The 144,179-nt window shown below is 45.4% G+C and overlaps 3 protein-coding genes and 2 pseudogenes across 6 annotated transcripts; 2 read left to right on the top strand and 3 right to left on the bottom strand.

Moving 5' to 3' along the window:
- Positions 1–2,986: 2,986 nt before the first annotated feature.
- LOC128043482 (PEST proteolytic signal-containing nuclear protein-like) lies at positions 2,987–3,523 on the top strand (annotated as a pseudogene).
- Positions 3,524–45,193: 41,670 nt separating this feature from the next.
- On the bottom strand, positions 45,194–48,868 carry HMGN2 (high mobility group nucleosomal binding domain 2). Its single transcript, XM_052659636.1, has 6 exons — positions 48,682–48,868; positions 47,597–47,641; positions 47,363–47,392; positions 46,984–47,034; positions 46,494–46,589; positions 45,194–46,065 (listed from the first exon to the last, which is right to left on the bottom strand). The coding sequence occupies exons 1-6, from the start codon at positions 48,694–48,696 to the stop codon at positions 46,030–46,032; spliced, it is 273 nt and encodes a 90-aa protein (XP_052515596.1). The 5' UTR covers positions 48,697–48,868; the 3' UTR covers positions 45,194–46,029.
- A 1,238-nt stretch (positions 48,869–50,106) lies between these two features.
- Positions 50,107–85,914, bottom strand: DHDDS (dehydrodolichyl diphosphate synthase subunit). Of its 4 annotated transcripts, none has more exons than XM_052658795.1 (9): positions 85,847–85,914; positions 85,215–85,330; positions 83,141–83,257; positions 78,499–78,641; positions 75,045–75,161; positions 73,990–74,091; positions 62,549–62,663; positions 60,546–60,653; positions 50,107–52,331 (listed from the first exon to the last, which is right to left on the bottom strand). In XM_052658795.1, the coding sequence occupies exons 2-9, from the start codon at positions 85,275–85,277 to the stop codon at positions 52,092–52,094; spliced, it is 1,005 nt and encodes a 334-aa protein (XP_052514755.1). In that variant the 5' UTR covers positions 85,278–85,330; positions 85,847–85,914; the 3' UTR covers positions 50,107–52,091. The 4 variants fall into 4 exon arrangements, with proteins under 4 accessions (XP_052514755.1, XP_052514763.1, XP_052514746.1 ...); XM_052658803.1 differs by having other exon boundaries at positions 50,107–52,328; positions 85,833–85,899; XM_052658786.1 differs by having other exon boundaries at positions 85,833–85,899.
- A 4,864-nt stretch (positions 85,915–90,778) lies between these two features.
- LIN28A (lin-28 homolog A) lies at positions 90,779–104,212 on the bottom strand. Its single transcript, XM_052635950.1, has 4 exons — positions 104,182–104,212; positions 103,520–103,716; positions 91,683–91,867; positions 90,779–90,995 (listed from the first exon to the last, which is right to left on the bottom strand). Exons 1-4 carry the CDS (start codon positions 104,210–104,212, stop codon positions 90,779–90,781), a joined length of 630 nt encoding a protein of 209 aa, XP_052491910.1.
- A 25,119-nt stretch (positions 104,213–129,331) lies between these two features.
- Positions 129,332–129,955, top strand: LOC128043777 (eukaryotic translation initiation factor 3 subunit K-like; annotated as a pseudogene).
- Positions 129,956–144,179: the final 14,224 nt, after the last annotated feature.

Below are 144,179 nucleotides of genomic sequence, written 5' to 3' on the forward strand. Positions count from 1 at the left end.
AGGCACTGTTCTGTGCACTGGGGACGCCGTGGAGGAAAACACAGAGAGGGTCTCTGCCCAGTAGGGGTGGGTAAACTATGAATGGCCTATGGACCAAACCTGGCCTCTTTTATGTGCCTATGAGCTAAGAACGGTTTTTACATCTTTAAAAGACTGAAAAAAAAATCAAAAGGATATTTTATAATGTGTGAAAATTATGTGAAATTCAGATTCCAGGATCCATAAATAAAGTTTTATTGGAGCACAGCCACGCTCCGTTTACGTACGGTCTAGGGCTGCTCCCACACTACAACAGCAGCGTCGAGCAGTTGCAACAGAGACCATATGGCCAAGAAAGCCTAAAATGTTTACTAGCTGGCTTTTCAGGAAAAAAAAAATTTTTTTTTTTTTTTTTTTTTGTCAACCCCTGCTCTAGGAACTTGCATTCTCTTTGGAGAAATGGTTAAACAAGCAGGTAAGCTAATTTCAGAGCCAGACGGCATCAGGATTTCCTCACACCCTGCTTCTGCCTCGGCCACCTTCCCCTGGAAGGGAAGTTGCTCCCTCCAGCTGGGATGTAATACAGCAAGAGAGGAACTGGGGTCATTGTGACCAGCCCCTTGCTTCCGGGCCAAGAAGATCAAGCCTTTTCCTGGATGGAAAAAGTCACTGTCAGTGATTCGTGAAGTCCAGCACCCACTAGATCCCCTTCCCCTGTCTCAGATTCTCGATCTAGGAACAATTCCTTTATGACTTAGGAGGAACATCGTCACCTTTGTCATCAAGGCCTGCCACCTGGGTGCCTGCCACCTGTGTGCAGTGTCTCCTTCTTTACAGAGTCTTCTCTCACACTATCTCCTTGAGCTCTTACAGGATAAGACATGGCTTGGGGTTACTGTTCCCCTACAGATGAGGAAACTGAGGCTTGGAGGGAGGACCAGTGTCACATAGCTTGAAATAGCTTGCAGAGCCAGGATTAAAAGTAGTGCAATGTCAGCTTTGGAAGGGCCTATGAGACTGTCTCAGCCAGAGATAGGAAACTGATGGCCTGAGGCAAGAGGTGAATCAGGTAAGGGTGGTGGCCAGTCCTCCATGTGCAAGACATAGGCATGCATTGTCTGTGCAGAGGTTTAAAACATTAGTGAAACTGGGTGTGTCAGCTTTTATTATCACCATGCCCTGGCAATTCTAAACAATGTCCTTGGTGATAAAACCCTCCCTCCTGAAGAGGTCTTTATTAGTCTAACTTATATATATATATAATCAGAGAAGGCAATGGCAACCCACTCCAGTACTCGTGCCTGGAAAATCCCATGGACGGAGGAGCCTGGAAGGCTGCCGTCCATGGGGTCACTGAGGGTCGGACACGACTGAGTGACTTCACTTTCACTTTTCACTTTCATGCATTGGAGAAGGTAATGGCAACCCACTCCAGTGTTCTTGCCTGGAGAATCCCAGGGACGGGGGAGTCTGGTGGGCTGCCGTCTATGGGGTCGCACAGAGTCGGACACGACTGAAGCGACTTAGCAGCAGCAACATGTATATATATATATATAGGCTTCAAATTAGTACATTTTATCACCTAACCTTTCATAAATAATGCATTCCACGTGGAAGCGAATGTGAAGAATTCCCAGTTACACAACCGGCCCCAACATACACCTTCAGGTGAGAGTCCGTAGCAGGTCAGCATCACTGGAGCTCACGTTGGGAGTGTTCATGTTCCTGTGTCCCTCCATTTATCTACATTTTTAAAGTCTTGATTGAATTTCAGTATTTCTGTTTTATGGTTTGGGTTTTTGCCTGTGAGGCATGTGGGAACTTAGCTCCCCGACCAGGGATCAAACTTGCACCCTCTGCGTTGGAAAGCAAAGTCCCAACCACTGGATGCCCAGGGAAGTTCCCATGTCCCTGCATGTAAACAGCAGATTTGAAATCAACAGTGATAGCACAGTGATGGTAAAACAGTAAATTGTTACTGCAGTTCTGTCATCCTCTGCGCAAATCATTCTCTGAACCTCACGAGTTGCCTCTTTTAGAGGCATTTTGTCGTGTGTGTGTATGTCCCTTTTTGTTAAAAAAAATAATGTAACCAAAAATTATTAGTCCATTACTTTGTTCCCCTTTGTACTACAATTTTTATTTTAATTTATTAAAAATTTTATTGGTCTGAGTGTATATATGAGGTTCAATAAAAGCAAGTTTTTACTATTTTTGTTGCTTTTCTGCCATTATTATTATTAGTTTTATTTCATGATTATTATTGAAGATAATCTTGTCATGTTGGTCTTAAAAAAATGATCTATTCTACCCACACTACTGTATACAAGATGGATAACCAACAAGGACCTACTGTATAGCACAGAGAACTCTACTCAATATTCTGTGATAACCTATATGAGAAAAGAATCTAAAAAAGAATAAATATAACTGAATCACTTTGTGGTACACCTGAAACTAACACAACATTGTAAATCAACTATATTGCAATAAAAATTAAAATATTTTTTGAAAAATTACCAGAAAATATAAGTTAAAGAAGTTAATGAAAAATAAAATCTGATAACTTGGGGGGAACAAAGATACACTCTGGGTGTCAAATATACCAAGTTCACCATTGGTCTGAAGACAGAATAGGACCCACAGACAATGACATTGTTATCTTCTCAAACATAATCACCATTATTATTTTATTGAGTCACCTACTTGGTGCCAGGCACTGTTCTAAAGTTTGATATGTGTCATCCTGTTATTTTCCCCACTTAGCAAATATTTATTGAGATCCTACCCATGTATGAGGCACCATGGTAGGTGCTGGGGATATGACAGTGAACAAAGTCGAATGCTTTCTCTCTCTTACCCTTGAACCACTGGACCTGGAGGTGGAATGGGTGTTCTCTATGTGTACCATCATGTTTTAAGAACAAAGCCATGGTGGGAATACAAACTGATATAGCCATGGAGAACAGTATGGAAATTCTTTAAAAAACTAGGGAAAAAGGAGAAAATGGCTGACAGGAAGGTGGGAGAAGAGAAGCCTGAGAAGCCGCAGTGAGCTGGAGCCGCCGGAGGACCTGAAGAAGAAGCAGAAAAACCTGTGAAAACTAAGACTGTTTCTTCCAGTAATGGAGGGTAAAATTCCAGTTGCAGTGCTGAGAAGCGATCAGCTGAAGATGAAACTGCAGACCTCCCAACAAAGCCTACAAAGATCTCCAAGTTTGGATTTGCCATAGGTAGTCAGACGACAAAGAAAGCCTCAGCCATATCCATCAAACTTGGCTCAAGTAAGCCTAAAGAACCGGTTCCAACTCTTGCTCCAAAAACCTTCTCAGTAGCAGCAGCTTTTAATAAAGATGAAGATAGTGAACCAGAGGAAATGCCTCCAGAAGCAAAGATGAGGATGAAGAATATTGGAAGGGATACACCAACATCAGCAGGACCAAATTCCTTCAATAAAGGAAAGCATGGGTTTTCTGATAACCAGAAGCTATGGAAGCGAAATATAAAATCTCATCTTGGAAATGTCCATGACCAAGACAATTAAATGATGTGTTTTGAGATTAGGGTGTGGGGTGGGTGTAAAGTTAAAAGGAACAGTTTCCTTTTTTAAGGAATCAATTCAGTTCAGTTCAGTCGCTCAGTCGTGTCCGACCCTTTGCGACCCCATGAATCGCAGCATGCCAGGCCTCCCTGTCCATCACCATCTCCCAGAGTCCACTCAGACTCACGTCCATCGAGTCTGTGATGCCATCCAGCCATCTCATCCTCAGTTGTCCCCTTCTCCTCCTGCCCCCAATCCCTCCCAGCATCAGAGTCTTTTCCAGTGAGTCAACTCTTCGCATGAGGTGGCCAAAGGAATGGTATAAGACTATCTTTGGAGCCGCCTTTTTTTTCTTTTTCTTTTTTTAAATATTGAGTGATACACTAATGAGAATTTGAAATTAAAAAAAAAAAAACCCTCGGGAAAAAACTACCGTAAGACCCAGCAATCCCATTACTGGGCATATACCCTAAGGAAACCACAATTCAAAAAGACACGTGTGGGGCTTCCCTGGTGGCTCAGTGGTAAAGAATCCGCCTGCCAATGCAGAGCGGGAGACATGGGTTTAATCCCTGGTCCAGGAAGATCCCACATGCTGTGGGACAACTAAGCCTGTGAGCCACAACTACTGAGCCTGCACACTAAGGCCCAGAAGGCTCAGACAAATGCTGAAGCCCAAACGCTCTAGAGCCTGATGCTCTGCAGCAAGAGAAGCCACCACAATGAGAAGCCCACGCACCGCTGAGTTTTTTTGGTGGTGCTCCCCTTAAATTCTGCATCCGTGATGGTTCCGCATTAACTTCATTCTAGTAACCTCAGCCTAGTCCTGTCCTTGCTCATGCGATCCTTTCAACAATCATGTGAAGTAGGTGCAAAAATTACCTCCGTTTTACAGATAAGAAAAGTGAGGCACAGAGAAGCTAAATGATTTGCTCAAAGTCATACAGTTAAGTGGTAAAGCCGGTGTATGAAGTTCTCTTAGAGTCCATGCTCTTAATCCTATTTTACATTTTGTTTATATGTACGTTTTGTGTAGTCCATACGGGTTGCTAAATACCTCAAATAACTTGAATTTAAATTTTGAATTTAAAATGAAAAATACAGGGAGGCACATTCTGCTGCCCCTCTGGTCAGGGAAAGCCCTTGGGACATGAGGCACAGACTGAAAGGCAGCCACCCCCTCACCTGTCACACAACGCACATTGGCGGGGAACCTGGGGTTAAACCATTCATAGATGACCTGCTTCTGGATCAGAGCTTCCTACGTAACACAGCAGCTCCCTTGCTGGGATCTATTGAAAGTCAGAGAGAAGGGTTTGTAAAAAGAAAATGTATATACATATATATATATAAAACAGGAAGAAGAAAATTTAAAATAGAACTTTCCTGCCTCTTTAAAAGTCAGGCCACCTGGGCTCCAGTCCAGTTTTGTGACCATCAGCAGGCAGCCCCTCTTAGATAAAACAAGCTCATCAGATTACCACAGTCTCCACCACCCGCTATTGTCCCAATGCCTCGTCCATTTCATTCACTTGCTACCTGACTGCTCCTGGGGGCTTGGATTTGGACCCCTAATGTAGCCATTTCACAAATGGAAGAATCCAAGCCCCAGAGGGGAAGAGGTTTACCCAGTTCACACAGTACTTTGAGCTGGACTTCAACCCAGGCCTTACACAGCCCTTCAGTGACAAGAGGCACTTACGACTTTACACTTGATGGGGGCTCAGAAAGGAGGTTTCCAGACAGATCAAGCTAACCCCTATTTCCTGAACACCTCTCACTTGTCTCCAAGGTGGGTGTTTCCACATCAACATCTCATGGGAATCTCCCAATGACTCTGGCAGGTCAGCCTTGACAACCTCTAGCTTACAGGTGAGAAAAGGGCTCAGGGGCTTGTGACTCTCCCAGGATCTCACTGCAAGTTTGTGGCAGGTCTGTCTAACTTCACTAGCTCTTGACATAAGAACGGAGTCCACCTCCTGCTCCCTCCCAAAGGCCCCCCTCCCTTGCTCTCGCTAGGATTTTCTGAGGCTGAAGCTGGAGTCACGGCTGGTTAAATTTACTCTCTTCCAGAAGGATGCCGACACAGGGCAGCCTGAGAGTCAAGCTGGAGCTGTCAAAAATACTGATATACGGACTTTCCTGGTGGTCCAGTGGTTAAGAATCTGCCTTGCAATGCAGGGGACACGGGTTCGCTCTCTGGCTGGGAAACTAAGATCTCACATGTCTCAGAACAACTAAGCCTGCATGTCGAAACTACTGAGCCTCCACACTTCAGAGTCCTCTCTACCACGCACCACAGCTAGAGACCCTGTGCGTCCCAAAGAAGATTGTGTGTGCCACGATGAAGACAGCCAAATGGATAAAGATTTTAAAAAAGCCTTATGCCAATCATGTGCTAGATGCTTTTCAGAGTTTTTAGTATTCTCTTCTTTATATTTATCTGCATCCTCTAAAATTTCCACAATGAATAAAATATTTTATTTTCCTGTGCAAGGAATTGCTTGATCTAGGCCTAGAAATGAATCTACTGAAGGTGTGGGGAAACAGGGATCAATATCCCCAATCTGCAGTTAAGGAAATTGAGGCTCGGAAGGCTGGCCCAAGGTCACACAGCTAGGAAGCGATGGAGTCAGGATGCTGTCCAAATTCAAGGCCTGTGCTCTTTCCATTCCACTAGTCTGCCTACCCACCCCCCTTTGTTTTGTAACACCTTGTTCCACAAAGGAGTTCAGGCAATTTATTAAAAAAAAAAAAAAAAAAAAAAGAGGGAATTCCTTGGCAGTCCAGTAGTCAAGGCTCAGCACTTTCACTGGAGTGGCCTGGTCCCTGGTCAGGGAACTAAGATCCTGAAGCTGCATGGCATAGCCAAAAAAATTAAAAATACATAAAAGGAATCAAGCATTTATCTTAACTTTCCTGTACAAACTATTTCAGGAAAATCAAATAATGGATGAGGAAAAGTTATTCTTTATGGAAGAATTCCAGCTAATGAATGCAAAAAGAATAATAGAATTATTAATAGAAAGTCACCATTCTGTAACACCTAATGAAATAACGGATCATCAGTGGATGCTAAAACTAACAGATAAAACTTTGGGGGGGAATTCTATAATGAAGAGAGTAGGCCAAGGGCCCTGAGATCATGAATCAGTCAATAAAAATATTTTGAGTCAATATTATGTACCACTAGACTTAGCAGCAGCAGCAGATATGACATGGACATGATATGATATGACACGTGGACATTACCAGATGGTTGACACTGAAATCAGATTGATTATATTCTTTGCAGCCAAAGATGGAGAAGCTCTATACAGTCAGCAAAAACAAGACCAGGAGCTGACTGTGGCTCAGATCATGAACTCCTTATTGCCAAATTCAGACTTAAATTGAAGAAAGTGGAGAAAACCACTAGAACATTCAGGTATGACCTAAATCAAATCCCTTATGACTATACAGTGGAAGTGAGAAATAGATTTAAGGGACTAGATCTGATAGAGTGCCTGATGAACTATGGACGGAGGTTCATGAGATTGTACAGGAGACAGGAATCAAGACCATCCCCAAGAAAAAGAAATGCAAAAAAGCAAAATGGCTGTCTGAGGAGGCCTTATAAATAGCTGTGAAAAGAAGGGACGCGAAAAGCAAAGGGGAAAAGGAAAGATATACCCATTTGAATGCAGAGTTCCAAAGAATAGCAAGGAGAGATAAGAAAGCCTTCCTCAGCAATCAATGCAAAGAAATAGAGGAAAACAATAGAATAGGAAAGACTAGAGATCTCTTCAAAAAAACTAGAGATACCAAGGGAACATTTCATGCAAAGATCGGCTCAATAAGGGACAGAAATGGTAGGGACCTAACAGAAGCAGAAGATATTAAGAAGAGGTGGCAAGAACACACAGAAGAACTGTACAAAAAACATCTTCACAACCCAGATAATCACGATGGTGTGATCACTCATCTAGAGCCAGACATCCTGGAATGTGAAGTCAAGCAGGCCTTAGGAAGCATCACTGCGAACAAAGCTAGTGGAGGTGATGGAATCCCAGTTGAGCTATTTCAAATCCTAAAAGATGATGCTGTGAAGTGCTGCACTTAATATGTCAGCAAATTTGGAAAACTCAGCAGTGGCCACAGGACTGGAAAAGGTCAGTTTTCATTCCAATCCCAAAGAAAGGCAATGCCAAAGAATGCTCAAACTACCGCACAATTGCACTTACTTTACACGCTAGTAAAGTAATGCTGAAAATTCTCCAAGCCAGGCTTCAGCAATACGTGAACCGTGAACTTCCTGATGTTCAAGCTGGTTTTAGAAAAGGCAGAGGAACCAGAGATCAAATTGCCGACATCCACTGGATCATGGAAAAAGCAAGAGAGTTCCAGAAAAACATCTATTTCTGCTTTATGGACTACGTCAATGCCTTTGACTGTGTGGATCATGATAAACTGCAGAAAATTCTGAAAGAGATGGGAATGCCAGACCACCTGACCTGCCTCTTGAGAAATCTGTACGCAGGTCAGGAAGCAACAGTTAGAACTGGACATGGAACAACAGACTGGTTCCCATAGGAAAAGGAGTACGTCAAGGCTGTATATCATCACCCTGCTTATTTAACTTATATGCAGAGTACATTATGAGAAACGCTGGACTGGAAGAAGCACAAGCTGGAATCAAGATTGCTGGGAGAAATATCAATAACCTCAGATATGCAGATGACACCACCCTTATGGCAGAAAGTAAAGAAGAACTAAAGAGCCTTCTGATGAAAGTGAAAGAGGAGAGTGAAAAAGTTGGCTTAAAGCTCAACATTCAGAAAATGAAGATCATGGCATCTGGTCCCATCATTTGATGGGAAATAGATGGGGAAACAGTGGAAACAGTGGGGGACTTTATTTTTCTGGGCTCCAAAATCACTGCAGATGGTGATTGCAGCCATGAAATAAAAAGACGCTTACTCCTTGGAAGGAAAGTTATGACCAACCTAGATAGCATATTGAAAAGCAGAGACATTACTTTGCCAACAAAGGTCCGTCTAGTCAAGGCTATGGTTTTTCCTGTGGTCATGTATGGATGTGAGACTTGGACTGTGAAGAAAGCTGAGCGCCGAAGAATTGATACTTTTGAACTGAGGTGTTGGAGAAGACTCTCGAAAGTCCCTTGGACTGCAAGGAGATCCAACTGGTCCATCCTAAAGGAGATCAGCCCTGGGTGTTCACTGGAAGGACTGATGTTGAAGCTGAAACTCCAATACTTTGGCCACCTGATGCGAAGAGCTGACTCATTTGAAAAGACCCTGATGCGGGGAAATATTGAGGGCACAAGGAGAAGGGGACAACAGAGGATGAGATGGTTGGGTGGCATCACCTCAATGGGTTTGGGTCGACTCTGGGAGTTGGTGATGGACAGGGAAGCCTGGTGTGCTGCGGTTCATGGGGTCGCAGAGTCGGATGCGGCTGAACTGAACTGATTAATGACAAAATAACAAGTAGACCACACCATCGCCAATAAGGTATGCTTGCCAAAGACATTAAACCTAATCAAGCTCTGGGGCTTCCCTAGTAGCTCAAGCAGTAAAGCATCTGCCTGCAATGCAGGAGACCCGGGTTCAATCCCTGGGTCGGGAAGATCCCCTGGAGAAAGAAATGGCAGCCAACTCCAGTATCCTTGCCTGGAAAATCCCATGGACAGAGGAGCCAGGCAGGCTACCGTTCGTGCGGTCGCAAAGAGTCGGACATGACTGAGCGACTAACACACACGATCAAGCTCTAGATCCAACGTTCAGTCTACTGGAAATTCAAGAGACAGAAGACAAGTTAAACTACACCATCAGGAAGCAATCAGCCAAATCTTCTGGGATGTGGGAAGCTTTATAGACAAATGCTCTGGTTTCCTTTATAAATAAATAGCCTGAAAAATGAAAGGAAAGAAAAGTGAAAACTGTTACAGATAAAAAGTTAGTTATGAGATGCATCAACCAAATGAACTATGTGAGCCTTATTTGAGTCCTGATTGAAACAAACTAACTATTAAAGAAATCTGAACATGAACTAGGTATTAAAAGGTTTTAAGGAATTTGTATTAATTTTGTTAGGTATGATAGTGGCATTGCTGTTGTGTTTGAAAAAGCCCTGTCTTTTAAAGACATATGCTGAAATAATTCCAGTGAAGTGATATGATGTCTGGGGTGTGCTTTATAATACTTCAGAGGGAAGGAAATGTGGGAAGGCAGATGAAACAGGATTGGCAAAATGTTGATAATTATTGAGGATGGGTTACAGGTATGTGAAAATTTATTACATTCTCTCTACTTTCATGTGTTTGAAATCTTATAATCTTAATATGTTATCCATAATAACGGGACTTCCCTGGTGGTCCACTGGTTAAGAATCCGCCTTCTAATACAGCGGATGCTGGTTTGATCCCTGGTCGGGGCCTAAGATCCCACATGACTTGGGGCACCTACGCCTGCACTCCACAACTACAGTGGATGGAATACCACAACTAAGACCTGACGCAGCCAAAAATAAATAAACAAATGTTGAAATACTCCATAATAAAACGTTTTTTAAAGGCTAAAAATGAGTAATTGAGAAAATTGGGACAAAGAGAAAATACTGATCCAGCAGTAGAAAAGTTCTGGGACTTCCCTGATGGTCTCGTGACTAAGAATCTGCCTGCAAACAAAGGAGACATAGGTTCGATTCCTGCTCCAGGAAGATTCCACGTGCAGTGGAGCAACTAAGCCCGTGCACCGCAACTGTCGTGCCCACTCGCCTCTGCCACAAGAGACGCCACCGCAATGGGAAGCCCGTGCACTGCAGCTAGTGAGTAGTCCCCACTCACGGCAACTAGAGAAAGGCCGCAGGAAGCAAAGAGCCAACACAGACAAAAATAAACATTTTAAATAAACAAAATGTTGATTTTTTTTTTTTTAATTTCTGAGTTTCTTAGCAGTCAAAACAAAGACGGAAACAAGAGTCACGACGGCCAAATGTTGAGAACGTCTCTTGTCTGCAGTTTTTTAACCCTCATTCAATCACATAAGAGTGGGCCCTGGGCCTGGAACTCTTCCTAAGCAGGAGGTAGAGTCCCTGCAACCAGTGCTGGACTTATCACTCGTGTGTGTGTTCCCTTCCTTGTTTCAGGTGTCATGAGTACTCCTTCATCTCTGCTTAAAGCATGTCGGTCATTTGGCATCTAGCCAACCCCATTGCTGTATCTGTCCTCCTCTTAGAGGGGACAAGGTCCTTCCTCTGTGGCACAAAACAGTGAATACAGTGAATTCCCTGTGCTGATCACTGCGAGAGATCCCCAGGCAATGAGAGACCAACACCCACTCCTGAAGTTGATCTTATTCTGTCTTTTCTCTACGTGAGTAAAGCATTGTTCTATCCGGTGCTTGACTGCTTTGGGTCTTCCTCGACTACTCAGATGCCAGAAGGAAATGGGTAGACGCGTTTATAGAGTCTTCCCCTGGTAATGATAACATGGGTACTCTGCTTGACACTAGGAGATTTCTAAAACCAGCAAACCAGCACACTTTTTTGTAACCAAAGAGATTCTGGTGGTGGCAAAATTCCTACTCAATATAGCCTACCAGCAACGGGCCAGTCATCTGTCCTGATTTGGGCTATCATGAGGGACTTGGAAAAAGCAAGGGCCAACAGGAGGGAAAGAGGTGGAGAGGTGAGCCTTCAATGATGAGGGGACTGGAGAGGGATACGGGAAAGACAGGGCACGCTAGGGGGTGGGTACTGAGTGAGCAAGGGTAGAGAGGCTATCTCATTTTCATAAAAGGAAAAGTAAACAAAATGCATGGGAACCTGGAGAAAGCTCGTCTTCTTTTGCTCCCTTCTCACCCAAAAGAAATCGATCCAACTGCAAAAAGCACTGACAGGAAACAGAAGGCTTTGTTACCAAAGCTCTCTGGAGGACACTGCAAAGGGATTACGCAGCACAATGCATGGCAAGACCTCTTTTCAGAATCCTCCCAAATCTCTCTTCCTCAAAGTTCCACACTGTTACAGCAGCTCCCCAAGCTCTCCCTTTTTTCTCTTTTTTTCCAAATTCCTGACCACCCGAACTCTGCCAACTCCCCTCCCTTCTCTCAGTAGCAGCTCTTCCTGAGTGGGGCTGGAAGGAAATTCCTCCAGGTCTCTCCAGTCTTCTACTTAGGTCTATTCGTCTCCCTCTGCCCTCCTTACAAAGGTTCCTTAGAACTAAGCCTGGGGAGGAGGAAAAACAGTGCATATTTACATGTGAGTATTTTTGTCCTGTTGAATGTTTAAAAAAAAAAAAGTTGGAAGGAAAGACACCCGAATGTTAACAGGAAGATGGCAGGAAAGCTTTGGAATCAGATAAAGTTGGGTCCTGGCTCTGCCACTTTCTAGCTGTGTGACCTTGGGCAAGCCTCACTGGAGACATTTCTCCAAACCTGATTGCTGTTCCGTGAATGACTTAGCATGGTATCTGGCATACAGTGTGTTCCATAAAATGTAGCTTACAAAATAAAGGAGTTAGCTGGTACGAATATGGTGCTGCCTTTATCCATATTTCTTGCCTTTATCAATATTTTATTTACATTTTTTCCAATAAGCACATATTTGTAATTTAAAATTAAACAACATGAAGGTCATTATAAACATAAGCATAAAACTAAATGTTTATCAGTAGAAGATCAAAAGAATTATGGGGTACCTGTATTCTGGAGTATTATGAACTCCTTAAAAATGAAGTATTTCTATAAATGACACACATAAAAAATGTCCACAGTATACAGCAAGTTGCAAAACTATATGTGGTTTGACCCCTTTATGTATGTCTGTGTTTTTATACATGTTAAGCAATTATCAGTGAAGACGTTTTTCAATTTTCAAATCCATATTTTTGTAAAGTTTAATTTAAAAATATAATATGCATGAATTATTTTTACACAAAAGAGAAACACTTAAGGGGTTTAAAAAACAGGCATAGAGAGTTTCTAGCTGTGTTTCCCAGGCCTGCAGCAGACCCGAAGACCGGAAAACAAAAGGACTCCGAGATTCTGCGCACCTCAGCCCAGTTGCTGAGCTCCTGCCAGCCACTAGGCTGGGCAGGAAGAGTTAACAGGGCACCTCATCTTCAGTCCTCCCCCCACATCCTTTATTGCAGACTGCAATAGAAAAAAGCCAGTTGAAATTGCTCCATTTCTCCCCATGGGGACCCCTCTAATACCTCTGCTAAGGAGGGTAAGGTTTGCTGGAGCCAGGGTAGAGGAAAGAGTGAAGGCCCTCGGGCCTGAAGATCTTTCTAGACGTATGTGGCCTGTGGCCCCCAACACTTCCTCTCTCCCCCCAAATCTCGTTGAAACTGAAGATGAAGGCAGGCTCTGGAGGGACCACAGGGCCTTCCTGGGTTCTCGGGGTGGGGCTCACCCTTCAGCGTGTGGGGGAGGGGGCTGCTGAGCCCCCCCAAACACTTGGGGCACAAGCCTGAGAGCTTCCTGGAATGTGGGGGAAATGGGTGTTTTATCAGCCATCTCTATAAAAATCATATGGGGCCCCCTATCAGCCTTCTCTATAAACACCATGGCCTACAGATCAAGCCCCAACCAAGATTTCCTGGCTCTTTCCAAGAAACCCAGGTCGGAAAGTGGGCGGGGTTTCTGCTTATTTCTTCCCCTCGCCGCCCCCCGCCAGGCCCTTCCCACTTTGGGGCCCCAAATCCGGACCCAACCCCAGGGCCAGACTATTCACCTCCTAGGTTTAGCCGACCCTGCTCTCGCTCACTCAAACCACCCCCGGCGTCCGCCCAGGCCCCAGTCCCGCGCTTTCCTCTCCCCCTGATCCCCCACCCCGTTTCCGCGTAGTTCGCGCTCCCGGCACCCTGCGCGCGCCTCGCGTACCTCCCCGGCCCGCGGGAGCGCTAGCTCGGAGGCCCCGCCCCCAGGGCCCCGCCCCGAAGTGCCGCCCGAGGCCCCGCCCCCAAAGCCCCGCCCCGGCATGTGCTAGCGCTTGCCCTGTTCGCCTCTCCCGGTCGTTAAGGGGACCCCGCTACAGGTAGAGCCCTGGGGATGCTTTCAGTCCTTGAGACTTGCGTTCGGATGGTTAGGAAGGGGATTCGCGGCATTCAGAGAAGCTCGGAGACGATGCAGGCCCGGAAGCGGAAGCCGAGGATGGAGCGGGCCGGAGGTCCGGGCTGTGAGGACCTCAGAGTCCGAGCCCACGCCCACCTCCATCCCTCGGGCCCGCGCACTGTGGGAGTTGGGACTGGACGCTTGGTCTGCGTCCGGCGGGCTCGGAGCCTGACTCTGAGCACGAGCGGGCCCGGTACCCTCCAGGTGTGCTGCGCGGGACTGGCGGCACGGCGGGGTAGCCCCGGCAGCGTTTGTCGGGCGTGGAGGGCGAGTCAAGCGAACGGGAGTGCCCGGCCTAGGGTCGGGAGTCGAGGGTCCACTCGGAGGTAATGAAGTGAGGTTAGGCCCGCGGTTCTCTCGGCCTGGATGCCGTGACCTGTCCTGGTAAAAGGGTGGAAAGCAGGAGGCCACCCTTTGGGGCTTTGCCTCTGCCAGCGCTTCCCAGGTGGGGCGCGGAACTCGGCTCTACGCCGCCACCGTGTGGCCCCCGGGAGCAGCGCCTTGCCCGGTTCCTGGAGAGACTCCTCACGGCCGGGGCGGGAGAACAGGTTCCCGAAGACATCGGGAGGGCCGCCCTTGGGGAGACTGACTTTAGATACCCTGCTTCTCCATAGCTAGCTTCCAGAAATGGGGTTGAAGCTGCCATGGCGGCGGCGGAGCGGTCACCAGGGCTTCCCCCAGCCGCCGTGGATCCTACTCAGGAAGGCATGGGACTCGGGTGTGGACGTCCAGTAACCGCCAGCATCTTGTTGCTCACTGAATAAGGAGATGTGGAGAATGGCACCTTCCAAAGGCAGCAAATTCTCCAACAACCAGCCAGCTTTTCCTCAGCACGTACTATGTGAAAGGCATACAAAGACGAATAATTAAAGTAACTAGGGAAAGTCATATTCGTTGCTTCCCATACTCATGAAAATAACAGGTTACTTTTGAAGAGGGCTACTGTATGTCTACTGTATGATAGACATTTACTGATTACTTTTATATGCATGATGACATTAAATTCTCACCACAATCCTCTAAGGGTAGGCACTATTATTCCTAGCCAACAGATGAGGAAAAGTTCGGAGAAGTTAAGTATCTTGCTGAAAGTCACACAGCTAGCTAAGGATCAAATTTCTAAGCCTTGGCTTTTTTTTTTTTTTTTTAGCCAAGCATGGGGCTTGCAGGATCTCAGTTCCCCCACCAATGACTGACTGCAGCCTCTGCGGTGAAAACCTAGAATCCTAACCACTCGGCCACCAGGGAACTCCCTTTTTTTTTTTTTTTTAACAGCATTTTTACATTCACAGCAAAATCAAGTTAAGATGCAGTGTTTCCCTATGCCTACTGCCCCAACACATAACCTCCTCCCCCTTTGAACATCTCACAGTGAGAATGGTGCATTTGTTACATTAGTGAACCTAACATTGATACCTCATTATCACCCAAAGCCTAAACTTTCATTTGATAAGTCTTGGCTTTTAACCACTATGCCAACCTCCTACCCTAATTGAAGGCCACGTTCCTGAGCAGGGATTCAACTGGGACTTTGAAAGGTACATAGAATTTCCAAAGCAGTGGGTAGGAAAGGCGTTTCAGGCAGGAGACTTGTATAGAGAAAGACGTGGAGGGATTTTTAGGGTATGTGACCAATTTGACTTGACCAAGAGGCTCCAAATCTTAGTTGGTCAATTGAGTATCAACCTCATGAAGTTTGTCCTAAGCAATAATGGCCGTGAAATCACGGGTTTAGTATGAAAGTTTTATTTTTGAATACCAGTTGAAATAAATATATAAGTCTTGGGCTTCTCTGGTGGCTCAGTGGTAAAGAATGCGCCTGCCAATGCAGGAGACATGGGTTCTATCTCTAATCTGGAAAGATCCCACGTGCTGCAGAGCAGCTAAGCCCATGTGACGCAGCTATTGAGCCTGTGCTCTAGAGCCCAGGAACCACAGCTGTTGAGCCCACGTGCTGCAGCTACTGAAGTCTGCCCACCCTAGAGCCTGTGCTCTGCAACAAGAAGCCACTGCAGTGAGAAGTCTGCACCCTGCAGCCGGAGAGTAGCCCCCACTCGCTGCAACTAGAGAAAAGCCTGCAGAGCAACAAAGACCCAGCACAGTCAAAAATAAATAAATAAAAATTAGGGCTTCCAAGGTGGCTCTAGTGGTGAAGAACCTGCCTGCCAGCCTGTCGATGCGGGAGACAGAAGAGACTCAGATTTGATTCCCGGGTCGGGAAGATCCCCTGGAGAAAGAAATGGCAACCCACTCCATTTTTCTTGCCTGAGAAATCCCACGGACAGAGGAGCCCATAGGGTCACAAAGAGTCGGACACGACTCTTCAGTACATTAAGAAAATATGTAACTCTGAAAAATATTTGGCCATATGCCACTAAAATTATCCCCCCTGCCCAGTGGTAGCCATGCTCCATTCTGGAAAATACACATAGGGAATTACCGAGGTACCCTGGGGAGGTAGGATGAGGCCGCTTTTTGTTGAGCAAGGGTCATCTGTGTCCCAAGTAAGCTGCTTGCTACTGTTCATAATTCTCTGAGCTCCAGACCTACCAGAATGTTTGATCTTATCTTTCCTGGCTGGCAACACTTTGGTGGCTCCCTGTCTTCTAGATAAGGAGTAAATGTAGTAACATAACCTACAAGGTCCTTGGGGATCCTGGGATAAGCCTGCTGGTGGTAAAGAGAGGGAGACAGAACACAAGGAGGACCTCCTGGAGGAAGTGACATTTGAGCTGAAGTCTGATTTATGGAAGAAAACTAGGTGATGTTGATGAAGAGCTTTTTAGGTAGAAGGACAGCATGTGCAAATGTTCCTGAGGCAGAAAGGAACAGTGTGCCTGTGAGCACCTGAAAGAGGCATGAGAGGAAGAGTCAGGGAGAGGAATTTGTGGGGCCAGACCCCACCTGCAGTCCCTGGAGGCATCACAAGCATTGTGATCATCATACTATGTATGCCTTATGAGGAGCTATTCAGAGCTTCAAGTAAGGTGACTTCAATTATTCGAATAACAACTTTTTGAACACCTACTTCAAGTGGGGATTTTATAGAACCAGACTCTCGTGGTCCCTGCCACCAGAAAGCTTATATTCTTAAAAAAAAAAAACACACACACACAAGTGATACTTACACGTGGTTTAAAGACATACCAAGGATTGTAAGGTTTTCTATGAAAACAGAAGGTGGTCTGGTCCACTATGCTTTTCCCTCATCTCCACATTCACAGACACATCTATGGACACTCAGCTCTTAACTGACTATATTTTAGATGCATCTCCATCATCTCTGATCTTCTCATCTTGCCACTTGTAGCTGTTTCAGGTTTTTTAGGGGGGTTTAAAAAGTTTGGTTTTTTTTTTGTTCCACAGGATGTGGAATCCTAGTTCCTCTACCAGGGATAGGTCCCATGCCCCCTCCAGTGGGAAGGTCGAGTCCTTAAACAGTGGACCATCAAGGGAGTCCCTAGCTGTTTCTGTTTTAAACACTACCTTTTGATTCTCTACTATGGAAGATACAGTTTTAATCCTCTTTCCCCATCCCCGGCTCCATCATACACATAATCCCCACATCTCCAAATTGCCAGCATAATCTTGGTTAGCTCGGTCGTCACTGTGTGCATTGCCATATGTGTGCTATGGTTATTTGTCCTGTCCTGTCCACCTTTTTGTTTTCCCCAGAGTTAGCAAGCGTCCTGTTTTGTCATTTGCTTAATTTGTATATGTTCCACCCTCCACTGGTTATCTGAATCTCCTCTCAAGAGGTTCCTATGAATCAGGTGTCTCAGCTTGGGGTCTCTGGCAGCAGAGATGGAGACAGAGACGTTTACTAGGGATCAACACCTCTGAAGTGGCAGTGCTGGAAGCGGAGGGGGCAGGGCGAAAGGAACTGTACTGAGGCCTGGAAAGCTTTCGCTTGCCTGGCAGGGAGCCCTGGAGCAAGTATGGCCCATCCAAGAGTGTCCTGAAGCCCGCTGAAATGGCCAGGCCTTTCTGCCTAACTCAGTCCCCGCTATGGGCTGCCCCAGGAAGGATCTGCATTTTCAATGCAGCTCTCTGCATCAGAGACCGACCCTGAAGGAGCTAACAGCTGGAGATGGTCAGCTGTCCAAACCGCCCCCTCAGCGGGGCCACCAGCCGTTCCTTGAAGAGGGCTCTGGGAGACGAGCTCCATGACCACCACATCAGGTTTTCTGTCAGTTCCATCTTCTTAAAGGGAACTTTCCTTGGAGCCTACCTTCTGCTCCAATCTGGAGTATTGGCCCTTTCTATTTGGTGATCAGTTCTCATTCTGAGCAGGGAAAGATCCAGACTTCGTAGGGTTTCAAGTTTATACAATCTGGGGGCCCTTAAAAAATAGGTATACAAAGTTAGGTATATTTAATTTGGATTGATAAATCAATAAATTCCTGGAGCTTGAGATCCCTGGAGATTCAGAATCTATTCTTCTGAGCTCTGATTGGACAAAGCAGCGGAAATGCTTTCTTCTGTTTGGCTGTTCCCCGCCTCCTTAGAGAACACTTACAACCCCACCCCCACCCCAGCATGTCAGAGCCCTGGGGAGAGTCGCAGGAATCAGAAGCTTAGGCTTCCAAGTGAGCGCCTTTCGCCTTTCTGATTCTGGAGTCTTCAGGGCCATCTCTCACCTTACTCCTCCTTTGGGTATCCCTGGGACTGCTGCTTTTTTTACCCTCCTTTCAGTGGAGTACCTCCTGCAACAGTTTCTTGGGAAAGAGGATTTTTGAGACCTTACAAGTCTGCAAATATCTTCATTCTATCTTTGCCCTTAATAATGTGGCTCAGTACAGGATATATGAAAACTCTTAGAACAGTACCTGGCACATCGTAAATGACAGGAGTTTTGCTCTCATTATTATTAAAAAACTCTCATTGGAGATTATTTTCTTTCAGTGTTGTGAGAAGTCCAAAGGCATCCTGATCCCTGGTGCTTTGTGTGGGGTCTCTTTTCTGCTCTGGAAGCTACAGGGTCTTCTCTTTGCATCTCGCGGCCCCTGCCCTCCTCCCCGCCACCTGCCACCCCCAAGCTCTGATAGCTCAAGATGGTACCTTTGGGACAGGTCCATTTCCATCCATAGCACTGAGCACTTGGAGACACCTTTCTCTTTTTTTAAAAAATTAATTAATTTTAATTGGAGGCTAATTACAACATTGTGATGGTTTTTGCCATACATTGACATGAATCAGCCATGGGTGTACACGTGTTCCCCCATCCTGAACCCCACTCCCACCTCCCTCCCCACCCCATCCCTCTGGATCGTCCCAGTGCACCATCTGTGAGTGCCCTGTTTCATGCACCGAACTTGGACTATCATCTATTTCACATATGGTAATATACATGTTTCAATGCTATTCTCTCAAATCATCCCACCCTTGCCTTCTCCCACAGAGTCCAAAAATCTGTTTTTTATATCTGTTTCTCTTTTGCTGTCTTGCATATAGGGTGGTCATTACCGTCTTTCTAAATTCCATACATGTACGTTAATATACTGTATTGGTGTTTTTCTTTCTGATTTACTTCACTCTGTATAATAGGCTCCAGATTTATCCCACCTCTTTAGAACTCACTCAAATGTGTTCTTTTTAATACCTGAGTAATATTCCATTGTGTATATGTACCACAACTTTCTTATCCATTTGTCTGTCAGTGGACATCTAGGTTGCTTCCATGTCCTGGCTATTGTAAACAGTGCCGCGATGAACACTGGGGTACACATCTCTTTAAATTCTGCTTTCCTTGGTGTGTTTGCCCAGCAGTGGGATTGCTGGGTCGTATGGTGGTTCTATTTCCACTTTTTTAAGGAATCTTCACACTGTTCTCCATAGTGGCTGTACTAGTTTGCATTCCTATCAACACTGTAAGAGGGTTCCCTTTTCTCCACACCCTCTCCAGCATTCATTGTTTGTAGACGTTCTGATGGCAGCCATTCTGACTGGCGTGAGATGGTACCTCATTGTGGTTTTAATTTGCATTTCTCTGATAATGAGTGATGTTGAGCATCTTTTCATGTGTTTGTTAGCCATCTGTATGTCTTCTTTGGAGAAATGTCTTTAGTTCTTGGGCCCATTTTTTGATTGGGTCATTTATTTTTCTAGTATTGATTGCATGAGCTGCTTGTATATTTTGGAGATTAATTCTTTGTCAGTTGTTTCGTTTGCTATTATTTTCTCCCATTCTAAAGGCTGTCTTTTCACATTGCTTATAGTTTCCTTCATTGTGCAAAAGCTTTTAAGTTTAATCAGGTCCCATTAGTTTCTGCTCTTACATTTAGATCTTTAATCCATTTTGAGTTTATTTTTGTGTGTGGTGTTAGAAAGTGTTCTAGTTTAATTCTTTACAAATGGTTGACCAGTTTTCCCAGCACCACCTGTTAAAGAGATTGTCTTTTCTCCACTGTATATTTTTGCCTTGGAGACACCTTTCAACATGAAAACATTATGTCCTTCAGTTCTGGGAATTTTCTTCGATTCTTAATTGATGACACTTCCTCTCTGTTTCTTTCTGCTTTCTCTTTCTTTAATTTCTGTTATTCAGATGTTGAGTGTCTCGGAGTAGTACTCTAGTTTTTTTTTTTTCTCTCTCTGTCTCTGCTTTTCTCTCTCTTATTTTCTTTGTTTTACTTTCTGAAAGATTTCCTCAAATTTATCTTCCAACCCTTCCCCTGCAGCTTTAATTAAGTTATTGCCTTATTTTATTCTTTTGGCTGCACTGGGTCTTCATGACTGTGCCAGGGCTTTCTCCAGCTGCAGTGAGTGGGGGCTGCTCTCTGGCTGTGGTGAGTGGGCTCCTCACTGCAGCGGCCTCTTTTGTGACAGAGCCTGGGCTCTAAGGCCCCTGGTCTTCAGTAGTTGCGGCTCTCGGGCCCTAGAGCCCGGGCTCAGTAACTGTGAGTAATTGCGTGCCTTTCGTTGCCCCAGGTTTGTGGAATCTTCCTGTGTCCCCTGCATTGGCAGGTGGATGTTTAACCACTGGACCACCAGGGAAGTCCCAACTGAATTTTTAATTTGCAAGGATTTTTTGTTGTTGATGTTTGTTTCTTTTTAAAAGAACATCCCATTCTTACCTCCTAGATGCACTAGTTCTCTTATCTCTCTGAAGATGTGTCTGTAGGTCCTTTCTCTCAGTCGGGCCAGATTAGTTTTGAGAGAACTTTTCTGGTCCTCTTGCCCAGAGAGCAAAGCCACGGCTGCCAGCTTTCTGGAAGGCAAGCTGGGAAACAGACTGGGAGGTGTCTCAGCTCTCCCAGTATATACAATCACTTCACTGCCTGATTTGGAAAAGATACCCCCACCTTCTACTATGCCTATGGTCTACCGTCCCAGTGATCCTGTTTAATTCTGTCTAGAGAATAAACCTCCAGTTTCCTCCCAGGATTGGGGAAGGGACGTAGGAACCTAACAGTTCTGATCCTGAAACATCTTCCAACCTCTTCTCCTTTTTTCATGTCCCACCCCCATTTAAAGAGGTACCCAAGCCTTTTAGGGGAGCTGGGGATCTAACCTGGGCTGGCTCTCCTTCCCCACACCCAGGTTAGGCAGTGGTTTCCTTGGGTTTGCAGTGTAGTTACCACCCGACCATCTGCTTTCCAGCTTCCAATGCCCTGCTCTTGTCTTCTCCCTCATTCTGCTTATGTTAAAGGGTTTGTGCCTTAAACAAAATCCCTTTACTGTAGCTTTAGTGAACTTTGGGGAGGGAGTGAAATTAGACGCATATGTTCAATTTGCCATAATTTTCAGAGCTTCCATTTTTACCTAAGCCAGTAAACAGATGAATAATTACAGACTGAGGGATTTCTCTGGTGGTCCAGTGGCTAAGACTGTGCTCTCAATTCAAGGAGGCCCAAGTTTCATCCCTGGTCAGGGAACTAGATCCCACATGCCTCAACTAAGAGTATGCATGCTGCAATGATGACCTGGTGCAGCCAAATAAATAAAATAAATATTTAAAAGAAATAATAATTACAGACTGTGATAGCTACAGAGCAAACAAACCCAAGACCGAGACATGAGGCAGGACGACTCAGACATAAGAAATGCAGAGTTGTGTCTTTATGCGCCTTGTTTCAGTGTAGAGAAGAGCACATGAGGAACATTCGTGGGGTCAGAGACAGGAAGCCACTGGCGATCAAGGTGATGGCTGGAGCGCTGCGGGGAGCCGTTCAGGACACAGGCAGCCTGTCACCTCCAAGAGGGCAGGAGCGACGTCCACTCTGCTGCCTGCTGTAAGCCCAGACATGCCTGCTGTGTATATACGCCCAGTTGTCTGGTTACCAGAGACATTTGATAAATGTTTCTGGCTGGACATGGAGGGGCAAAGAGGGGAAAGGAGAGGAGAATGACCTTCAGGTCTCTCTCTGTAGAGCAGACCTCGAAGGCCAGCTAAGGGTCACGGAGGGCAACAGCAGGCCCCACGGAAGGTCTGGAGCAGGGGGATGACCAGCAGGGGCGAGCAGACCTTCACGTGCATGCAGGGTCTGTGTCGTGTGGCCCCTCCGTCTCCAGCCGGTCTTCCATCCATCACACTCCACTCTGGCCCCTCCAGCAGCTCCCCCTGGCTGACATGCCCTCGCCGGCCTCAGTCCCTCACCTGGCCCCTCCACACTCCCATACTGGCCTCAGAAGACCACCGTCTGGTTCTTCATCTTTTTTTTTTTTTATTGTATTAATCATGCCTTTCTGGTCTGTACATTTTAAAAATCATTGTGATACTTTGGCCATCTGATGGGAAGAGCCAACTCATTGGAAAAGACCCCATTGCTGGGAAAGACTGAGGGTAGGAAGAGAAGGGGATGACAGAGGATGAGATGGTTGGATGGCATCACTGATGCAATGGATGTGAGTCTGAGCAAACTCCGAAAGATGGTGAAGCACAGGGAAGGCTGGCGTGCTGCAGTCCGTGGGGTCACAGAGAGTCGACATGACTGAACAATAGTTGTTTTAGTTTCAGGAGTACAGGACAGTGAACCAGTTTTGCACACACATATGTCCACTCTGTTTTTAAAGTCCTTTCCCATATAGGTCATGACAGAGTATTGAGTAGAGTTCCCTGAGCTACACAGTAGATCCTTATTAGTTCCCTATTTTGTATATAGTAGGGTGTATATATCAATCCCAACCTCCCAATTTATCCCTCCTTCCCACGGTCTGATTCTTTTTAAAAAGCCATTTATTGATTTCAATTTTTTTTTTTGGCTGTATGACATGGCATGCAGCATGGGAGATCTTAGTTCCCCGATCAGGGATCAAACCCGTGCTCCCTGCAGTGGAAGCAGGGAGACCACAAGGGAAGTCCCCCACGGTCTGACTCTTAGACCATGCTCCTTTTCTGCAGCACTCAGTTTGCAGTTGTGTGGCCATTGGTGGGCTTCTGGGTTTAATATCAGATTTGCCCATAGAGTGTGAGCTTTGTAATAGGTGGAACCTGCCTTTTTTATCCCTTCTCTTTTGCTTTTTTCTCCTTTCTCTTTTTTTTGCCAGACACAACTGAGCACACACACACATGGAATTACTGAATTGCATTTCCCATTGAGAACCCAGATGATGCAACTATAACATCAGATTATGCTTTCTATCTAGAAACCAGCGTCACTGAGAGTCTTCCATTACAGTTCCTGGAATCCAGGCTTCCCTGGTGGCTCAGCGGCGAAGAATCCACCTGCCGACACAGCAGACATGGGGAACCTGTTGTTTTATTTACCATTATATCCCTAGCACCCAGGAGCGAGCCAAGCATGCCGAAGAGGGCCCAGGATACTTTTCAAAATTATTCATTTTTATTGAGATGTAATCAGCATATAACATTGTACTTATTTTATTCGATTCAATGTTTGCATATATTGGGAATTGATTACCACAATAAGTTTAGTTAACATCTGTCAGCACACGTAGTTTCAAATTTTCCCCCCTGCCATGAAAACTTTTACCATCTATTGTATATATGTATATATTGTATATTGTATATTTTACCATCTATTGTATATTTGGCAACTTTCAAATATACATTGCAGTAATGTTACCTATAGTCTTTGCTATATGTAATGGTTGAAGGAACCTAGATGGAGGTAGTTGTCATCTCACAGAGGCGGTGGGTTGGAGGAGGCTGACGGAGAAACCGCAGAGGAGGTGTGGCGTGACCTGGGAGGGGGCGCGCACAGCCGGAGCGCAGGCGAGAGGCGGAAGTCCCGTCTCAGGGCCTGCTGGGCTCTGGCTGAAGGAAACCAGCCCCAGGCCTTTGTTCGGTGCCGGGCCGGGCCTGGCCTTGCCCCTGAGCTCTGCAGACTCATGTGCACGTGAATGTCTATAACTAACTCCAGGCTTGGTGAGATAAGCGCTGAACTAGGCTGGTGAGGGCGTCAGGGAAAACTTCCTGGAGGAGAATGCCCTGGAGATGGAGTTTGAAAGCGGAGGTAGACATGGCTAAGAGGAGGGGAGTGGTTCAAAGGTCTCTAAGGTTCTAAGACTTCCCTGGGTTGGTCCAGTGGTTAAGAATTCGCCTGCCAATGCACGAAGATGCTGCATGCCGTGGAACAGCTAAGCTCATGAGCCACAACTATGGAGCCTGCATGGCGCAATTCCTGAAGCCCGTGTGCCCAGAGCCTACGCCCTGCAACAAGAGAGACCACACGAAGGATCAGCCCCTGCACGGCCGCTGCGAGTGACCCCCACTCACCACAGCTAGGGAAAGCCCGCACACAGCAATGAACACCCAGCAAAGCCAAAATAAATAAATAAACACATTTTTTAAAAGGTCTCTAAGGTTCTGAGCCTGGGTGAGGGACTGAAGAGTGGGGCCGACACCACAGGCAGGGTACTTGGGCTCGAAATACATTAATCAGTGTCCAGGATCTTGGACATGATTATACAATGGAAATGAGAAATAGATTCAAGGGGTTAGATCTGATAAACAGAGCGCCTGAAGAACTATGGACAGAGGACATTGTACAGGACATTGGACATTGTACAGGAGGCAGGCATCAAGACCATCGCCAAGAAAAAGAAATGCAAAAAGGCAAAATGGTTGTCTGAGGAGGCCTTACAAATAACTATGAAAAGAAGAGAAGTGAAAGGCAAAGGAGACAAGGAAAGATATACCCATTTGAATGCAGAGTTCCAAAGAATAGCAAGAAGAAAGCCTTCCTCAGTGATCAATATGCCGGCAAATTTGGAAAACTCAGCAGTGGTCACAGGACTGGAAAAGGTCAGTTTTCATTCCAATCCCAAAGAAAGGCAATGCCAAAGACTGCTCAAACAACCGCACAATTGCACTCATCTCACACGCTAGCAAAGTAATGCTCAAAATTCTCTAAGCCAGGCTTCAGCAATACGTGAACCAAGAACTTCCAGATGTTCAAGCTGGTTTTAGAAAAGGCAGAGGAACCAGAGATCAAATTGCCAACATCCACTGGATCATCAAAAAAGCAAGAGAGTTCCAGAAAAACATCTATTTCTGCTTTATTGAGTATGCCAAAGCCTTTGACTGTGTGGATCACAATAAACTATGGAAATTCAGTCCTGAATATTCATTAGAAGGACTGATGTTGAAGCTGAAACTCCAATACTTTGGCCACCTGATGCGAAGAGCCGACTCATTTGAAAAGACCCTGATGTTGGGAAAGACTGAGGGCAGGAGGAGAAGGGGACAACAGAGGATGAGATGGTTGGATGGCATCACTGACTCAATGGACATGGAAGTTGGTGATGGGTAGGGAGGCCTGGCGTGCTGCAGTCCATGGGGTCGCAAAGGGTGGGACACGACTGAGTGACTGAACTGAGCTGATACAGGCAACTCACGCATCTGTAGCGCTTCCCTGGTAGCTCAGACGGTAAAGCGTCTACCTACAATGCAGGAGACCCGGGTTCGATCCCTGGGTCGGGAAGATCCCCTGGAGAAGGAAATGGCAACCTGGAAAATCCCATGGACTGAGAAGCCTGGTAGGCTACAGTCCATGGGGTCACAAAGAATCGGACACGACTGAGCGACTTCACTTCACGCATCTGTATCCATCCACCTGCTGACGGGCACTTGGGTTGTTTCCATGTTTCAACTGTTGTGAATAGTACTGCTGTGAACACAGGGGGCTTCCCTGGTAGCTCAGCTGGTACAGAATCCACCTGCAGTGCAGGAGATCGAGGTTCAGTTCCTGGGTCAGGAAGATCCCCTGGAGAAGAGAGAGGCTACCCACTCCAGTATTCTTGGGTTTCCCTGGTGGCTCAGATGGTAAAGAATCTGCCTGCAATGTGGGAGACCTGGGTTCGATCCCTAGGTCGGGAAGATCCCCTGGAGGAGGGCACGGCAACCCGCTCCAGTACTCTTGCCTGGAGAATCCCCATGGACGGAGGAGCCTGGCGGGCTGCAGTCCACGGGGTCGCAGAGTCGGACACGACTGAGCGGCTAAGCACAGCATGAAGCACGTGAACAGAGGGCGCGTGGATCTGTTTGAGTTGAAATTTTGTCTGGATATATGCCCAGGAGTGGGATTGCTGGATCATATGGTAATTCTATTTTTAGTTTTTTGAGGACCCTCCATACTGTTTTCCATAGTTGCTGAACCAATTCACATTCCCACCAACAGTGTATGAGGGTTCCCTTTTTTCCATATGCTCTCCAGAATTTGTTATTTGTAGAATTTTTAATGATGGTTATTCTGACCAGTGTGAGGTCAGATATTTCGTTGTATCAATAGTTTTGATTTGCATTTCTTGAATAACTAGTGATGTTGAACATCTTTTCTGAACATGTCCCTTATTGTCTTATCCCTGGCCCTGCTTATGACCTTAGACCTGAAGCTTGTCTCTTTTCAACGTCTATATTTGCCCTCAACCACAGTTTACTTGTTCTCATAACATTTATTGTTTGCTTCCTATATAGCATCCAACAGTAAAGGCCTGGTTGGATAAATTTTAATACAGTAATACTGTACAATACAAAACCTCAGTGGACTTGGAATGCTGGAATACAAATCCCAGCTCAACCATTCATTAGCTCTGTGACTTTGGGAAAATTATTTAATTTTTGTGTGTCTCTGTTTCCTCATCTAATTTTATAGATGGGCTAACAACAATATCTACCTGATACATTTATTGTAAAAAAAATTGGAACCTAGAACGGAAACTCTTTAAGGGCAGGATTTTGACCTGTTTCAGTCACTGCTATATCTTCAGGGTTAAGCCTAGTGCTGGCACAAAGCAGCTATTCAATAAACATTTGTTGAACAAGTCTGTGGAATAATGAGGTAATGTATAAAGCAGCGCTGTCTAACAGAAAAGTAATACAACCTACATTATTAAGCTTTCTAGTAGCCATGTTAAAAAAGTAAAAAGAAACAGGTAGAATTAATTTTAATAATATATATGTTAATATATCCAAAATGTCATTGTAACATGAAATCAATATAAAAATTATTGAGCTACTTTCACTCTTTTTCTTTGACTAAGTCTTCAAAATCTGGTGTATATTTTATACCTATAGCACATTTCAGCTATACAATATCTTAAGCAATGTAATAAAGTAAAACAGTCTTACCAAAAAATAAAGTTGTATTTAGCAGACAAATATTTTTATTTTTAAATTGAATTAAAACTAGGGACTTCCCTGGTGGTCCAAAGGCAAAGACTCCCCACTCCCAATGCTGGGGGCCCAGGTTTAATCCCTGGTCAGGGAGCTAAATCATACATGCTGCAGCTAAGACCTGGTGCAGCCAAATAAATGAATTTTAAAACTTTAATTAAAATTAAATAAAAATGTAACCTTTCTTCCTCGGTAGCACCAGCCACATTTCAAGAGCTGAGGAGCCATGCGTGGCTAATGGCGATCAGGTTGGGACAGTGCAGATATGAAGTGCCCAGCACAAGCTACGTTCTTAAGAAGTTCAGCCACTATTACTGGTGACTTGGAAGATGTCTGTCCTTTAGGCTGAGTGAAACCAGCCTGTTGCTGAGCACTGAGTACAAGATTTCACTTGTGGAAACAAATGAAAATCCCGCCCCCCCCCCCGAACTATTTACATATGTTAAGCATGTAATCCAGATGTAAGCAGAAGTCTCCTGATGAGATCGCCAACCCCAATCCATGAGAGCAGAAGGGAAAAATGAAATGTACAACCACACATGCCTGCCGTGGAGGGCGGGCCCAGGACCACGGAAGGCCTTTGTGTTGGCTCCACGAGGAGCAGGGGAGCTGAACTGCTTGGGGAGAGGAGGGAGGAAAATTTTAATTTCCCGAGTCGGGGAAGAATGGGCACGGGGCAAAATGGTGGGATGTATGGGGCAAAGAACCACGGGGCACTTCTTATTGGCAGAGGTGGGTGAAAGGACTTTGAACCCATCACAGAGATGCTGCTTAAAATTATTTGCTGCATGGGATACCATGTGAACCCTTCAAGGAACTTCCAAACCCTTTGTGAAGTCCACGTGGCTGACCGACACTCAGGGCACATGAGTTTCAGGGTAGATTCCAGAAAGGGGCTGAGCTTCTCATCTGGGTTGGAACAAAGAGACCGCAGGGGCAGAGCCGAGGGGACTGAGGAGGCTGGAGACTGGACACATTTGGGCTCACCTCTTTTCCCTCAGGCCTTTCTTGTGGCTCAAGGGCTCCACACCAGCATGGCTGTGGCTGCCTCCGGGAGGTGAGAAGGTCTGGAGAGGTGACAGGGATTTTCATGTTCACTCTTTTCTAATCCTTAAATTGTTTCAAATAACATTTTTGTAGTGAGCTGGCAAAACATCTGTGTTTAGAAGGCAAACACTACCCCCACCCAAACACTTCCCTCCCAGCTCACTCAAGGAATACATGGACAGTGAGGAAAATTTTAAACATATGGGCAGGCAAGGAAGAATAAGAAACAGAGGTCAGTATTGACTCACTGCCCAGCAGTGACCACTGTGTCCTCAGTCACTAAAACTCTCTGGGGAAATGTCCAGCCTCTGGCTGGCCCTTTCCTGCACAGACCCTGTCAGGGCCCCACCATGTTACCCCAGCTCCAGAACAGCCAAAGTTCAGAGTGGCCCAAAATGTTCCTCTTGGGCCCAGGGACTGTGAGGGGTCTGGGCCCCTGCGCTGGGAGTGGAAATGGTGCCCTTGCTGAGCGGTGGTGCCTGCTGCGGGCCCAGGTGTGTCTGGAGTGGGGCTGCACCAGGAGCATGGGAGAAGCGCCCTCTGGCCCCAGGGACTCTGCCTTCTCCCAGCACGGACAGCAGTAGGTTGGACAACTCATGAACGGTTCAGTGCTTCAGTCTTCATTTTGTAAAATATTGTCATGGGGATTAAATGAGATAATGTATGTCATATTTGGCACAAAGTGATTTTTATTTACTTGTTTGGCTGCGCTGGGTCTTAGTTACAGCAGGAGAGACCTAATTCCTTGACCAGGGATTGAACCGCGGTCCCCTGTGTTGGGAGCGCCAATGGAACACCAGGGAAGTCCCACAAAGTGATATTAGTAAGAACAAAAATATTTGAGAAACTAGTCTTAGCTTGACTAAACCTCCAGCTTTGGTAAAGGAAGTGAGAGGGGCTAAAGTTTTTTCTGCTAAATGTAGTGGGTAGGGGCTCCCCTGGTGGTTCAATGGTAAAGAATCCGCCTGCCAATGCAGAAGATAACAGATTCGACCCCTGATTGGGGAACAGCCCACATGCCGAGGAGCAACCAAGCCCATGGGCCACTATTGAGCCTGTACTGTAGAGCCTGGGACTCGCAACTGCTGAGCCCACATGCTGCACCTACTGAAGTCTGCAACAAGAGCACACACCGCAACGAGAAGCTCGGGTACCGCAACTAGAGCGTGGTCCCCTCTCACCGCAACTAGAAGACAGCCTGGGCAGCAACAGAGACTCAGCATAGCCAAAAATAAATAAAAATTCATTAAAAAAAAAAGTACATCTCCATAGGAGATGGGGTTCCCAGGGCCAGTTCTGTCTGGTGGCCCCGGAAAGAGACAGAGTTACTGGAGGCTTTGTAGGGTATGGTACCAGTAGGGAAGCTGGTACCTTCAAAGGTTCAGTGGTAGAAAACAGTAGGTGGTGCGGTGAGAGTTGGCAGCTTTGAGGGCTGGGACTGGCGGCGAGTGAAGGCAGGTGTAGAGTCGAGTCTTCACTCTGCTGTCAGTGTGGCCCAGGGAGAACTCCTGGGGACTAAGAAGAGTGTGGAGGTTTCTAAGGCAGCTTCCAACTCAGGTTTAGTCACTTGCCAACTATGTGATTTTGGGCAAGTTACTTAAATTTCCTGTGCCTCAATTCTCCCATCTGTAAAATGGGAACAATGATATTACTAGATTCTTGTGAGAATGGAACAATTCAAAGCATTTAGAAGAGTACCAGGTTTATAGTGAGGGCTTGATAAGGATGCAGAGTTGTTATTTCCCATTTGTATCATTAAGAGCAGAAAGTGATCCCTGGGGTTCTTTCTGGTTCTTTTAAGTGTCTGACCCAGACTTCTTAGAAAGTAATTTACCTGTCCCTTCTGTTCAGTTCTTCCTGTGGTCTTGAAGAATGCCAGGGCCATTCTTGTGAATGGCCATTAGTTTTTGAATAACTGAGAAAAACATCCTCTACCTCTTACATTTTTGTGGGAAAATGACAGGGATGTTTCTGCCACGGTCCATCAATAATGCTTCAGCTGTCCCATCCAGAGCTGAATCCAGGAGGAGAGTCTACTTCACATTTCCAAGCCCAATTCGTTCATTCACATTGAAGACTGAATGCAGTCTGAGCCGGCTTGCAGAACAGAGCGACAGTTTGGGAAGCAGGGTTGCTGGAGCTGGATGGGCCTGTGCTGCACTCCTGGTTATGCCACTACAGCATGTGCAAACTCACAAGGCCTCAACCTCCTCAAGACCCAGTTTCTTCACCTGTACAGCAGAGAAACTAATTCCCACTTCACATTAGGGTGAGGATAAAATGAAACCACCTATAGAATCAGTTAAGCTTCCCAAGTGGCTCAGTGGTAAAGAATCCACCTCCCAACATAGGAGACTCGAGAGACGTGGGTTTGATCCCTGGGTTGGGAAAATTCCCACAGGGTAGCAAATGGCAACACACTCCACTATTCTTGCCTGGGTAATTTCAGGACAGAGGAGCCTGGCGGGTTACAGTCCATGGGTCCCAAAGAGTTGGACTGAGCATACACAAAAAAGATCTTCATGACCCAGATAATCATGATGGTGTGATCACTCACCTAGCTCCAGACATCCTGGAATGTGAAGTCAAGTGGGCCTTAGGAAGCATCACTATGAACAAAGCTAGTGGAGGTGACGGCATCCCAGTTGAGGTATTTCAAATCCTAAAAGATGATGCTGTGAAAGTGCTGCACTCAATATGCCAGCAAATTTGGAAAACTCAGCAGTGGCCATAGGACTGGAAAAGGTCAGTTTTCATTGCAATCCCAAAGAAAGGCAATGCCAAAGAATGTTCAAACTACCGCACAATTGCACTCATCTCACATGCTAGCAAAGTAATGCTCAAAACTCTCCAAGCCAGGCTTCAACAGTACATGAACTGTGAACTTCCAGATGTTCAAGCTGGTTTTAGAAAAGGCAGAGGAACCAGAGATCAAATTGCCAACATCTTCTGGATCATTGAAAAAGCAAGAGAGTTCCAGAAAAAACATCTACTTTTGCTCTATTGACTACGCCAAAGCCTTCGGTTGTGTGGATCACCACAACCTGTGGGAAATTCTTCAAGAGATGGCAATACCAGACCACCTGACCTGCCTCCTGAAAAATCTGTATGTAGCAACAGTTAGAACTGGACATGGAACAACAGACTGGTTCCAAATTGGGAAAGCAGTACGTCAAGGCTGTATATTGTCACCCTGCTTATTTAACTTATATGCAGAGTACAGCATGTGAAATGCCAGGCTGGATGAAGCACAAGCTGGAATCAAGATTGCTGGGAGAAATATAAATAACCTCAGATATGCAGATGACATCACCCTTATGGCAGAAAGCAAAGAACTAAAGAGCCCCTTGAAGAAAGTGAAAGAGGAGAGTGGAAAAGTTGGCTTAAAATTCAACATTCAGAAAACAAAGATCATGGCATCTGGTCCCATCACTTCATGGCAGATAGATGAGGAAACAGTGGCTGACTTTATTCTGTGGGGCTCCAAAATCACTGCAGATGGTGACTGCAGCCATGAAATTAAAAGATGCTTGCCCCTTGGAAGAAAAGCAATGACCAACCTAGACACCATATTAAAAAGCAGAGACATTACCAACAAAGGTCTGTCTAGTCAAAGCTATGGTTTTTCCAGTAGTCATGTACGGACTACTAGAGATTTGGACTATAAAGAAAGCTGAGCACTGAAGAATTATGCTTTTGAACTGTTGTGTTGAAGAAGACTTTTGAGAGTCCCTTGGACAGCAAGGAGATCCAACCAGTCAATCCTGAAGGAAATCAGTCCTGAATATTCATTGGAAGGACTGATGTTGAAGCTGAAACTCCAATACTTTGGCCACCTGATGCAAAGAACCAACTCAATGGGAAAGACCCTGATGCTGGGAAAGATTGAGGGCGGGAGGAGAAGGGGACAACAGAGGATGAGATGGTTGGATGGCATCACTGATGCAACAGACATGAGTTTGAGTAAGCTCCGGGAGTTGGTGACGGACAGGGAAGCCTGGCGCGCTGCAGTCCATGGGGCCACAAAGAGTCAGACACAGCTGAGCGACTGAACTGAACCGAACTGAGCATACACACATGGAATCAGTTAGGGCTGTTTTCAGCTGCATGCAGCAGATTACCAGATGAAAAGTATCTAGATTTGGTAGCTCTAAAATGAGCCTGCAGATCAGGGCTGTCCCAGGCGTTCTGCTCTGTCATCTCCTGTGTATTGGCAACATTTGGCCATATGGTCACAAAGTGGTTGCTACAGCTCCAAGATTCACATCCTCATACGCCACCAAACAGGGAGTTAATGAGAGGAAGATAGCAACGGGTTTTTTCTCCTCTAGCAACTTTCTTCCTCAAACTTTATGGGCACAAGAATCACCTGAAGAACTTTTCAAATCAGAGTCCTAAGCCCCTTCTCCAGCAATCCAGCTCTGTGGGTCTCAGGCAGGGCTCTAGACCTGCACTGCTCACAGGTTCACAGGTATTCTGAGGCACTGCCCCAGAGAGAGTGAACAGTGGCTTGGGTCCGGGTTGTGTTTTACTCTGGTATTATCCTTGTTCCTTGGGAGAGAAAAGGCTGAGGAAAGGATTAAAGTACTGATGTTTTACTTGAGGGGCTTCCCTGGTGGCTCAGTGGTAAAGAACCCACCTGCCAATACAGGAGACATGGGTTCAGTCCCTGGGTTGAGAAGATTCCCTGGAGAAGGAAATGGCAGCCCGCTCCACTATTCTTGCCTGGGAAATCCTATGGACAGAGAAGCCTGATGGGCTGCAGTCCATGTTACTGTTGTTGTTCAGTTGCTAAGTCGTGTCCAACTCTTTGTGACCCCCATGGATTGAGGCACACTGGGCTTCCTCATCCTTCACTATCTCCCAGAGGTTGCTCAAACTTCTGTCCATTGAATCAGTGGTGCCATTCAACCATCTCATCCTCTTGGTGCCCTTTCTCCTCCTGCCCTCAATCTTTCCAGCATCAAGGTCTTTTCCAATGAGTCACCTCTTCGCATCAGATGGCCAAAGTACTGGAGCTTCCAATGAATATTCAGGGTTGATTTCCTTCAGGACTGATTGATCTCCTTGCCGTTCAAGGGACTCTCAAGAGTCTTCTTTAACACAATTTGAAAGCATCAATTCTTTTGTGCTCAGCCTTCTTTTATGAATCAACTCTCACATCCATACACGACTTCTGGAAAAACCATGGCCTTGACTATATGGACCTTTGTTGGCAAAGTGATGTCTCTGCTTTTTAATATGCTGTCTAGGTTTGTCATAGCTTTCCTTCCAAGGAGCTAGCATCTTTTAATGTCATGCTGCAGTCACCATCCACAGTGATTTTGGAGCCCAAGAAAATAAAATCTGTCACTGGTTCCACTTTTCTTCCATTTTAACCCAGCTTTTTCACTCTCCTCTTTCACCCTCATGAAGTTCCTCTTTGCTTTCTGCCATAATAGCTGTATCATCTGCATATTTGAGGTTGCTGATGTTTCTCTCAGCAATCTTGATTCCAGCGTGCGTTTCACCCAGCCCAGCATCTCTCATGATGTACTCTGCATATATGTTAAACAAGCAGGGTGACAACAGACAGCCTTGACATACTCCTTTCCCAATTTTGAACCAGTTAGTTGTTCCATGTCCGGTTCTAACTGTTGCTTCTTGACCCGTATACAGGTTTCTCAGGAGGCAGGTACGGTAGTCTGGTATTCCCATCTCTTTAAGAATTTTCCAGAGTTTGCTGTGATCCACACCATCATCGACATTAGTGTAGTCAGTGAAGCAGATGTTTCTCAGTGCAGGGAGTCACAAAAGACTCAGACATGATTTAGTGACCAAAACAACAACTTTACTTATCTAAGCAAGCCTGGAGTGACAAGGGTGAGGAAGGGGAAAGATGCAGAGTCATGAGATGGGATGCCTGACACACTGGCTACTGTTTCCCAACTATCTGCACAGACACAGCAGGCCATTCAGAGGCTGTATTTACTTGGCACAAGAGACTTTTCTGGGAGGGCTGAAAGGAGGAAACTTGGAGGCAGAGGCGTTCACTAGCACACCTCCCTCGCTGTTCATCTCCCGTCCCCCATGTTTCTGGGGAGCTAATGTCTCCACAGTTCTGGACCAAATTAACCAGCCACTGGGCTGCCTTTTAGGAAGTCAGATCTTGTGGCCCAAGGGTGGTCTTTCATGCAAGTCTGAAAGTAGAAGGATGACTGGGTGCAGGGGGGGTCCAAATGAGAGCTGTGGAGGCTGCTGAGGAGTCTGAGGGATCTCATAGAGTCTGTGTCCTCTGCAGTTAGGACACTGCAAGCTGGTTGGGTCCAAAACAGATTTTTCAAATTGGACCAAAAGAATTTATTGATGGATTGATCGTGAATGGAGTGATGGATGGGCAAAGAGAGAAATCAAGGTTTTGGTGGATGCTGGTGCTGTTTACTTAGATGGGGAAAAATACTTTGTTAGAAAAATTAATAAATTTTTGTTAGATTGATGAAGTCTATTAGTGGCCTGAGTCTGGATTTGAGGGGAGAAGTTCTGTTTGGAGACAGGAATCTGAGTCACTGTCATGCAGACGGCGGGCTTCCCAGGTGGCTCAGTGGTAACAAATCCACCTGCCGAAGCAGGAGACGCAGAAGATGCGGATTCGATCCCTGAGTTGGGAAGATCCCCTGGAGTAGAAAACCCACTTTAGTATTCTTGCCTGGAAAATCCCATCGAGGGAGGAGCCTGGAAGGCTACACCCCACAGGGTCACAAAGAGCCAGACACAACTGAGCACTCACACATGTAGATGGTAAAGTCAGGGTACAATACTGCCGTCAACCTCGAAGAAAAGAGGCTGGTAGAGAGCGAAAAGGAGACGAGGCAGAATTTTTCACTTTGGCAAGATGTACACCACTGTGGCTTAACAGGTGGGGGAGAGGCAAAGCCTCCTTGTTAGAGTAGGCTGAGGAGAGACTAGGGGAAGAGGAAGTGGTGATGGAGAAAACAGACAAGTTCCTTGAGTAGTTCGGCCGTAAAGGGGAGCAGAAAAATGGGGTGGTGACTCCAGAGGGCCAAGGGAGGATGCTCTTGAGGCCTGGCGTGTTTGCAGGCAGGAACAATCCAGGGGAGGAGAAATGGATAAGGCAGGAGAGAAAGGGGACACCTGTGTGGGTTTAGTCTCAGAGGAGCTGAGACGGATGGATCTGGACACCAAGTCGAAGGCTTGGACTCGAGAAGAGAGGTGTTCCCCCACCTTTGGGGGATATGCAGGTGGCAGGAAGACAGGGGGCTCCTCTCAACTGCATCTTCCATGACTATGGAGTCTGAATGGGAGTGACCAATGAGGGTGGGGACGGGGTGCTGCAGATGGGCGAGGAGGTGGTGGCATGGAACAGACTGAGACAGGAAAGCCGAGTCTCTCAGAGAAATGTAATAGGGAGGTCGGCAGTGTTTGGGCGCCATCTGAAACGTGGACTACACTGTCAAGTGATTCTGGCTGCATGGTGGCAGGTGTTCTCTGCAACGCTCCGCTGCTTGTGTGCACATGCTGGCTAAGTGCTTGGTGAGAGTGATGGAGGTGGGAGAAGGGAGCGAGAGTGTGGCTTCAGGGCTGGACCGTGGAAGCTAAGGTGTGAGAAGGGAAATGGAGGCAAAGAGAAGTGGTGACTGCTTGGGAAAAAGTCCGAAAGGTCACGAATTGGGAGTTTGGGGTTGGAAGAGATTAAGTTTATTATATAAAGGCATAACTATAAAGTAATGGTATTTACTATAAAGCAATGCTAATTACTCATTACCACTGAGCAAACACACACACCTTTTTTTAAACACCAAAAGCAGCTAAAATTTTTTTAAAAACATCTAAAAGATAAAAAATACACTACGTAAGGAGAACTATATACAAAAGACTTGAAATACACATAAATATAACACAAAACCTGTAAAAGGGGCATTACACATCTCCAGACTGTATTAAGTGAATAAGTGGAGAAATATATGTTATCTTCATATAAGAAAGGGGGAATATAACATCATTTATCTGTTGAAAAAAATCTTTTAAGGAACAAAATTAAACAGAAAGCCCCTCAGTGGGAAGCAAGGCCTAAGGCAGAGGATGATCGGTGGTGGTGGTTAGTCATTCAGTCGTGTCCGACTCTTTTGCGACCCCACAGACTGTAGCCTCCAGGCTCCGCTCCTCTCTGTCCATGGGATTTCCCAGGCAAGAATACTGGAGTGGGTTGCCATTCTCTTCTCCAGGGGAGCTTCCCGACCCAGGGATAGAACCGATGTCTCCTGCATTGGCAGGTGGATTCTTTTACCACTGAGCCACCTGGGAAGCCAGAGGATGATACAGGAACAGAAATTAGACTTGTCTGAATATATCTTGTTTTAACGATTAGACCTGGAACTACGTAATTATTTTATATAAGTAAACTTAAATGAGGGACTTCCCTGGTGGCCCAGTGGGGAGGACTCCACACTTTCACTGCAGTGGGCATGGGTTCAATCGCTGGTCCGGGAACTAGACCCCACATACTGCACCTGGAGATCCTGCCTGCCGAACAATGAAGATCAAAGATCACACGTGCTGCAGATAAGACCGGGTACAGCCAAACACATAGGTATTAAAAACAAAATACTCAAGTCTTGAATTTGAACAGAAAGTATCTATGTGTTTTATCTTAAAATATGTATCCCAGCTTTGTGCCCTAAAAAGGCCTACAAACATTGACCAGAACAGCAGCAATGGGCCTTCCAGAGCCTAGATTTACCTCTCATCACTAAACAGAATGATGGACTTTGTTGTTTTCTTCTGTTCCCCTAAAAATAACTGACTCCAGGTCTGAAGCAGAAAATGAACAAGATATGTTTGGAACATCTTATCATACTAGATAGCAAAGAAGTTACCAAATATTACTATCAAAAGGGCTGTATCGAAAGGACTTGGGAGCCAACTTGAAGAGACAGCCACTGGACAAAATTAAGGACAACTGAAGCATTGCTGATGTTTAATAACTTCAATGAACTGAAACACACAAAATTTATTTAATTCAGTAACTATGATACTAAAAGTAAAAAAAAACCACTGGTCACTTTTGAAGGGTGCCAGTAAACCAACTCATTATTCAGGAAACTGGCAAAAAATCTGGACACTTTCCTTCTTTCCAATATGAACGGTAATGTAGACAAGTTTCCATTCATAGTGGTATTTCAGGTATCATAGGGAAAGGAATGGTAAAAAGACAGTAGCACCATTTTGCAAACTTGGATAAATTAACAGATTTAAGCATTGCGCTTCAATGGCTGCAACACGGAAAAAGAGACAATCAGACATGATGCATCTTTGATGAAAATATACAACACTATCTGTGAGGTTTTCTTGCCATTAAATCTGAATTCACTCATACTTCCAGGTCTATTCCTAACTAACAGGAAATACAAAGGGTAAAGAGGCCTGTTAAATGACACCTTAGCAAAAGCCAGAATGGGAAAGAGATGGAGAGGAACCTGCCAGCTCAAAAAGACTTCAAGGAATATGCCAACTTTAATATAAAACCCTGTTTGGATTTTCAAATAAACAAATTACTGAAAAATAAAGACATAGAAATTTGAGAACTTCAGTATTTCATAATACTAAGGAACTAAGATTTTTGATATGCTGATATTATGAATATGTATCTTAAAAAGTTTATATCCATATATACTAAAGTATTTATGGATGAAATATGTCAGGCTATGTATGGTTAAGAGGAATAAGTAGACAGTCATATTAAATCAATACTGGCCATGTATGAGCTAATAATTACTGAAGCTATGTGACAGGTATTTCTTTTCACTTATTAAGTGAACAATGCAAAGAAACAAAGGAAAACAATAGAATGGGAAAGACTAGGGATCTCTTGAAGAAAATTAGGGATACCAAGGGAACATTTCATGCAGAGATGGGCACAATGAAGGACAGAAATGGTATGGACCTAACAGAAGCAGAAGATATAAGAAGAGGTGGCAAGAATACGCAGAACTGTATAAAAAAAGGTCTTAATGATCCAGATAATCACAATGGTGTCATCACTCACTTAAGAGCCAGACATCCTGGAGTGTGAAGTCAAGTGGGTCAAAGGAAGCTTTGCTATGAAGGTGTTGGAGGTGCTGCAATTCCAGCTGAGCCATTTCAAATCCTAAAAATGATGCTGTTAAAGTGCTGCATTCAATATGCCAGCAAATTTGGAAAAGTCAGCAGTGGCCACAGGACTGGAAAAGGTCAGCTTTCATTCCAATCCCAAAGAAAGGCAATGCCATAGAATGCTCAAACTACCACTCAGTTGTACTCATTTCAAATGCCAGCAAGGTAATACTTAAAATCCTTCAAACTAGGTTTCAACAGTATATGAACTGAGAACTTCCAGATATACAAGCTGAATTTAGAAAAAAGCAGAGGAATCAGAGCTCAAATTGCCAACATCTATTGGATCATAGAAAAAGCAAGAGAATTCCAGAAAAACATCTACTTCTGTTTCATTGACTATCCTAAAGCCTTTGACTGTGTGATCACAACTGTGGAAAATTCTGAGATGGGAATACCAGACCACCTGACCTGCCTCCTGAGAAATCTGTGTGCAGGTCAAGAAGCAACAGTTAGAACTGGACATGGAACAACAGACTGGTTCCAAATTGGGCAAGGAGTTCATCAAGGCTATATATTGTCACCCTGCTTATTTAACTTATATGCAGAGTACACCATGTGAAATGCTGGGCTGGATGAAGCACAAGCTGGAATCAAGGTTGCCGGGGGAAATATCAATAACCTCAGATATGCAGATGGCACCACCCTCATGGCAGAAAGTGAAGAAGAACTAAAGAGCCTCAGAAAGTCAGAGAGTGAAAAAGCTGGCTTAAAACTCAACCTTCAAAAAACTAAGATCATGGCATCCAGTCCCATCACTTCATGGCAAACAGATGAAGAAACAATGGGAACAGTGAGAGATGTCATGTTTTTGGGCTAAAAAAATCACTTCAGATGATGACTGCAGCCATGAAATTAAGACACTTGCTCCTTGGAAGGAAAGCTATGACAAACCTAGACAGTGTATTAAAAAGCAGAGACATTACTTTGTCAACAAAGGTCTGTGTATACTCAAAGCTATGGTTTTCCCAGTAGTCATGTACAGATGTGAGAGTTGGATCATAAAGAAAGCTGAGCACCAAAGAATTGATGCTTTTGAACTATGGAGGCTACAGAAGACTCTTGAGAGTCCCTTGGACAGCAAGAAAATCAAACCAGTCAATCCTAAAGGAGAATAGTCCTGAATATCCATTAGAAGGACTGGTGCTGAAGCTCCAATACTTTGGCTACCTGATGCAAAGAGCCAGCCCATTGGAAAAGACCCTGATAGTGGGAAAGATTTGAGGGCAGAAGGGGGCACCAGAGGATTAGATGGTTGGATGGCATCAATGACTCAATGCACATGAGTCTCAGCAAACTCTGAGAGATGGTGAAGGACAGGGAAGCCTGACATGCCACAGTCCATGGGGCTGCAGAGTCGGACAAGATTTAGCAGTTGTACAACGTGATAGGTACACTGGGGTGTGTTACATTATTTTACTTTTGCACATTTAAAATTTTTCATGAAAAAAATTTTCCCAAAGGTCTCCATGATTTCAGCACTCACTGGAAATGTGTGATGATGGAGAGGGAGCGGGGTATCTGGGCTAAACTTCAGGATAGTCTGAGGGATGGCATGGCTATGGTGCTTTTACCAGACCTGAGACCAGCCAAGGAGGTCAGCTTGTTAGCAAGATGAACTCCATGTGGGTCATGCTGAACTTGGAGTGTCTATAGTATGTCTAGATGGGATTGCACAGGAGAATCTGTGCAATGGTGGGAACACTAAACTCCAGAGATGTGGAAGATGAAAATGGGAGTCACTGGGTGACATCACTAGGAGAAACTGTAGAAAAAACAGGATCTCAAAGGAGTCTGCGTGGTCATAACGCAGAGTTGGATAAACAGTGTCTTAGAAAACGGGAAGGCCCAGGAAGAGGTCTAGAACAGCTTTTAAAAGGAGGAAATGCTTAGGTCTCACAACATACAAAAAATTAACTCAAATGGTTCAGAGCTAAATTTAAGAACTAAATTTAAAACTTTTAGAAAAACGTTAAATGTAAATCTTTATGACCTTGAACTAGGCAATGGATTTATTACAATCAATCAAAACACACTATTAAATAATAAAACCCGCCCCTCAGTCAGATGGGCATGGAGACACTTCTGGAAATAACACCACGATGGCTGCCCAAGGAGAACCCCAAGTTCAGTTCCAAGTAGCTTGTATTGGCTGGTGACGGTACTGGAAAAAACTAAACTGGTAAAACATCTGACTGGTGACTCAGATTATGTAGCTCCCTTGGAAATGGCAACCCACTCCAGTATCCTTGCCTGGAGAATCCCAACCCACTGTAGCCTGCCAGGCTCCCCTGTCCATAGGGTCACAAGATTTTGACACGACTTAGCGACTAAACCACCACCACCTTGGGTGTTAAGGGCCATCTCCTTGAGTTCCATACCAACAGAGGACCTATTAAATTCAACGTATGTGATACAGTTGGTTAGGAGAAATTTGGTGGACTGCTGCTGCTGCTGCTAAGCTGCTTCAGTCGTGTCCGACTCTGTGCGACCCCACAGACGGCAGCCCACCAGGCTCCCCAGTCCCTGGGATTCTCCAGGCAAGAACACTGGAGTGGGTTGCCATTTCCTTCTCCAACGTAGGAAAGTGAAAAGTGAAAGTGAAGTCGCTCAGTTGTGTTCGACTCTTAGCGACCCCATGGACTGCAGCCCACCAGGCTCCTCCATCCATGGGATTTTTCAGGCAAGAGTATGGAGATGACTATTATATCCAAGACTCAGTGTGCCATCAGGATGTTGGATGTTGCATTGAGAGTTATGTACAAGAACATGCCTAACTGGCATGGAGATTTGGTACAAGTGTGTTGTGTGGCGACAAAGTAGATGTTAAGGACAGAAAGGTTAAGGCAAAATCAACTCTCTTCCCCAGAAAGAATCTTCAGTACTATGACATTGCTGCCCAAAGTAACTACAGCTTTGAAAAGCCCCTGCTCTTGGAGTCTTTTGCCATGCCTGCTCTTGCCCTGCCAGCACAGCATGAGCACTATCTAGAGGGATGCTCAGACAATCGCTCTCCCGGACGAAGATGCCAAGCTGTGAGAAAGTGAAGCTGGGGCCCCGCGGCAGATGTCGTTTCACAGGCAACTGTCCTGTGGCGTCAGTGGTGCAGAGTTTGCCGCTCTATTATAGAGCTAAGCAGAACATGTCCTTAATCTCTGGATGCTGAGAGATGGATGGGCTTTGGAGTGAAGGCGGCAGTTCAAAAAATACCTTCATATTTTGGACCTGGGTGTCTGCTTTGGAACACAGCTGTTTCCTTCTTGAATTTCAGATATAAAGACTGCTATAGTCACAGGACAAAAAAATATAATCCCATAGGATGGGAGTCCTTGCAAATCACATATCTGATGAGAATCTTAGTATGCAGAGTATATAAAGAACCCCTGCATCTCAACAGTAGATAACTCAATTAAAAATGGGCAAAGGATCTAAATAAACATTTCTCAATAAATAAATTTCCTGGCATTCCAGTGGTTAAAACTCTTGTGCTTCTATTGCAGGAGGCATACATTCAACCCCTAGTTGGGAAACTAGGATCCCATAAGCCCTTGGCCAAAATAAAAAAAAGGTATACAAATGGCCAACACACGTGAAAAGATGCTCAGCATCCGAGTCACAAGGGAAATGTAAATCAACACCACAATGAAACATCACTTCATACCCACCAGGATGCCTATAATAAAACAATACGTGTTGGTGAGGACGTGGGGAAAACGGAACCCTCATTTATCACTAGTGGGAATGTAAAATGGCACGGCTGCTATGGAAAACTGTTGGTTCCTCAAAAAGTTAAACATAAGAGATACCATATGCCCCAGCAATTCCACTGCTATGGATATGCCCCAAAGATCTGAATACATGTCCACACAAAAAACTTGTATACAATATTTTAAGCAGTTATTCATAATAGCCAAAGTGGAAACCTGAATGCCCAACTCATCAATGGATAAAATACAGTTTATCATCCACCTGATGGACACTTGGCAATAGGAGGAATGAAATACCTGCACGAACTCTGAAAACATGCTTAGTGAAAGCAGCCAGTCACAAGACTGTATGCCAAGATTTCATTTAGATGGAATGTCTTTGATTGGACAATGTGGAACAACTCTACTTCAATAAAAATTACTTTAAAAAATAAAGACAATGGGGATTAGCAGTTGCCTAGGGTTGGTGGGCGGAGAAGGCAATGGCACCCCACTCCAGTACTCTTGCCTGGAAAATCCCATGGACAGAGAAGCCTGGTAGGCTGCAGTCCATGGGGTCGCTGAGAGTCGGATTCGACTGAGCGACTTCACTTTCATGCATTGGAGAAGGAAATGGCAACCCTCTCCAGTGTTCTTGCCTGGAGAACCCCAGGGACCAGGGAGCCGGGTGGGCTGACGTCTGTGGGGTCACACAGAGTCGGACACGACTGAAGCGACTTAGCAGCAGGGTTGGTGGGAGGGGGAACGGGGAATGACTGCTAGAAGGTATAAGGTTTCTCTGGAGTGCTAAAAATATTCCACATAGTGGAAACTGGTATAAACTTGTGAATATTCTACAAACCACTCAACTATGTGTTAAAATGGTGGAGTTTATGGGGTGAATTTTTTCTCACTTTGAAATAAGCTTGGGGGCCTGTGCTCAGCAATATTAAATGCTGCAGTCAAGCCAGGCAAGGTGAGGCTTGGAGACATCACAGGACTGGAGTGTAGTGTTGATTATCCACTCAGTTCTTCTGTTATTATCTCTACCCTATTTAATTTCATAATTCTGGCTGAATCCTCAACAGATTCTGTGGTTTCATCCCTCTTGCCATGACTGGCTTAAGTGTGAGCAAGTGATCTACTTTAGCCCAATCAGACCCAAGCTACTGAGGCACATCTGTGAAATAATTATTCTTGAGAAAAAGAAGAGAAAACATCTTCTGCCTCTGCACACTGGTGTGAAGCTGAGGTCTGCAGCAGCTGACTGGGGAGGGGTGGTGGGTGGACCGCACTCTCAGGGCAGAAAAGCTGGAACCACCTGGGTTCTTAGAACCACTCTAAGCCAGTTTTCTTAGGGACAGAAATCCTGTTTAAACCATCTAATTTTTTTTTTCTTTTTTAAAGAGTCAAGAAAGCAGCCCAAGGCAGGTTACTGGCAACTCTTCCCAACTGGGCTTGGAGACAGGACACGGGGAAGGGAATGTTTTTATATGTTCAGGTCAGGACTGCCACTGATCAAGCTGTAAGATTGTCTTAAATGTCCTTACAAGGTTTTCACATCTACTTTCTTGATTTGTAAGCCCAGGCACTCTCATGCTCCAGTCAGTCAAATCAGTAAATATTGTCCAGGAAGGAGAAAATTCAAGCTCACCTTCCTTATCCTAATTTCTAAGTAACAGAAAAAGATGGTTACTGAATATAATCTAAGCCAGTCACTTCACCTCTGAATCACTTAACTGTAAAATGGGGATAACATCTACATAGGACTGACCCAAAGATTAAAGGACAGAAAGTGGCCAAACTCCTAGCCTGGTCTATGTCTCAACAGGTCTCAACAACCTGAACTCTTAACACTGATAAGGTAACCTTAAGTGTGGCTTTCTCAAATCCTGCAACTTCTGTGCAATAACAGGTTGCCATACCCTGACTCTTAACAGTTGTTAACAGGCTCCACTCTGGAAAATGACACCATCCCTGAATAAAAATTACCAACCAACACCCTAGAACTATTTCAGCAATAATGGAGGCAAATGCCTGAAACTGCCCAAGTGGGCAAAGTATACCTTCTCCAAATAGTGGCCCCTAATACAAGTCGAACTTTGAAATTATTTTTCACTAAAGTCGGGGGTTTGAACCAGGACTTTGCTACTCCTTAGATGTACACATAACCTTGAACAAGTTTCTTCATCTATTTCCCCATTAGTAAAAAGGGTGTTAACACTTGGATTACACAATTGTCTCAAAACTGAAGGTCAGAGATAATAAACAGAAGAGTTACCAACAAAAAGCTTAACCGATATGAAAGCTCTACCTTTTTGACTAAAGGGATAAAGTCACAAGGTTTTTCTAAAAACTAGCCTCCAACTTATTGGGCTGGCCAAGAAGTTTGTTTTTCCATAAGCGCTTCCAAATTTTTGGCCAACCCAATATGTTAACTCCCCTCAAATAAAAGGTGACCTGTGGAAGCAAATTCAAACTGCAACTGTCAATTTATTACAAGTTTGATTTCCTAACAGATGAGTTCTTGCTACTTTCCTAAAAGAAAGGGTTTCTCTGAAGGGTCTTCAAACTAAAGCAACGAGTAAAGTCCCCACTAACATCTTTGTTTGTGGAGCTAGAATACTTCACCAGCAAGGACAAGAATTCATAATCACTTCTCAAGAGCAGGGTGCCATCTGCCTTACACATCCTATGGCCAACTGTGTAGACACAAAAGCACTTCCTTCTCACTTAAGGAATATATAGCTGTATCTATTAATTTGCTAACTTTATAGAGACCTTAAAGGCAAGTGAAGTGGAAAGCCTCTTTTACTGTCACCTACCAGGCCAAAACCTCAGACCTACCGGATACCTGCATTTAAAAATACACTTCAGGTATAACCAAGTACAGAAACCACTTCTCTGCTCCCAGCCTTGCCAGCAGTCTGCTCCTGGGAACTTTCCCAACTCCACGCAGCACTGTGTTCTACAGATGGGCCATAAAGATCGACTGCACATGGAGCGTCTACACCTCACACCAGAATGCATCCTGTCCCAAGAGACTTGGGAGAAACCAGGCTCCCCCACTCCTGGGGAAAGATTAAAAGCAGCATTCCAAGCCAAACTGTATCCAGCTTTATTAAAGATACTTTTCATAAACAATCATGGTATTTCAGGCAGGACATGGGCAGACAATCGTTGACAGTATACAACTTTCAAACTCCCTTTTTCAATGGACTACCAAAATCAGAAAGCCACTATAAAAACCCAATGAAATCTTCATGTGATGCTCTGAACAGGGAAAGTTTAGAGTGAGGGTTGACATTTCACATTTAGCATGTTGTTTAACAACTTTTCACAAGCCGACCCTGACTTTCAGGAAATGGAAATGAAAATGGCAGAAGTATCACTCTGAGGAGCCGCAGTCTAAAAAAAGGAACTGCTGCTCTTTTGAAGGACGCCATCTCAACGGTGACACTAGAAAGTCCAGATTGCCTGACATACTGGTCATCAATTTTGGGGGGGCACGGGGTTCAGGTTCCAACAGGTCTCTGGGTTTAGTGGAGTCAAGTCTGTGCTGAGGTGGAGAGGGAGAAGAGGACATAAAAACTAAATTTTAGTTTTCCCACACCACAAGGCGTTTGTGCCAAGGAGGCTAATGTGTGTCAACATCAAGGAATCCCTCCTTCCTGGGAACCAAGAGGAAGTCTCTCAAAACTAGACGGGAAAGGTATTTTCCCCCCACGTCAATTCAGCTTCTGAGACATTCTGTTAGTGATGTGCCCTTCCCCCAAAAAACAACAATGAAGTGTTCTGTGTGCTAACAACATAGCTTAAAAAAAAAAAAAAAGTAAAACAAAATTCTGCATTTTTATAAAACTTGATAAAAAATAGTATTTCAAACTGTACAGTCACCAGAAGTACACAGTTATCAAAAATGCACACACTTCACTTGGCATCTCCAGCACCTTCAGCTTTCTGTGCCTGAAAGAAAAGGACAGAAGAATCCAATAAGCAGACTTGGAAACCACCTTAGAGACTCAGTATTTCTTTTTAAAATGACTTAGTAGGTAACTTTACTAAGTCACTTCCCCTCTGGATCTTACTGTGAAACTAGGGATGGGGACACATCAGCATGATAAGGTCTGAGGTTACTCCCCGCTTGAGAACCATAGTGTAGCAGGAGTGTGACGCTTAAGCCAAGGACAAGGCTCTCTAATCACAGCTCCATATACTGGATGGCAGAGACTTCAGGAATCCAGATTAAATTCACAGGGGGGAAAAAAACCACAAGCAAACTGGATTAAAAGGGACACTGGGGAGTGATGCAGATGCAAGAAAAAGGCCATGAAAGCTTTTGGGATCAGTAACTCAAAGGGCAGACCTAAAGAGAGTGGAAACAGCAGCTGTACCTGGTCTGTTTTGGCGTCTCCGTTTTCTGCAGGGTTATTCCCGTCCTTGCCAGCATCAGCTTTCCCCTTTTTCCCTTTGGGTACCTTCTCTCCCTTCTAAAAAGGGGAGGGAGGGGGGGGGGGGAAAAAAGCTGTTTCTCCTCATTTCATATCACCAGGATACAGTCTGCTTTATCAACTATAAGACAAACGCCTCCCCCATAGAGAAACAAAACCAACTGTGGTCTTCAATATACAAAATCTTTCAGGTGCAAACAACAGAATAAAACAGCTTAAACACTTGGGTGTTTTAATATCCAAGTGCAGAATTTGCTGTAAACTGAAGGCAGAGGTTTTGGTTAAGGACCAGCCCTAGTAACTCTGTCAAGTCTCAACTTTGTGTCAACAAAAGAATTTGTTTATAGCAGGTCTCCCTGTCAGCAACATGAGACAACTATTCAGACTTTTGCATAAATCCTATAGGCAATGTTTGTCTCACCATCTTGCTCACCTTTGCAGGGGCCTTTTTAGGCTTGGGCTCTGGCTTTGGAGGAGCAGGTTTCTTTTATTTGGGGGAGAGAAGGAAAGTAGAAAACATTAGTACAATAGACCAAAGAAAACAACCCACAACCAAACCACAGAATCACTGGCACAGAAGTTTCTCCAACTTTGCAAAGTCTGCAGTGGGCTTTGTATTAGAACTTATCTTCAGAAACCCACTCAAGCAACACTCAGAAGTGTCCCACTTTGGCTACAATCAACACAATTTCACAACGAGCAAACTCCAATGGGCAAGAGACTAACTGTAACTCATGGGAAGTAAAGGGAAGTTTTCCAGTGCTTTTTAGTTTCAGGGAATAACATGAAAGTTTAGAGGCAGACACACTTACAGCAGATAACCTTGCAGATCTTCTCTGTGGCTATTAAAAAAAAAAAAAAGAAAAAAAGAAAATTACAAATAGGGCAGTCGAACTACTTAAAAACACAAGTTTTGGAGCTAAGTTGTTCTGGACTCCAGGGACTAAAGAGAGCTTATTGAGGTAAATTCAGGACTACGGATATGATTTGGGCTCCACTGAAGGAGCCCAAAGCTTTGTGAAATTCCAAAGGCAGAAAAGACTTACTTCGTCCTTCACCTTGGCTTTATCTCCTTTAGCATCCCCTTCAGCCTAAAAAGAAAAAAAAAAAAAACAAAAAACAAGCAAAACCTAAGAAAGTTGCAGCTTCTGAGGCAATTCTTAATGATTCAGTAAACTTTAAGTCCCGGGGATGGGGGGGGGGGTCAATGGGAATCTTGTACACAACTTTTTCCAAGACATACAAATGGTCAGTTTCTAGCATCTCCAGCTCCTCTGCAAATCCTCCAAGTGCTTAGAAAGCTCTAGGAGTGACCTTTTGTGTCAAGCTGCACGCACGAGCAGGCTCGAATCGCGCTGAGACAGCGAGCGTACGAGCCCCAATCAGCCTGGGGAAAAGCGAGGAAACCTGGAGCGAGGCGCGCGAAGTGCGGCCCGCGCCGCCGCGCCAGGCAGAAGCAACAGCTGCACAGGGAGCAAACAAACCTCTCCGGGGGCGGGGCCCGAGCGCCGTTGCCATGGCAGCCGTCGAGGGCGGGAGACGGCAGGCGCACGCAGCCGAGCGGGGGAACCCGTGGGCGGCAGCGGCGCGCACCGGCGCAGAGTCTCGTGCGCTGGGGCCGTGGGCGGTGCGCGGGTGGAGGCGGGGCCTCACCGAAGCCCCGCCCCAGAAGGGAGGGTCCCGCCCCCTCACGGCGGCGGTTTTTTGGCGGCAGCGCGTTCCCCCCGCCCGCCAACCCAGAACGCCGCCTTCCCGCCCTTTTGGGTTTGAATTGCCCGCCCGCGGGGAAGGGACGGGAGGAGGGAGGGAGAGCTTAGCCATGGGGGGAGGGGGCGCGGGGCGGGCACGTCGAGCCCGAGGGGAGCGGGATAAACAGCCGCCAACATGGCTCCTCCCGCCCCGGCCGCCGCTCCTCCAATATGGCCTCTGGCGCCCGCGGGCAGACGAACCGCGCAGGGTAGCCTGGGGCCGCCTGACACCGCCTCGAGACGCTGCGCCGGGAGGCTCAGCCTGCTCCAGCATCGCAGCCGGCTCGCGCGCCCCGGAGCCGAGGAGAGCGGCGGAGCAGCACTGACGGTGGTGGTAGTGGCGGCGGCGGCGGCCCAGCGCCTGGGGCCCTCGCGCCACGTACCTTTCTCTTGGGCATGGTGGCTGCGGCGGTGGGACGTAGGCGCTGGACACGGGGATGCAGTGGGGCGCGGGCTTTAAGTCGATCCAGGGGTCGCTCTCGCCTCTTCTTCACACTGCTCGGGCTCCGGGGGGTTTATAAAGTTTTTATAGCGCTGGGAGCCCCGGACCGGTTAGAACCGGATTTCACCTCCCGCCGCCGCTCATTGGCCCAGCTGGGGTCACGTGGGCGGGGTTTAAACTCACCTCCTCTGGAGGGAGTGAGGAGGGGGGTATGGGGGGGTAGGGCGCGCGAGACGCTGGCGCGCCGAGGGGGTGGGGGCGCAGTGGGGGAGGCGCGCGTCGCAGGCAGTAAATGAGGGGCGAGGGGTGGTGGTTGTGGTGTGAGTCGGCGGGCTCTGGGTTTCGGCTCCCGCCAAGAGCTTGGCTTTTGCAAACTACCAAGTTCCTTCCACCTTATGCAACCGAGCTACCCACTTCTCCAAGCCGTGCGACACTTAGGGCGCATCTCAGCCGCTTTCCTTCCTGTTCCCGCTGGGGGCCCCAGAAGAGGGGTTTGCTAGGCCTGGCCGCACTGCCCTTCTCCGCCGGAGGCGGGAGGAAGCGCGCGGCTTAGAGGCACGGGCTGCAGTTCCCAGGGCCGAGGCTGACGCCTGAAGTGGGGAAACAGCCGGGAAGCCAGCTTGGCGCAGCCGGACGTGCATCCTTCCAAGCTGCCACTCAGAGGAAGCCTTTCGTGCACCTCACCTGGAAGGCGGACCTCTCGAGGTGGGGTAGAGGATCCAGTGGGGAGACTTTATGCGTAGAGGTGCCTTTCGGGTGCAGTGGGGCAGGTAGGAGCTGTCCTTTCAGCACCCGTTGCTCAGCCGCCTCCCCAAATACCAACGGAGCCCCCCCCCCCCCCCCCGAAGCCTGTCGGGCGGCTGGGCTCCCTTAGGTCCTTGTATTCCCGGACCTCAGAACCCCGCCACCGAATGATGGAGAGTGGCCGCCAAGGCGGCCTACTAGCATTCCCCTCCCCCTAAGCTCCACCCGCTTCGGAGACATCAAGCTCAGCTGCCCCCACCCGACGCGGCCACCAAGCCTGGGCGCTGCAAACGCAGCTGGCGAAATCCCTCCTTCCACACTGGCAGGCTGGCTTCCTTTCACTTGCGCGATGAAAAGGAGGGTGGAGGAAAGCGTCCAGGGATTAGGAAACAAGTAGAGGAACAGGTGTTGCGATGGCAAACCCCTGTTCAGTGGCTCCCCCCTCTACCCCCAAAGCTAGGGATCCTGGAAGTGGCCGACTGCACCTGAGGGAGGTGGACAATTGCTGCAGCAAAACACGGTCTTCTGTTGCACTGTACGCAAACAAGTTTTACCTCTAAGAAAGAATTTTTAAAATTCTATTTGACACCCAAGAGAACACAACACGATAAATATCCTCAAGTTGCGGGCGGGGGGGTGGGGATTGGCTCACAGGTGAGAGGACATTTAAATAGGTCGCACCGAGTTTCTTGAGACAAGGGTTGAGCTGGTTTGTACAAATCATACCGGTCGAAAGCAATCACAGTGACTTCGTATCAACTATTTGCAGCCCGGTTCAGGGAATCCGTGATCCCTCAGCTGCTTTTCACCCCTCCCGTGCCTCCCGAGGCAGCCACTCCTCGCCCCTCCCCAACCCCGTGTACCTCTCCCAGAATACAGGCCCTCAGGCCAGAGAGATACCTGCCCATTAATCACCTCTGCGGTACCCCTGATCACGTTAGGGAAAGTCAGACCCAGAAAGAAGACAAGGACTCAACCACCATGCTCATAGGGCTGATTCCGTTTGCTGCCTCCAGCCCCTCTTTCCCGCCTTAATTGTAGGGCTCTGCCGTTATAGCCGCATAATTCATGCCTCCCTAATTAAGGCTGTCAACAGCCTCATTGTAAAGCTGGAAAATGTACAGCACCTGCTCTCTGGGAACCCTGTGCCAGGCATTGGTAGTGGGGAGTGCCAGGTGTGTGTGGGGGACTTGCCAAAGGGTGCACTGATTGGCTTCTCCATGGCAGTGTCTGGCATTCATGCCTAATTCTGGGAGCAGGGATGATGGCCAAGGGGTCTCTTGTGCCAGGTATCCAGGCACAGAAAGGGGAGGGGACTGGAATACAAGGAAGTTAGGAGTTTTAAAGAATATGCTCTTAGCACTGCTTGCAAGACCCCACCTCTCCCCTGGAGGGAGGTGCTGGGGAAATAGTTTGCAGAAAGTAAAATGGGAAGACACAGCGTTTGGTTGGTATTACCCGCTGGTGCTGCTGTGGGGCACCTGAAGCACGGAGTTGCTCAGACAGACAGCTCTTCAAAGGCACTAATCCTCTCAGCAGCTCTGCAGCCAGGCCTGGCAGGGAGAGGTAAGGGAAAGGACACAGCCCTTGACTCGGCCCTCTTCTCCCTGCTGGGCAACCTTGGCCCTCACAAGCTGAGACTCTGCCATGCTGAGACTAAATCACCTCACGGCCTACTTAGGGGGCCAGGTCAAAAGCTGAGAAAAGCCTCAAAGTCTGTGGAGGTGGGAAGCAGAGTCCGAGATGCTGAGGGCAGGAGGCAGTCAGTTGGGAGACGGGCTGGTTTCTGTGCTCTTGGTCCTCCTGTGATCCATGGGAGGCGGCCTGTGCTAGATTAGACTCACCAGGGCCTACAGGCTCTTCTGTTACCCTGTGGCAATGGAGGGGGCCCGTCTCACTGGGGAGTGGAGCCTGGCCCCATGCCCTGCAAGAGGAGGAGAAAAGCTTGTGTGGGCTGAGTCGACAATAGGTAATTGGATTGTAATCACCCGCCTGGCTTCCTCGCACCATTGGGGGCGCTGAGCCTTTCAGTGAGCAATCAGCCCAGTGTGGTGGGAGGGGGTAAAGATTCAATAGCAAATCCCAGGTGGAGAGCCAAGGGGGAGGAGCAGCAGATGGGCAAATTTTCTGTCTCTCCGTCCCCTTTGCCTAAATCACGCTGGCCACCTATTAGCTCTTTGCCAGCAAATCCAGTGGGGCCACATCTTTTGTGATGGCTAAGATAGATGGGGAAAGGGCTAAGGTTTGGGGAAGACCTCTTCCCCCAAATTTTGTGTGTTGAAGGATGTGCTGGTAGAAAAACAAAACGCACCTAGGAGTCCAGGTAGAGGTGGCAAAGACGGAAGAGCTGGGGCCCACTGCTCCCCAAACCACTGTGACCACAGCTGGGCTCAGTGTCCTTGAGACTCGGCCCCACCCCTCTCCCCAGCGGCACGGTCCCAGGCCGCCCACAGATATTTGGCCAGCAGACCTAGCCTCTGGGGCTCCCTTGCTAAGCCAAGGAACACAATTCATCATCAGAAGGGAGATGCCTTTCGCCAAGAAAAGAAAGGGGAGTGGGGCCCTGGAGGCCAAGGGTAGGGCAAAGTGGCAGGAGGCCAGCCTCACTCAGGTTGATGCAGTGCCCAGATGTGCCAGCCAGTCAGCCCGCTTGAGTTCCAAGGCTTGCAGGAAGCCCTGGACCCGCTCTTCCCGTCTGGCTGAGAGTTTGCGCAAGCGTGTCCGTCGGAGCTGGGGGTCCCCACTGGCCGGGAGCCCCTCCTGCAGCAGCTGTTCTGTCACTGCAGCCTGGTCCCTCTCCAGCTGCTGCCTCTTCCGCTCCTCTGCATACACGTCTCGGGCCTTCTGCTAGAGAAAAGCGGGGATTGGGGTGGGGAAATCATCTTTAGACTTGGGTGGAATTGGAATGGAGGAGGTGGGGGCTGGGCACAGGACTGGCCAAGTTAAGTGGAACAGTGGGGAGTTTGGACCACATTTGGAAAGATCTGGGAGTAGGTATGCAATGGGTGGTATCCACGTTGTACAGGCAGGGCGCTGCCAGTTCTGGCTCCATGTTGGTCTCTTTGGGGTGGGAGCTTCTGTATTGCTCGAAATTCTTCTCAGGTGTGCACTTGGAAGGGAACCAGCAAATGTGGGTCTGACTTCTGGTTCTCCCACCACCTAGCTTTGTGGCTTTGGGCAAATCCTCTCCTAACCTCATTTCTTCATCTGTAAAGTAGAGGTTGTGCCTATCTTGAAGAATGGTTTTAAGGATTAGAGATAATATATGCAAAACCCCTCCAGCATATTAGGAGGCTCTCAAACAGAAATAGCAATTTTACAAGTTATTATTGCCTATTCTCTGATGCAAGGAAGGTTCTATTCCTGCCTGGGGCATATCCATTGGGTCATTTCTTTTGGTTCCCCAGGCACTCTGAGGGTGTTATCTTCCCAACTTTCTAAGTTACCTTTCAGGGTATGGATCCAGAACTGCCTCTCAAGTGAGAGGCTGACCTGCTCAGCAAATGACCCTCCTGTGAACATTCTGAGAAGCAGGTTCAGCTTTCCTAAGCCACTTACTGCATTCTGCCTCTAGAATAGGCATTAGGACCACAGTCCACCATTTCTGTTAGAAAAGGAGCCGCTGAAGGCTCAGTAGAGCCCTTGGGCTCCTGGAACCAGTTCTGACACGAGGGAAGTGACTGCATTCCTTGGCAGCACTTCTCATACCGTGTCTTCAGACAAACCATGAACTCCTAGAGGAAAAAGTCTGTGGCTCTTTCTTTCTGGCACTTGGGGCACCCTGTACCTGTTCAACAGACTGACCGTATGCCCCCAGGAGGCCATGGAGGATGTTCCTGGCACAGGAGGCGAAAAGCCTTTTGGAGCAGAACCAAGGCCATGCTGTGCCTTATTGATGCTCTCTGCTCTTGCTAACAGGCTTCAGAACCTTAGCCTCAGAGTTCCTCCTGCCAGTCCTATTCCATGTTGGAGAAACTCCCATCCTGCTGCCAGCTTGGCACCCTATACCTTCGGTGCCCCTCCAGCACATTCTGCCTTGTACTGTGGTATTTGGGTACCTGTCTGTGTCCTACTCAGCCTGTGAACAGCTGGACTGCTCTGTGTTCCTCCTTTAAGGGATATCTTACACACACACAAGTGCTTCATCTGTTGTCTCACTTGACCCTCACAATAAAGCTAGGAAGGGACTTTCTATCTGCTGGAGACAGACATGGAGATTCAGAGTAGGGAAGTGATTTTCTAGCATCTTCTCAACAATAAAGATTTATTGCATGAATAAGGCACAATGGTAAAGAACCCATCTGCCAACGCAGGAGACACAGAAGATGTGGGTTCAATCCCTGGGTTGGGAAGATCTCCTGGAGGAAGAAATGGCAACCCACTCCACTATTCTTGCCTTGGAAATCCCATGGACAGAGGAGTCTGGAGGGCTATAGTCCATGGTGTTGCAAAAGATTCAGACATGACTCAGCAACTAAAACCCCACCACCACCACAAAGATGAGAAATGAAAAATCTAGAAAATACCCCCTCTAGGCTCTTAAATGATCCAAGGCATTCAAGGGCACTCTTCTGCTATGATAGCAAACTCACGTGTGGTGCTATGAAAGCTAAACAAGTTTGAGAAGTTGCTGCCTAAGTGTCTCCATCATGCTAGAAGGGCTTCTTCCTGGCCTTGGTCAGGGGGGACCCTGGGTCCCATATGTGGGACCTTTTGTTCAGAAATGCACAGGATATAGTCACCACAATCCATGTGCTCACAGGCTGAGAACACAGAGATATACCCAAATGCCACAGTACTGGTGGAATGTGGTAAGGGTCATCAGGAAGGTAAGGGAAAGGGCTGAGTAATTCAGAGGAAAGAAACTGACTGATGAAGGTCAAGGGGCAGTGGAATCTCATGGGCAGGCAGAACCAGATGAGCTTTACCCAGGGCTGCTGCTGCTGCTGCTAAGTCGCTTCAGTCATGTCCGACCCTGTGCAACCCCAGAGGCAGCAGCCCACCAGGCTCCCCCATCTCTGGGATTCTCCAGGCAAGAACACTGGAGTGGGTTGCCATTTCCTTGTCCAATGCATGAAAGTGAAAAGTGAGAGTGAAGTCGCTCAGTTGTGTCCAACTCTTAGTGACCCCATGGACTGCAGCCCACCAGGGTCCTCTGTCCATGGGATTCTCCAGGCAAGAGTGCTGGAGTGGGGCGCCACTGCCTTCTCCATTTAACCAATGGGGAAGAGTCAGATAAAGGTAGAGTGTATGGGGGAGGAGAATATTAGGCAGGGGAATAATGGGCAGACTCATGAAATCAGAGAGGGTGATTAGGCTAGTGAGTCTGCCTGGAACATTGGGGTTTGAGAAGTTTCTGTTCAAAGAATGTCCTCACCTCACTGAGCCTATTTCTTCATCTGCAAAATGAGGATGATAACATCCATCTCATTGGGTGGTTTGAAGAAAAAGGAGATAATGAATGCCCAATCTGGTGCCTGGCTATTAACAGGTAGCTCTTCTGTCACCACTGCTTGTGACTAGGTAGGCAAAGTTCTAGCCAAACAGAAAGGACGAGGGCAGCCAGCCACAGAGGCAGGAGACGCGGAGCTGGTTAAAATTGCTCTGGCTTTTTCCAAATGGCAGCCCGAGCCTGAGTGCTGAGCAGGGAGGTGGCAGTCGGGCAGAGTCTGGCCCCTAATTTGCCAGGAATCAGCAATTCACTGTTAGGATGACAGAGTCAGGGGAGAGCGGAAAGCCCGTCGGCTCTATACTTCTCCTGTACAGATAATGACACCCAGCTAGGGAGGGACTTGGCCTAAGTCACACAGTGAGTTGGAGTTTCCTTGGTTCGCACTAAGGTGACTTCTCGAAAGACCTACAGGATGCGTGTTGCGTGCCTCTGGATAAGCTGTACTCTCTAGGGGCGGAGTGGGGAACCAGTGGCCTGCATCTGGACGCCTCTGTGCAACCAGATGGTCTGGACCTGCCACCCCGCCTAAAAGGTGTTCTAAGTTCCTCTCAGGTACTCAGCCTCTGGAAATCTAGGCTAATGGGAGTCCTAATAGTCAATTTCTCTCTCCCTGACCATACTGTCTACTCTCCCTGTATAAGGAGCAACTGGGGGAGGGCATTCATAATTACCGTAGATACTACTTATACAGACCTTCTGTGGTGTAAGGTCTTCATGGAGCTCATTTTGAGAAATGGGGCTCTAAACTATCAATATAAACCTCTCCTGGGCACTAAGACTCTGCTCTTGTTCTGTCCTCAGCAGAATCAGGGAACCAGATGTAATGGCCCCTCCACAGTACGTAAATCCTCAGGTCTGCTGACCTCACTAGGGCATAGAAAGAGGATACAGGTCTTGGGCTTCAAAACATTCACCAGCTAATAACAAGTCCTCTCCTGAGTCCCCATCTCCCCAGGTCGGTAGCAAGGGGGATGCATTTCGGAGGGCTGAGACAGCACCCCCTGCTGGAAACATGATATTCTGATGAGCACACCGAGTCTCTGTGCCAAGGGAACTGTCCTTGAGACAGGATGAGCAGGGTGCTAAGTGTCTGTGGATTTTCTGGAGACAGATGAAGTCTAATGAAGAGCCCAGAGACACATATGGTGAACTACACTGACCACCAGTCTCTGAAAATGAACTCTGTTCCAGCACTGCACTCAGTTCTGGTGTATTAGTTTGGTGTATCAGTTTGGTGTATTAGTTCACTGAAGGCTGATCACAAACTTGTGAGGCAGGTATTATCATTACTTCTCTCATTTTACAGATGAGAAAAGTGATTCTCTGAAGGGTTAAGTAATTGCCTAGTCAGTCACATAGCCAGTAGGCAGCACCATGATTCAAAGTCAGGAATGTCTGAGATAACAGCTGAAGTTTTCTAACCTTTCTTGAGGAGAAGACAGTGACTACCTTTAGAGTACTAAAAATAAAATGGTTGATTGATGCAGCCTAGTGTTTAACCTCTGACAGATGCATCAAAGGAAGTTTAGTGGGAACCTGTGCCTTCTCCCTCTGCATCATTACAGGTCAGGTGGACCACACTGTTACTCCTCATCTCTGAGGAAAGGCCCCCGGGGACCTACCACCCATGCAGCCTGTAACAGATCAGTGGCCTGTACTGCTGCCCACCCCTTCCCTTCCCTGATTTTCTCTGTCCTACTGTGTCATCGTCAAGATTGCTTCCCTTTGCTAGCCCCTATTCTCGAAGATGAAAGGTGATCACCTGGAAACTTTCATGATCCCTTCAGATACCAAGATCTAGCCTCCAACCGTTTGTAGCTGAGTCCCTGCTTCCATTAGCATCCAGCACCTGCCCTCACCCCAGTGAGCTAGGTCAAGAACCCAGCTCCCTATCCTGGCTTCCTGCAGGGCATCAGGACATACTGGGCTGGGCTTAGAGACAGAGGAGCTCAAACTGAACAATAAGAATTTGGGAGATGGGGTAAGAACACAGATGTGGAGGCAGAAAACCAAAGGGGATGAGAACAAGGAACTGAACAGTCCAGTTTGGTGCGGATACAGAACACATACAAGGGAGATATCAGAAAGATCAGCTCTCTTCTGACAGCATCCTGGCCAGGATGTTGTCAGTCTGGACTATACTGCTAGTGCTTCTGCTGAGGTGCTAAGATTTCTAGAAACAGAGTATGAATGCTCCTGGGCAGAGGAAATCTGGCCAAAACCCCCATGGGGTCTGCTGAGAAACAGTTCAGGACAGTCAATATCTGTTATTATTTTGGTCTCCTCTCTCTAAAAATGGAGGCAATTAAGAGTAATATATACCTTATAGAACTACGTAGAATCAAGTAAAAGGATGCCTGACATGTGGTAAGAACTCAACAAATGTCTGGAATTATGATTCTTAGGTACCAAATGAAACTCTTAACGGTTGTCCTTAAACATGTTCCACCCCATTCTAGAAAACAGCAGAACCATCCACCCAACTGCCCAGGCCAAAACCTAAATGTTCTGCTTCCTAGTAATATTAATATTCATGCTCATTGGTTTTCTCCTACAAGAGGCATGAAAGAATTTCAGAATTACATTATTAACATTACCACTGATAAACCTCTTAAGTAATGTTTAAGTTTGCTTTCCAGTTTGTATTATTCTTAGAATATATACAGCTGAAGATGTATAATCAGAGAACTATGTTCAGGTAACTTGAATTAATCCCTGTCTCTGAAGGTTGTATTATCAACTTAGTTTCATTTGTTTCTGTTTTAATGTTTGTTTGTCCTCCATCTCAGTCCACTTAGACCTCCCCTTCTCTGCAGCTGCCACCCCACCTCGAGGCCACATCCTCCCACCTGGACAACTGTAGGAATTTGGTCTCTGACTCCTGCCCTGTGAAAATCTTGAGTGACTTATACAAAATGTAAATTAGATCCTGCCATTCCCTCTCAGCAGAAGTCTTCAGATGTGTCACCATAGCCTACAAGGCCGTGAATGATCAGAGGCCTGACTCCTACCCAGCTTCATCTCACACCCTTCTTCATGCATGCTGGCCTCTTCGTTCTTCTAAGACCTAAACTATATAACTGTAGCATCCTTCCACTTCTTGCTCCCTCTACAGAGAATAATTCTTCTCCCTTAGATTTTTACATGTCTGGCTACTTCTCATCTTTAATATCACGGCTTATCAAGACCTTCCTTGACTGCTCCACTCAGCACCTCTTGCTTGCTTCATTCCTTTCTAGGACAACACTCTGTTTCTCCACTGCCTTATTGCATATATTTGTTTACTTATTATCTGTCTCCTCAAGTAAAAATATAATCTCCATGAAGGTAGGGATCTTGTCTGGCCAATTAACTGCTTAAATCTCTTGTGTGGAATACTAATGTAGTGCCTGACTCAGACCAGGTACTCAGTAATAGACATTTATAGAATGAGACATTTACTTTAGCCATCTGATGCGAAGAGCTGACTCATCTGAAAAGACCCTGATACTGGGAAAGGTTGAAGGTGGGAGAAGAAGGGGACAACAGAGGATGAGATGGCTGGATGGCATCACCGACTCAATGGACATGAGTTTGAGTAAACTCCAGGAGTTGGTGATGGACAGGGAGGCCTGGCATGCTGTGGTTCATGGGGTCGCAAAGAGTCGGACACAACTGAGCGACTGAACTGGATTGAACTGAACAGAATGAGTGAAACTTGAGGTAATTCCTCTGATAGCCTTGTGGGAAAGTATCTGAGAAATCTGAATTACTAAAAGACTTCTGAGCTTCCTAATTAGAGACAATAATGTGAAAGTGAAAGCCAGTCGTGTTTGACTCTTTGTAACCCCTTGGACTGTCGCCTGCCAGGCTCCTCTGTCCATGGAATTCTCCAGGCCAGAATACTGGAGTGGGCAGCCCTTCCCTTCTCCAGGGATCTTCCCAACCCAGGGACTGAACGCAGGTCTGCCACGTTGCAGGTAGATTCTTTACTGTCTGAGCACCAGGGAAGCCCAGAGACAAGAATAGCCATACGCAAAAGCTCATGCACCAAGATCCTCTGGGCTTCATGAAAGGCCAGTTTACTCTTTCTTTACAGACATAATTCTAACAAGCTTGGTTGACTGGTTTTCTTACCTGTAGCTCATTTAAAACTGGAAACAGGAAGAGAAGGGAAGAAGGAATGCTGTCAAAATTATCCACTGACCATACACAAGAAATCCCAAAGTCAAGTATTTGCAGACCATCTAGCTTAGAGAAAGAATCCCATCTTTCAAGGCCATCCTGCACAATGAAGTGCTTCAAGATGGGAGTCGCTACTATCACTATCAGCATCAGTAGAATGTGATTATTCTGATCATCATAATTATTAGCAAGTGCCTAATACACAGTAGGTGTCAATGAATTACACACAAGACATGTTTCAGAAGTTATCTATCAAAAAGAGATAAAGAAGGTTTAGTTCTTAAAGGGAGATTTGGTCATGTGGAAAAACATATTCATTCCTCACTGACAGTGGATAATTGAGACTCTGCTGTTTTTCCTTTCAATTGAACTCAACTTCCTCTTTCGGTTTCCTCATATTCTCAGACTAAATGATCAAGCACACAATCTCAGTGACTTATTCCAGGAGTTCTGGACTTGGGATTCATGGAGAGATTTCACGAGTTATGTGAGCCTCCAGAAGTAGTTTATGTGCTTCAGTGATCCGTGCAATTCTATGCAAAATGCCATGTGTTAGAGTGACCTTTGCAGTTTATCTAGGGGGATGGTCTGTGGCTTTCATCAGTTTCTCCAAGGAGTCGCCGATGCCAGGGGGACTGAGAAGCCCTGACTTATATCTTTATTTCCTCCTGGCCATTATCTCTCCAGACTCAAGAAGCATCTCCAGCTTTGGGATTAAAATTCTGTGACTTTGAGACAGTTACTGTATCCCTCTGTTTCCATATCTGAACAATGAGGACACCAAAGCTGCTGGATTGTTGGAAGGGTTAAATAAGAAAACAGATGAAAACACCAAAGTGCCTTAGCAGATCCTCAATAAGTTAGCTGCCACCACCATACATCGTCATTATGATGAACAGTCCTAATCAGATATAGGTGAATCTCCCTAATCAAAACTGAAAGCAGAACTGCAAGTCCTGGCAGAACACAGCTTTATGCAATGGGAAGATAGTGCTATTTTGTTTTTAATCCCTCTGGAAGAGTCTTGGATGTTGCATAGTTCCACTTCTACAATCTTTTGTTAGGCTAATTCCTTCAGTGCATAATGGCCAATCTCTCTGAGAAGGCTTTCCTGAGTTTCCACAGTGAAGAGCTTAAAGACTTGTAACTTGAATCTCAGTTCGGTCTTTTATTGGTTCTGTATCCTTAACTAAATAACTTTGATGTACTCATTTGCACAAGTGGGGCTAGTAATACCTAGCTCGTTGGGTTCTTGGGAACATTAAATGAGACAGTCATATACAGTGTTCACAGTGCCTGACACAGTAAATACTCGGTAAGCGGTAGCTGCTCATCATTATCGTTAACATGCCATTAGCAAGTGCCTGACATATGCAGTCATGGGGGTCAATTGATGCTAACATTTTCTTCCATCCCATCCAGTCAGGCCAGCCCTGAACTCTTACCTGAAGCATGCTATGGTTCATCTGGAACTGCAGGATGGCCTCACAGAGGTTCCAAAACGTGTATTCTGGCCACAGAACAGGCTGGAACACCAGGCAGGAGTGGGAGGTCTGGGAAAGGTGGGGAAGGAAGAGAGTTTGGTTTAGTAACGTGTCACTGGAACATATCCCTGGTCAGCTTCCAAAGAAGGAGCAGGCTGATCACGTCCAGAGATGAGGTGGCCCAGGCATCCTGAGCTGCAGCTGCTGTTGCCAGCCCGGATTCACTCACTGATGGGGGAAGGGTCATCTGAGGTAGTAAGATCACCTGCCTGTAGCAAGGCGGAACTAAAGCGAGGCGAGATCAACATTTCCACCAGGAGTTTTCTAAGAGCCAATTTTAGGACTATGAAATAACATCTGGATTATGTTATTGGCTCTTGGCCCTCAGAGGTCATCTGAGAGACACAGTGTCTGATAAAAGTTAGCAATGAATAAATGGTAGCTGCCATTGTTATTTTTAAGTAGCAGAGTATGGTACAATGGTTAAGAGCATGGGCTCTGGGGCCAGACTGCCTGGCTTTGAATTCTGGCTCCACCATTTACCATCTATTTGACCTGAGGCAAGTTACTTAACTTCTCTGGGTATATAAGAGTATCTTGTATTATAAGGTACTGTAAAAATTTAACAAGATAACATACACAAAGCACAGAGCTGAGTGAACTTTTAACAATCATTACTGATTCTGGAACATTCTTGACAGTCACTGTTGATACCTTTAGTGGAAAGGAATTCAGTGCCTAAAGGGCGATACGTTAGCTGTCAAAGAGCTCATTAAGCTAAACCAGTGTCACCTTCCCTGGAACTCCTGTCAAGGTCTCAGGTCTTCTCTCTGGAACAACATTCTCTTCCAAAGTGACATTTTTCACATACTGGAAGGCTAGATGACAGCTGCCTGTTATCTGCTCTGAAGGTTGTAATGACTTGTTCAGTTTGTCCTTGCTAACAAACTATAAGTTTTAAGACAGTAGGGATTATTTCTAACTTGGTCTCTGCCATATTCCCAGCACCAAGGAGGAACTCATTTTTTTCCCCCCAAGAGAATAAACTTTTTTCCAGACCATCATCCTTCACTTCTGCCTTAGAGGACATGAGTCTCAGATTCCTGGCCATCTTCTGGTTGGCCTCTTCTGCTAAGTCCTCTAGTTTACCAGTGCAGCCTCTTAAAACTCAGTGCCCAGAAGTAAATTCTTCCAACATCATCTGACCAACAGAGTGGGCCATAAGACCATAAGCTGCATGTTGCACTTCTTCAGTATAGCCAAAGACTAAAAGTATCTTCAGTAGCTGAATCTTGTTAGTTTGCTTTTGAGACTACAGGCCATTAAAATTTCTGGAATTTACCATGTGAATTGTTTCCAACTCATGTCTCTCCCTCCAGCCTCTCGAACAAGATTTCCTCCAGCCAAGTGCTACCCAGGGGCCAAGGGAACAGATGATGGAGATTCTCAAACAAGGACAAACTTATTTGAATATGAGCTTTCAGACAACTACCTACACTGGGATAACTGAGCTAAGAGGCAATGGCAGGCCCCAAAGAAAGAGTCTGCATATAGTTTATATCCCTTGTGGACTGTGCTTGTGTAAATGCAGCCCTTTATTCTGAAAGAGAGAAATCAGTAAATTCAAGGCAAGGTTCTAGCCCAGAGGTGCAGGTTACATGGCAGGTTACCAAGGCAAGAGCTTGTGCTCAGGGCATAAGGCAGAAGTCCAGTTCCTTGAACAGAGGCACAAGGAAAGCTTCCACTACAGCACGATGGCTTTGATTTTTCCTCTGGGCATTCCAGACAGCAAGAACCACACAGATTCACAAAGCCAGGGGAGGCTGAGGAAGGGATAACAAATGTTGCCAGGCACAGCCTGGAGACAGCACTCTGGATTTTAGCTTCCCCTCCAATCTGCTCTGTGGATGCAATCACAGTTTTCAGTTCTGACACAAACAGAATAGTGGTTGGCAATGACCTACCTGCCAGAGGAGGAAGTCGCTGAGCCTCACTTCCCCAGAAGTCCGTATCAAGATGTCAGGGTGAGGAGAGTGGTTGGTATAGAGGCACTTATCGAGCAGAGACTCAGAGACATCGCTAAGGTGAGTGGGGAAGAGACAAAGATGAGCACATATCTCTTCTTGAATTACTCTCACGATGAACTTCCTTACATAAAGCTTCCCAGTTTGTAGAACACCATCAAATACAGTACTTCTATCTGGCATGCAGAAGGCCCTCAATAAATGCTTGATAAATTAATGAATGATTTTAATTTTCACAACTACATATTTCTATCCTTACTTTATAGATAAGGAAAGTGAAGCTCAGAGCAGATGAAAATTTCGCCCAAAGTAATTTAGTTGCAGGCCTAAAATAGATACCCATCAGAGCCTGTGTTGTCCTTCATGTAAAACATCTTTTCTTTAAAAATGCATACACCAGGGACTTCCCAGGTGGTCCAGTGACTAAGACTCCGTGCTCTCAATTCAGGGGGCTCGGGTTTAATCCCTGGTCAGGGAACTAGATGCTACATGCCAAAAACTAAAGATCCCTCATGCCACAGCAAAGACCAAAGACCCCACACGCACACCTAAGACCCAGCATAGCCAAATGTTAGGTTGGAACAAAAGTAATTGCAGTTTTGGACCGTGAATTTTAAATCATTATAACTAGGATCAAACACATTTTTATTAATCAAAATAGGAACCATTATAGTCAACATATTTTTGCCAATGAGAAATAAGTTTGTTTGTTTATTCCTGTAGCATAAAAATCCATGCTTCAGGATACGACAAATTTCTTGGAAAGCATTTTCTGTCTCCTGCTAGTTGTGGAAGCATTTTCCCTGCAAAAAGTTGTTGAGATGCTTGAACAAGTAGCAATTGGTTGGTGAGAGGTGAGGTGAATATGGCGGATGAGGCAAAACTTTGTAGCCCAAGTCGTTCAACTTTTGAAGCATTGGTTGTGTGATATGTGGTCGGGCGTGGCTGTGGAGAAGAAATGGGGAAGAAATGGTCTCTTTCTGTGGACCAGCGCTGGTTGCAGGAGTTACAGTCATCGGTGCGTCCCATCGATTTGCTGAGCGTGCTTCTCAGAGGTAATGGTCTCACTGGGACTCAGAAAGCTGTAGTGGGCCAGACACCATCGAGCAGCGCCCAGGACCTTTCTCTGGCGCAGGTCTGCCTTTGGGAAGTGCTCTACCGCTGCTTGGTCCAATCACTGAGATGGCTGTCGCCGGCTGTCATATAAAATCATTCTTCATTGCATGTCACAATCCGATTGAGAAATGGCTTGTTGTGGCTGGGGAGAATTAAGAGATGACACTTCAAAACAATATTTTTTTTGATTTTTAGTCAGTACATGAGGCACCCACTTATCAAGCTTTTTCACCTTTCCAACTTGCTTCAAATGTTGAATTACCATAGAATGGCTGATGCTGGGTTCTTTAGCAACTTCTTGTGTAGTTTTAAGAGGATCACCTTCGATGACTGTTCTTAATTGGTCGTTGTCAACTTCCAGTGGCTGCCACTAAGCACCTCGTCTTCAAGGCTCTTGTCTCCTTTGTGAAACTTTTTGCACCACTATTGCACTATACACTTGTTAGCACTTCCTGGGCCAAATGCATTGTGGACGTTGCCAGTTGTCTCCGCTACTTTACGACCCATTTTGAACTCAAATAAAAAAACTGCTTGAATTTGCTTTTTGTCTAACATCATTTCTATAGTCTAAAATAAATATAAACAGCAAGTAATGTCATTAGCAAAAAAACATAAAGCTAGAAATGTGCATTAAAATGATGTATAACATAACCATATTTATTTGAGAATATATTCCAATATCAAACAGCAAAGTTCAACAACGCAAAACTGCAATTTTTTTTTTTACTTTTGCACCAACCTGAAACAGATGGGAATACCAGACCACCTAACCTGCCTCTTAAGAAACCTATATCCAGGTCAGGAAGCAACAGTTAGAACTGGACATGGAACAACAGACTGGTTCCAAATAGGAAAAGGAGTACGTCAAGGCTGTATATTGTCACCCTGCTTATTTAACTTCTATGCAGAGTACATCATGAGAAACGCTGGGCTGGAAGAAACACAAGCTGGAATCGAGATTGCCGGGAGAAATATCAATAACCTCAGATATGCAGATGACACCACCCTTATGGCAGAAAGTGAAGAGGAACTAAAAAGCCTCTTGAAGAAAGTGAAAGAGGAGAGTGAAAAAGTTGGCTTAAAGCTCAACATTCAGAAAACGAAGATCATGGCATCTGGTCCCATCACTTCATGGGAAATAGATGGGGAAACAGTGGCAGACTTCATTTTTTCAGGCTCCAAAATCACCGCAGATGGTGACTGCAGCCATGAAATGAAAAGACGCTTGCTCCTTGGAAGGAAAGTTATGACCAACCTAGATAGCATATTGAAAAGCAGAGACATTACTTTGCCAACAAAGGTCCATCTAGTCAAGGCTATGGTTTTTCCAGTGGTCATATATGGATGTGAGAGTTGGACTGTGAAGAAGGCTGAGCACCAAAGAATTGATGCTTTTGAACTGTGGTGTTGGAGAAGACTCTTTAGAGTCCCTTGGACTGCAAGGAGATCCAACCAGTCCATTCTAAAGAAGATTGGTCCTGGGTGTTCTTTGGAAGGAATGATGCTATAGCTGAAACTCCAGTATTTTGGCCACCTCATGCGACGACTTGACTCATCAGAAAAGACTCTGATGCTGGGAGGGATTGGGGGCAGGAGGAGAAGGGGACGACAGAGGATGAGATGGCTGGATGGCATCACTGACTCAATGGACATGAGTTTGAGTGAACTCTGGGAGTTGGTGATGGACAGGGAGGCCTGGCGTGCTATAATTCATGGGGTCGCATGTGTCAGACACGATTGAGCGACTGAACTGAACTGAATAAATAATAAATTAAAAAGTAGTAATAATAAAATGCATATACCCTAGGACCTTGCAATTTGATTAAATACTATGCCACTGTTTTTAATAAAGATAAACCTAAGTGTACTGATTTGGAAAGATGTCTAAGATGTAACATTAAATGAAAAAAAGGAAGTTTCAGAAAAAAATAGTGTGGAAAACACATACACACACACAGAAACACTCACCCCTGTGAATACATATAAACATAGATACATGCAAACAAAATCTAAAAAGGCATACACCATACTATTAACGGTGATTACTTCTGGAAGGTTGGATAAGAAGGAAAGACTATCTCTTTTTAGTTTATATACTTTGGCTATTGTTTGAATTTATTATAGATAAAAATTTTAAATTTAAGCCATATGGACAGTGAAACACTGCAAAAAATCCACATAGGATATGAAAAACAGCAAAATGATCGACCCTCTTATATTTGATAAGAGCTACTTTTCCCAGCAGACAGACACTCAGAAAGGAGATGGAATGAAGGAAGAATGGGGACTGGGAGTACTTATCTTAAGGTAAACTTTTCTGTCCAATGAAAAAGGGTATTTGCAAGACTGGTATCCAGTGGTTCTAGGAATGCTGTTTACCTATCCTACCAAGCACCAAGAGGCAGAATTCAGAATCTCCAAGTGGTAAGAGTTGCATCTCGGGAAGAGGTTAGAAGACAAAATTTCTTGGTGGGAACATTTTTCTGAGAGTGTAGTCAAAAAAAGCAGAAAGGCTTCCCTGGTGGCCCAGGGGTAAAGAATCTGGCTGCCAATGCAGGAGACATGGGTTTGATCCCTGATCTGGGAAGATCCCACATGCCGTGGAGCAACGAAGCCCATGTGCCTTGACTACTGAGCCTGTGCTCTAAGCCCCTGCTCCACAAGAAAAGCCACCACAGTGAGCAGCCCCCGCTCTCCAAAACTAGAGATAAGCCTGTGCAGCAACCAAGAGCCAAAAACAGATAAATAAAAATTATTTAAAAAAAAAAAAAGGCAGAGCTATCTGGGCTGAGTGTTCAGAACAAGGATTTACACTTACTAGTTGTGTGTCTTTGGGTAAGTCCATCTCTCAGTCATCATTTTACAAACCACAGCTTTATTTTCTATACCATCATATGAGAAATAATATCCACTTATGTCTAGGCAATAGGAAGGGCTCTGGTTCAGATTTCCCTGATAATCTGAGTCTTGTCCTGTTTAAAAATTACTTATTTATTTCTGGCTGTGCTGGGTCTTCATTGCTGCTCACGGGCTTTCTCTAGTTGCGGCAAGCGGGGGCCACTCTCTAGTTGTGGTGTGCAGGCGTCTCGCTGCAGTGGCTTCTGGTGTTGCCAAGGATGGGCTCTAGGCAAGTGGGCTTCAGTAGCTGAGGCACGGAGGCTCAGTGGTTTTGACACGGGGGCTTAGCTGCCCTGGGGCATGTGGGATCTTCCTCGACCAGGAATCAAACCTGTGTCCCCTGCATCGGCAGGTGGATTCTTAACCACTGGACCACCAGGGAAGTCCCCGAGTCTTGTCTTGACAGCATAATTTTAATTCTCTCATCAAGAATTTGAAACATGGGAACTCCCTGGTGGTCTGAAAGTGAAAGTCGCTCAGTTGTGTCTGACGGACTTCCCTGGTGGCTCAGACGGTAAAGCGTCTGTCTACAATGCGGGAGACCGGGGTTAGAGCCCTGGGTTGGGAAGATCCTCTGGAGAAGGAAATGGCAATCCACTCCAGTACTATTGCCTGGAAAATCCCATGGACAGAGGAGCCTGGCAGGCTGCAGTTTATGGGGTCGCAAAGAGTCGGATACGACTGAGCGACTTCACTTCACTTCACTTCATGGACTATACCGTCCATGGAATTCTCTAGGCCAGAATACTGGAGTGGGTAGCCTTTCCCTTCCCCAGGGCATCTTCTGAACCAGGGATCAAACCCAGGTCTCCCACATTGCAGGAGGATTCTTTACCAACTGAGCCACAAGGAAAGCCCAAGAATACTAGAGTGGGTAGCCTATCTCTTCTCCAGCAGATCTTCCCAACCCAGGAATCGAACCGGGGTCTCCTGCATTGCAAATGGATTCTTTACCAACTGAGCTATCAGGGAAGCCCCCTTGGTGGTCTAGTGGTTAGGATTCAGCCCTTTTACTGCTGTGGGCAGGGTTCAATCCCTGGCTGGGGAACTGATATTCTGCACGTTGTGTGGTATGGCCAAAATTAAAAAAAAAAAAAAAGGCAAAATCTGTACAATCAACAATTTTTCAGCTCTCTTTGTTTTTGAAATAGGCACATTTGTACTGTTTACTTAAAGGTTACTGTGAGGGTCAACTCAAGTGAAATACAGATTTGAGTGTACCTTAGGAACTATAAAATGCTACATACATAAGAAGAATAAAGATTATTTCCAGACCTACCACCATGCTGGGGGACTTGGGATCCCCGCATAAGTCCTCTGAATTTCAAATGTGTCTGTTCTGTCTACTGCATGCAGTGGGCAGAATTATTTTCAAAAAGAAGAGAAATCTAAGGAGGTATAGACAAAAGTGACAAAATGAAAACAGAATATCTGTGCTTTGGCCAAGAAAAATCTACCAACTATATGGTATTAGCTGGCCACATGAAAAATCTTAAGAAATAGTTTCCATGAAAGAAAAGTAAAATACCAATTTTTACCTATAAAATTAGAATAGTTTACATTAAATAAAAATCTTGGCAAAAATAAGGTGAAACAGACACATCCAGACCCAGATCCTGAGGAAACAATCCAAAATGCACGTAAGAATTAAGGCCATAGATTTCATTGTAGCCCTATTTGTAATAATGATAAATTAGAAATAGCTTATAGAACCAACAGCAAAATGATTAAGTAAATTAAAGCAAGATATATTCTGTAGCCATTAAAAATTATGATATGAAGAATTATTAAGGAGACTTCCCTGATGGTCCAGTGGTTAAGAATCCACCTTCCAATATAGGGGATGAGGGTTCAATCCCTGGTCAGGGAACTAAGATCCCACATGCCTCAAGGTTACTGAGCTCGTGAGCCACAACTACTGAACCTGTGTACCACCGGGAAAGATCCCACATGCTGCAGCTAAGACCTGTTACAGCCAAAAATAAATAAACAAATAAATAAAGGGAAGAATTTTTAAAAACATGGGACATGGAAGAGTGCTCATATTACAACATTAAGCAAACAAAGCATGATTAAGGTTGTAAGCTGTTCACAGGGTAATTTCTTCTGTTAAAAATATTTATGTCATTATTGGATTAGTGTTTTTAAAAGATGACTCTGGCTGAACTCCCAACCATAGCTGATCACCACTTCTGTCAGCATCAGCTCTGTGCCTTGCATATCACATCCATTACTGTGGTACATGGCACCATGGATTACATATTAGTGTGCACACACCAGACTGTGAACTGCTTGAGGGAAAGCCCTTATCCTGTTCTTCTAGCAGAGGACTTAGCCAGGACAGAGGAAGACTTGTTCAAATAAATCAATCAATGACCCACTGAAAACAGATCTCAGAAATAAATACACACTGGTTTTCCAAATATAAATACGTCTAAAACGTATTTGACTATGTACCTTTTCAAACAACCTAGAACTCAAACACAAGTAACAGACATTGTCACAGCTTGCCTGAAAAGATCAACACAGTAGTTAAACACACACACATACATAAGCACACAAGAAGACTCAGAAGGAAATACTTCAAATCAAAACTTTACCAAGCAGCTTCCCTGGTGGCTCAGGGGCAGGGAATCTGCCTACCAGTGCAGGAGACCCAGGTTCGATCACTGGATCGAGAAGATTCCACACGTCTCAGAGCACCTAAGCTGGTGTGCTACAACTTGCGCACTCTAACTGCTGGACCTGTGCTGTAGAGCCTGGGAACCGTAACTAGTGAAGCCCGAGAGCTCCGTCTCCGCTATGAGAGAAGCCGCTGCAATGGGAAGCCCACACACCACAACTAGGGAAAAGCCCAAGCAGCAACAAAGAGCCAGCACGGCCAGAAAAAGAAACCTGCTACCAGGGTTGCTGCTGAGGGTCCCATCCTGGGAGATCTAAGTTTCATCTTTATATAGCTTGCAAATTTCCTCTAATGATTACCTCTGACTTTTACAAAAGTATGCATATATTGGGGGGAGGTTGTATTCTTTTTAAAAGAAGTATTTCCATTTAGGATAATGGAAAACTTCTGGAAACAGTTGTGATGATTACACAACACTGTGACTATACTTTATGCCACTGAATTATAGTAAAAATGGTTAACACAGTAAAATTTACATTATGCATGTCTGATCACAAAAAAAAGTAAAACATCTTCTGGAAGGATATTGGTACAAATATTCCACAAGATAATGGCTCCTCCCTAGTAAACTACTTATTTCAGGATATGGCCAACCTAAAATAAAATTAATTAAAAACCTATAATGGAGATACGACATCAGCTGTGGGAAGGGATGCCTGGCAACGGTGAGTATCAACAAGACAGTGAATGGCCTGTAAGGGAGAGTAAGAACGTGTCACTGTGTTCTCAGTACCATCTTGGAACACAGACCCTTTTCTAGAAGGTACAAACTCAGAAATGCGCCCTGTGATAATACCATAGTACACTTCTCTAGCATTCAGTTTATAAAGAAGATGGTGAAGAACATAGGCTACGGAAGCAGATGCAACTGAGGTGGAGTCCAGGCTGTTCCACTTAGTCTATGTGACTTTAGGTTAGGCAGGGCAACTAACCTTTTTTTTTTTTTTTTAATTTTTTGGCTGTGCCACATGGCATGTGAAATCTTAATTCCCCCATCAGGGATTGAGCCCACACCCGTTGCAGTGGAAGCACAGTTGTAGCCACTGGACTGCCAGGGAAGTCCCAACTAATCTTTTTAAACCTTAGCGGAGCTTCCCAGGTTGCACAGTGGTAAAGAATGCCAATACAGGAGACACAGGACATGTGGGTTCAATCCCTATGTCGGGCAGATTTCCTGGAGAAGGGAATGGCAACCCACCCCAGTATTCTTGCCTGGGAAATCCCATGGACAGAGGAGTCGGGCAGGGTACAGTCCATGGGGTCGCAAAGAGTCAGACACAACTTAGTGACTAAACAACATGAGTGGTCTTATAAAGTGGGACAAATAACAGTCACTACCTTATATGAAAATCAGACGAGACTAGGCATGATAAACTCAGTCTCGTGCCTGCCTCATAAGACCTGATAACTATTAGATATTAATTTCTATTTTTATACTTTATTATCGCTTACTTCAACCTTCCTATAAGGCAGTCGGTATACCACAGTGAAAGAGAACACAGGCTCTGGAGCCAGGCTGGAAATCCTAGTCAACGATGTGAACTTGGTTATTTAACCCCATGCTGTGCTGTGCTTAGCCGCTCAGTCATGTCTGACTCTTTGCAATCCCATGGACTGTGTAGCCCGCTAGGCTCCTCTGTCCATGGGAATTCATCAGGCAAGAATACTGGAGTGGGTTGCCATGCCCTTCTCCAGGGAATCTTCCCAAACCAGGGTTCGAACCCAGGCCTCCTGCACTGCAGGCAGATTCTTTACCAACTAAGCCACCAAAGAAGCCCCATTTAACCTCATAGTGAGGTTCAATTTACAAAAACAGTATTTACTTCGAAGCATCTATCTAAGGATTAAATGAAGTATATACGTGGATTACTTATCAAGTGCTGGCTGCAAAGAAAATGCTTAGTAAACTCTAGCAATTATTATTAACACTATTGTTTTAAGGGGAAGACAGAGGCCTGCAGAGTGTTAAGACCTGCTCCAAAGAGTTTATTAACTATCATTTAAGCTCAACCTAATTCCTTCTTCTGTAGTTTGAGACTCAAAAATCAATCTATTAATATGGCTGCTAGAAAAAAATATATATACCCTGGAAGAAAGGAAAATGAGGAGCTGAATAGTGGTAATGAGAGAACAGAAAAATTCCAGTTATGAGAAGAGTAAAGCCTGGCTGTAGTGAACTCACTGACTCTCTGTTATAAATATGGATTTGCCTAAAACTGAAGAACATAAAGAGCACTGCCTCAGGCCCTGATCAGCCCAATCTGAGCTGAACATCAAGCTTCCTGAACTGGTGGTTTGAGAGACAGCCTCCTTGCCCGAGTAACCTGCCCAGCCCATGCCATGTCTGCATGACTAACCCACACAGGCAAGTTACTAAACCATGCAGGGTAGAGAAAATGGATATGAGAAAACTTGCTAGGCAAAAAGCAGGAAGTCAGTGGCTATGCAATGTGGGAGGAATATAAATCATACTGCACTAGGAAGCGAGATCAGAGTTCTAGTCCCAGGCATGAAGGCATATTAAATCTGCTTGCTAAACGGCTTCTTTTCTTTTTAGCACAAATATCTGTAAATGCATAAAATGTTAACTGTAAAGCACTAAGAATATAATGAACAACTATAGAATCATCCAAGAATCAGAAAATTGCCAGTAACTTGCATCTACTCCTATATCCCTCATCTACTTATAGCTCATCTTCCTGCCCAGCCCCATGCTACCAACTTAACCTGTATCTTCATTTTTCCCACTAATAGCTAATTTTCAGTCCACATACTAGCTGACCTCTCTACATTGTTTGACACTGTTTCTTCCACCCCACCTGCGCTGATGAACACCTTCTTTACTTGGTTTCTATAATACTGGCAGCCCTTTTGTTTCAACCTTTCTGGTTGTTCATTCTCTTTTCCCCTTAAGGCTCCTTTTCCTCTACCGAGCCAGTTTTCTCAAAACTCCATCCAAGGCCTTCTCTTCTTCTCACTCTAGAATCTCCTTAGGTTCCTTAGGCCCTCTCTTTCGTCAGTTACCACACTGTTACCCCAGTCCCCACCCCTCCTCTCTACTGTAGCCCTGACATCTATGCTCAACAACTACAGGATATCCTAGACCAAACTCCTGACCTTCTTCCTCAAACTGCATCCTCTCAGGGTTCTCAGCACAGTGAAGGGCACCACTGTCCTCTGTTGCGTAAGTCAAAGTCACCCATAACACCCACCTGGAGTCAACCATAACACACCCTTTCCCCAGCGTCAGAACACCAAGTCTTCTCAATTTGATCGGCTGCATTACTCTTGATGCACTCTGGTCTATTCCACCATCACCACCATAATTTAACCTCCCTTCCAAGTACTCTCTACTTGAATTATTCCCAACAGTACTTGTGCAACTAACAAGCTCCTCACACGACTGCCTCTTTCCCCAGCTATTACTTATCCTCCCATCCCCTTGGGAGGTCACTTATCATTCATTTCCTTTGGAGAGCCTTCCATACCAGGTCCATTCCTCTTAAGTATAAATTCTTATTAAACCACACACCAATGCCTTTATCACGCATAGCATCAATATAATTTTATGCTGACCTGTATGATCTTGATAGTGTTTCCTTCCCTTGCCAGAGCTCCATGAAAACAGGAAATACATGTTTTTTATTCTTACCACTATATCCTCTGTATATAGCAATGTGCCTGGCCTTTAGTAGGCACTTAAAAAATATCTGTTTAATGAATGAATGATTGACTGAATGAATAAATTATGTAGCACAGAAAGATCATTCAGCTATTGGAGAGAAGAGGGATTCATAAAATAGCCTTAAAAACTATCTCTTTTTCTTCTTATATAATTTCATTCTCACTGAGAAACTTCTTCATTTTTAATTTAGTTTCCCAGGAAAGTAAAATTATATCCAAGAGGGGGAGTCAGAAAAATTCCTGGGTCCCAAGACCCCATATGTCAGGGAAAAAACTCTGTAATCAAGACAGTTTTTGATAGAAGTCCCAGCTCTGGCACTTGTTAGCAGAATGACCTTGGGAAAGTCACTTCAATGTGAGCTCAGTTTTCTCATCTATAAAATGGAGAAAAGACTCAAATCTCTTACACTTAAGAATATTAATTTAATAAAATACAAAGCATATTACTTGGGGTTTGTTTTTTTTCTACTTTATTTTACTACTGTTGTTGTTAGTTTACTAATATTATTACCAAAGGTTACACTCATAATAGAGACTGAGCAGACAGATGGCTTCCAAAGTCTCTCCCAGCTCTAAAAATCCCACCATGTTGTTAATGATGAACAACTGTCTTTTTGAAAAATACCTGAGTCTTGCATGAACTGTAACATGACAGGCCTAAAGGACAATACCCTCCAAAAGCTGCATTCCTAAAAAATCATTCCTAGAAAAACTGCCAAAGGGCCAGGAGGGCATCATGGTTATTGCACGCCATAGTGTTGCTATCCTGCTATGCCATTTTTCTGGAACTTCTTGGTATGTGGCGAACACAGAGAAATTCTAAAGCAGGCTATAAGAAGTCATCCTGAAACTCTAAGTGAGGGGAATCACCCTCACCTGAATCTTTCCACATACATTCCTTATGTGACTTCTGACCCACGTACATGACTTAGGAGGGATTTTATGGTTCGGTGCATGCCTGCTTGCCCTATCAGTCACCATGCTGAACGACTGTGGGTACCTGGGATCCAGCAGGCCTTGTTCCACTCCCCAGGCCATCTCTCTTACAGCATTGCTGATCTCATGACGGGATGTGTAAGCAAAACAGATGTTCAGGAAACACCTAAGAAGGGAAGAACAGAATAATTTACCAAGCGGAACAGGGAGTAAGAAGCAGAGTTCCCGATTACAGAGCACCCCCTCTGTGGTAGAACAGACATCAAAGGTTAACCATGGATACCTCTGAAAGGTGAGATTATTCATTTTTTTGAGTTTTCCTATTTTCCTTGGGAAAAAACAAATTAGTTTTGTAATAAGAAAAATACTAACTGATCCTTATTATTCACTTAATCTTCTTGCCTTCTGCTAGCACCCAGCTTTCAGAGGAGGTGAATTCATTGTGATTATTAGAACAAGTAGGGAAGAATAGGAAGGAAATCTGATGTGAAACAAATCCACTGCCAAATATACATTACATTGCAAAGCCACACATAATGAAGTTTGGATTATTAAACTCTGTTCCCAACTGCATCAGCATGTCCTCCCCAGGTCATCACATCTATTGGTTAAAGCAGTGGGACAGAAAGAGAATTTCTTGAGGGATCTGTCTTCAGAGACAGGGATAATGCCTGATACATTCCTATCCCATCCTCTGTCAATTAAAAAATACACACAAACACAAACATATATATTTAAATATGTATATATATATATACACATTATATGTATGTAAATAGGTGCACACACATATATATATACATGCACAAATATATATATATATTTATATACTTAAATATGTGTGTGTGTATATATATATGTATTATATAGGAGGGGGCAAGGCCCATGAAGGATGAAGGTAAGAAACTGCACGTGTGAACATACACACATGTAACAAGGTACTGCAGAAACATCTCCATCTGGCCTGTAGCTGAAGGAAGACGCTTTTAAGCATCCGAAACCAAGTCCTTATTGCCTCTTGTACCAAATGCAGACCAAGAAAGGCCCAGGAAGTCTCCCTAAAGTTAGAGGGAGTCAAAGATTGATACAGGCCCCTAAGGGAAAAATCTGAAAACTTACTTGTTGTAGTTCCTGGTGGTCTGCACAGCCTGTGCGACCAGCTCCTGGAGATCCAAGGGCAACAAATGCAGATCACCCAGGACCCGGATACATACCCCATGCTTCTGCAGTTTCTCCCTGATCAGGGGGGAAAGGAGGCAGGTTTGGGAGTTGGGATAGAGCACCTGCTGCGCTGGAGAGAGCAAAGTGCTTAGATAATACTCAATTACCAGTTTGAGTGCTTTCCTGTGTGTCAAGCACCATTCTACATGCATTATTTCATTGCATGCCTTCAACGTCTGTGAAAGGAGTTTAGTACATTCCCTGTTCTTCATCGGGAAACTGAGGCTCAGACAGAATAGGCTGAGGCTCAGATAGGGATTACCCAAAGTCAAACGACCATCAAGAGCCGTGTCCGGACTGAAACCTAGGTCTGTCTGATTTGAGAACCCAAAACTTCTTTACCAAATATTACACTGCCTCAGGTGTCCCTGTTGGCAACCTGCATCACACGGATTCTATGCTATCTGTCCCATTCTGACAGGCAAACAAACTCAAGGGCAGGGGTTGTATTACCGGTTACTTTTGTTAACTTCTCGTGAAATGTAAGTATAGCAACATCTAACATTAATTATATGTTTGTTAATTGCCAGACATTGGTCTGCACTTCCCTGATAGCTCAGTTGGTAAAGAATCCACCTGCAATGCAGAAGACCCCGGTTTGATTCCTGGGCTGGGAAGGGATAGGCTACCCACTCCAGGATCCTTGGGCTTCCCCTGTGGCTCAGCTGGTAAAGAATCCACCTGCAATGTGGAAACCTGGGTTCGATCCCTGGGTTGGGAAGATCCCTTGGAGAAGGGAAAGGCTACCCACTCCAGTGTTCTGGCCTGCAGAAGTCCATGGACTGTATAGTCCATGGGGTCACAAAGAGTCGGACACCACTGAGCAACTTTCACTTTCACTTTTTCAGACATTGGTCTAAGCGTTTTACGTGCATTCCATCTTTACATCTACTTTTGAGGCAGACACCATTGTCGTTCCCCTTTTACAGATGAAGAAGCTGAAGCCTAGGGAGGTTAATTCATTCAAGGTCAGACAGCTGGTGAGTAGAAAGTCAAGATACTGAATCAAGGCAGTCTGGTTCTAGGGCCTTTTTAATCACGACATTACACTGCCTCCATATAGTAACTCCCAAATGGCAGAGTGAGCATGAACTCACTGTTTCCTAGTCAGCTTCTTAAACTTGGGAATGCTAAGGAGAAACAGAATGACTAATGTTTGGAAAACAGGAGCTCCATAACAAGAAGTATACTGTGGGGCGAGGCTATCTGGCAGGTTCTGGAGAACCCTGATCCAGAGTTGAAAGCTGCACCCACAGCCTTTCCACCCTGCAATGCTCAATCACATTTCTTCCAAGAGTGAAGCAAGATCTAATCACCTAGTTTTGAGAACCCACTTGAGTGCTAGTAGACAAATGTATACTCAAAATCAAGGCAATATTTGAATAAGAGTATCTAGATCTGGGAATTCCTTGGCAGTCCAGATTTTAGGACTCTGTGCGTCCACCGGTCAAGGAACTAATCCCCCGCATGCCCTGGGATGCGGCCAAAAAAGAGAAAGAATACCTAGATTCAAGCCCTAGTGCTACTGCTTACTATCTGAGCTAGCATAACTAACTGCTTAGCCTCGCGGAGCCTCTTACTTTGTAAACTAGCGGTGCTAACCATCTCTGCCTACTGGGAAAGTGCCACACTGGGAAAGTGCACATGACCTGAAGGATGTCTACAGGGAAGGAGTTGTGAAAGTGCTGGCAAGGAGCCAGGAGATCTGGGTTCCCAGCCTGGTTCTGCCACTAGTTTGCTGTGTGACCTTAGGCAAACCTTTCTCTTCTTTCCACCAGGGTTAGTTTCCCAACTGATGAAACCAAACTAGACCAGTGGTTTTCCAAACTTCTTTTAGCCAAACAACTCTTTCTTTGAATCAAATCTGAAATAGATGCCCCATATATAAGACAGATAAACACAGAGCAGCACTGTATACCTTGTTCCCTCTGGGTCCCTGCAGGCCCACCCCTCACAACACCAGGGTTCTGTGGCACACTATAGGAAAACCACCACTAAGGTTTCTTATTGCTCTCTCCAGGACTTCAGAACCTAAGACCATGTCCTCTACTACTGACTGAATAGAACAATCTCAGGAGCACCTTTTAAGAACTGTAAGATTACCTCCTGTCTCTTGCAGTGCAGTATAGTAGACAACAGCTTAGTTCCAGAGTCAGAAAGATTCTGTCTGTTTTGGCTCGGTCTGTCTGATAGCTGCGCAACCCAAGATACACACTTAAACTTCTCTGGTTTTTACTTTCTTCCTTTCTACACCTGGGATAATAATACCTTTCTCACAAGATAATGTGAATACTAAATGAGAATGCACATTAGGCTCAGGGCCTGACACACAGTATAAGCACATTAAAAAGGCAAAATTTGTGTGAAATACAGAAGAATCTGAACACCTGAAATGTATCCCCATTACCTCTGTCCCCAGTCCCTTGGGTGTGACTTCTGAGCCACAAAGGAGGCAGTAATGTCTGTGGCCCAGAGTCTCATATCTTAACATGGACAGAGAAGCCTGGCTACTCTCCCCTCACCCAGACCCACACAGGGACAGAAATGACAGAACTGTCCTAGGCCCAGCTCTGCTAGAGCTCTAAGTATTCTGTTCTCTCATCTTCCTGGTCCTGGAGTGAGGAGGAGCTGGGCAGAGAATGGTTATAAGAGACTTTGGGACAGTCCGGGCTGGAGAGAGTTCCACACTTAGAAGCAAATAATTTCCACCAAACTTCCTCTTCGTCCCGTTCTGGCTTTGCTCCCTAAGTTAAGGCTTAAACATAATGACAGATGAGGCTAGTACTGACTCATTCCCAGAAAGGCCTTTTGTGCATCATCCTTCCTTCCCAGGGAATATACAGGGAAGTGTAGTAGCTTTTTAGGGATGGCCGCACCACAGAAAATGACTGTTTCAAAGTTTCTCTCACTCTACCCCCCTGGTCACGGCTTACCGGTCCCGGGATAGAACTCTGATCTAAGGTGGGCTGCTTAGAACTAGAGCCAACTAGGGTTTTAGTTCATTATGGGCTGTGCTCTTGAAGCAGACAAAGCTGGTCTGTGGAGCAAAAGAAGCAAATGTCCAAGCAGGCGTTTAGAATCCATTATCTAATGGATTTCAATTCCTGACTTCAGTTTTACCTGAGGCTGGCCATACTTGTCCTTGAATTCTATGAAATACCTCTATACCCTCAAATAAATGATTCCTTTGAAAAAAGAGAAAAACTAGCTTGTCATACTTGCCACTGATGAGGTCTTATTAACAGCAGAAAGATTCAGAGTTCCTTAACTAGCCCCAGAAAAAAGAGCTGAGGGTTAGGATAAGGCTGGAGGTTGGCGGAAGGACACATGCTCCCCTCTGACAGCATCTTACTGTTCTTCCATCAGGCGGCTAAACTTCTCCCGGGCCAGATCCATTAGCCCGTCTACTTCACTCTTGGAGCGTTTGAAGTTCTCGATGCTGAATGCATAGACCGTCACCTCCAGGATGCCCAAGTTCAAACACCAACGCAGAGTCTGAGGGGGAGAAGGCAAGGAGCTAGGATACAGGAAGACCAGGAAGGGAAATGGGGCATGCCTCGGCCCCAACTCAGTGCTGGAAGTGGGAGACAGACTTTCTTCCTTCTGGGTAGAGCTAGGATAATACCAGAATAGGGAACCAAAGAAGCAGAAAGCCACCAATCGAGAGACTGAAAAATGTGAACTTAATGAGTATTATTATGCTGATGCTGCTGTGGTTTACTGGTAAGAACTCTTCGCTGAGAGAGTAAAGTTCTAGGTCCTAGCCCCTGACTCCATCATGCACTTGCTATGTGACTGCTGGCATATCATTTAACCTCTCAGGGCCTAAATCTCCTTATCTGTGAAACGGCATCACAATCCATCCCTCACCAGGTGGCTAAAGGTACATAAGAACACAGGTAGTACCACTCACAGCATCATTATTCCAGAAGACTGAGAGGCTGATGAGTTATAAGAAAACACGCAACGACTGCGCAAGTGTGTAGCATTTAAGTCTCCAAAGTGTCTTCACATACATTATTTCATTTCATTCTTCAAGCAACCCTTTGAGAAAGGCTTTACTGTTTTCATGCCTACTTTACAGATAGTAAAACTGAGGCTCGGAAAGTGAAGAAATGTATCAAAAGTCCACAGCTCTACTGTATGAATCCATTATGTGAGGTTCTAGAACAGCAAATACTCATCACATTGAGTGACAGAAATCAGAACAGTGATTGCCCGAAGAGGAAGAGGAGGTAGCACAGGGTTTCACTGGGAGGGGGCACAAAGGAACCTCCTAGAAAGATGGAAATGCTCTATATCTTGATAGGGGTGTGGAATAGACAGAGGAGTGAAACTGTCAAAACGCCAAATTTGTGCATGTCCCTGAATGAAATTATACCTCAATGAAAAGAGAAGTAAAACTCAAATTTAAACTCAGACTTCTGGTACTTCTCTAACCCAGTGCCACTAAAGGTGGAGAACCAACTGGAGCTGAGAACAGCAGTGCTGAGACAGGGAGCCTAGAGGTTAAAGGCAAGGGGTAGAAGACATTCAAACAGAACTGAAGAAATAAAGCTGAAGAACCACCTTTCTAATTCGCTATCAGACACACAAACACATTAACTGCCAATAGGCATGGGCCCTGAAGACCTTACCAGGCAGCGAACTTAGTGGGTACCTTCAGGTTGGAGCCCACCACTGACCTCAGTCAGTAAAGACGCTAATAAGAGCTTCAATTTTTGAGCACTTCCTTTACGCCAGCACGTGCCACATGCTTTTCACTGACGCATATTATTTAATCCTTATGTTATTTCCCCATATTATAGATGGAGGAACTGAGGCGAAGGGAAGCTACGTAACTTAAAGCAGGTCGCAGAGCCAGGAAGCGGCAGAGCAGGGGTGCCAATGAATTCTGAGTGACCACAGAGCTTAAGCTCCTAAGCACTAGGGCAAAACTGCCTCTAGTCACTAAAGAGAAACATCAGGTCAACAGACCTGAAGACTCCACAATGTTGGAGAGAACTCCACAACCACTCATTCAAGGCAAAAAGTATCATTGTGCTGGCTGTGTTCTTGTGCCAGGAAGCTGAGATCCGTGAGCTAGTTTCACAAAGATCAACACAGTCCATTGTTATCGTTAAATTTAATGTTTCCCAATTTGCAATAGGCATTAAAACCATAAAATGCCAATGACCTTTGTTGGAGTCATGTCCTTGTTTGTCTGGTACTTTTCCTAGTTTAAGCACTTAAAGGCCCGTGTCCTGAAAAACACCTCAATCTCAGGATGGGTAGTCAGCCCCTACTTTTGCTCTGGAAAGGTCACATCTAAGAATTTATTCTAAATCAGTGCCATTTATCAAAGTGAAAAGCGAAACTGTTAGTTGCTCAGTTATGTCCAACTGTTTGTGATCCGATGGACTGTAGCCCACCAGGCTCCACTGTCCATGGGATTCTCCAGGCAAGAATACTGGAGTGGGTAGCCATTCCCTTCTCTGGTGGATCTTCCTGATCCAGGTATCAAACCCGAGTCTCCTGAATCGCAAGTGGATTCTTTACTGTCAAAGCCAACAGGGAAGCCCAGTACCATTTATAATGTCTAATAACAGTGGAGCAGCTGAACAAACCATGTCAGATCCTCAGGATAAAATGTTCCACAGTCATTAAAACATACAGGTAGAAAGGCTATATATGAACCTAGAAAAATACTTGCCCAAATGTCAAGAAAAAACAAGGTTATCAAAGCTATAGATAAAATATAGACCAATGGAACAAGATAGAAAATCCAGAGATAAGCCCACACACCTATGGGCACCATGTCTTTGACAAAGAAGGCAAGAATATACAATGAGGAAAAGACCAGTCTCTTCAATAAGTGGTGTTGGGAGAACTGGACAACTACATGTAAGAGGATAAACTCAAAATGGACTAAAGATCTAAATGTAAGACCAGAAACTATAAAACTCCTACAGAAAAACATAAGCAGAACACGTATGATATAATTCATAGCAAGATCCTCTATAACCCACCTCTTAGAATAATGGAAATACAAACAAAAATAAACAAGTGGGACCTAATTAAACTTAAAAGCTTTTGCACAGCGAAGGAAACTATAAACAAGGTGAAAAGACAACCCTCAGGAGGAAATGATAGCAAATGAAACTGACAAAGGATTAATTTCCAAAATATACAAGCAGCTCATACAACTCAATAGCAGAAAAACAATCAACCCAATCAAAAAGTGGGCAAAAGACCTACCCAGACATTTCTCCAAAGACATCCAGATGGCTAATAGACACATCAAAAGATGCTCAACATCATTATTAGAAAAATGCAAGTCAAAACTACAATGAGATATCACCTCACACCAGTAAGAATGGCCATAATCAAAAAATCTACAAACAACAAGCGCTGGAAAGGGTGTGAAGAAAACGGAACCCTCTTGTACTATTGGTGCAGTAACAGCTGGAATGTAAATTGATACAGCCACCATGGAAGAGGTATGGAGATTCCCTAAAAAACTAGGAATAAAACTATCATGGGCTTCCTTGGTAGCTCAGCTGGTAAAGAATCCACCTGCAATGAAGGAGACCCTGGTTCTATTCCTGGGTGGGGAAGATCCCCTGGAGAAGGGATAGGCTACCCACTCCAGTATTCTTGGGCTTCCTTGGTGGCTCAGCTGGTAAAGAATCTGTCTGCAATGTGGGAGATCTGGGTTTGATCCCTGGTTGGGAAGATCAGCTGGAGAAGGGAACAACTACCCACTCCAGTATGTCCAGGAAGACAGTATGGAGAGTCCCTAAAAAACTATGAATAAAACTGTCATACAACCCAGTAATACCATTATTAGGCATATACCCTGAGGAAACCATAACTGAAAAGGACACATGTACACCAGTGTTTATTGCAGCACTATTTACAGTAGCTAGGACATGGAAGCAACCAAGATGTCCACAGGCAAATGAATGGATAAAGAAGCTGTAGTATATATACACAATGGAATATTACTCAGCCATAAAAAGGAACACATTTGAGTCAATTCTAATTAGGTAGATGAACCTACAGCATATTATATAGAGTGAAGAAAGTCAGAAAAACAAATATATATTAACACATGTATATGGAAACTAGAAAAATGATTGATGAACCTATTTGCAGGGCAGCAATGGAGACACAGACATAGAGAACAGACATGGGCGGGGGGTTGGAGGAGAGGGTGGATGAATGGAGAGAGTAGCATTGAAACATATACACTACCATATGTAAAACAGATAGCCAGTGAAAATTTGCTGTGTGACTCAGGGAACCCAAACCCCCTATAACAACCTAGAGGGATGGGAAAGGGTGGGAGGTGGGAGGGAGGTTCAAGAGGGAGGGGACATATGTATACCTATAGCTAATTCATGTTGATAAATGGCAGAAACCAACACAGTATTCCTGAAACTCCAATACTTTGGCCACCTCATGCGAAGAACTAACTAATTTGAAAAGACCCTGATGCTGGGAAAGATTGAAGGCAAAAGGTGTAGGGGATGACAGAAGATGAGATGGTTGGATGGCATCACCAACTCAATGGACATGGGTTCAGTAAGCTCCGGGAGTTGGTGATGAACAGGGAGGCCTGGTGTGCTGCAGTCCACGGGGTCGCAAAGAGTCGGACATGACTGAACGACTGAACTGAACTGAAAAATAATTTTTTTCCAAAGCTACAGATATAATTTTACGGATGTTAAGTCATGTTGAACATACTATAAGGACTGGGATGAGGCACAGAAAAATATAAACTGTTGATTAAAGTGGTAAGAGGAGACAATTTTGCTCTTATAGCTAATATTTTGTGATGATTCACTAGACGATTTAATTTTTTGTGAATGCTGATATGAGACTTATAGCTAGCAAGGAAGAAAACAAACAGCTATAAAAGCACTCTCAAACCACAGCAAACTCAGGGCTTGGTTTTTGAGCTATAATCCAATTCTCCCCAGACCACCCTTGATTCTGCCTCCCACACCCACCTCTGCCAGTTTGTTGAAGCCCTGTGAGTGCCCCTCCTGCCGCTCCACTTGGCACTTCTTGGCATAGCGACGGTTCCCATCCATTATAAACGCAATGTGTTTGGGCATGGGGCCTGCCTGTGAAATAAGAAGACAAACAGACACATCACATACTACTCAGAGATAAAGGGAGACAATATGCCAAGCTGACAGGCTTGAGTCATATGGTAAAAGTCCTGAGGGAGGGAATTGGGTATGTGGTACTTTTTTGCTCAATACATAAGCATTAAGCACTTTTATTTATTTTTATTTATGTGTTTACTGAGCCCTTACTAAATGTCAAGTACTATGCTGGATTTTTTATACTTCACCTTAGCTTTTTTTTCATCATACAAACATATGAAGTAAATAGTATTATCTGCATTTTACACATGAGAAAACTGAGGCTCAGAGAGCTCAAGTGACCTGCACAAGTTACACAGCTAAGAAAAGGCAAAGTGGGGATTCAGAATGAGGTCTATGTGCTTTCAGAGTACATGTCTTAACTATATGCCCTTAACCACCAGGTTGGTTTCATTAGCTTTCAACTGGAAGACACACAAAAGATAATGATGGATGTGGTCAAATGTAGAGGGCATCCTCCTCATAAAACAGGCATCCACTTCCATCTGAGTCCTGTCACACAGAAATAGAGGCCTAAAATTGTTGGATCTTCTTAGTTCACAAGAGAAGACACTCAAGATTTTAATAAAAATTTCAATGTCAGGAGCCACTTCAAAACAAACAAGAAAGGCATTTGGGAGGCAAACAAAACTTCTTATCTGGCTTAGAGCAGCCTTACATTGTCCATCATAGCAAAAATTCACTCCTTGGACTATTTTCCCTCACTGGAGGGTTTCTTCATAGACTGCTTCCCCTGCAACTCTCTGACATTTTCTATTTTTGCCCCTACATAGAGCTGCTGCTGCTGCTAAGTTGCTTCAGTCGTGTCCGACTCTGTGCGACCCCATACACGGCAGCCCACCAGGCTCCCCTGTCCCTGGGATTCTCCAGGCAAGAACACTGGAGTGGGTTGCCATTTCCTTCTCCAATGCATGAAAATGAAAAGTGAAAATGAAGTTGCTCAGTCGTGTCCGACTCCTAGCAACCCCACAGACTGCAGCCCATCAGGCTCCTCCATCCATGAGATTTTCCAGGCAAGAGTACTGGAGTGGGGTGCCATCGCCTTCTCCGCCCTACATAGAGGCACCCCCCAAAAAAAATTCCAATAAAGTCATGAAGTTTGTTCTTCCCAACACAAGACTGCAGTGATTCCCTAAGGAGATGCTTTCCATTTCCTGCACTGCTTGAGATCACTTGGCATTTTTTGTGTGTGGGGAGGTGGGGTTCAAGGCTTACTCATAAATTCACTGCTACCCACTGCTTGGCAGCCTGGGGCTGAAACCAAACTGACTCGCTCCAATCTCAAACCTTTCATATGCAGAGGATATAACTTTGCTGTGATTCCTAGAGAAAAAGTTGAGGGAAGATCTGGGGGAACCATGGAGTGTAGTAAACAGAGTGATTAGAGTCTTCAAATGGCTGAAGGGCATCCCCAACAATAGTAATTAAAAACTGCTAGACACGCTGCTGAGTGCTTTCTATGTAGTTTCATCTAGTCCTCAAAACCACCATATAAAGTCACATGCTTAGTACACGACAGAATAGGACGTTCATTCATAGTTGTCTGCCTCCAGAACCCAAACTCTTAACCATTATGCTCCACCATCACATCAAAGAAAGATTAGTTATTTTATCTAAACCCAGAGGACAGTACTAGGCATGACCGATCAAAGTTCTACAGAAACAAATTTCAGGAAGACCTAACAGCCGGTGGTGCCCAGTGACACCAAGAGGTTCTGGGTTTCTTGAAAATGCGGGAGTTAGGACAATAATTTGCCAGAAACGTAGACTCGCAATTCTAAGATTCTTTAACACTGCTAAATTCTATTACAAATTCACAAACGTCAGGGATTACTCAATTTTAATAACAGGTTTTGATATAAGATTACCCAACAAACCAAAAGGCCAGCTGGTGCTGTGGGCCACTGCTCACCTTTATGATATTGGCACAGAACCGCTCCCAAAATGACAGCTCTCCTTCTTTGACCCATGACATAGTTCTTGCCCCGGAGAAGCAGCACAGGACGATTAGACACCAACCAGGTAACTCTGTATCAACAAGAAAGAGAACCATAAGTCACTACGCCGGCAAACAACTACGTTTGACTTGCAGGGATTCACCAAAAATGGTAGAGAGCAGTCAGCATTAGAACGCAAAGGCACTGGCCTAAATCTCTAGTCTTTCTCCACCCAGACTTATAAGACAACAGGACTTTGAGGGCAGAGGCCTTTTCTTGGCTCCACGGGCTTGGTGGAGCTTGCTGCTATATTCCCTTCTCCCTCAGTGTCTGCACCGCCTTTTTCTGAACATCTATTCAAAACGTCTGCTTCCTGCCACATCGTAGCGCCTACATCCTGATCCTTCCCCATTCTTCCTTTTCCATCCTCCCTCGGTGGTCCAGGTGGACAACGCTTTCAACCCTGCACCCGTTACCTCCTGACCTAGAGATTTCCCAATTATTTATTCTCTCACTGTCTCTTTCACTGTCCCTTTTGCCTGTCCCACAGCTGCCTCTTGCCCAGTCAATCTCTCTCCTCCAGTCCACCTCACCCTGAATCCAGCACCTTGACAAGCTCCGCCAGCGCCTTCCAACTGCTCCAGTGGATCGACACTTCCTCACGACGTGGCGCTGGAAGAACACGTCATCGTTGGGCGCTGGGACACGCCTCTTCCGTCACTTAAGGGGCGGAGCCCTGGCCTACGCTTGCGCGGTCGGAGGAGGAGGAGGAGAGACGAGGGGAGCGTTCCCGGCCGTTCGAACGCCTGGGGGCGGGGTGGGGTGAGGAGAATTCGAGAACCCGGCTTTCCGCGGTGAGGCGGGCGACTCGGCTCCGGGCCAAGTGTCAGGGACCTTGCTGGGGAGGGCGAGATCCAGACCACCTGAGAGAGCCGCTAAGTCTGTAGACCGTCCGGTTACAGGACAGGAATTAGGAGTTAGGGGAGCGTCATGTCAGAAATGCCGAGACTTCTCAGCCGCTAGCAGCAGATTAGGACTGCTGAGATAAAGGGGTAAGGCAGTGTTCTGCTAACTGTAAGGCTGCAGAATTGGCTTTAAATCTGATACAAGTCTTAAAAAGCGTGTGTTTACACCATTTTGTCTTATTTAGTGGATTTAATCGTTTGCGAAGTTCCTGTCTCTCGTTAGTCTCACAAGACACTTAACCTCAATCCATTTTGTGCTGACTTTTAAGGCACACAACATTTTAGGGTTTGCATTCGTAGGACCTACCCAAGGAACTCAAAAAAAGGATTAAGGTCAGAAAGAACTCTAAGAATGGCTTCTAAACTATAAGGCCATCAGCTAACCCTGACAGAAAAATCGGGGGTATTCTTTCTGTATCAAACCTTTAACGAAAAGGGCTGCAGGAATTCGAGTTACTAACTCACAAAAGGAATTGGGAGTTTAGTTTTCTCAAAATTAAAGGAGGGAAAACAAAAACTACCATTTTCAAAGAACCTTCCTGTTTCTAACTTTCGATTCCACTGTCATCAAAGAAGCAAGAGATACTGCAGTCATAACTCCCAATTCATTACTTTGTCTTCCACTCTTTATGATAAAAGGGTTATTTTTGAGTGAAATGATCAAAGCCCGCTAGAGATGAGTAACCCATCCATGAAATTTCTTAAGCTTTGCCATCCTTCCTGCTTGGCGTCTAGGTTGCCTATCTGATTACTTCAATTTTGGAGGAAAACCATTTACTGAAATCCAGTATTTTGCTGCTTTTAACATCTTCCATGACCGGCTTTCTGAGACGGCAATGGCACCCCACTCCAGTACTCTTGCCTGGAAAATCCCATGGATGGAGGAGCCTGGTAAGCTGCAGTCTGTGGGGTCACTAAGGGTCGGACACGACTGAGCAACTTCACTTTCACTTTTCGCGCACTGGAGAAGGAAATGGCACCCCACTCCAGTGTTCTTGCCTGGAGAATCTCAGGGACGGGGGAGCCTGGTGGGCTGCCGTCTATGGGGTCACACAGAGTCGGACACGACTGAAGTGACTTAGCAGCAGCAGCAGCAGCAGCATGACCGGCATTGACTTGGTAGAAGTCCCTGGAATGTTTAGTTGCTCTGTTGTGTCTGACTCTGCAGCCCCTGGACTGTAGCTCGCCAGGATCCTCTGTCCAATAGATTTCCCAGGGAATGCTGGAGTGAGTTGCCATTTCCTTCTCTAGGGGATCTTCTTGACCCAGGGATGGAACCATCATCTGCATTGCATAATTCTTTACCAGTGAGCCACCAGGTAAACTTCTTATCCTTGTTTTTGTTAATGGTTTCTTGTACTTTGTGTGATAGTTGGTATGCTTCCAATCAAGTAAACCCTACTTTTTATGGGGGGAGCTAGATGTTAAGAAATAGAAGGCTAGCGAACTTGTTAACATGTGTTTGTAACTAGTCAGTGTATCTCCTCTGGCCTCACTTTCCCCAGTTTCCAGTATTTCCCTCCCTGGGTTGCTACAGGGGGTTAATTAATTAAGATTTGTAAAGGGCTTTGAGGAGCAAGGGACAAAGTATTATTAGGGTCTCATGCCCCAAGCCATGGCCTCATCCTTTCATCCCAGCTAGTGGCACAGGCAACCCCCATTCTTATGCATGCCAAGCCCTTAATCCCCTCTTGAATGTGGCAGCTTCCAAGGAAAGGACAAGAGGCCTTAACTAGAAACAAAAATCCACTGTAATGAGGTGCTAAAAAGACTGAACTTTCAGGATTCACTCCTAAGAAAATGGCTGAACCGAAAACTTAATGGTTCTTCTGATGACTTCTGAGTCCCAATCAAAGAAGGTGGAAATAACAGTAGGAGGAAGGCGCCTTAAATATCAACCAAGATGACAGTTTCAGTACCAATAAGTTTTTATTCATTGTATATTCCCAAGGAAAACAAGGAAGGGAAAAGGGTCAGCGTGTGTGTTACAAAATGATAGCAAATGGGAAAGGAAGTACCTGGCACAGCAAAATCAGCCATCAAATAAACACTGCCCAGATGGGGTCTCCAAAGCCCGAGGGGCTATGTCTCCTGCAGTTCAGGAATGAGAAGAAGGGATGAGGAAAAGAACAGATGGGTACATGCTTTTCTACCCTCCCTCCCTCCCTCCCTCCCCATAAATTCAAGATTTCATACAAAGCTTTGGTTTCTAGCAGTAAACATGGAGTTACATTCGTCCGTCTGCTATTAAACAATCTTGTGGCTACTTTGACATAAGTTTCTTGCACCTGCATAAAAGTTCCTGAGTGACTTGGATATACATTCATCTTTCCTTTCGTGGTCTCCCAGCCCCACCTTCTACATGGAAGGCCCCCTTCATTGCTTTTCTCTACCCTTGGAGTTGGTCTTAATCCATCCAAATACATCAGTCCGTTTAGCATGAATCACATCAAGGAATGGACATGACTCGAGATTGGGAACAAGGGATGGAGCGATCTTAGCTTCTTCAGGATTTTTGCACAAATCACTTAATCACAGATACCCCACAAATTAAACGTATAGGTATATGGTCTATTTTGGGGGGTACAAAGGTGGAAAGAAGAGGGAGTAGGAATCTAGTTTTCAGGACAGATCTTGTTTGAAATAGGAAATAGAGGAAGGGGAACACAAAAGAAAGTGTAGTTCAAGACCCCCCCCAACTTCAAGAGGGGCCCCCAAGCTTATGTTTCAGATCTTTTTGCCTGGTGCAGAACATTTTGTCAAAGATGCTTTGGCTATTTTTCTCAATATAAAAAGAAGTTTGTAAACAATAAAACCCCAAAAGAACATGGAGAAGACCAACACATTATATTTACACAAACTAGGCCACCTAGCAATCACCAAATCAGCTACTTGTGAAGTCCTACAAAGCCCAGACAAATATAATGACTAGAGGGGGCAGCAGCTGGGGGAGACAAGGATCAGACACACATCACCCAGTGCGTTCTATTGCGTTTGCCCCGTGACAACACAGTGAGGCAGGTCTGCAGTGACCTCACAGCTTGTAAACGAACCCCCCGCCCCCACCGCCCTTTCTCCTTTAGCTGCCATGATACTAATCACTGCTGCAGCAGAGTAGGACCCTGGCTCTGGGAACCACAAAGAAGCCACTGCTGATGGTCTCTCCAGAAGCCAAGAAGGAAAAGCCCAGAATTGGTAAAGATCTTGTCCTTGCTTCACATATCCATCCCTGGGCAGCTCAAGATGGGTACAGTGGCTTTGTTCTTAAAAACCTCTCCTTACCAACTTCCATTTTTTATAAAAACACACACACCCTGTTGTGCATGGTCAGCCTAGCCCAGTCAGGCGAAGGATGGATGTGGTATATAAAGTGAGTCCTGTGCCCTAGGATTATAGATCTGGAACAGGAACCCTTTGTCACACATACACATGACCTTTGCCTAATCTTGGCTTCCCTTCTCTGCACTACTTACCTGGCCCAGCCTCTCCTAACCCCTCTGCACCACGTTTCCCTGTTCAGACCAATTTCCAATCTTTCAGTAGAAAGGAGACCAAGTCATGGGGCAACCCAGTTAAAACCTAGTCTCTCATGAAACGCTGAAGATGGAGGGGTTTCAAGAGGACACTATGGCAGAAGAGCCAGCTCTAATTGGCAAAAATGAGGTAGTTCAATAGGCTATACACTCCAAATAGTTGTTCTCTCTGATGATACAGCAACAAAAAGCATTCCTGCTGTGCAGACCCGGAGCTGCTGCTGACTTATCCCTGAGATTGCTCACTTACCTGAGAACACAGTGCAGGAATGAGGGCCTTAGATTAAAATACACAAAAATACAAAACCAGAATATTTATATTACGAAAAAAAAAAAGTTAAAATGCACAAGATACGTCATTCGCACACAGCTAGTGCAGTTGGCATCCTGGAGAAAGTGGGACCCAAGGTACAGTCACCCAAGGCAGCAAATAAATAAAATTGTGTTGGCCCAGAATGGGGTGAGAGTGAGCTTAGAAGGAGCAAGTCTGCAGCTGTTCCCTCAATCACCCCTTAACTTGTCCTCATAACCCATTACTTGGGACAGTTCTTAGCATTCTGTCCCAAGAGGGGGTTACGAGAGAAGACGAGGAAAACCCTGCCACCCCGACCGAGATGTTTCCTCCCATGGAATGTAGTGGCTTGTTGGTTGGGTCCATCAATCTGTTCTGTTCCTAATCTTTACACTCTGATATGGGAAATATTACTCCACATTCTTCTTTAAGAGTAAAACAACTTCCCTACCGAGGCCACTTTCAAAAGCTGGAGGTTCTGGGGGTGGAGACTCAGATAAAGCATGCAGGGAAGGTTAACCCCCAAAGCCCTCATATGCATTTGGAAAGAGCTAATTGGAGTTTCTTTGCCTCACCCCTTCTTCCCACCAGGAGGGAAGAGGGGGTGATGCTGTGGACTCCAGCCTCAGATATATGGCAGTGCCAGCTGCCCCCTACCCACCCTGTCCCCACTTTCTCCACTCTGCCGATTGATGCCTGCTCCTCAAAGCTTTCTGATCACAAAAGGATAGCTCCCACCCACTGTGGCTTCAATTCTGGGCCTCTGGGAGCATGGCAGAGCTATGGATCTCTTCTTCCTCCTCCCGAAAGTAGGCTGGCTTTCCCTGGGAGCTGGGAGCTTGCTGGGCCTTCAGTGGGCACGAGGCTACCATATGGCTGATGCTCTGGCAGAAATGGCACTTCTTGGGCTGCGGTGGCAGTTTGCATTCCTTGGCATGATGGTCTAGACCTCCACAGTTGTAGCACCTAGCATCAAGCAAGATAGTAAAGTTGAGAGGAAGGTGTGAGAAGAGACCACAATATTTCCTCTGAGCGAGGACCCCTGGGCTCTGGTTTTAGTTGTTACTTTGGACCCACTTCCCTTCCTGGAGACCAATTTCCCCAGTTACAAAAGGGGTATATGACTAGATATCTGAGTCTTTTCCAGGCCTGTAATATCTAGATGGCAGCTTGAGATTCATGACAAATTGAAAATACCAAGAATGGAAATCCTGGACCTCAACTGAGAACTACCATACCCTTAAAATCAGTACCTCTCATTCATTAAAATAGAGAAGAAATTAAAGGGCCAGAATCTGTTTGCACACAGAACTAACGTGAAAGAAACCAGTCATTTGGAGATGAGGTGAAGAAGCAACAGCTACAGATACACTTTCACATCCATGGTCTCTTTAGTTCTAAAATAGCGTGTGAGGTTAGTATCACAATCCCCATTTAGCAATCAAAGCTAGAGCTCCCAGAACCTAATTACTTATCAAGTAGAAAAGTAGATCATGAAGTACCCTCCATACATACCACCCTCTCTTTGCCTCCCACATCCAGATGTTGCCAGGGGCCACAGGCTTCACTTTATCTTTAGCATCTGGTCCAACCAAGAAAGGAAGAGTGCTCATCATCCCTACCAACCCACAGAAGCTGCCTTCCAGTCCATACCTGTCTCCCTTTGATCTGCGTTTCTGCACATTCTTCCCTTTGGGCCGCCTTTCACTCCCAATACAGAACACCCCACCAGGGCCGGTGACTCGGATAGATTCCAGGCCCTTGGCGGACTTCTTAAAGGTGAACTCCACAGCCTCCCCCTCCTTCAGGCTCCGGAAGCCCTCCATGTGCAGCTTACTCTGGGGGAGAGAAGCATGGTAGATTTTAATGTTAGTCTTCATTATTACACCCCAAACATCAAAACCTGCATACACATGTTCCTCTAAGGTTGGAAGAGTAAGGGTGTAACGTTTCCATTTTATTGGTAAAGACACTGATTGGAAGAGTCACCACCATTAAGAACAAGAAATCTATGTTCCATTAGGAACAATCACTATGTAAACAGATGCCATAGCATTTTTTGCAGCTATTCTCATTGAAGGTTCTCAGTAAACTAGAACAGCAGAAAAAAGTTGGTAAACATAGCATTTATAAGAAATCAACCAAGGTAAAATTATAAAATATAAAGTAACAGGCCTATACACTTAAAAGATGTCAGTCATGAAAGACAAACCCCTATGAAGTAAAGACAGTGCCACACAGGATTCTGATTGGCTCTTAGAACAGGAGAAAATATTAGAAGAACTGACAAAATTTGCACATGGAATGTAGGCAAATGTGTTAAGTTCCCTAATTTTGATCATTGTACTGAAGTTACCTAAGAGAATAGCCATATTTTAGGGAAAAAAAATGCTGAAATATTGTAAAGATAAAGATGCTTGAAATCTGTACAAGGAAAAAAGAAAACAATAACGCAAATAGGACAAAATGTTAACAATTGATGTATCTGGGTGAAGTTTATATGGGAGTTTTTCAAACTATTCTTCCAACCTTTCCCCCAATTTGAAATTCTATCAAAACAATGTTACTGAAAGTTGAAGGGAAAAGATAGTATGACCTAAAGCAGACAGATCAGTGGATTAGAAGAGAAAATCTACTGGAAAATCCAAGAATAAGTGCAGAAATCAGCAGGTGAGGAAAATAATTCCATAAATAGTACTATTGAGAAACAAACCAGTTATCCACTAGAAAATGAAGCCAGAAATTTATACTTTACATCATATGTATGCAAAATATTTTGGAAGAATTAAATATTTAAATTGATAATACTATAAAAAGTTACTATGCATCATTATGAAAGACTCAGAACAGAATAATTTACAGGAGGACCTAGCACGGTACGTATATTCAATATCTCACTGGTTCAAAAAGAAACAAAAACAGACAACAAAAATACCATAAAGCCGTTCAAAAGAATGTAAAGTCCTTGCTTTGTTCACTGTTGCATTTTGACACCTAAATAATGCCTAGCACATTTTGGATGAATTAATGAACAAGGAGATAGGTTTTAATTATATAACTTGGAAAGAGAATCAAATTTTTAAAGGAAGAAAAAGACTTCAAATACTGTGTGGAACGATCTCACTGAAACACTGCTTGTTTGAACCAAAATTTAAAAGAAAAAAGGAGTTATTCAAACAGTTGAGTGGCAACAGCAGGGTCAGAAGAACCCAGAGTTCTGGGCTGGATAGCCCATTCCACCTTGCCATTTTCTGCATCAATAACACATTAGTGGAATGACAGACTCTCCCAGACCCTGCACAAAACAGACTTCATTATAGATATCTTCCAAAATATCCAAAGAACATGTCAAATATGTCAACAAGGTGTAGTCCTTGTTGAAAATGTGGTTCAGAAGCAAAAGGGATCACCATGTACCTAGTCCTGGCTTGAGGCCTTTTATGGTGTTGCTGGTGGGGATGGGGCAAGGTGGCTATTTCAAGCTGGGACTTAGATGAAACGTGCTCTTTTGCCAGATGGGATCCCCAATTTCTCAGTCACTTACATTTTTCTTTTAATTTGGATGGTACTGTTTAAGACAAAACTTCCATTGAGGTAATTAAGAGCCTAAGCTCAGGTGTCAGATACATCCTGGTTCATGAACTACTGATTCTACCAATTTCTGGCATTGTGTTTGATCTTGGTGAGTTACACACCTCTGGGTCTCAGATCTTTCAGACAATGGGATAACAGTAGCTATTTACCTAGAGTTTTAATGAAGATTAGGCAGGCAGGACATATGCTCAATAAATATCAATGAATGAAATATCCCAAAGGTTTGGTATCCTCTCCCTTCTTATTCTCACAGAACAGCCAGGGTTGTGATGACTCACTCCCTTCCCCCAATCTGAATGTGGAGGGTTAAAGCAGAACCTTAAAACATTTCAGAAAGGTGAAAATTCTTTCCTCCTCCCAGTTGCATAACCACCACCCTGAATTTGATGTTAAATCTGACGTGTCTCTTATTGAGCTAGGACAAGCCAGTGAGTCAGGAGATGCTGGAGGATCCAGACCAAGAGCATTCTTGACCCAGGTAAACTCAGCTTCTCCCATTTGCCTAGTGGGCTCTTAGGGTGGAACACTCCCAGTTCTCTCTGTGATTCAGCAGAGAGATAAGTGATTCAGAGCAAAGGTTTAGAGTCCTACAGCCTATCCCCGCTTTCTGTGTTAGCCTACAAAATGGAGCAAATACTAATTTTATGGTGGTGCTGTGAGGTTTTATGCATGAAAAGTAGTTAACACATTGCCTGCCACATATAAATCCCAAGTGGCAATCATCACCAACCTTTTCAGACTGGATGAGGGCGGGGTAACAGTGAGAAAGAAGTGTCAAAAGACCCAGCATTTTAACCCTAGTTTTTATCGATAACTAGCAGTGGAAACTCAGAAAAATATCCCCTCTGAGCTCCAGTTTACTGAGCACTGCAATCTTCTACATCTACACCTTTCAAGGCTTACTGTGAGAATCAGAGGATAATATAAATGGGGACATTTGACATCGACTAGTCCTCTTAGTTGACCTACTCTATCACTGGAGGATTTGAGGTCAGCTTAAGACCATCTTTTCCTTTGAAAAGATAAAGGGGAAAAAAAAAATCCCTGTGGGCACCTCACCATAATCAGCCAAGATTTAGACTGGTGGTCTCCAGGGGTGGCTGCCTTGGCCCCCCTACCCCACGCCTTTCTAAAACACATAGTTTGAATTCTTCTCTTATCAGATAGGTAATCAGCGTGCAGCCCCACTGAGCCTGCCTCACAGGGTCTGCATCAGAAAGGAGCCTGAAATTCTTGCTACCACCCCCCACCCCACCCAACCACACACAAAGCAGGGCCTGAGCCCCGCCCCGCTCTCCATCCCCTCCAAAAAAGAAAAGACCTGGGCGGGGGAGGGGCAAGCCCTGAGTTCCCCCAATAGAGCCCTGCTCCGGGAAACAAAGAGCTGACACTGCTTGGTTCTGGTGTCAGATTCCTGGAGTTCCAGAGGATGCAGATTCCCCCTTGACCCCCCCATCACACATTTACCACACTCACCAGTTCCTTCCTTCCTCTCCATGCAGGGGGTTATGGTCACGGTGAGAGCAATGGACACAGACACCTTTCTTCCCTAGTCAAGCTTGCTGGCCAGCCAAAGCCACCACCTGCAGCCATCTTTCCTTCTGGCCTACACTCCCACCCTTCCAGGGCCTCCAGTCAAACCTTTTTTTTTTTTTTTTTTTTTTTACTGAGGGGACCAATTAGGGTTCTTTATTCAGATAAATTATATTATAGGTGGGAGGGCTGCCGCTGTCCCATCTTCCTTTTTCCCTTGTCTGTGCAAGGTAGGAGTGTGGGTAGCCTGCAGTGGGGGAGAGGGGAAGACGGTATTTAATTAGATAGAAAACAGTTATAAGAGGCATTTTTCTTTTGGATGGCAGGGAAGGATGGGCCAGCTACAGTACTAAGGCCTTCTGCACCCCCAGTACCTCACCGCTGCCTTTGTAAGTCATAGAGAGAAGGGAACTTAGGGGTCACTCAGGGAATGCAGAGTTAAAAAACTCACAGCTCTGTGAAATTTGGATAAATAAGCTCTGGTTCTATAATTATCTATAATTGATCAAAGCTTGGGTTCATGGTTTTTCTGCAATATCCAGGGCCATTCTGGCTCAAGACTACCTAGAGTATGGCTATACCCTCAATTCTAGGTGCTTAGCAGTGCACAAACATTTGCAGAAAGAAATCTAAGTTCTCTACTGTCCAAAATGACTAATATCTACTGATGCTTACTATAGGCTAAGCAGTTTTAAGCATGTCATATGCTATAACGCATGTGACCTACACACCAAGCTTTTTATCATGCCCCCTGCTGAATTCATACAGCTGTATACAGTCAACAAAAACAAGACCAGGAGCTGACTGTGGCTCAGATCATGAACTCCTTATTGACAAATTCAGACTTAAATCGAAGAAAGTAGGGAAAACCACTAGACCATTCAGGTATGACCTAAATCAAATCCCTTATGATTATACAGTGGAAGTGAGAAATAGATTTAAGGGACTAGATCTGATAGATAGAGTGCTTGATGAACTATGGACAGAGGTTCCTGACATTGTACAGGAGACAGGGATGAAGACCATCCCCATGGAAAAGAAATGCAAAAAAGCAAAATGGCTATCTGAGGAGGCCTTACAAATAGCTGTGAAAAGAAGAGAAGCGAAAAGCAAAGGAGAAAATATATAAGCATCTGAATGCAGAGTGCCAAAGAATATCAAGAAGAGATAAGAAATCCTTCCTCAGTGATCAATGGAAAGAAATAGAGGAAAACAACAGAATGGGAAAGACTAGAGATCTCTTCAAGAAAATCACAGATACCAAGGGAATATTTCATGCAAAGATGGGCTCGATAAAGGACAGAAATGGTATGGACCTAACAGAAGCAGAAGATATTAAGAAGAGGTGGCAAGAATGCACAGAAGAACTGTACAAAAAAGATCTTCACGACCCAGATAATCACGATGGTGTGATCACTCACCAGACATCCTGGAATGTGAAGTCAAGTGGGCCTTAGAAAGCATCACTACGAACAAAGCTAGTGGAGGTGATGGCATTCCAGTTGAGCTATTTTAAATTCTGAAAGATGATGCTGTGAAAGTGCTGCCCTCAATATGCCAGCAAATTTGGAAAACTCAGCAGTGGCCAGGACTGGAAAAGGTCAGTTTTCATTCCAATTCCAAAGAAAGGCAATGCCAAAGAATGCTCAAACTACCGCACAACTGCACTCATCTCACACACTAGTAAAGTAATGCTCAAAATTCTCCAAGCCAGGCTTCAGCAATACATGAACCGTGAACTTCCAGATGTTCAAGCTGGTTTTAGAAAAGGCAGAGGAACCAGGGATCAAATTGCCAACATCTGCTGGTCATCGAAAAAGCAAGAGAGTTCCAGAAAAACATCTATTTCTGCTTTATTGACTATGCCAAAGCCTTTGACTGTGTGGATCACAATAAACTGTGGAAAATTCTGAAAGAGATGGGAATACCAGACCATCTGACCTGCCTCTTGAGAAACCTATATGCAGGTCAGGAAGCAACAGTTAGAACTGGACATGGAACAACAGACTGGTTCCAAATAGGAAAAGGAGTATGTCAAGGCTGTCTATTGTCACCCTGCTTATTTAACTTCTATGCAGAGTACAGCATGAGAAACGCTGGGCTGGAAGAAACACAAGCTGGAATCAAGATTGCTGGGAGAAATATCAATAACCTCAGCTATGCAGATGACACCACCCTTATGGCAGAAAGTGAAGAGGAACTAAAAAGCCTCTTGATGAAAGTGAAAGAGGAGAGTGAAAAAGTTGGCTTAAAGCTCAACATTCAGAAAACGAAGATCATGGCATCCGGTCCTATCACTTCATGGGAAATAGACGGGGAAACAGTGGAAACAGTGTCAGACTTCATTTTTTTGGACTCCAAAATCACTGCAGATGGTGATTGCAGCCATGAAATGAAAAGACGCTTTCTCCTTGGAAGGAAAGTTATGACCAACCTAGATAGTATATTCAAAAGCAGAGACATTACTTTGCCAACAAAGGTCCGTCTAGACAAGGCTATGGTTTTTCCAGTGGTCATGTATAGATGTGAGAGTTGGACTGTGAAGAAAGCTGAGCGCCGAAGAATTGATGCTTTTGAACTGTGGTGTTGGAGAAGACTCTTGAGTCCCTTGGACTGCAAGGAGATCCAACCAGTCCATTCTGAAGGAGATCAGCCCTGGGATTTCTTTGGAAGGAATGATGCTAAGGCTGAAACTCCAGTACTTTGGCCACCTCATGCGAAGAGTTGACTCATTGGAAAAGACTCTGATGCTGGGAGGGATTGGGGGCAGGAGGAGAAGGGGACAACAGAGGATGAGATGGCTGGATGGCATCACCGACTCGATGGACGTGAGTCTGAGTGAACTCCGGGAGTTGGTGATGGACAGGGAGGCCTGGTGTGCTGCGATTCATGGGGTCGCAGAGTCGGACACGACTGAGCGACTGAACTGAACTGAACTGCTGAATTCATGAAGGCAGAGGGGTTAAGCACCCTGCCCAAACTTATAGTGTGAAAGCCCTGAGCTGACTTCGTATTTAGTGCTCTGCAATATAATGCAAGGTGCATAGACATTTTAAAACCTTCTAGGAGCCACACTGAAAAAGTAAAAAGCAATTTAATTTTAATGAGTTAGTCCTGAGGTGTCCTCACAGTTTAACCCAAGCCTCATTCCTAAAGGCAGGGTTTGGTAGGAGGTAGGAAACCAATGGGTTCTATCAGGAGCAGTTTATTTTGTCAGAATGGGGAAAGAGATCTACCCAGAACCAAAGGCTGCCAGCATACACTCTTTATGTCCCTTTGGCTCTGACATAGCTAGGACCACCTGTTCCTGCCTGGAATTCTCCACCAGATGGTGCTGCTCATCAGCCTGTCTGCACCCAGGTAGCAGGAGGGAGACTGGAGCAGAAGAGGGGAAGGAGCCGCATAGTGGTCTCAACTCTGCACCTAAGAATTCACCTAGAGTGATCTTCGCAGCTCCTTGGGACAGGCATCTTCTCTGTGATCCTGAGGAAGATGGAGTTACAAGGGGACTGAACTCTGATGAGGATCCAACCCAGGGTAGGTCCTGATAAAGATGGGGCTGTTCCCTCCCCACCACTCCCACTCACCCACTCAAGAAGTGAAAAAAAGATCCTGGAGTTTTTAACCAGAAGCCCAGTTGTTCTGCTCTGTTGACAAAAGCCATTTACTCTCTTTACTGGTCTGAACTAAAGAACTCCAAGCTGAGTCTATACTAATTGCATACTACCCTGGAAAGTTTTGTTCTCCTTCACCTCCTCTGACCTTCCAGATTTAACACTGATAGTAGTTGCTATTCTTGCCTGCAGGAAGAAGGGAGGGGTGATGTGCCTCAGGCTGTTTCTCAAACAAAAAAAAAACCCCAAAGAGGAATTCCCATAGGCTGGGGAGTATGATAGTTTTGATAGTTAGATTAGGAATGTTCCAGCAACAACCTTGCCCTGGAGAAAATCACTTAATGGCAAGTAGTGCCACTAACCACAAGCTTTGCTCTGGATGGTGGCACAGCCTTTACTTGGAACACTTCTAGAAAGTATGTCTCTTCACTAACAGAAGGACTCAAGATCTCATAATGCTCAAATTAACTCACATGCTTTTCTATAACTTCCTGAAAAAATCCACTCATTTAAAAAATCCTTTCTAGAGTGAATGAACATGAAGTTGCTCCGTCACGTCCGACTTCTCGACCCCATGGAGTGTAGCCCGCCAGGTTCCTCTGTCCATGGGGACCCTCCAGGCAAGAATACTGGAGTGGGTTGCCATTTCCTTCTCCAGGAGATCTTCTCGACCCAGGGATCAAACTTGGGTCTCCCGCATTGCAGGCAGACTCTTTATCCTCTACGTCACCAGGGAAGATACTCTGGAGGACTGGGAGGAAAACAAAACGCTTTCCTTTCCTGATGGTCCAGTGCTTAAGACTCCTCACTTCTACTGTAAGGAATTTGGATTCGATCCCTGGTCAGGGAACTAAGATCCCTCATGCTTCATGGCCTAATTAATTAATTAAAAATAAAATAATAACCTTTAAAAAATTCCCTATTAAGATGGAAAAGAAATAACTAATGAATGACCCTTCAACCCATGGCTTCCATATCCTCTCTGGAGCTGTGATCAGCTGGAGTGGATCAGCTGTGATCCACTATCACTCCACAAATTTTCATGGTGTTTTTACAGAGTGCCAAGCCCTCTTCAGGCCCTGGTCTGGAAAGATAGCAACTATCAGTTCACATTCCCTCCCTGTCTCCAAGCTTTTGGTCTGGAGGAAGACCTGCTGACAAGGACCCCCAACTGTGAGTGCACTCTTGATTTCTCAGGGGCCCCTTCGTTCCTCATACTCAAATCTTCAGCCCACCAAGTGCATACTAGAAAACTGACCAGACTACTAGTCCCTCTTTTCAAAGAGTTCAGGTTAGAGGAAGAGTTAAGACAGGTACATCAATATCTAAACATAAGGAGGGTAATCAGAGGCACTAGTAAGGTTATAAACCGGGTAGGAAAGATCCCTTTACATTCTCCCTGCCCCCAAACCCGAGTCTTAATCTAGACCGGACTGAAGTTGCTCTCACCACCCCAACTCATCCTTTTCAGAGAAAGCAGGCCACGTGGCATCAGCAGTTTCTTGGTACTGGAAAACTTCTTCTCTTAACCCAAACTTGGTGCCTCGGTCAAATTTGGGCTCTTTTGCCTCCAAGCATTCTAATACAGCATTTTTAACCAGAAAGCTATTTTAAACAGATTTGAGTTCCTAAGAGCTGTGGGAGAAAACAGTGGACCTTTTCCTGATTTTCAACTTTTGCCCATCTGGGGGGGTTGGGAGTTGAGCCACAGGAAACAGGAGGTTTCTGTTAAAATGGCCCAAACTTTTTAAATGGCCATGGAGAGTTGAGAATTCTTAGTCCCTCTCAGGCAACCAGGAGACAGTAGTTAGCTCTTTCTTGCTCCACCTTTTGATGTATTAACTGTTTCTCAACTGGGGGTGAGTTTGCCTCCGGGGGCGGGGGATGCATTTGGCAATGTCTGGAGACATTTTTGGTTGTCACGACTGAGGGATGCCCAGAATGAGAAGTTATCCTGCTTGATATATGTCAGTAGTGCAGAGACTGAGAAACCTGGATTTAAGGGTGAGCTAGCTGCCATTATGATGATTCTTAAATTCCCCCCAAATTCGGGGACAGCAAGAGAGTTCTAGCTTAAAACCTGTGGTTGAGTACCAGGGTTGGTACAGAAGTCTTCTCGGTTTATGGGTTTAACTTATTTTTTTAAAGTCTAATGGTAGGTTTTCTTTCCCACGTATCCACCCCTATTGGGCACTGAGAGTTGGACAGGGAGCATAAGAACAGTGACTAGTGTGCTGGTAACCAAATAGGCCCAACTTTGGAAATGTCTAATTGTGTCCCCCCTCCCCCCATTTCCTTAGGAAAGGGGCTCCTTGATCCAGATGTTATCTTAGGACAGTTATCCTGCCCACTACCCACACCACCAGGTCCAAGGTACCCACCACCAGCAGCCAAAGGGGAAGTTTCACTGTTAAAGACAAATGTCTTACTTTCTCTCCATTTGGGAACACTCTCCTGCCCTGGGAAAACTTCTGAGGATTGATCTGCATCCACCTAATTCCTCTACATTAGCTCCTCAGGGAGATATTTCAGATTTCTCAAGTGCAGGACTGGAATCACTAGTTTAAGTGTTACGGTAGGGTTTCAGGATCAACCTAAGCCCCAGCAGTGTGAAGACAGAGTTACCAGGTATAAAGTTCAGGGAATTTCCACCGTTGTCCTCTGTGGCTGTTAGCAGGGGGTGTTAGGGAGACAATTCTTGATTCCTTATCCCAGCTCAACTCCTCCTGATTAACTTATTCAACTGTGGAATGTCCCTGGACATCCCAAGACCCCAAGTCCAGGTTATCTCCCAGCAAACCCATCTGAAACAGCATAGTGTGGGCTCCACTCCCCAAATCTGAAGGCTAGTCCCCATATTCTTTTATGCCATCCCATATTTCCCAACTGCTTTTGATCCTTTATAAAGGTTAAATGGGCTGAGGCACAGATCCATTTGCTCAGGAAAACCTTCTTTGGGAGTTGGATATCACCAAAGAAGCTCAGAGGGACTACCTTCCCCTCCATCTTTCCCCATGTGGCAGCCTTTGGAAGGGAGTCAAGAAAATGTTGGGTCTGATTCTTTCATTCCAAGCTTTCCAAAGTTGGGAAAGATGTCCAGTTGTCTCCAGACAGGGAGAGATTTTAATCTCTTTGTGATCAGATAAATGGGGAGCAGGCCACCCTGCTGAGGAGGGCCATTCAAAGCTGGTTCCTGTAATAAAGTGATTTAATAGATCTAAAGAGGCCAATTCCCTTCTTTCGCCCACAATTACTTCCTGTGGGTTATCATTCACATATGTAAATGAGACAGGAAGTGGGGCTAGCCACCAGCCAGAATTAGTTGTAGGAAGGGAAGGGGGTAAAGCTGGGGGTGGCCGAAGCAGGGGAAGCCAGGGGGCAGCCAAGCATTCTGCAGCTGACCCTTCTGGTAGATGTTGTAGGAGCCCAGTGATCCGAGCGTTAACTGGTGGATCCCCATCTCCTTGCGTCCTCTCTCTCCCTTGTTTCCCCATTCCGCATCCTCACTGAGGGCCATGTGGGGACTTCCCCGCTGTTTCCCTCCAAACAGTCTACCCAGCATCTCCCTCTCCACCCCTCCCCCTCCAGAATACCATCCCTCAGGCTCCAACCCTTAATCCCCACATCCTCCTTTCCCCTCCCCCACTGCTCCTAAAGCCAACCTCCCCAAAGTAACCCCTCCATGCCCGGCCTGGGTGTCAACCTCCTGGGTCTGAGATTAGCAATTTCTTCTCAGGTCCAGCCCCAAACCTCCAAAGATGGAGGGAACGCAAGCAACAACTTCCTCTACATAGTGGTTATGCGAGGCTTCCAAGATACTCAGGAAGGGGTGGCCAGAGAGGAGGGAAGACGAAGTCTCTGGTTCCTTGTTTGAGGCTGGGAATGTTAGGACGGCAATCAATGGCTGTCTAGGGCCATAAATGCTAAGCTGAGGAGAATAGGTCCTGAGGCTAGCCTTTCTCCACCCCCTGCCCTGCGACACTGAATTTCACCCCCCCACCCCCCGCCCCTGTGCTGCCTTGCTTTAACTGAGAACTTGGGGTTGCGACCTAACTCCGTCCCCGGCTGGCTCAGGAGTCGAAGACCGGGCTCGTTGCCTTTTCTTTCCTAATAGGAAATAGACAGTAAGAGCCCCGCTAGTGATCCATGTGCCTGACACTATGCTCTTGCGGAACTTCCAAGCCCCCCAAATAGATCCTTCAAGGATCTACCAAACCCACCCAGAACCCCAGGGCCTGGTGACCGCCTGGGTGAGAGGGCCCGGCAGACTTCTCGGCTTTCCGCCGTTGGGTCCCGAAGCCGTTTCCCTCCCTTCCTCCAGGCCGGGAGCTCCATTCACAAGATACTGAAACGCGCGGGCGCTCAGGGCTCTGCTCTGACCGGGCATGTGCTTCCCTGGCCGGCCCGCTCGCCCTCCCCCCACTGGCAAGCACAATACAACCTTAGTTCTGCCACATGGGATCACCTCCCTGCCCCCTGCCCCCTGCCCAGGGGAAAGAGGTAACAGACACGTGGTAAACCAGAGGGGTTCCCGGAAGGGGGTGGGGGTGTTAATCATCGGCTCTTCCCCCGCTCTCGTCCCGTTGGAGTTAATAGGGACTCAGAACTGGGGTTCCTCGGCAAAGACGGGAACGCACAATGAGGGCCCTGGATCTCCCCTCAATCCCAACAGCCGAGTCCGTCCGCCCACCCTCGGATACGCGCGCCAACATCCCGTTCCTGCGGCAAAGTTACCAGAATCGCTCTCACCTGGTGCACAAAGACATCCACCGGGGGGTCGAGCGCGACCCCTGCGCGGGCGGTCATGGACAGGAAGCCGAACCCCATGCGCACGTTGAACCACTTACAGATGCCGGCACCGTGCAGCAGCTGCGGCTCCTCCGCCGCGCGGGCCGCGTCCTCCGGCGCCTCCTCCGGCGCCTCCTCCGGCGCCTTAGCGCAGCCACCTGGAGATTGGGAAGGCTCTCAGCTGGGGGGGCCACGGAATTGGAGGACCCCCATCAGAGAGCCGGCAAGGAGACCCGAGGGTCCAGCCCGAGGCTGGACAACCAGGAGGCTGCAGCTACCGAGCAGCCGGCGAGAATACCTGTCCCGGCCGCCTCCCGCGCTCCCCCAGCTTAAACTGAGGCCAGCGGTGCCCCGAAAGTTTTGCTTTTCTTTCCACAACACGTTGCCCGGGGACATGCGGCCAGACAGGCCCCTCCTCTTCTCTCCCCCCGCCCCCGGACCTTCAGCTTGCTCGCCACTGGGACACCAGGGTTCCTGGCTCCAGAGATGGCCCCCAGAAGCAGGAGGCCGCACAGACTTGGAGTCCTTGGGCTAGCCTGGGGGACACTTCACCACCTCTCTTTCATGTGGCTTCGGGGCGCCCCTGTCGCCTAAGGTGTCCCTAGTAAGTCCCGAGGTCGAACCTGCGAACTGCTGGTTTGACACAGAGCCCATGGTAGTCGGCTGAGCCCGCGGCCCCGGGCCCTTGCTTGGGCGGCTGCTGGCCCCAGAGAAGTCCGGAGGCAAAGGGGTGGCTCGGGGAAGAGGCAGCTACATCTTCCCCAGCACAATAGCGGTGGGAGGGCCCACGGCTTTTCAAAGGCTCCCAAATTCTAAAAGACAATGACCCAACCCCCCGCGGGCAGCCCCCCTCCCCTCCCTTCCCCTCCCCTCCGTCGCCTTTCCCCTCCTTTTCCCTCCGGCTCCAGCTCTGGCCCTCCCCCACCACGGCGGTCTCTGACACCTCTGGGGTGTCCCTTCTCAGAACCTAGAGGTTTGACACCCCCTCCCCACACGCACATCTGGAGACTGGGGCCGTCAACCCTTCAAGTCTTGAGTACCCGGGAATTTGGGATCCTGCACTTTAAGAACTAGGCGGGGGTCCCCAAAGCAGCATACAGGTGGGGGGCATATGGCGGGGGGGTGCAGTTTTAAAGCCACGTGACTGCTCACACACACACACACACACACACACACACACACACACACACTTATACACCACCCCCACCCCCCGTGCAGATAATTATACATTCCAGAGAGTTGGGGGGGAGGGAGGTGTGAGCCTGGCAGCGCTGGCCAATCAGAGACACAAACCACCTGTCAAGGGAGAAATGGATGAGCCCTCCCCCTCCCCCAGCCCTGGAGCGCCCCTCCCCCTCCCTTCCCCTTCAGGCCTCAGAGCTGACCCGGCAGCTCGGCGCTGACCCGCTCTCGCCCCCCTACCCCCGTGTGCTTAGATAGACCTGGAGTTCAGGACACTGGGAAGCTGGATGGGGAAGCAGGGGGAGGTGGGAGACCCAGTGGGGCCGATCTCCACTGCTGACCTAGGCGCAGCCTCTCTAAGTCTGTCTCTGAATGTCTCTGAGTTTCCCACCGAGTTTCTCTGGATCCCTCAAAGCACTCCCAATTGATTCCGTGTAAAGAATTCTTCCTCATTTCCTTCCAAATCTGTCTAAAATCTGACCCACGTGGAGTTTACCAAGAGAACATAAGAAGGAACCGAAAGAGGCTTAAAGTGTGTTTCTCTCTCCACCAGCTGACCTCATCCTGCCCCCATGGCCATCCCATCCTCATCCGTGGTTGGGATCCAGACACTTTTAGCTTCCCAGGCGCTCCTCGCTTCAGAGTCCTGTCCTAAGTGCGCTCCCTTCCCCACAGTGAGGTTGGTGGGGGAACTGGAGTAGGGATTCTCCTCTTTTGAAGAGTTAGCCTCCCCTGGTAGGAGATAAAGAGGGTTGGCCAGGGGGGTGGCTAGTGCCCCGGTCGGAGATGGACAATGGCCCGGGGCTCAGTGCACGGCCCTGGCCCTGCCCCTTCACTTCCGGTGCTCAGTTCAAACTGGACAATGCCAGCTCCGGCCAGTTCCCCTCCCCCACTGCTACAACCCATTTAAAGGGACAGAGCCTGCTTTCGGGGGCATCCGCCCACTGGGAATTCAGACGTCTCCACTAAGTGTGCAGAACCTCTCGTGCTCCTGCGCCCGCCCGCGCGCGCGCGCGCGCGTGTGTGTGTGTGTGCGCGCGCGCGCTTATGAAATTGAGAAATAGAGAACAGGGATGAGTCGGGGTAGGAAAGGGGAAGATGAGGGGGAGAGCAAGGGGCTGTTGAGAGATTATTTCTCTCTCCTGTCAAGAGTGCTCTCCGAGGGACTAAAACTTCAGTGTAAGAAATGGGGGGTAGGAAGTTGGGATAAAAAGGACAACTGTGGCCCTCAGCCTAAAAAATACAAATTATTAAGAATACCACTAACAATGCGACAGTCCCAACTGAGGACTCTAGTTTAGATCTTCCCAGAGTCGTGCAAGTACATCAGCCAAAACCGTTTTTTATTTACATAATCCTCCCCATCTAAGTCTTATCTCCTCCCCTTACTAGAGCCCTTAAAATGTACCCACTCTCAGTATCTCTCTTCCCAAGACTCAGGAGCAGGTGACTAAGGTCTGGCTGAAGAAAAGAGGGGACAAGAGAATTTAGCGCTCTGCTTTCCCTTGGTCTGCTTTCAAGTGAGACGTTCCAGGCAGTCTCTACTAGCTTCACTGTCCAGGGTCCTGAGGGCGGCGGGAGCTCTGTCCACGGTGCTGAATAAAGACCCGCTCTCCTGGTTCCCAGCTCCCAGTTTCGAAAATGCCTTCTTAAGTTCTCACCTCCACGCTCTTCTCAGAAAACCTGGTTCTTCTTAAACCGCCCCCACCAGCTCAGAGACTCTGACACATTGGAGACGAATGAACAGACTTTCTTGCACTCTAAAGAGAGGGCATTTCCAGCCATACATGATGCTGTGAGAGTAGTGTAAGTATCTCAAGCTCCTCTTCAGAAAAATGGTGCATGTGGCCACAGAGTGAAGAAAGAGGAGATAATATTTTTTAATTCACATAAAATAAGACTAGAGAGACTAATCTTTTTTTCAATATTATTTCTCTAATTAACACCAGTTATGGGGCTTCCCTGGTGGCTTAGCTGTTAAAGCGTTTGCCTGGAATGCCGGAAACCCAGGTTCGACCCCTGGGTCGGGAAGATCCCCTGGAGAAGGAAATGGCAACCCACTCCAGTACTCCTGCCTGGAGAATCCCATGGAGGGAGGAGTCTGGTAGGCTACAGTCCATGGGGTCGCGAAGAGTTGGACACGACTGAGCGACTTCACTTTCGTTTTCACTTTCATAGGAATGCAGGCATTGGAATCTACATTCGAACATCTATTTATAGCTCTGAAAGCTATATGCTTTCTATGCCTCGGTTTCCTCCTCTGCCCGATGGAGATAATGAAGATTTAACTCTCAGAGTTATCATGAGGATAAAGGTAGATTATGTAAGTAAAGCTTTTAAAAGTGTCTAACATATAGTTAGCCATTAACAATGTAAATTATTACTATTATTATCATAGCTATTATGCACGTTTGTCTCTTTGTCCTATAACCTGGTGGATCATTTGATCCTTGAGGACTTGAACCATTTCTGTGTTTTCTTTCTGCACCTTCTCGCACATCCTTACCAGTACTTAGCACAATGGCTGGCCCACAAAAGACATCCAGTTTCCTGAGAGACTTCCCTGGTGATCCAGCGGTTAAGACTCAGCCTTCTAATGCAGGGGTTGTGGGTTTGATCCCTAATCAGGGAACTGAGATCTCACAAGCTGCACGGTGTGGCCAAAAATTAAAAATAAATAAATCTTTAAAAAGAAGAGTTTCCTAAATAAGTTTTTAAAATTTATTTTGATTGAAGTATAGTTGAATTACAACATTGTGTTATTGTCGTACAGCAAAGTGACTCAGTTATACATATATGTGCATTCTTTTTATAGTCTTTTCATTATGGTTTGTCACAGGATATTGAATATAGTTCCCTGTTCTAAACAGTAGGACTTTGTTGTTTATCCATTCTATATATACCAGTCTGAATAGTTTTTTAAATTTTATTTATTTTTTATTGAAGGATAACTGCTTTACAGATTTTTTTTTTTGTTTTCTGCCAAATATCAACATGAATCAGCCACAGATATACCTATGTCCCCTCCCTCTTGATGAATAGGTTTTGACTGAAATGATGAATATTATTACAATAGTCATAATACTTATTCTTCTAGGCTGCCTCTCTCAAGTCTAAGCAACTTAAACCCAGGAAGAGTCAGGACCTCATGAAGTTGCATATGTAGAGGCAAAGGATGCTTTAGGAAGGGACACATGGCTCCGAACATAAATGACTCCTCATCCCCATTGGGTTGTTTCCACATGGGAGATGGAGGCTCCCGACTAAACATTCTTCCTTTCTTGGGTCCCCATCTCAGTGAAAACTTATTAGGTAGCTACTATGAAGGAAATGGCAACCCACTCCAGTATTTTTGCCTGGAGAATCCCAGGGACAGAGGAGCCTGTTGGGCTGCCGTCTATGGGGTCGCACAGAGTCAGACATGACTGACGCGACTTAGCAGCTTAGCAGCATGATCCAGGCATTGTGCTAGCTCATACATTTGGTGGAGGAACTAGATACATAATATGTACTAAGTAGTATAATGACCAAAAATGTACCCCCAAAAGTAAAGAACAAACATTTCCTACTATCCAAGAAGTTATAGTGTAGTGTCTAGTATCAACACAAAGAGCATGCATGCATGCTTAGTCACTTCAGTTGTGTCCAACTCTCTGCGACCCTATGAACAATGACCTGCCAGGATCCTCTGTCCATGAGATTCTCCAGGCAAGAATGCTGGAGTGGGTTGCCATTTCCTTCTCCAAACTCCTTTCCTAACACTACCTGAAAGATCTAGAAGGAACACATCTGAATCAGGGCTGTAGATAAAAAGGTGTTACAAGAAAACCCGGAGTCTAGAGAGATTCTCAGCTCTCAGTCTATGCTGTGCTAGAGAAAACAGAAGAAGATACCACCTGCTTAACAGTTTAGCGTCAGCCAAGGTGGGTGTGGGGTCACCCACCTTCATCTACCACTCAGCATCAGCTCCCAAACACAAGGAGCATCTCTCCTTTAAAGTACCTTGCTAAGTTCCTCTTGTGTAGACTCATATCTCCATAAAAGGAAGAGTTGAAAGAGGTCTTAGTAATAATAGTAACATCACCATTAAGTATATATATGTATATCTATAGCTATTGAGCACTTCCTCCATGGCAGGTGGTGTTGTGTGATGCGATAAATAACACAAACAAAAATCCCACCTTTGTGGGGCTTATATTCTGATAGGTAATAACAGCTATTATTTATCAAGGCACTTTTCTTATCTCATTCAAGCCTGTCAATAACTCTAAGTAATAAGTATTAATATTGCCTCCTTACAGGAGAGGAAACAAGCCTAATGAATCAATTTAGCTTGGGTAATGTAACTCAGCTAATACTTGGCAGAGGCAGATTTGAACCCATACATTTGATTCCAAAGTTCACATTCGTTCCACAGTCCCAGTATATTGTTATCATGACTGGTACTGTCCCCATTTTACCAATGAGAAACAAGCTATGTGCAAACAAAAAGGCTGTAAGGAAAGACTGTATATTCAATATAATTAGTAAATAGAACCCAAGCTTGTGATTCTTCTTCCCTGGACCAGAGCTGTAGTCTGTCGTTTATTGATTACCCTCCCCCAAACTCATTGACCGTCTAAATCAAAGAGCTGAACAGAGCCAAAACAGCTCCTCTTTTGGGCAATCGTCCACATCCAGTTTGCATTTCTAAAGTGTTTTGAGAACCCTGTGGTGGGGTCTGGGGTGGCTGGCGTTAAAAGCTTGATGCTAATATGAGTGATGGTGTGCATTTGAGAAAAGTATTTTCCACAATGTATCCCTCAGGATACTAGTTCCATAGAATGATTAATACACCTTACCATTTTTTAAAGGTCTTTATAGTGAAATCATCTGGAAAATGATATGTTAACTAGGCTTCCTATATAGGACTCTGTATAGCTTTTAGTCGGAGAAGGCAATGGCACCCCACTCCAGTCCTCTTCCCTGGAGAATCCCATGGACGGAGGAGCCTGGTAGGCTGCAGTCCATGAGGTCGCTAAGAGTCGGACACAACTGAGCGACTTCATTTTGACTTTTCACTTTCATGCATTGGAAAAGGAAATGAGAACCCACTCCAGTGTTCTTGCCTGGAGAATCCCAGGGACGGGGGAGTCGTCTATGGTGTCGCACAGAGTCGGACACGACTGAAACGACTTAGCAGCAGCAGCAGCAGCAGCATAGCTTTTAGTACGGTAATATGCTCTGTGATTCATGAGGAAGAGAATATGATGTGTGCAATGTTTCTGCTCATCCGCTAAGTCATTTAACATATATTTATTGAACATGTATAATGTGTCAGGAAGCATTGTTGGAAGCACTGGAAATACATCAGTGAACAAAACAGATGAAGCTCCTGCCCTCCTAGAGCTTACATTCTGGAGGAGAGGGACAGACAAAAAACAAATAATTAAGTAAAATTTAAATGGCAACCTACTTCATTATTCTTGCCTGGGAAATCCTGTGGACAGGGGAGCCTGGTGGGCTAGAGTCCATGGGGTCGCAAAGAGTCAGATTTCACATAGTATATATAGTTCCAGCCTGTTAATTTGTTCTGTGACCTCAAGAAAGGCCCCCAGCTTTACCCTTTAAGGATAAAATGAGGGAGTTGGATTAGCTGTTAGACAAGCATTTCTCCCATTTCTGACTGTCTAAAGCAATATGATGTGTGTATGTGTTTGTGTGTGTGTGTGTGTGTGTGAGAGAGAGAGAGAGACCCCATTCCTAATTGCTCTGAGAAACAATCTGTTCTCACCCCATGCTGTCATCTTCATCCCTCTCCAAGGACCAGGGCTTCCTACATCAAGCGGGATTGTGCACCTCTCACCTCTTAGGCCTGTTGAATTGGCAGAGGGAGGGTGAGCCAAGGGAGTCCCCTTCCTTCTTTCAGTTCTGCTCCCCATGTGGGCCTTGCTTCACAGAGCAAGACGCCAGGCACTTGCTTTCACCAATAATGGCTTCATTACATTGAAAGGAGACTAGAGTGACCTCAGTGAAATAGACTTCCTGACCCCAGCTGACCTCTGACCCTCACCCTGACAGCCTCTAAATCTTTTCCTTCTGACACATCCCCCACAAGGTACAAGCCAGAGGAGGAAATGATGAGCTTGCTGGAGCCCACTGTCCAGCGACGGTCACTCCGCAGGTGTTCTCTTGCAGTGGAACTTGCCAAGCCCAGCTGTAATTTCCCCCATGACTGCTGATCTTTTCAGTGTTCCTACTGTGACTCTAGCCTGTCAGGCACAATTCACCCAGCTGTGGTTCCCCTAGTGTCCATTTGTATGTGTCCAGTGATAGTCATATACCATGTACCAAGGCAGGGGATCTAACCAAATGCTGCATTACCCCAAAACTGCTTTAGCCTAGTCCTTAACTCACTCTTCTCTGATGCTGCAGTTGCTGTTTGAGAGCTGACTTTGTACCAAGCCTGTGCTGAGTGCTTTCTGTGGATTGCCTCCTTCTGTCCTCAACCATCCTAATATGATCCCCATTTTACTGGAGAGAGAACTGAGGCTCAGTTTAGCTAAGCGACTTGCAAATCACCAAGAGTGCATCCCAGATCTAGCTTACTCTGATATTTTTCTTCTTCTGTATTTTTTTTTTTAGCAGTTAAAGTAATTAATGCATGTGGCTAAAAAAATCAATTAGTATTGAAAGAATTATAATGAAAAACAACAGTACCCTGAATACCCCACCCCCTCCACTCCCACGAGTCATTTCTTCTGGAGGATATTTCCACGTCTCTAAATAATATGTGTGTACCTCCATTCCTTGATTTATCAATTTTAGATATTATCTATTGATTTCATGTTATGGTGGATGAGGACTTAACCTTGCGTACAAGGCCTACTTCTCCTTGCCTTTTCCTCCCAGTACAGTTAAATCACCATTTTCAACTAAATTGATAGACAGTGTTTACACTGTCATAATTATGGAAATGCTCACTGCGTTGCCAAGTGGTATACTAGGACAACAATTCTTTTCTTAGACTGTGCTGCTTTTGTTTTGTTGTTAATTCACCCTGGACTCTAACCTCCTCATCACAAGATTAGTCATGGAAATATCTTCAACCATTTTCAAGGGCTCCATCATATTATCTTTTCCACTAAGCCCTTTCTTGAGGACTTCCCTCCTGGTTGCCCTCTGGACTTGTTTCACAGCAGTCAACCCATCACCTTCACAACCTCTCACTACTGTGGACAGAGTCATGCTTTCCTGGATTCCATGCCAATCTTTTTCTTGGTTCACACTTGGATAGCATCCTCAAGTAACTGCCCAAGAAAGGTTGCTCAGGAGGGGAATATGCTAGGCCTTCCAAGTCTGAGCCTACTGCTTTTTAACCTTACTTTTTTGATGGTTTCAAAGCCATACTCTTTACCACTCTGCTCTGTTGCAAAATGAAGAAAGACACTTCACTTGCTCTGAGGATGTTGAGGTTGGAGATGTCTTTTCTAGATTCTGAGGTTGTGAACCTAGATTTATCAATGGTAAAAAAAAGAAAAATTTGATAGTTAACACCATTTCAAGGTTCTCCATGTGCCAGGCACTGTGCTAAGTGCTTTACATAAATTAAAATCACATTTAATTGTCACTCCAAATGTATGAGATAGGCGGGGTTATTGTTCCCTTCTTATAGATGAAGCTGAGCATAGGGGACTTAAGTAACTTGGTGAAGGTCACAGAGTAAGTGATAAGAGTCAGGATTCAAACACTGGTCGGTTGATTCTGTAATTCGGATTCGGATTCAATAATCTACACTTTTGACTTCCCTGGTGGTCCAGTGGTTGAGAATTTGCCTGCCAACACAGGGAATCCTTGGTCTGGGAAGATTCCACGTGCCGCAGAGCAGCCAAGCCTGTTGGCCACAGCTACCGAGCTCAAGAGCCTGCAAGCCTCAGCTACTGAAGCCCATGCACCCTAAAGTCCACGCACTGCAACTAGAGAAAGCCTGTGCACAGCAACGAAGACCTCGAGCAGCCAAAAATAAATAAACAAATAAATAAACTTTAAAAATATCCACACTTCACTTCTTCTATTGTAATAGAAAAGGCTTACAAATTACTATCTTCTGACTTTATCTTCCCCCCAACCTAATTTGGTAAATGTGGAAACAAGACCTAAAATCCAAGTGACTTGTTCAAGTTCCTTAGCTAGTTAATAATAAGAACTAGAAACTCAGGTTTCCTAGTATTTCCTTTCTCAATCAGGGAGTGGGGCTTCCCACTCAGGATTGGTTTCTGTACCTTGGTTTCCCTGTTTAGGGGAGAAAGTTAGTGGAAAGGACGTGTAAAAGATCTGTATCCCATCAGATTGTGACTGAGACATACAATCGAGGCAGATACGACGCACTGTGGAAACAACGGAAGCTGACTCATTTTATATGATGTGGAAGGCTTCCCAGGGGAGGTGGCATTGCACTGAACCCTGCATAGGAGTTTGAAAGCCAGGAGGGCAGGACATCACAGAGGAAAGGAGCAGCAGAAATGGAAGCAAGCAAGCTTGAAAGTGAACAGCCACAAAGTTTGGTTCCCACGTGAGCAAGTAATCCCTGTCTGTGTGAAGACATCCAGGGAGACCTGTACTCCCTTCAGTCAATCTTCCATCACACATTCATTCCACATGTTGTCAATAATAGAGATAGAGGGACTTCTCTGGTGGTTCAGTGGTTAAGACTCTGCAGTCCCGGTGCAGAGGGCACAGGTTCAATCCCTGGTCAGGGAACTGCAATCCCACATGCCACGAGGTGTGGCTAAAAAAAGAAAAAACAGAGTTAGGATGGGATGGTTAAAAAGTTCTGGTTCTAGTCCTAGCTCTATCCCTAACTCACTGTGTGACCTGGAGTAAATCTCTTCTTTTCTGAGCCTTGGTTTCACCATCTATCAATTGGGAGAGCGAATTTACGATTTCCAAGGCCTCTTCCCACTTTCATTTGTGATGATTACAGAGCAAGAATAGTACAAAGGTGTCGAGGTGTCCTTGACTTCCGTCCATTAGAGGAAGGGGAGAAATAACATCTGTTAACTTCTACTTTGGGCTGAGTATCACCCCCTCCTACCACCCTATGAGGGAGCTGCTATCTTCTCTTTCAACAGAAGAGAAAAATGAAGTTCAGACGGTTTGAATCACTTCCTCAAATTCTCCCAGCAAGTAACAACAGAGAAAGAGCTACAATGTTTGAGTGTTCACCACATTCCAGACACTGTCACTACCCTACGTTAACTCGTGTAATCCCCCAACAACCTCCATTTAAAAAATTTTTTTAATTGAAGTATAGTTGATTTACCATGTTGTGCTAATTTCTGCTGTGCAGTGAAGTGATTCAGTTATACATATATACATGTATATACTTTTTCATATTCTCTTCCACTATAATTTGTTGCAGGATATAGAATATAGTTCCCTATGCTACACAGTAGGATGTTGTTTGTCCCTCCTACAGATAATAGCTTGCACCTTCTAATCCCAGACTCCCAGTCCTTCTCTTCTCTACACCCCCTCCCCCTTGGCAACAGCAAGCCTGCCCTCTATGTCTGTGAGTCAGTTTCTGTTTCCTAGATGTATTCATTTGTGTCGTATTTTAGATTCCACATATGAGTGACATCATGCGGTATTTGTCTTTCTCTTTCTGACTATCTTCATTTTCAAATGGGGTAACAGCAAGTGTCTAATGTCATAGTCTATGCTCCTAATTACTAGACCACACGTCATCTCAGAAATGACAGCTGAGACAGCATCAAACTCCATATAATCCACTCGGATGAGAGGGGATCACCTCTCCGTCTCCTCACCACCAGGCTCCTGTGATTTGGCCGTGATGGGAGAAGGGCAGAGAGGGACAGATGCAGGCAAGCCATCCCTCTCTCCGATGGCCTCTCCTGAATGCAAACTGCACTTTGAGTTTTTGCCAAGAGATGCCCCCACAGCTGTCCTACTGAAGGATGAGGTATGGGGCCAAGAGAAGGGAGATCTAGGATCCTTGGGGCCTGACTCTCAGAGCCAAAAGTGACCTTGCAGATCAGCTGATTCCCTGCCAGACCCCAAGGTTGATATCAACTATTTTCTTGACTCAGTTTACAAACCTCCAGTCACAAAGAGCTTATTATTTTTGGAAACCTTCCCCATCCCCTGATAGGACTTTTAAAGGTTCTTTCTTCCATTGTATTGAAGCGGATGTCTATACCCTTTACCCACTGGGGACTTTAGATCAAGTTCCCTCCTTCTTGGGCAAAGACTCTGGGGTCAAGTTTTCTGTTCAAACCCCAGTCCCACCCTTTCCCAGCTGCATTGCTGTTGAGTTGCTAAGGCGGATCTGACTTTTTGCGACCCCATGTACTGTAGTCCACCAGGTTCTTCTGTCCATGGGATTTGCCAGGCAAGAATACTGGAGCGGGTTGCTATTTCCTTCTCCAGGGAATCGAACCAGCATCTCCTGCATTGCAGACAGATTCTTTACCTGCTGAGCCATCAGGGAAGTCCACCCACGTAAGTAACCTTGGACAAATTGAAGCTCAATGCCTCAATTTTGGTTAATTTCCCATTGTTCCTGTGCAAGTTAGCCTAAAGCCAGATTTTTCTAGCTTGATCCTCAATGATCCACAGCTTCTTTCCATTGCATCACTTTGTACAGTGCTTTTCCAGCCACAAAGTGTTTTCCCATACATCACATCATCTCACCAGGCCCTGGGAAACAGGGCCGCTGGGACGGAGGGAGGCATGAGCGGCATGTGGTTATCTCAGTTTAGCAGGTGAGGCAGATCTCTGACCCTAATACCAGACTTACCTCCAAACTTGTGCTCCTCACACCTCTCACAATCAGCATTCTAGGCCTCTGTGTGCCTTGCTCTCTTCTTCTCCCTGGTGTTCCCATGCTCACCTTCTGCCTGCAGCGTCATCTTTCCTACCTCACTTTGCTGGTCCGTATTCATTCTTTAGGTTCCAAAGGTGTCTGTCACACATTCTCCAGGAATCTCCTTGCTTCCGCCCGCTCACTTAGCCAACACCCTTCTCACATGTGCTTACCGTAACAAACTGTTTGCCTCCACTTTATTATATTGCTTATTTATGTTCCTCTCACACTGGCTGTGGGTGCAAAGTCTACAGTTGTGTCCGGCTCTTTGTGACCCTATGGACCATAGCCTGACAGGCTCCTCTGTCCATGGGATTCTCCAGGCAAGAATACTGGAGTGGGTTGCCATTTCCTCCTCCAGGGGATCTTCCCAAAACTGTGTTTCTTGTCTCCTGCATTGACAGGCAGGTTTTTTACCACTACCGCCATCTGGGAAGCCCTGGCTACTAGAATGTAAACCCTATGAGGCTGGGACTATGTCTGTCTTGTTCATTGTGTGCACAGCCTATAGCACAAAGCTTGGAATAGAGTGATCGCTTATTAAAAGTTTGTTGAACAAGTAAATGAATGACCTGTATTCATTTGAATGAATTCATTCATTTGACATTCATTTAAATGAGTGTCTAGTATTCCAATATTCCTACAGCATGGCAGGCCCCCCTGTCCCTCACTATCTCTTGGAGTTTGCCCAGCTTCACATCCACTGAATCAGTGATGCTATCCAGCCATGTCATCCTCTGCTGCCCTCTTCTTCTGCCTTCAGTCTTTCCCAGCATCAGGGTCTTTTCCAGTGAGTCAGCTGTTCACAGTAGGTGGCTAAAGTATTGGACCGTCAGCTTCAGCATCAGTCTTTCCAATGAGTATTCAGGGTTGATTTCCTTTAGGATTGACTGATGTGATCTCCTTGCAGTCCAAGGGACTCTCAAGAGTCTTCTCCAACATCACAGTTCAAAAGCATCAATTCCTCAGCACTCAGCCTTCTTTATGGTCCACCTCTCACATCCATACATGATTACTAGAAAAACTATAGCTTTGACTAGACAGACCTTTGTCCATGACTAATAATGGCCTACATTATAATCCAGGCTCTATTTCTAATTCCAAAAGTTCTTTTTTATCATCTTCTGAACCTAACCTAATTTCTACCCTAGCCCTTACTCTCCCTGTTATTATTTAACTCCTTAGAATCTTACATTGTTTATTGAAGGAATACTGGAGCTCATCTGATTCACTCCCTTGATTTTCTACACCAGAAGACTAAGATCCTTGGAAGTTAAGTGGTTTCCCCAAGGTCACACTGCAAACTGTGGCAGCCCTTCTTGACCACCAGACTGGCACTTTCCCGCTGAGTTCACCGAAGAGTTTGTGGACAGTAAATAACTCCATCCGGGACTTCGTTGGTGGTCCAGTGGCCAAGACTGCACGCTCCCGAGGCAGGGGGCCTGAGTTGGATCCCTGGTCAGGAAACTAGATCCCACATGCTGCAACTAAAAGTCTGCATGCTGCAACTAAAGATCCCAGATGCTGCAACAAAGATCAAAGACCCTGTGGGCCGGAACTAAGACTCGGCGCAGCCAGATAGTATTTTAAGTAATAAGAAAATAATAGTAGTGCCGGCCAAGTCCCTGCTTTGTGCTCTCTAGCTACTCCAAAATCCAGACAGAAGAAGTCTGACATCTCACAGGCAAAAGTGTCAGGCAGGACTGGTTGGAGGAGGTATGAGTTGGGGGGGGGGAGGAAGGGGAGGCAGGGAGGGCGGATCACGGAGAGCCAAGGACGCAGACAGAGAAACCAGGCAGTGTGGCACAGCCCCACTGTTGCAGGGTCCCCGGAGGCTCCCGCTGTGGCCGCACCATTCCTTCTGCCCCTGAAGCTGACCTTTGGGGCCAGAGATCAATAACCCAGACTTTGGCTTCAGCCCCCTTTAGCCCTCCAGTGACCACAGGGCACACAGAAGAGCAAGTGGGACTCAGGGTCATTAAGTAACTGTCACTCTTCCCCAGCCCCACTTGGGGACTGCTGGGGGAAGGGCCAGGGACAGAACTGTTACTGAGAAACGTACCCCCAACCAGAGGAGGACCGAGACCTCTATCTCTGCTTGACCTCCGCCCTCTTCCCCTTCCTACCTTCACCCAAGATTTCCTCCTGTGCTCTGTATCCTCCCACCTCTTTAGTACGGAGCCCTGACTCCGCTCACTGAACCCCTAATCTCCTATCTGAGCCTTCATCTTGTTTGCTGAGCCCCATTTCCCCCTCAGTGAAGCCCTATATTTCTGTTAGGTCAAACTCCTTTTGCGGTTTCCCTCCCCTATTGTCCTGTTGTGCTATATAATCAAGAGGATTTCCTTTTTGGCCGCACCACAAGGGATCTTAGTTCCCCAGCCAGGGATTGAACTCTCGGCCCCTGCCTTGTAAGCACAGTGCTAACCACTTGCCCATCAGTGAAGTCCCAATCTGGAGCCATTTTATGCTTTTTCAATCAAGGCAGTAGATGGAAATTCCTTGTTCCCTGTTTTCTGAATATCGCATACCAAGTACCTTCTCATCCCTCACATCCCTAAAGAACAAACACGTTGTTTTGGCCATCATATTAGCAGGTCCCTGTCTCAGAAGCACATTTAACCCACCCCATCCCACCTGCTTTCCATCCTTCCTGCTCACCATTCCTTTCCCACATCCATCCCCCTCGCCCCCAATGCCCTAGCCAATCACTTCTGATTGATTGGTTAGGGACGAGGAGGAAAGGATCGATGGAAGAATCTGGGCCTATTCTCATCAAAGTTAAAGGTCCAGGACGGAATGATATTAATTGTGGGGAAGCTCAGGTGATGGTCATGATGGAGGTGGAGGTGGTTTGAAGTGTGGAGGAGAATGGGTGCAGAGCTCCGACTGTGCTCTGAAGGGCAGGAGGAGAGTTGTGGAGCTAATAGAAGTGAGAAAGCATAAATCAGTAGGAGTATTGGCATTAGGTTGTGGCTGCAATTCATGGGGTCGCAAAGAGTCGGACACGACTGAGCGACTGAACTGCGAACTGCGAACTGTGGTTGCCAAGACTAACCCACAGCTAAGAAATGTACCACCCCGTTCCTCTAGAGTGGGGTCTTGAGTCCCTGGTACTCCAAGTGTCCAGCAGGGGGCGCTCTGCCCCTACATTTCCCCCTTTCCTCACCCCTCAGAATTTTCTTCTTTCGTTCAAAAATACTCTTTGAACACAACTGTGTGTCAAGCACTGGGCACCAGACACTATACCATGGTACCATGGACTGCAACCACTCAGGCACCAACCAGACACACAGACAAGCAAGGTCCTGGACTCCGTGGTGCTGGCAGGGTAGGAATACAGAGAATAAATCATTACTGATTTAATTTAAAGAGTATCAGACAAAGCTTTCCTGAGGAGCTGCCTTTTAAACTGAGACTTAACAGATGCCTAAATCTTGACCAGGTAACAATGTGGCAAGGAGGTGAAGGTGGAGTGTGTAGGGGTTGCCTTTCAGACAAAGGGGACAATGGGCTTCAGAACGTGAATTAGGAAAAGATCAGGGCCCGTTCAGTAGAAAGGAAAGAAGCCTGCCTCTGTGGCTACATCCAGCTTTGATGAGAGGTTTAATCCTTTCTGGGCTTCCCTTGTGGCTCAGTAAAGAATCCCGCCATGCGGGAGACCTGGGTTCGATCCCTGGGTTGGAAAGATGGCCTGGAGAAGGGAAAGGCTACCCACTCCAGTATTCTGGCCTAGAGAATTCCATGGGGGTCTCAGAGTTGGACACGACTGAGCGACTTTCTCTTCACTTTAACCCTTTCTATTGTGAAACTCACACACTTGGAGCTTCCCAGTTTCCAAGACTCAGTTTTCTTGAGATTTGCCTTTCGTGGGAATAAGATGAAGACAGAGAGCCAGCAGGTCTCTGGGTCCTTTCTAGAGTAACCAAACTTGTGAGGGAGAACTCCTGTTCACCCCATTGCTAAGCACAAACTTTTTGGCTACAAGTGAAACTCAGTTTAAACTTCAGGGCCCCTCCCAAGGCTGTGGAGCGAGTCAAGTCGTATGCTCATGTATTTTTATAAAATGTGCACAAATGAGATATTTTAGTCACAGCTGGACATCTGAAATGTGAAATACCAACAGTTAGTCCAAGAGGTGTGCCAGGTAATTAGTTAATACAAATACATTTTCTGATGTTTGTGGTATTTTTCAGTTTTTGAAATTTGGGATTTATCATGACTTTTTTTCTTAGTCTAAATAAATGTTCACTTTGGGTATACATTTTATACCTATAATCCTATACCTCTTTTTAAAAAATTTTATTTATATATTTGGCTGCACCACATGGCATCTTAGCTCCCCCACCAAGGATCGAACCTGCACCCCCTGCAGTGGAAGCACAGATTTCTTTCTTTGTTTCTTTTTAAAACTATACATTTATTTACTTCGTTGCACTGGGTCTTGGTTGCTGCATGCAGGCTTTCTCTAGCTGTGGCAAGGAGGGGCTGCTCTCTATCTGGTGCGCAGGCTTCTCCCTGTGGTGGCGCCTCTTGTTGCAGAGCACAGGCTCTAGGCACACAGGCTTCAGTAGTTGTAGCACACAGGCCCAGTTGCTCTGAGGCACGTGAGATTTTAATTCCCGAACCAGGGATCAAACCTGGGTCCCCTGCACTGGCAAGTGGATTCCTCTCCACTGTGCCACTAGAAGAGTCCAGAAGCATAGATTTCGAACCCCTTGACCCCCAGGGGATTCCCCTATATTTCTTTTCTTAAAGAGGGCGTCCTAAATTGTAAAAGCTCGATGACCAGTATGACCTGCATCTGCCCGAGTGGGGTTCCAGAGGCTGACTACTCACTCCAGACCGTAGCCGCTTCTGGAGTTAAGAACTGATCCTTCCTGATCAGTTCTTGGATCTAACTGATCCTTCCTCGCCCTTCAATCAATCTCCCCTACTTTGTGGTCCACATCCACCCGGGTAGAGGACTCATGGTTAATAGGAATGCCAAGGGGATAGGGCTACATGGAAAGTCAGAGATAATTAGTAGTAAAATGTTTTGTTTTGTTTTGTTTTTACTTTTTATTTTGAGATTCTTTCAGATTCATAGAAAAGTTGCAAGAAGAATCAAAGAATTCCTGTACACCCTTCACCCAGATTCCCCAGCTGTTAAAAATTTAACTCCTTTGATATCATTCTCTTTCCCTTCCCAGTCTTTCTATATATACTTGGCTATTTCTGAGTAAATTGGAGATATAATGCTCCTTTTCCCCTAAATGAGTCAAAGTGTGCTTCCTAAAGATACAAGGACATCCTCAAACTTAATCATAATACTGTTATCAAAGTCAAGATGATGCACTGAAACCTACATTCCTCCGGTTTTGTCAGTTGTCCTGCTAAGGGTCTAATAGTGTCATTTCTTGTCCAGACTCAATCCAGGATCACTCGATCACTCATGCCATCAAATTCTCACATCTCTATCTTTTTTTTTTTTTTTTTTACTTTATTTCACTCACATCTCTATCCTTTTTTTTCATCTCTCTCTCTTTTTAATCTGGAATAGTTCCTTGGTTTTTATCTTTTGTGACATGGCATTTTAAAAAATAATAGGCCTATTATTTTGTAGAATATCCTTCCACTAGGGTTTGTCTGATGTTTCCTCATGATTAGATTGAAAGTTTGCATTTTTGGCAGAATTATCACAAATGTTGATATATCTTCTCAATACCCCATATCAGGAGATAAGTAATAATATGAACCATTGTATGCTGAAGCTGAAACACCAATAGTCTGACCACGAGATGCAAAACTCATTTGAAAAGACCCTGATGCTGGGAAACATTGAAGGCAGGAGGAGAAGGGGACGACAGAGGATGAGATGGCTGGATGGCATCACCAACTCAATGGACATGAGTCTGAGTAAACTTCGGGAGTTGGTGATGGACAGGGAGGCCTGGTGCTGCAGTCCATGGAGTCGAAAAGAGTCGGACGCGACTGAGCGACTGAACTGGACTGGAGCTGGACTGTATGTTGAACTTGAATCACTTGGTTGAGGTGTCAGTTTTCTCCACTGTCAAGTTGCTATTCTTTCTCTTTATAATCAGTAAATATCACCATACATTGTGATGACATAGATCCTGTTTCTCATGAACTTTCATCATAGTTTTAGCCTCATAGTTTTAGTATCCACTGTTAATCCTCGCCTAAATAAATTATTATTTGGATGGTTACCAAGTCTGACTTTCTAATTATGCTATCTTTCTACACTTGTTAGAAGAGCTTTCCCTTCTCCATTTGTTCATTCATTTATTTTATCTTTTTAATATTTTTTATTTATTCGGCTGCCCCGGCTCTTAGTTGTGGCATGGGGGATCTAGTTCCCTGACCAGGAATCAAACCTAGGCCCCCTGCACCGGGAGTGCAGAGTCTTAGCCACTGGACTACCAGGAAAGTCCCTGTTCATTTTATATCGGAATGAATTCATGGATTTCTTTTATATTCCATTACCAACCATTGTTCTGAGGCTTAAATTGCCCCCAGTTTGGCCAGTGGGACCCACTTCAAACTGGTGTCTTCATCGCACTTTGAGTACTTCTTGCTATCTGGTAAAGCAAGCTGTCCCAGGCTCACCTGTCCTTCCCCCACCCATCCTGAGATCAGCCATTTCTTCAGGGAGCCAAGTATGTTGGAGACGGAAAGTATTAGGCGGAGTCCAGCTCCTGTTAGTCTAGTGCTTTCAGTTTATAAAGTCTGCTGCTGCTGCCAAGTCGCTTCAGTCGTGTCCAACCCTGTGCGACCCCATAGACAGCAGCCCACCAGGCTCCCCCATCCCTGGGATTCTCCAGGCAAGAACACTGGAGTGGGTTGCCATTTCCTTCTCCAATGCATAAAAGTGAAAAGTCGAAGTGAAGTCACTCAATTGTGTCCGACTCTTTGCCACCCCATGGACTGCTGGAGTGGGGTGCCATTGCCTTCTCCATTATAAAGTCTAACATCTCCTATTTACTAAAAAGCCTCAGGCTTGGACAGAGGTGAGTTTGAGTGTGGAAACTGCTTACTGGCTTTGTCACCTTAGATGATACACAATGGCAGCAATGATGCCTACCCTCAGAGTCGTTGCAAGGATGTAAACTCCAGAAGGGCAAGCACCATTGTCTGCTTTTGACCACAGCATCCCCAACAAGGGCCTGAGGACAATGGGAGCTCCGTAATAGTCTTTTTTTCTTTTTCTTTTGTTTACTTATTTATCTTTGGCTGCCCTGGGTCTTTGTTGTGGCACACAAACTCTTTGTTGTATATGGGCTTTCTCTAGTTGCTGTGAGCTGGGACTATTCTCTAGTTGCAGTGCTTCTCGTTGCAGTGGCTTCTGTTGTTGTGGAGCCTGGCCTCCAGAGCTTGGGCTCAGTAGCTGTGGAGCACAGGCTTGGCTGGCTCGAGGCCTGTGGGATCTTAGTTCCCCCACCAAGGAGCCAACCCGTGTCCCCTGCATTGGCAGGTGGATTCTTAACAGCTTGACCACTAGGGAATTTTCTGTAATAGTCCTGAAGGATGGAATGACCTGAGATGCGAGGTGTGAAGTGTTAGCCCTGTGTCTGGTGCACACACACAGCTTGCGGTCAAGGGTGGCCGCTGTTCTCTGTTTTATGGATACTTGTATATGCTCAGAGTTAGAGCTAATTGTCAGGGGGGCACTGGTGATGGGCCAGCTAGAGGCCTCTGCCCCTCGCAAAGGAAGGAAGGATTTGGACTGAACAGATAAAAACAAAGACAAACACATACTGGCCTAAGTGTGCTGGGAAGGAGGCCACAGACAGGCAATCAAGCCCAGAGGAAGCGGCAGCTGGAAATCAGTCAGAGGTTCTGGAAGCCGTGTGGCCGGGCTGGACCCCCGGCGGGTGGAGGGTGAGGTATGGGTGTGGGCAGATAAGAGGTAGGGGAAACTGATCGAGGCAGACTTCTGGGGGACAGGAAGGCGTTTTGTGCTAGACTTGGGCAGACAAGTGGACGAGGCTGTACTTCAGAGCCCCTGCCTAAGACGCCCGATCTTGAGCAAGACACAGAGCCCACGTTGTGGGGGCTTCCTTATCTCACGGGGAGCCCAGGACACCACCATCAAGGAACCTCTAGCCTCTGGGGGAGACCCAGACCCTGCTGTTGGGGATCTCATACCTTCTCACCACCAACCTTGCCCCCTCCTCCTGGTTCTGCTCCCTGCTCCCCCTCCAAATGTGGTTGGACTTTTAGCCCCTTGGCATGTCTCCCATCTGTCCAGGAAGCCTAAGGACCTTGCAGCAGGCTTCATTTCTTAAAAGCCCCTCCTTTATTCAAGCCTCTGAGGGTTTCCTGGAAACGGCGTGGTGGTGAGAGTCAGCTTCTAAGTGGCCACCAGTCTCTCCACCGGGGTTATTTTGGAAGGTGACACCTTCCCCCGGCTTACCACAGTCCCCTTCCAGAGCACCCCCGGATGCTATGACAGCTGACAAAGGGAAACCACAAGACCAGAAGTTGAGCCAGTCTGCTTAGGAGGAGGCAGGGACAGAGCGTGGAGGGGGACAAGGTCCCTGCTTGGCACACCCATGCGGGCTTAAGGTAGGGGTTGCAGGGCCAGCAGGCTTTGATGCCACAGAAGCAGCCACTTTGCCATGGAAGCTTCTGTCCAGGAGTCGATCTTTAAGGGGCTCTGAGTAGCAGGTTCTACGTCTGGAACTCTTTTTCCATTGCACCCATTTTGAGGTGTGGAAATTAAGAAAGTAACTTAAAGAAGCTCCAACAGCAAGTGAGTGACAGAATCAGGCTCAAACCCAGCTCTCTCAGTTCTGTCCTGCGTCCTCTTTCCACAATCCCGGTTACCTACCCTTGCCCAGGAATCCACAGAATCCAGAACTTTCTAAACTGTTTCCTGAGACTTCATGGAATATTCTGACAAAATTGAAGCTAGTGATATTTATTTCTTTTAAAATGCATTGGAAAAGTACACGCATAATAGAAACTAAACACATTTCTATGATGGGTCTTATTGTGACACACGTTATCGCCTTTACCAAATGGTGTGCCATTCCCAAGGGTGATGTGTGCCCCAAGCGTCATGGCCAAAATCCTTCACCACATTCTCTTTGAGGCCACACTTCCCATGGGTGACTCTCAGGCAGAGACTGACTCGACAAGCACAGGAAGGCAAGGCCATCCTGGGAGGCAAAGGAGCTTGTGATGCGCAATTTTGTTTTTTTGTTTTAGTTTTTAGCCATGCATCTTGTGGGATCTTTGTGCCCCAAACTGAGATCGAACCTATGCCCCTTGCAGTGAAAGCACAGAGTCTTAACCCCTGGACCACCAGGGAGGTCCCTGCGATGGGCAGTTTTGCACTGAGGACTCCCCAGTGGTTCTGCTGAAACTTTCCTAGAATTGCACCTTAGTCTGAAGTGTTTCCTGCCCACCCCTCCTTCCTTCCTTCCTCTGTCTTCCATGGGGGTTTCACCTGCACTGTGGTCTGCCAGCTCTCCCACCTTCCTCCGGCTCCTTGCCCATTTTCCCTCACAGGTATTTTCCCCAATAAATCAGTCCCACGTCTAATCCCCTCTTGACAATGGCTTCTCAGAGGACCTGAACTAACACATCAAGAATTCCTCCAAGTTTCACAGACTAGTCTCCAATGCATATATGCATTGTTTCAACAAATATTTCTCCACTTTCATAGGAATGTATTCACCAACCACATGTTCAATTGCGGTCAAGCGATTTGATCATTTTACTATGTTTTGCAACTTGTAATTTCAGCGTGTGACTGAGATGCTCAATGCTTGTTGTCTATCAAAATAGGAGTCAATTTTTGGATCATTTCTTATAGCAGTTAATTTGTGACATCTTTGTTGGTTTGTGAGAGGCTGGGCTGTCTCCTTTAACCTGGAGGTCATCACCTCCTGGCAGTGGTCTGCTAACATAGCTTTACTTTGTAAGTGTTCCATAGTAAAGTTTGGGAAGAGCCGCCAGAACCCATCTTGAATGTGCATACTTTCTCAACTGCTGATGCTGCTCAGGGCAATGGACTTTAGACAGCTCCTTCTGGCTGAGGACCGAGCAGAGTCTGGTATTGCCATAATCCACAGGGAACAGTCCCAGAATCTGTGCCTGCCCACTCTGTCCAGAAAGGAGGACCCTCAGTTCTGTAAGACGCCTCATGTTGACCCCTTTGGTTTCCTTTGATGTGTTGTGTGTGCGCGCTCAGTCAGTTGTGTCCGACTCTTTGTGACCCCATGGACTGTAAGCCCATCAGGCTCCTCTGTCCATGGAATTCTCCAGGCAAGAATACTGGAGTGGGTTCCTGTTTCCTACTCCAGGGGATCTTTCCAATTCAGGAATCAGATCCATGGGTCTTGTGTCTCCAGCATTGGCAGGCAGGTTCTTAACCACTGTACCACCTGGGAAGCCTCTGATGTGTTGTTGCTGCTGCTGCTGCTGCTAAGTCGCTTCAGTCATGTCCGACTCTGTGCAACCCCATAGACGGCAGCCTACCAGGCTCCCCCGTCCCTGGGATTCTCCAGGCAAGAACACTGGAGTGGCTTGCCATTTCCTTCTCCAATCCATGAAAGTGAAAAGTGAAAGTGAAGTCGCTCAGTTGTGTCCGACTCTTCACGACCCCATGGACTGCAGCCTACCAGACTCTTCCATCCATGCGATTTTCCAGGCAAGAGAGTACTGGAGCTGATGTGTTGTTAAGAGTGACCAAATCTAGAGGTGATACTATCCTTGGGTTCCTTGAGGGTTTTGACCAAGATGAGGGAAATATTTTTAGTTAAAATATATTTACTATGAACAGTGCCTTTACTTTCTCTCATATGCTTTCCAAAGTATTTTTACAAATGGCTCCTTTAAATTTTTTTTTTTTACTTTTACTTTTTTTTTGGCCATGCAGCATGTGGGATCTTAGTTCCCCAGCCAGGGATCAAATCCACACCCCCTGCAATGGAACCGCAGAGTCTTACCCACTGGACCGCCAGGGAAGTCCCCTACAATTTGCTCATTTGACATTTTTTTCAATGTACATATACAGATTTATTTCCTTATTTGCTTTTTGGTCTTCCACGCTGCATGGGCTTTTCTCTAGTTGCCATCAGTGGGGGCAACTCTGCTGCAGAGCTCAGGCTTCTCCTTGCAGAGCACGGGCTCTGGGGCTCATGGGCTTTGATCATTGCAGCTCTGGGGCTCAGCGGTTTCGGTCCCTGAGCTCCAGAGCACAGGCTCAAAAGTTGTGGCACACAGGCTTAGTTATTCCACGACATGTGGGTTCTTCCCAGATCAGGGATCAAACCCGTGTCTCCTGCATTTGCAGGAGGATTCTTTACCACTGAGCCACCAGGGAAGACCTGCTCATTTAGTTTTTAAAGTGATTCTGTGATTCTTCGAGCACAGGCTCTGGGGTGGGGTCTGGGTTCAAATTCTAGCTTGTTTTGTGACCTTGAGCAAATCATTTAAAATCTCTGAGCCTTATTTCCTTTTCTGTGTAATAAAACTGCCACCTCCTCTGGCAGGATGAAGTGAGGTCATGGAGATGTTGTGGTTGCCTGGGCAGGGGTTGCATCAGAGAAGGTCTGATTGGCTAAACTGGGGGTCTGTGGAGCCGCAAAGCAGGTTGGGTCATTAGTGATGTGGTGAGACTGCCTTCCCTGGTCCAGGCAGAAGAAACAGTGCCCGCTCTGTGCTCCTGCAACACTTTCTCTGTCCCTTAAAGGCCTTCAGCATTATACCTTATTGGAGTCTTTTCTACCCAGCCTGGGAGATTTGGGGTTGCCAGAAGTAGGTGTTAAGTCTGCTGAGGTTCAGGCATTAGGAGTTAGCATGGACCCCTCAGGCCCATGTGTGTGGGGACTGAGGAGTCCTCAGAAGGATGAAATGCCCATGAGGTTGAGCGAGAGTCACGGGGTCGGGCCGCTCAGCGGCCCCACTCGTCAGAGTCGAAGGAACTGCCGCCACGGAGGGCCCTGATGAATGGGAGAGCACGAGGTGCCATTTCAGCTCCTTCACCCTCTGCTGACAAAGCGGGACCAGGGGCATGAGTGGGACACCCTTTTCATCGCTGAGAACAGAACATGTTGTAGGTGTGACTTGCTGGCCCAGCACTGGGGGAGCCCCACAAGAGGCAACACCCTTGGCTTCCACACCCTTGACTTGCCAACCCTTGTCTTCCCATGAAGGCAGATGATGACATGCTTGGGAGCCCACAGAGCCGTCCCCGGAACCTCTCAGAAAAACCCTCCTGACATCTACGTTCATCCAGCTCTTTCTCTGGGTGAGGTGCTGTCTTAAGCACTTTCCAGACATGGTCTGCTACAGTCTCCATAACAACTCCACGTCTGTTCCAAGTCCTATTTTGTAAAGGAGGTAAGGAAACAAACAGACACGTCACGGAATTTGCTCGAGATGCAAGCTAGAGAGGCAGAGGGATTTGAACCTAGTCTGGTTGACTTTAGGGCCATGGGCTATGAACCAAAATACTTAGCTGATACAGGAGAACTAATTGAGGACAATTTCAAGGCTGGGTTGCAGTGAAGTAGTTGCTATTAATGTGCTCCCATTTATTCCCAATAAATGGGGTAGGCTGGGTGTTTGGGTTCCATGTACAACCCAGCTATGCTAGGCACCTACCTGGCATTATGTAAGTGTCTGTTGTGTGACAGCTATGGCAGCAAGAGAAGCTCTGTGCCAGATCCGTGGGCCTTCCTGGCACCTAAATCTCTAGACTCTGGGGTCGGGAGGAAGCTACTTGGCCTTGGCAGTGCCTCCCGGCCAGGGCTCTGAGGCCCTCCTGGCCCCCAGCATGGACACAGCGCCACAGCGCCACACTTGTCCTACACCCTTTGCTCTTTGCAGATGACCAAAGACGGTAAAAACGCTCAACAGATGGCTTATGATTCAGCTCTACCGCTTACTGGCTGTATGGCCTCAAACAATTCAAAGGTGAATTAACCTTTCTGAGCTCAGTTTTTTAATCTGTTAAATAGGGGGAAGACTATCCACCTCATAAGGCTGTGGTGAGGAATACATGAGGAAACAAATGTCAAGCACCCTGATGCTGGAAAAGATTGACGGCAAAAGGAGCAGGGGGCGGCAGAGGATGAGATGGTCAGATAGCCATCACTGACTCAGTGGACATGAATTTGAGCAAACTCTGGGAGATGGTGGAGGACAGAGGAGCCTGGCATGCTGAAATCCACGGGGGTCACAAAGAGCTGGACATGACTTAGCGACTGAACAACAACTGAACTTCCTAGAAACGGCAACGCACTTCAGTATTTTTGTCTGTGGAATTCCATGAACAGAGGAGCCTAGAGGGCTGTGGTCCATGGGGTTGCAAAGAGTCGGACACGACTGAAGCAAAGTTCACAATAGAAAAGTTCTAATTTTCCTCCTCCTCTTCATCACTGTTACTGTTACTATACCATCTCCATTCTCAGGACTAGGATCTTTCTCTGCACTTTGATTCTGGGTCCCCTCTCCGGATGTGAAGGTCCAGACACCCAGCTAGCCCTGTCAGTCCTTGGAGGGCAGAGCTGCCCTCAGGGGAGCAGGTTAGAGCCAGGTCTCAGAGCCGGGAGACCTGAGTTCTCCTCTCAGCAAGGCCACCAATTTGCCATAGGACCACAGGTCAATCACTTTTTCTCTCTAAAGAGCAGTTTCCCCACTTCTCCAGGTCTCGAGGATGCAGCCCGGCAGGGTCTTCGGCTCCATCCCCGGTGTGAGAGGCGACAGCTGTCATGGTGATGTTTGAGCAGATGAGAGCAAACGCGGGCAAGTCACTCAAGGGGATGGACAGGTACAGTCCTGAGAACCTGGCCACCCTGGACCACTATGTGAAGACGCAGGCCAAGGAGAATATTTATCATCTGGAAGCCAACCTGGGTGTGTTGAAGCTGTACCCAGCCTTTCTCCAGACCACAGTCACTGCCCAGATCCTGCTAAAGGCCCTCACCAACCTGCCCCACGCTGACCTCATACTGGGCAAGTGCAGCAGGAAGAATGGCCCACTCAGCCAATTTTGTCCCTCAGAGACCTGCTGGGGACCTGCCACTTCTAGTCCTTCTGGTAAGCCCTGGATAAAAACATGGATCTCTTGGAAGGTATAACCGGCTTCGAAGACTCTGTCCAAAATCTGCCATGTCGTGGGCATCACTTATCAGCACATCAGTCTCTGGCTGCTGGCCGAGATGCTGGGGGATCTGACGGGCAGCAAGCTAAAGGTGCAAGTGAGCAGTATGGCTGGAGTCCCGACGAGTTAGACAAGACCTCCATCTGTAGCCAGGAAGAGAGCATTAAGCCCAAGAGTGTCATGGAGAAGATAGACTGACAGGGGGTCCAGCATCATGGCTTCTTCCCAGTAACAGGTGTTTAATATAGATTTGTTGGCTTCTCAAAAACAAACAAACAGAAAAAAAAACACACCATCACGAATTGTTTCCCCGTGGGTGAGTAGGGAGAGTCGTACCCGCCCAGCTCACCTCACTGGGCTGTTGTGAAACCAACACAGGGGTATGAGAGCCTCTGTGAGGGTAGGGCCCTGTGTAGAGTGATTGGGTTTCTTAGAAGAAAAACAAGGGATGCAGGAACCCAGAGGAGCCAAGTGATCTCCTGCCTCTGATCACAATTCTTCCTCTTCTTTGCCTGTTTCATTCATTCATTCAACATATATTGATCAAGCACCTACTATGTACCAGGGAGTCTTTTAGGTCCTGGGGACACAGCAGTGAACAAAACCAAAATCTCTGCCTTCATGGAACTTCTATTCTAATGGAGAGACACAGACACTAAATGAAGTTGGATGAGGCCCTACCTCCTCCAGGAAACTTCCCCTGACAACCTTGTCCCCACCTCCTCGGTTAGACATTCCCCTCTGGATACCTCTAGTTCAGTGATCACACTGGACAATGATATCCGACGTGTCTGTTTTATCACAACCCATGGTTCTCTTGAGGACAGGGACCTTGACTCATGTTTTCTATCCTTGGCACCAAGCACAAGGCTTGGCATCTGGTTAAGACTCAAGACCCTTTTGTTCAACAAACAAAGGAATGAAGCAAATGGAGTGATTTACGCCATAGGCTTCTAGTTGTTGACTCATTCAGCAGGTTTTGTCAGGCAGCCTCCATGGGCAGGTGTGGATGGGTGTGGTTGTGAATAAAGAGATAAAAAGTTTCTGTCTCTTGCCCTGAAGGATGGTATAATCTGAAAAGCAGGAGAGAGGCCAGGAGGAGGGAATGACCATCTACTGAACAGGAGCCCCAGTACATACTTACCTCTCCAGCAAAGTAGGTATTAGTAACTTTTCACAGGTTAAGAAAGAGGTTCATAGAGTCTCAATAACATGCAAGAATAGTGGGGCTGATGTGGGTTTGAGGTCAGCCCAGGCCTCCTACTTTCCCACTGTAATCAGGACACAAGGCAGGGTTTGCTCTGTCCCTGAGGGGGCAGTCTGCATAAAATGAGGGCTGCGGACCCTCAGAGGTGGGAGAGGTTGCTGAACTGAGGTCCATCTTAGAGGAGGAAGCTGCCCACTGTACCTTAAAGGTGGGCAATTGGTGGGATGGGGACTGGCAGTGTGGAGGGGGTACTCTCTGAAGGTGTGAAAGTCCTAGGGCCCTGGGAAGATGTCCTTGGAAAGCTCTGAGGCCTGCTGATGGGCAAGCAAGGGAGGGTGGAGTAACCGTCGCTGCTTGGGCTCCCTGCTAGAGCGTACATTGCTGCAAACCCCATGGCACCTCGTGTACAGCTTGGACTAGGTCGATGTCAACCGAGTGAATAGATCTTTTTCTCCTGACTCCTTGGGGAAGTAATCAGAGTTGTCATCTCAGCCAGATCCTAGCAAAGGACCTGCCACCTTCTGAATGCTCTCTGTGGTACCCAAGTTGCCCCAGTTTTCTGGAGAGGTGTCCTTGACCACTGAGCAAGCCAAAGCCTGCCTGTTGAGATAATTTCTCTTTGAAATGAGGTTTGCCAGCTGCTTTCCTCAGACTGAAAGGGGAATGGATTACACACCAAAAGTAACAGGTCTGCGTACAGGGTGCTGATGGAAGGCTTCACACTCTGGAGTCAGAATGTCTTCAGACCCCTTCTCTGCCTTCGTGGCTTACTGATCTTAAGCAAGTCCTTCATCTTCCCTAAACCTCAGTCTTCTCGTCTGTAAAACAGGGCTACTGGTACCTCGATCATCCAAGCCCCACTTGGGTGGTCTTTCCCCTGCCCTACTCTCCCCTGCCCTACAAAACTGGACTTGCCCCTTTTGGCTCTGAGTTTTAACCATGCAGAGATAGAAAAGGTCAGGGTAAACTTCTGGGAGAAAGGAGGATGCAGAATGAGACTGTTTGTTACCTCACAGGAGGACAAGCTGTGAGGATTTGTGAGCTGAACCAAAGAGCTCCAGTTTATGAAAGTGTTGTCAAGTAGCACGCTAGCTTCTTAAAATACTTCCTATTTAATCCTCAGTGAAGTATTCTTAATTCCATTCTAAAGATGAGGATAGAGAGGTTCAGGATTGATTGCATGTCTTCATGCAGGACAACTTGGGCAAAGCAGGTGTATTCTTTAAGACTCAATTGCAAATGAATAAACTGCTATGGAGCACTGCAGGCTACGGACAATGGGGTCACACAAAGTCGGACACGATTGAAGCAACTTAGCACGCATGCATGCCAAGTGGAAAGGGATTCATTCAAGGCTTTAAATACTTCCAAAATAACAAGAAGGGACAGGGGGCTGGTTCTAGAAAAGGCCTCCAGGAATAATTCCAGGACAAACCCACAGAACTGACCAGCCTGGGGAGTTGCTCCCTTTGCTTCGCTTGGCAAGGTGGAGAATCTGTAACTGCTGGCTCCAGACCTATGCCAGATCTGCAAGAAAAAAAAAAAGGTTCTTCAAACGTTGACTGTGCTTCCACTGCTGATACTGTTGCAAAAAAGGCTGACTTGGAGCCTTTGACCTTCTTATTTTCACCTCCCAAATCTCACCCAACTGTTTATGGATTGAAGTGAAGTGAAGTCGCTCAGTCATGTCTGACTCTGCGACCCCGTGGACTGTAGCCTGCCAGGCTCCTCTGTCCATGGGATTCTCCAGGCAAGAATACTGGAGTGGGTTACCATTTCCTTGTCCAGGGGATCTTCCCAACCCAGAGATTGATCCCAGGTCTCCCACATTGGAGCGGGACACTTTAACCTCTGAGCCATGGATTGAAGTGAAGTGAAGTGAAGTCGCTCAGTCGTGTCCAACTCTTTGCGACCCCATGGACTGTAGCCCAACCGGCTCCTCTGTCCATAGAATTCCATCGAATTCTCCAGGCAAGAGTACTGGAGTGGGTTGCCATTTCTTCCTCCAGTGGATATTCCCGACCCAAGGATTGAACCCGGGTCTCCCACATTGCAGTCAGACACTTTACCGTCTGAGCCACAAGGGAAGCCCCAAGCCATGGCTTAGGAGAACCATATTCACAGAGTTCTAGCTGCAAGGGAGTCTGGGAAATGTAGTTTTTTTCACAGTGCCAGAAGGCATGCTAGAAGGAAGCAAGGGATGTTGAGTACCAAGCCAACATTTCTACAACCCTTCTTGCCAATGCTGAGCTTGTGTATGGAATTACTCTTCTCAGGGCCTGCTCCTGTTCACATACCATTAACTTAAAGGGGGTAGGGTGGTGTGTGCATGTGTGTGTGTGTGCGTGTGCGCCTGACATAGATTTTAATGGATACTTCAGTAGAGCCCTCATTTCATGGAGCTCCTATTCCAGAAGAAGGCATTCATGGGAAACTCCAGGAAGGTGTTCCAGTGCCATGAGGCCAGAATATTCTCATCTTTCTCTTCTCGAAATCTTTTATTTGTATTTATTTATTTTTGGCGGTGCTGTGTTGGTTGCTTTGCACAGGCTTTGTCTAGCTGGGGTACGCGGGGGCTACTGTTCATTGTGGTGCATGGACTCCTCATTGCGGTGGCTTCTCTCTTTCCAGTTTGCAGGCTCTGAGCAAGGACTCAGCAGTTGTGGCACACAGGCTTAGGTGCTCCATAGCATGTGGAATCTTCCCAGACCAGGGACGGAGCCCATGTCCCCTGCATTAGCAGGCAGAGTCTTATCCACTACGCCAGCAGGGAACTCCTCAGTTCTCTCTCTTTTAAAGAGCTTTAAGTTATAATACACATACTACATAATTCATCCATTTAAACTGGACATGTCAATGGATTTTAGTATATTCATAGAGTTGTGTAACCACCATGATCTTTTTTTAAAAAAACCATTATCTATTCTAAAACATCTTCGTCACACTAAAAGCAGACACTCTCCATTTTCCACTCCCAATCTCCAGCTCTAAGCAACCACTAATCAACTCTCATCTCCATATACTTGCCTATTCTGGATATTTCATATAAATAGGATCATACAATATGCCATCTTTGTGACTGGTTTCTCTCATTTAATATAATGTTTTTATTGTTCACCTTGTCATGCATTAATATTTCATTCATTTTTATGAATGAAGAATATCCCATTGTAGGAATAAACCACATTTTGTTTATTTGTTCAATTGATGGACATTTGGTTTCCTTTTTTTTTAAATTGAAGTACAGTGGATTTGTGGATTGTTTCTACTTTTTAGTTACTGTAACTAAAGCTGTTATAAACATTCATATACAAGTTTCTGTATGAACATGTTTTCAAATCTTTCGAGTATATATATCCACATTAGAATTTTGAGTCATGCTGTAACTGTTTAAATTTTTGAAGAACCACCAAATTATTTTCCACAGTGGCTGTACCATTTTGCATTCCCACCAGCAATGTGTAAGGGTTCCTATTTCTCTATAGTATCATCAACATGTCTTTTATCATATATTTTAAAAAAATTATAACTAGTATAGTGGGTGTGAAGTAGTATCGTGGTTTTGATTTGCATTTCTCTAATGTTTATAATGTTGAGTTTCTGTTGTTGAGCATTTTTTATATGGTTATTGTCCATTTATATACCTTCTTTGAAGAAGTGTCTGTTCCTATCATTTGCCCATTTTTGATTGGATTATTTACTTTTATTAGTTTTTTTCCCCTCTGTCTATTTTTTCCCCAAACATTAAACTTTTTATTTTGTATTGGGGTACAGCTAATTAGCAATGTTGTGGTAGTTTCAGGTGAACAGCAAAGGGATTCAGCCATACATATACATGTACCCATTTTCCCCCAAACCCCTCACCCATCCAGGCTGGCAGGTGACCCTAAGCAGAGTTCCATGTGCTGGACAATAGGTCTTTGTTGGTTATTCATTTTAAATATAGCAGTGTGTACATGACCTTCCCAAAGTCCCTGGCTATCCTTTCCCCCCTGGCAATCATAAATTCATTTTCTGTCTGTGAGTCTCTTTGTTTTGTGAGTAAGTTCATTTGTATCATTTCCTTTTAGATCCCACATATGAGGGATGTCTTGATATTTCTCCTTCTCTGACTCACTTCACTCAATGTGATACTCCTTAGGGCCACCCATGGTGCTGCAAATTATTTACTCTTATTATTGAGTTGGATGGACGAGACTCTGAGTGAACTCGGGGAGTTGGTGATGGACAGGGAGGCCTGGCGTGCTGCAATTCATGGGGTCGCAAAGAGTCAGACACGACTGAGCGACTGAACTGAACTGAACTGAACTGAAGAGTTGTTTATATTTCTGGATTCAAGTTCCTTACCATATGAATGATTTGAAAAATTTTTTTTACCTTTCTGTGAGTTGTCTTTTCATGTTTTTGTTTTTTAAACATCCTATATCAACTGGATAACAGTATCAGGACTGCTCATTTTTTAAAATTTATTTATTTATATTTGGTTGCCCTGAGTCTTCATTGCTGCAGGCCAGCTTTCTCTATTTGGGGTGAGCGGGGGCTATTCTTCATTGAGGTGCATGGGTTTCTCATTTTGGTGGCTTCTCTTGTTGTGGAGCACAGGCCTTAGGGCTTTAGTAGTGGCCAAGGGCTTCGTGTCTCCACAGCATGTGGAATATCCCCGGATCAGCGACATCTATCCCCTGCACTGGCTGGCAGATTCTTATCCACACTGTACCACAGGGAAGTCTTCACTTTTTTTTTTTTTTTAAAGAAAACTTTGTTTACTGAAATATGACTGCAATATAGAAAAGATGGCTAATGAACTAGATTGCAAGATATTAATGCTCTACACTTTTCATGTTCTTCTTTTAAAAAATAATTTATTGGGGTGAAATTCACGTAACATAAAATTAACCATTTTAAAATGAACAATTCACTGCTGGAGCCTGGTGGGCTACAGTCCATGGGGTCGCAAAGAGTCGGACATAACTGGACGACAAAGCACAGCCCAGGACATTCAGAGCATTGTACCACTGCCACCTGTATTTAATTCCAAAACGCTTCCATAACTCCCAAGTGAAATCCCTTACCCATTAAGCAATTTCTCTTCATTCTCTCTTCCTCTCAACCCCTGACAATGTCCAATCTGCCATCTCTATGAATTTGTCTATTCTAAACATTGTATCGGAGAAGGCAATGACACCCCACTCCAGTACTCTTGCCTGGAAAATCCCATGGATGGAGGAGCCTGGTGGGCTGCAGTCCATGGGGTCGCAAAGAGTCGGACACGACTGAGCGACTTCACTTTCACTTTTCCCTTTCATGCACTGGAGAAGGAAATGGCAAGCCACTCCAGTGTTCTTGCCTGGAGAATCCCAGGGACGGGGGAGCCTGGTGGGCTGCCGTCTATGGGGTCACACAGAGTCGGACACGACTGAAGCGACTTAGTAGCAGCAGCAGCAGACATCGTATAAATGGAATCATATAATATGTAGCTTTTTTTTTGACTGCACTGGGTCTTCATCGTGGCGTGCAGTCTGTCTGTAGCTGCAGTGTGTGGGTTTAGTTGCCCCACAGTATGTGGGATCTTAGTGACCCAATGAGGGACAGAACCACGTCTACTGCATTGGAAGGTGGACTGACTTTCTGCGTTTGATTTCTTTCACTTAGCATAGTGTTTGGGAGGTTCCTGCACATTCTATGCTATTCTATTGTGTAAAACTGCAAGTGTTAGTTGCTCAGTCGTGTCCAACTCTTTGCGACCCCATGGACTGTAGCCCACCAGGTTCTCTGTCCATAGATTCTCCAGGCAAGAATACTGGAGTGGGTTGCCATTTCCTTCTCCAGGGATCTTCCCAGCCCAGGGGTGGAAACCAGGTCTCCTGCGTTGCAGGCAGATTCTTTACCATCTGAGCCACCAGGGAATTTGTTTATCCATTCATCTGTTGACGGACATTTAGACTCTAGCTTTTGCCTATCGTGAACAGTGCTACTAAGAACATGCAAGCATTGTAAGTGTACTTGTTTGAATACCTGAATTTGTGTCTCATCCACAGATGTACTTGTTTGAACAACTGAATACTTGTTTGTATTCAGTTCTTTTGGTAAATGTCTAGGAGTGGGATTCCTGGGTCATATGGTAATTCTTTCACTTTTTGAGGAATCACCAAACCATTTTCCACAACAGTTGAACCACTTTGTAGCCCTACCAACAATGGATGAGCATTCTGATTCTTCTACATCTTTGTCAGCACTTATTTTCCTTTTTTTTTTTTTTTTTTTAAATTATAGCCATCCTAGCCTTTTCATTTCTTAATGTAATTCTTGGAAGGACAAAAGTTTTCAATTTTATAAAGTTTAACTTACCTGTTGTATTATTCCTGATCTGAGAGGAAAAGCAAGAAGGCTTTCATTATTATATGCGATGTTGGCCACTTGCCTTTTTTTAAATTCAAATTCTTTTACTTACTTATCTGGCTGTGTCAGGTCTTAGTTGTGGCACACAGGATCTTTGCTGCAGCTTGTGGGACCTACTTAGTTCCCTGACCAGGAATAGAACCTGGTCCCTCTGCGTTGGGAGCACAGAGTCTTAGCCACTGGACCATGAGGGAAGTCCTGGCCACTTGCTTTATGTAGACATTCTTTGTTGGGATGAAGAAGTTCCCTGTTCCTAGTTGGGTGAGTGTTTTTATCATGAAAGAGTGTTGGATTTTGTCAAGTGTGTTTTCTGCATCTATTGAGATGATCGCGTGGTTTTTGTCTTTTATTCTACTGACTAGTGTATTCCATTGATTAATTTTTGGATGTCAAACCACTTCTGGTATAAATCTTACTTGGTCCTGATGTATAATCTTTCTTTGGTAGTGTTGGATTCTATTTGCTTATATTATGTTGTGGGTTTTTGCATATATATATATATTTTTGCATATATAGATATATTTGCATATATCTCATATATCCATAAGAGATATTTGTCTATAGTTATCTTGTAAGGTCTTTGGTTTTGGTATCAGAGTAATACTGGCCTCATAGAATGAGTTGGGAGTTGTTCTCTTATATTTTTTAGCAGATCTTGTCAAGAACTGGTGTTCTTTGACTGTTCGAAGGAATGTGGGTCATTTCCACAGGAAAGAGCTAGGGCTCTGGGACCTTGGGCAGAGGTGGCTGAATCTGGCACACAGATCTGTCCTGATTGGTGAGCACAGTATTTTAAGACAACTTAAAAAAAAAAAACTTTGAACCAACTTTAAAAAAAAAAATCCAACAAATTCTAAAGGATATTCTCTAGACAGGAAACACAAAAAGGGTGTATAAACCCGAACCCAAAACAATAAAGCAAATGGTAACAGGATCATACTTATCAATAATTACCTTAAACGTAAATGGGTTGAATGCCCCAACCAAAAGGCAAAGACTGGCTGAATGGATACAAAAACAAGACCCCTCTATATGCTGCTTACGAGAGACCCACCTCAAAACAAGGGACACATACAGACTGAAAGTGAAGGGCTGGAAAAAGATATACCACGCAAATAGAGACCAAAAGAAAGCAGGAGTGGCAATACTCATATCCGATAAAATAGACTTTAAAACAACGGCTGTGAAAAGAGACAAAGAAGGCCACTACATAACGATCAAAGGATCAATCCAAGAAGAAGATATAACAATTATAAATATATATGCACCCAATATAGGAGCACCACAATATGTAAGACAAATGCTAACAAGTATGAAAGGGGAAATCAACAATAACACAATAATAGTGGGAGACTTTAAAACCCCACTCACACCTATGGACAGATCAACTAAACAGAAAATCAACAAAGAAACGCAAACTTTAAATGATACATTAGACCAGGTAGACCTAATTGATATCTATAGGACATTTCACCCCAAAACAATGAATTTCACCTTTTTCTCAAGTGCTCATGGAACATTCTCCAGGATAGATCACATCCTGGGCCATAAATCTAAACTTGATAAATTCAAAAAAATCAAAATCATTCCAAGCATCTTTTCTGACCATAATGCATTAAGATTAGATCTCAGTTACAGGAGAAAAACTATTAAAAATTCCAACATATGGAGGTTGAACAACACACTTCTGAATAACCAATAAATCACAGAAGAAATCAAAAAAGAAATCAAAATATGCATAGAAATGAATGAAAATGAAAACACAACAACCCAAAACCTGTGGGACACTATAAAAGCAGTGCTAAGAGGAAAGTTCATAGCAATACAGGCGTACCTCAAGAAACAAGAAAAAAGTCAAATAAATAACCTAACTCTACACCTAAAGCAACTAGAAAAGGAAGAATTGGAGAACCCCAGAGTTAGTAGAAGGAAAGAAATCTTAAAAATTAGGGCAGAAATAAATGCAAAAGAAACAAAAGAGACCATAGCAAAAATCAACAAAGCCAAAAGCTGGTTCTTTGAGAGGATAAATAAAATTGACAAACCATTAGCCAGACTCATCAAGAAGCAAAGAGAGAAAAATCAAATCAATAAAATTAGAAATGAAAATGGAGAGATCACAACAGACAACACAGAAATACAAAGGATCATAAGAGACTACTATCAGCAGTTATATGCCAATAAAATGGACAACGTGGAAGAAATGGACAAATTCTTAGAAAAGTACAATTTTCCAAAACTGAACCAGAAAGAAATAGAAAATCTTAACAGACCCATCACAAGCACGGAAATTGAAACTATAATCAGAAATCTTCCAGCAAACAAAAGCCCAGGTCCAGATGGCTTCACAGCTGAATTCTACCAAAAATTTTGAGAAGAGCTAACACCTATCCTACTCAAACTCTTCCAGAAAATTGCAGAGGAAGGTAAACTTCCAAACTCATTCTATGAGGCCACCATCACCCTAATACCAAAACCTGACAAAGATACTACAAAAAAAGAAAACTACAGGCCAATATCACTGATGAACACTGATGCAAAAATCCTCAACAAAATTCTAGCAATCAGAATCCAACAACACATTAAAAAGATCATACACCATGACCAAGTGGGCTTTATCCCAGGGATGCAAGGATTCTTCAATATCTGCAAATCAATCAATGTAATTCACCACATTAACAAATTGAAAAATAAAAGCCATATGATTATCTCAATAGATGCAGAGAAGGCCTTTGACAAAATTCAACACCCATTTATGATAAAAACTCTCCAGAAAGCAGGAATAGAAGGAACATACCTGAATATAATAAAAGCTATATATGACAAACCCACAGCAAACATTATCCTCAATGGTGAAAAATTGAAAGCATTTCCCCTAAAGTCAGGAACAAGACAAGGGTGCCCACTTTCACCGCTACTATTCAACATAGTTCTGGAAGTCTTGGCCACAGCAATCAGAGCAGAAAAAGAAATAAAAGGAATCCAAATTGGAAAAGAAGAAGTGAAACTCTCACTGTTTGCAGACGACATGATCCTCTACATAGAAAACCCTAAAGACTCCACCAGAAAATTACTAGAGCTAATCAATGAATATAGTAAAGTTGCAGGATATAAAATCAATACACAGAAATCCCTTGCATTCCTATACACTAATAATGAGAAAGTAGAAAAAGAAATTAAGGAAACAATTCCATTCACCATTGCAATGAAAAGAATAAAATACTTAGGAATATATCTACCTAAAGAAACTAAAGACCTATATATAGAAAACTATAAAACACTGATGAAAGAAATCAAAGAGGACACTAATAGATGGAGAAATATACCATGTTCATGGATCGGAAGAATCAATATAGTGAAAATGAGTATACTACCCAAAGCAATTTACAAATTCAATGCAATCCCTATCAAGCTACCAGCCATATTTTTCACAGAACTAGAACAAATAATTTCAAGATTTGTATGGAAATACAAAAAACCTCGAATAGCCAAAGCAATCTTGAGAAAGAAGAATGGAACTGGGGGAATCAACTTGCCTGACTTCAGGCTCTACTACAAAGCCACAGTCATCAAGACAGTATGGTACTGGCACAAAGACAGAAATATAGATCAATGGAACAAAATAGAAAGCCCAGAGATAAATCCACACACATATGGACACCTTATCTTTGACAAAGGAGGCAAGAATATACAATGGAGTAAAGACAATCTCTTTAACAAGTGGTGCTGGGAAAACTGGTCAACCACTTGTAAAAGAATGAAACTAGATCACTTTCTAACACCGCACACAAAAATAAACTCAAAATGGATTAAAGATCTAAATGTCAGACCAGAAACTATAAAACTCCTAGAGGAGAATATAGGCAAAACACTCTCCGACATAAATCACAGCAGGATCCTCTATGATCCACCTCCCAGAATACTGGAAATAAGAGCAAAAATAAACAAATGGGATCTAATTAAAATTAAAAGCTTCTGCACAACAAAGGAAAATATAAGCAAGGTGAAAAGACAGCCTTCTGAATGGGAGAAAATAATAGCAAATGAAGCAACTGACAAACAACTAATCTCAAAAATATACAAGCAACTCCTGCAGCTCAATTCCAGAAAAATAAACGACCCAATCAAAAAATGGGCCAAAGAACTAAATAGACATTTCTCCAAAGAAGACATATGGATGGCTAACAAACACATGAAAAGATGCTCAACATCACTCATTATTAGAGAAATGCAAATCAAAACCACAATGAGGTGCCACTTCACACCAGTCAGAATGGCTGCGATCCAAAAATCTGCAAGCAATAAATGCTGGAGAGGGTGTGGAGTAAAGGGAACCCTCCTACACTGTTGGTGGGAATGCAAACTAGTACAGCCACTTTAGAGAACAGTGTGGAGATTCCTTAAAAAATTGCAAATAGAACTACCTTATGACCCAGCAATCCCACTGCTGGGCATACACACTGAGGAAACCAGAATTGAAAGAGACACATGTACCCCAATGTTCATCACAGCACTGTTTATAATAGCCAGGACATGGAAACAACCTAGATGTCCATCAGCAGATGAATGGATAAGAAAGCTGTGGTACATATACACAATGGAGTATTACTCAGCCGTTAAAAAGAATACATTTGAATCAGTTCTGATGAGATGGATGAAACTGGAGCCGATTATACAGAGTGAAGTAAGCCAGAAAGAGAAACACCAATACAGTATACTAACACATATATATGGAATTTAGAAAGATGGCAATGACGACCCTGTATGCAAGACGGCAAAAAAAAGGACTCAGAGGGAGAGGGAGAGGGTGGGATGATTGGGGAGAAAGGCATTGTAACATGTATACTATCATGTAAGAATCGAATCGCCAGTCTATGTCCGACGCAGGATACAGCATGCTTGGGGCTGGTACACAGTGATGACCCAGAGAGATGTTATGGGGAGGGAGGTGGGAGGGGGGTTCATGTTTGGGAATGCATGTACACCCGTGGTAGATTCATGTAAATGTATGGCAAAACGAATACAGTATTGTAAAGTAAAATAAAGTAAAAAAAAAAAAAGAAAAAAAAATCTAGAGATTTCACAGAAGAAGCCTGATGTTCAGATTCTCTAGAGTCAGAACCTTTGGCAGCAGTGGCCTGTAATTAGGCTGAGTCACGATGAGTGGCCCAGGCTCTCTGGTTTGCCTCAGTCCCCACCTTTCCTTGTTAATCCTGACACCAAGGCTGAGTGTCAGGTACCATTTGTATCATACTATTCTTGGACCACTTTTTGTTAACCGTATGGCCACTGTATGCATTTGCGTGGATGCTGCCTGGTTTACCCTTGCTGGATCTTTGTTTATTTATAAAATGAGGACATTAATAATTCTTAGCTTGGGACATTTTGAGGAAGATTAAAATGAGATGATTAAAAAAAAATTTTTTTTTCGCTGATCTGGGTCTTCATTGCTACTCAAGGACTTTCTCTAGCTGTGACGCATGTGGTTTCTCATTGCGGTGGCTTCTCTTGTTGCAGAGAACAGGTCCTAGGGCACCCAGGCTCAGTAGTTGTGGGGCACAGGCTTAGTTGCCCTCCCTTGGCATGTGAGATCTTCCCGGATCAGGGATGAAACACACGTACCCTGCATTGGCCAGTGGATTCCCAACCACTGGACCACCAGAGAAAGTGACAGTTGTCTAATCGTGTTTGATTCTTTGTGACCCCACGGACTATACAGTCCATGGAATTCTCCAAGCCAGAATACTGGAGTGAGTAGCCTTTCCCTTCTCCAGGGGATCTTCCCAACCCAGGGATCGAACCCAGGTCTCCCACATTGCAGGCAATTCTTTACCAGCTGAGCCACAGGGGAAGTCTAAGAATACTGGAGTGGGTAATCTATCCCTTCTCCAGCAGATCTTCTGACTCAGGAATCGAACTGGGGTCTTCTGCATTGTAGGCAGATTCTTTACCAACTGAGATATCAGACCACCAGGGAAGTCCTTAAATAAGATGATTGTAAAGAGGTTTAGCATACAGAAGGTACTCAACAGATTTAATCTTTGCTTTTTGCTGGCTGCACAGTATTCTGTTGCATGTATGTACAATTCTTCTAATGGTGGGCACATAGGGGAACATCAGTTTTTCTCTGTTTGACACAAGGCTGGATAGGATATCTGTGTATATGGTAAGTATAAGATGGTTAAGAGTATATTATCACTGCTGGATTTGAATCCCAGCTGTGTGACCTCTTTCTGTCTCCTGTCCTCTTGGAATGGGGAGATGAGGGGATAAGTAGGATGAACATAAGATGTCATTTGAAGATATATCTACAGAGCCTCTTAATGAGAGTAAAAGAGGAGTGTGAAAAAACTGGCTTAAAACATTCAAAAAACTATGATCACGGCATCCAGTCCCATCACTTCACGGCAAATAGAGGGGTAAACAATGGAAACAGTGACAGACTTTATTTTCTTGAACTCCAAAGTCACTGCAGACAATGCCTGCAGCCATTAAATTAAGACACTTGCTCCTTAGAAGAAAAGCTATGACAAACCTAGACACCGTATGAAAAAGCATAGACATTACTCTGCCGATAAAGATGCATATGGTCAGAGCAATGGTTTTTCCAGTGGTCATGTACAGTTGTGAGAGTTGAACTTTAAAAAGGCTGAGCACCAAAGAAGTGATGCTTTCAAACTGGAGAGAACTCTAGAGAGTTCCTCGGACTGCCAGGAGATCAAACCAGTCAATCTTAAAGGAAATCCACCCTGAATATTCATTGGAAGGACTGATGCTGAAGCTCCAATACTTTGGCCACCTGATGCAAAGAGCTCATTCATTGGAAAAGACCCTCATGCTGGGAAAGATT

This window comes from Budorcas taxicolor, chromosome 2 (genome assembly GCF_023091745.1).
Source record: "Budorcas taxicolor isolate Tak-1 chromosome 2, Takin1.1, whole genome shotgun sequence".
NCBI lineage: Eukaryota > Metazoa > Chordata > Mammalia > Artiodactyla > Bovidae > Budorcas > Budorcas taxicolor.

Coding starts and splice junctions, on each gene's coding strand:
- HMGN2 (XM_052659636.1), bottom strand. Junction 47,393..47,596: donor AAGCCAAGGTGAAGGACGAA/GTAAGTCTTTTC, acceptor TTTTTTTAATAG/CCACAGAGAAGATCTGCAAG. Junction 46,066..46,493: donor GAGACGCCAAAACAGACCAG/GTACAGCTGCTG, acceptor CTTTTCTTTCAG/GCACAGAAAGCTGAAGGTGC.
- DHDDS (XM_052658795.1), bottom strand. CDS start 85,277: ATGTCATGGGTCAAAGAAGGAGAGCTGTCATTTTGGGAGCGGTTCTGT. Junction 60,654..62,548: donor GCGACTTCCTCCTCTGGCAG/GTAGGTCATTGC, acceptor CACCTTTCCCAG/ACCTCCCACTCCTGCCTGGT. Junction 52,332..60,545: donor TGAACCATAGCATGCTTCAG/GTAAGAGTTCAG, acceptor GCTTTTCTCTAG/CAGAAGGCCCGAGACGTGTA.
- LIN28A (XM_052635950.1), bottom strand. CDS start 104,212: ATGGGCTCTGTGTCAAACCAGCAGTTCGCAG. Junction 91,868..103,519: donor TGGATGTCTTTGTGCACCAG/GTGAGAGCGATT, acceptor TCTCTCCCCCAG/AGTAAGCTGCACATGGAGGG. Junction 90,996..91,682: donor CGCAGATCAAAGGGAGACAG/GTATGGACTGGA, acceptor GCTTGATGCTAG/GTGCTACAACTGTGGAGGTC.